Here is a 144179-nt window from a genome sequence, read left to right as displayed (position 1 = left end):
TCACATCTATTTATGTGAATTTAAGTTCTACTTAGCTTTATTCATTAGAATAAACTATCATTTTTGCAAAGCAAAACAAGTTGAGAATAGTAGAATAGGATTTTAGCATTAGATGATGCTAATAATTTTTTTTAGGTAGTCAAGCACATTATGTCTTTTGGTGGCTCCCAACAATGGAACAAAAGAAAAAGAGAACTATGAGTCTATGCATGTGTTTTGTAGCTTTTATTAGGTACATTTGGAAGGTCCACTAACATTTTCTATGCTCTAAAAAGTCAAAAAACATGGATATGGCAAGTTCATACAGTAAGACAAGCCTTCCTTTCCTTTCAGCAAAAAATGCTTCTAGCTCTTTGCTTTTCCTCTCAAAGTTACTAAATTCTATTAATAAAGCCCATCAAAACAACCTATTTTTGTAGCTTCCCCTTTGTTGGTGAGTCCCAAAATTAAGGTGGTTATAGGTTTGTGTAGAGTTAACTAAACCATTTATAGGGTTTGTAATAAAAAAGGAAAACTTAAAATAGAACTTTTCTCATTTTGGTTGATTTTGGATACAATTTCTTCCTAGATTTACACATATAAAACTTTGCATGGCATTTGCTCGTTTTGGTTGATTTTGGATACAATTTCTTCCTAGATTTACACATATTAAACTTTGCATGACATTTGCCAAATTCGACATCTAACAAGTAGGCAAGACCAAATGATATGCCATTTGCAACACACAAAAGAAGACCCCTAAAAAATGATATAACATTTGCAACACACAAAAGAGGACCCCTAAAAAGCAAACTAGAAGATATATTTCACAATGTAAGGAGGATCTAGTAATGTGAAAGGGTTAGTCCTAAAGGTCCTAATAAGAAAAATGTGTCATTATTATTAATGTAGCAACTAGACATATTTCTATCATGCACAAATAATCCTAAGCACATTAGGACTATTCCGATCTTTAAGATTTCCATATCATTCTCTACTAGAGTGAATCATGGTCAATGGCTTTTTCCAATTGATTAATTGTGGTACACACGTGTTGGCATTTTTCACCCACACATAATTTAAATATCACTAGCAAAAGAAGGGGATGCTAAGAAAGGATATCCTCTAGGAAGGGGTGATGCAATTAAACCCATGCACATCCTAAGCACATGAGTTGGCCATTCCCTTTAAGAAGAAAAGTCTTAAATTTGGCAAAAGTACTCAAGTAGTGGGTAACATGCCATATTTTGATTGAATAAACATTCATTATACACGAAGCTCCTCTAATGAAAAGTTCCTTTTTGACATTAATCTACTTACAAGTCTAGTTCTTCTCATTAGTTGGCACGTAGAGTTTTTAAATTTCTTTTGCATTGATTTAATGTCTATTAATATAGAATCCATGGCCACTAGTTAGGAGGCTCATATGTCTCACATCTTCTAGCTCTTTGTTAACTAAAATTCTCAAGAAATTTATTCAATATTTCAAAGTTTCTAAAACCCTAATGCACATCAAAAACCACAAGTGCAATCCTTTGACTTTATTGGATTCCCACCACATTACAATTACAATCTTCTTCTCTAATTGTGAGACTCTTAAATTTGGTAGATCTTCCTTTCATGAGTATTGTAGAGTTATCACCTCACTACTAGTCCAAAAGCACCCTCTATCCATAAGATATCTAGAAAATACTCTTTATGGAGACCTTGTAATGCAAGCTACTTGACAAAAAACAAATTATTCCATAATGCATGCTATTACTCTACATCAAAAGAGAAAAAAAATGCTAGATTTTTGTGTAGGATATTCTACTTGAAAATTGGAAAATAAATTGTTCATTAACAAAAGGATCCACATGAAATTAACATCTTTATATAATGCATTGTTACATTTGGTGAACAAGCTATGTGCCACAAGTCATATAGCACAATGGCTCCTATCACTACTAGAGTTCAATTTTGCGCTAATCATGTGAAAAGATAAGCGGCATATATGGTCAATCACGTGTCTCAAGTGACAAGTGGTGAGAAAGCAACAAGAATTGATGACAATCTTTCTAGCTCACTTATTGGAATTACATCAAGAGGCCAAAATATTCAAGACCTACCTAACTCCCTATCGGGGAGACAATAGAAATGAAAAAACACACTCATGTTCTAATCAAGACCCAACCCTACCAAATGATAGCAAGAAAACTTTACTAGCTAGGGTAGGATGGTCTACTAAGAAGATGTGTCTGTGAGCATGAGGTCAAGGATACGCTATAAGAAGCACATGGGGGGCTAGCATGAGACCACTTCAATACCAATATCATGGCTCAAAAGGCATCATAATCACAGCTTTGGCAGCCTACTTTATTTAAAGGCATGATGTATTTTGTAAAGCACTACTAGGAATGTCAATAGCCTAAGGTTTCGCCCCAAGAAATAACATGGAAGTTACACAATGCACCCATCAATGCTTCAAAAAATGGGATATTGACTTCATGGGGGCCATCAACCTTGCATCTCAATATTCCTACGCATGATATATTATCATTGTGATTGAATATACAGCGAAGTGGATATAGGCTAGAGCCACTCCCAATAATGACACATGAAACCACAACTAGATTCTTATGGGAACAAGTCATCTCTTGGTTTACCTACCCCATTGAGATTGCCATTGACCAAGGGATCCACTTCATTAATGAAGTGATAGAGCATTTTCTCTTAATCCTACTAGCCATTCACTGAAAAATAACCTCATATTACCTTTAAGAAAATGTCCAAGAAAAATCCATAAATAAAATACTAAGTTGAACCTTTGCATCTAGTTTGAAGTTAGTCGGGGAGCACTTAGGACAGGGTATGTATCTCTAACTCAGCACATTAGACACATCACGAACAATAAGCACATTATCTAGGGGGGCCATGTGATTAAGCTTTAGCCAAGGTTTACATCCTTAACTAGGCCTTAGTTAAGGGTTACATCCTTTTCCCTAGGTACCCACACATCCTAAATGTCTTTACCAAGACAATTTTTGCATTTCAAGAAGATTAGGATAACAAGCTCAAGGTAGCCTTATGGGCTTATATAATGGCATACAAAAGAGCCATAGGCCAAACTCCTTTTAGGCCTACTTAAGGAACTGATGTTATTATGCTAGTGGAGTTCCTTATCCCCCAATTGAGCATAAAAATGTAGGAATGATAGGAAGGCAATAAAGCTTAGATCAATTGCTAATAGAACTAGACTAATTGGCTAAGGCACCCCTCCTAGCTACACATGTGTTAATAATTGAAAAGTTTTAATAAGGCCTCATTTGACAAGTATGCTAAAAAAGAACCTTCAAAAAAGGGGATTTTATTATTTTTTACTTGATTAAAGGTCATAGAAAAAATATGAAATTCAAAGTCCTTGGCTTTACCACTTGTGTATGATCAATAGAACTAGAAATGTAAAACTTGAGACCTTGGAAGGGAAAGGCATCAAAAACTTCAAAGGCAACAAAATAAAAAATAATAACCCTGATCTCTATAAACATGAACACCTTATGAATGAGCTTGACCCCATCAAATCCATCACAGTATTAGAACAAACTTGGTATGAGTAGATTGAATTATAAGCTAAACATGCATGACAACTTTATCCAAACCATACAAGTCACATGCTCCATAGCACTTCAATCTTCCATGTAAGGGCTATCATGAGAGTAGAAATCTAGAAATCAAGGAGTATTCAATCACCCCTTTGACATACCTCCAAGCAATATTAATTACATCAAAGGAAGTTAAGGCCAACACTCCCATAGAGAAAGGCTCTAATTTCAACACCTTACCATATCCCCTCTAGAGCCAAGTGTATAAAACATATCTAGTATGACAAACACAAGATCCACCCCTATGGCAGCAATCCCTATTCCTTTGAAAATCCATGGTCAGAATGGAAATAGAATGCACCCTCTACTCTTTTATATTCTCTTGAACTTTGAACATGTTAGAAAAGAGATCTTTCTAGGCTGCCAATTTCAATATCAAGTCCAATGCAATGGCAACTACGTCAATAGGTATATTCACTTGATACTTCCTAGGGCCAAAATTAGCTTTGCCTTTAGCTCAAGGGGATGCACTAAATGGCACACAAAAACTACTAGCCCAACCTCACCACCTACGTCTTCAAATAACAAGGGTGTGATACCTTGCTATAAAATTTATTGATGCTCAAGCCAAAAAATTACAACTTATTAATCACCTACTATGAAATGATCTCTTTTTTATTAATCATTCACTAAAGAAATGTGGAAGATATGCTAAAGTTGTAGCATCATCCTCTCTTGGGATAAATTCTATTCAAAGAGAAGTTACATATTGTTAGTTGCTTTGAGTGACCCTCGCTACTTTGTGACATTCAAACGTGCTGTTACATGCTAGCATGCAAAACTTTTGATGTAGAACCTCTTGTAGAATTGTAGTATAACTCTCAATTTTAGGACTAGTTCCTTCCTAATGCCTAATCTACCAACCCCTCTATATAAATAACTTTAGTAATCTTCTTGTACATAACAATAATCTTCTTTTTTACTCCAAATACCATCCACCCACAACAAACAGGCTATCATCATGAACCTCACCTTGCAATGCTAGGAAGCTCTGCAACTCTTCTTCTATGGGGAGGGAAGGATCACATCGAGTGATGAATGAAAATTCTAGTATTTGGTAAAGATAAAGGCTAGTAGAAGGCACAGGTTCATGATTTGCTTTCTCACTCACTTGAACATTCTTATTTAAAAAACATTGTGCTATGTGCATATGGTAATACACCTCTACCTCACAAACAACCAATAATGAGGACAAAATTGTCTTTGTCATTGAATAGCAATAATAGTTTCATATTCAAGGGAGGAAAACATGTCCAGTCACACTCACACACACCACGATTGATTGAACATGCTTTGGGTTTGAAGTAGCACATGGATAAGTATAATAAGAGCAAGAAAGCTAAAATTGTTTTAGGCAAGTAGTAGGACAAACCAAAAAAAAATTAAAATGGCTTGTTGTTCATGTTGGAATTTTGGTGGTTCCACATGTAATCACAAGCTCAATGACATAGCTATGGAATGATCATGATTATGTGTGAGAGAGAATGTGTGTGGAGAGAAAGAGAGCAAGGCACAAACTAGATGCAAAAAAGTAGAAATGTACAAATATTGATAGATCCAAGTTGTGTGCTACAATAAGAATGAACCTCTTATATAGGTTAAGGAAAGTGGCTTGCTTACATCATCCCAATGATGTCATGATCACATGGGTCTAACTACTTTTCTTAAAAGAGTCTAAGTACATCTCCCCTTTTTTCCACCAACTAGAGGAAGATTTACATGAGCCTACTAGATAGGCATATTTCAACACCCTTCTTGGCTTGAATAATAGGCAAGATATGGATAATGAATAATTGGGATAATTGGGATAATTGGGATAATTGGGATAATTGGTACTCACTCCCTCAAAAAGATAAGAGAAATTATAGATCAATGCCCAAGAGTCCAAAGTAGAATAAACCATGTGGATCAAAGTCTAGGATTACAATTAGAGAAGCATCTAGAGCTTTGACAAAATAAAGTCTAGGCTTACATCATCAATGATGTCACGATCACATAGGTACAATTGCTTCTCTTAAAAGATTCTAAGTACATCTCCCTTTTTTTCCACCAACTAGAGGAGGAGTTACATGAGCCTATTAGAGAGGCATATTTCAACACCCTTCCTAGCTCAAATAATAGGCAAGAGATGGATAATGAAAAATTGGGATAATTGGGCTACATGGTACTCACTCCTTGGATAAAAGATGAGAACTTCTAGATCAATGTCAAGAAGTATACCCTAAGAATTAACTAATAACACAATGACCAAGAGAAGCCCATGTTCACAAGCTGTAAGGGAGGGCTATCAAATTTACCTATCTTGAACTACTCATCAAGAGCAACAATGCACAAGAAGTTTATCCAGCATGATGGTCATCAATCAATATGTCCAAGAAAGAAGTTCTTCATTGATAAACTACTCTCATTAGGATCAAGAAATCTTGGATCTTCTATGTTTGAGTTCTCTTTCATTAAGAGTCACTTTTTGTGCTTGCCATTAAGCATAATCAAGTATGCTTGGCCTCTCACTTGGAGAATTTGAAGACCATAAAATGCTATTTTGTAGAAGCTAGGTTTTTATCTTGGTATCTCTTCCATATTTTGTATCCATAGACTTTGTAAGTCCTAGAAGTATTTTATTTTCTTGGTAATCCTAGGCTTCAAGTACCAAAATTTTTTATTTACGTAATCTTGAGTAGCACTGTCATGTTGAAATATGCCTCTCTAATAGGCTCATGTGAATCCTTCTCTAGCTGGTGGAAAAAAGTGGATATGTACTTAGACTCTTTTAAGAGTAGTTGGACCCATGTGATCATGACATCATTGATGATGTAAGCAATTCACTTGCCTTAGCCTATATAAGAGGCTCATAGGCTCATGTGAATCCTTCTCTAGTTGGTGGAAAAAAGGGAAGATGTACTTACACTCTTTTAAGAGTAGTTGGACCCATGTGATCATGACATCATTGATGATGTAAGCAATCCACTTGCCTTAGCCTATATAAGAGGCTCATTCTAATTGTAACACACAACTTGGACTTGGATCTATCAATATGAGTACTTTTCTAGTTTGCATCTAGTTTGTGTCTTGCTCTCCTTTCTCTCCACACACACATTCTCTCACACACCAATCATGAGCACTCTACGGTAGCATCCTCCATAGCTATGTCATTAATCTCTTGATTACTTGTAGAACCACCAAAATTCCAACATGGTATCAAAGCTAGAGTATTGTTGAGTAATGGTTTTTGTTGCATGAATGATGTGGACAAGAGCACCCTAATGATTGTGTGCTTGATGAGGATGAGTTACTGTCATGATGCAATGTTGGAATTTTATGATTTGAATGGATTTATCCTTCTATCATTCAAAAAACCTGAATAAAGAAAGTAACATCTCTCTCTCTCTCTCTCTCTCTCTCTCTCTCTCTCTCTCTCTCTCTCTCTCTCTCTCTCTCTCTCTCTCTCTCTCTCTCTCTCTCTCTCTCTCTCTCTCTCTCTCTCTCTCTCTCTCTCTCTCTCTCTCTCTCTCTCTCTCTCTCTCTCTCTCTCTCTCTCTCTCTCTCTAAAAAGAGTGAAGTAGGTGGATGGGACAAAAGAAGAGAGTAGGTGATAATGATAAGCTAAGAATGATAATAAAGATGAGGATATATATACATATATATATTACTCAATGTGGTAGATGGAAATTTTGATCAATCTAATCATAAAATCTAGATTACTAAATCATGTAGGATTAGTGCTAAGCATGATGATATGGAAATGATTATGTGAGTGGTCTTGACAAATGTGTATAGGCCTAGAGTGTATGCTATGATACCATGTTGGAATTTTGGTGGTTCCACATGTAATCATGAGTTCAATGACACAGCTATCGCATAGCTATGGAGGATGGTACCATAAAGTGCTCATGATCATGTGTGTGTGTGTGTGTGTGTGTGGAGAGAAAAGAGAGCAAGACACAAAGTAGATGCAAAGTAAAAATGTATTTATATTGATAGATTCAAGTTATGTGTTCGAATCATAATGAGCCTCTTATAGAGGCTAAGGCAAGTGGCTTGCTTGCATCATTAGTGATGTCATGATCACATGGGTCCAATTACTTCTCTTAAAAGAGTGTAAGTACATCTCCCCTTTTTTCCACCAATTAGAGGAGGATTCACATGAGCCTATTAGAAAGGAATTTTTCAATGATTCGACACTATTCTAGAGAAATACTTGCAAGTCACAATATAAGTTTTTCAAACCATGTTTGTTTACATCAAACCTAACTCACATACTAGTTAGATCCCAAGGGGTTAATGGAGGATATCATTATAGGCGGGATAACAAGACAAAACTTGAATGAGTTGTGGGTCAATGGAGTAAAACCAATGCAATTGTAAGGGCCCAAAACATACTACATAAGCAACCATGTGAATGGATCATGCCACATAATCAAAAGGTGGCATGAGAATGTACAATAGCCCCCTGACCAAGGTCATCAACATGGCTATGGGTGTACCCAAAACCACATCACCTATTCTTCAAATTTTGGCTACACAAGAAGATCCAAGCCCACATAAAGAGGTTCACCCTCAAGGAACATAAATCCAAAGGAAAGAAAAGGGGTGGAACAAATAGTAGGAGATAAGAAAATAGGCCAATAGAGCAAGAGACAAAATCTTATTCATAACAAACGGAGAAAAGAAAGAAGAGAAATAAGAAAACTCAAAAGAAGATATCACAAGGCTCAACAAAGGAAGAGAAATATGTATTTTTCATTGCAATAGAGAAATCAAAAAATGAAATAAGAGACCTAGAGGCTACACTTGCCAAAGAACAAGAAGATATCATTTTTGCCATCTGCATGTTCTATGAGGGAGATGTGTGCAGAAGATATCAATTCATATCACAAGGGCAAAAGTTGAATTAGCTCAATTTATAAGTAGTTAGAAGGGAGAGACATGTAAATTAGGTCCCAAGATATGGATCCAATTAAAAAGAAAAATAAGAAAGCTAGGCACAAGTGATAGAACTTAAAGGTTCAAGCATCAAAGAGCAAAATCATCCACTCTAGCAAGAGAACGTTAAGAAACTTGTCATTAAATGTAGCCTCCATGGGATTGCAAAACATGATTGAAACAAGCTTGAGATAAGTACTCAGAAAAGTGGAAGAAAGCACTAACAAAGCACAAGAGGCCATGTGTCATCCATGCGTTGGACTACATGTGCACGGTCTTGGTCTTATCGGTGGTCTTTGTCATGTTGTAGTCAAGGGATGCCAAAATTCCAAGGAGCCATTGTACGCTCAATGGTATGAAGGATAATATTTTTGTTCTAGTACTAGCTTTCCACTTAAGGCAATCAAGGTGCGTGAATGATTCCTACTCTCATTGGACCACTGGTCAATCTCATTCTCCTTGGGTTGTACTTGCTTTTGACGATGTTGTGAAGACATATTGGTTGGTTGCAATTCCAAGAAGCTATGGTTTCTCAATGTTGGATCCTTCCTCACCCCCTCCCACATTCCAACATAATAATTAGTACTAGATGATAATCTATGAGGATGGGATTCTCACCTCCATCATAACAAATAAATAGGTTAATATACTCCTCCTTGTCTTCCACCATTTCTTCAATGTACAAGAGTGTTGCTAGGGGGATTGTCCCATAAATGTAGAGCTAATTGAAGATGTCTTGGATAGGGAAGCCCTTGATTGAATTGTTGATGGTTAAAATTGCTCTCAGAAGCCTTCTAGAGGTTTTCTAGTAGGGCCAAGAAGCCTTCTAGGGACTCTATAGTGGGCTACATCATGTCCAAAGAATCCATAGTTAGTGGTAGTTAAAGTTTGCATGAAGACAAGGAAACCTTCTAAGGGCTCCATAGCAATAAGATGCATCATGCCCAAAGCATCCATAGTTAGTGCAAATTCAAATTTTTCTAGAGCATTCTAAAGGGATGTCATCTTCATCACATTGTAAGCATTTCACATCCTACTTATACAACTGAGAATGCTTCAAGGCTTCTACAATCTCTAAGAGCTAGTGTTGTTTTTTCTTGATATCAATCATGCGGTCTTGCTTGGTGTTGTTTTTTCTTTATATTAGTCATGCGGTCTTGCTTGGTGTTGAGGTCTATCCAATCTCTACTTTGTTCAAGATCTTGTGGGACCGCATTCTTTTCTTATCTATACTCTTCTCTTTGTGAAGATCATTAATCCCAATGGCTTTATCCAATACATCATTAATATAGGATCCATTTAGACTTGAGTTTCTTGCCATGGTCTCATAAATCTTTCATGTTAGATTCCCTTGATGAAAGTGTTTGGGCTTTGGAGACATAGTCTCTCATGCTCTCATCTTCTTATTTCTTTATGTTTATGGGTTAGACAATAAGGTTGTCCCTAAGGATTTTTTAGTGGTGTTATGACCTATGAACCAAGTTCTTCCCTTTTCACCCAAGCATAGTGTGAATGCTTTCCCTTGCTTTCTGAAGAGAGCTCTCTTGCTCAACCCCCGAGACCTACAGACCACTTATTGATCAAGTGTTCCAAGCCGAGTAGCCATGGCTACCTCTCACATAGTCAATGCGCTATCCCTACCCATGGGGTGTAGGGAGCTTACCTTGATGCTCAATCAAGTACTCTCCTCTTCCTTGCACACCGGTAGCTCCATGATCCTTGAGGCAAGCTCAAGCAACCTCAATCCCTCTCCGTCAAGCTCCATCCTCCATAGCCGTGCAAGACAAGAAAATAAAAGAGAAGAGAAGAAGATGAAGAGAGGAGATGGGGACCTTCTTCTCCTTGATCCCTCACTCTCACACACTCACTCCCTCACTCTCTCACACTCCTTCACTCCCTCACTCAAGCACAAGCAAGAAGACAAGAGAAGAGAAGAAGAAGAAGAAGAATCTTTTTCCCACACGCCAAGAATGAGCTCTCATTCACTTTTTGAACTTTATATTCAAATCCCTAAATCTCTTTTGGGCGGTCATCCCCTTATCCTGTTGGGGGTAAAGGCGCCTCCGCCGTGCCGCCCCGTGATTACTACACTGACAGTACCCGCCACTGCACACTGCAGGTGGCGGGCGCCCGTCACGTCACTTTATTCTTTATTCTTTTAGTGACAGTTTGAATAAAGGAAGGCCCGGTCACACATTGTGACTGTTGGAGTTCCCATTTCTTGTCTCTCTCTTTCTTGCTCTTGCTCTCCCGCCATAGCTCGCGTGCAAGCTTCGATCCTTCTCACCTTTCAACTGGTATCAGAGCTTGGCATTCTCTTGCTCGAGCTCGACTCGGTGCTTCTCGACCTTCGCATCGACTCGCTTCACGCATTGGGTCTCCATCCCGGCAGCCATAGCCGACCTCTTGAGCTCCCGACTCTCCCCGGCTTCCCGAGCTCCATCTTGGCCTTCTTGAGCTTCATCAGGGCCTTGCCCTTGAGGTATTGCTTCAGCATTTGCAGGCATTTGAGTGTATTCTCAGATTGAAACAGGGTAGGAACAAAGGGCAGCCACTCTTCTTGAGCTCCATAGCTCATATCATCCCTCCCCTTTGCATTGGGCCTTCATGGCTTGGTATGTGCCTACCTTGGGCCATCATTGAGCCCCCCATTACCCCCTTTTTAGCCCATGTGGAGCAACAGCAAGTTTAGCACCAACAGGGCAGATTGCATCATTTTTTCCAGGCTGTGAGCACTCATCTACTTCAACTCCACACTTGGCCATTGCTTCTTGCTCTCTACCTTGATCAAGAGGGCTATAGACTTCATGTTTGATGTCATTCAAGCTTTGGGTATTGGTCTTGATCTTTCGGGGTTGATTTCTTCAGATTTGGGACTGTCATAAACTGTCATAACAGGCTGAAAACAGGGCAGCACCATTGGCATTAGCATTTGTTGCTTATACTCCATTCCGGTTGTGCTATTTGATGCCCGTATTCGGTCTACATGATGCCTAGTGCCTTGGGAATGTATGCACATGATTATGCCATGATTTTGGCTTGAAATATTGGCTGATTTGGGACTGTTATTTACTGTTATACAGTGCTGGAAACAGGGCAGCCACACTTGGCATTGGCATTTAATGCTTATACTCTACTCCGGTTACCTTGTTTGATGCCCGTATGCGGTCTACTTCCTACCCGGATGTATTGGAGATGTATGCATTTGGTTTGACCATGATTTTGGCTTGAATTTGGGGCTGAAATCTACTATTTAGAACAGTAAATACATGCTGGAATAACAGTGGGCTGAAGGTACTTTACATGCTTTGGCACTTACCTACCGATACCGGATGTATGCTTTGAGCTTTGGCATGATATCTCTGACATTTGGGGACGACTTGGAGCATATGTATGAGATTATGGGATGCTTTTGAGCTTCGCATTAGCTCCGTCTTCACTGGCATTTGGACCGACTCGGCATGCTCGTGGACCGCCTATGCCTCATGTCTCTGCTTGACAGTTAGGCTTTTGCATTACATGCTTTGGTTCGTGACATATGCTATTTGGTTCGTGTATGCCATACCGACATTTGGAGCTTGGATTTGGATGTATTTGAGCATTCCCGGCTTACTTGATCACTGATCTTGGTTGCTATTTGGATGTCATTGAGTTGACCGAGAGCTTATTTGGGCTTATGTATTGCTTCATGGTTAATACGACCGGTGCTTCATGTATGTCATGCTCTCTCGGATGCGCTTGATGCATTGACAGGGTCACTTATCACTGGTGCTTTCTCTTGGGTTGTTTGAGCTTCTGAGCTCGCTTTGTACGCCTTTTGTGCCAGTGGGAGCATTTTACATGCTTTCTTGACCTTTGACAGTTGCATGCTATTGGAGCACTTACATGTATTTGGAGCAGTTTATGTCTTAAGCAGCTACATACACATTGAGACTTTGGGATCATACTCCGATCTTTATGGATATGCATTGATGTACTCTTGGTTCACAGGATGCTTATGAGCTGAGTCTCATATTTGGATCTTTCTCTTTGAGCAGATACCTATTTGTGTCAGGTTTTGGCAGTTACAGGAACACTTTGCCTAGAGTGTCTGGGGGTGTGCCTTTCACTGGCAGATGTTATTTTGACATGCCTGGTGTTGAGCTCATGTTCTTTTCACTGTCATTGGCCTTGCTTATGTCCGTTTCATGCCGGCTTTGGACCTAGCATTGTTTGCTTGACATTGGATCCTATTTTGGGACAGTTTGCTCTCTAGACTGCATACCTGCAATTTATTACAGCAAGCAGTTATTGGTGGACTGAGGTGTACTTTTCATGCTGAAATATCCTGATTTGGTGTACCGCACCTAGTACTAAGTGGGCAGCAACTTTTGGCACACTTTGCTCACCCTTTGGACCCCGTTTTGGTCATTTTTGGGCAGTTTCTGCAGTAAAACAGCAAGCAGTTTTGGACTGTTTGGGCATTTCTAGCCTGCATAATGGCGTCATCTTCGCATGATAGTGCCATCTTTAACATTACAAAGTTGGATGGTACCAACTACTCTTACTGGAAGAGTCAAATATGGCAGGTTTTGGTGCAGAAATCTCAGATTAAGCCACTTCGGTTGAGTGGGGAGCAGCCTGAAACTATGGACATTGACGACTGGCTTGAACTTGATGAGCTATGCAAGTCCACGATTGTATTGTCTCTCACTGAACAGGTACATTATAATGTATTTGAGGAAGCACAGAGTGCATGGGATCTATGGAATAAGATCAAGAATCTTTATGATAAGAAAAGTCCGGCGAGTCAGATGTACTGGTTGAAGCAGCTTATGGATCTGCGCATGAAGGATAATGCGACTATGTCTGCTCACTTGAGCCAGTTCCATGCTATACTGAAGAACCTGACTTCGCAGGATATCACCTTTGGAGAGGAAGTAACTCCTCTTTTCTTGCTTGGAACTCTGAATGAGTCATGGGATGTATTCCGCACTGCTCTTTGTGCCTCTAGTGCTACTCTAAAATTGGCAGATGTTGAGAGTGCTCTTCTTCAGGAAGAGGTGAATCGAAAAAACTTGGATGCCTCTCGTGGTAGTCATGCTTTGACAGTTAGAGGCAGGAATGACAGGTATGACCGTGGTAATGGCCGAGGCCGTGACTCGCAGAAGGGTCGGTCTAAATCTCGTGGTGGCAAGTCGCGTAGTAAGTCGCGTGGACGCAATGCAAATGTCACTTGTCATCATTGTGGGAAAAAGGGCCATATTAGACCACAGTGTCATGAGTTGCGCAATGAGAAGCGCAAGGATAAGGGGAAAGATAAAGTGCAGGAGAAGTCCTCTGATCGCAGCATAGTACCTGCGAAGTCCAACGTCAAGATTGAGGAAATTAATGTCACGCAGACTGAAGCGTCCGATGGTGGTGATGAGTTTATACTTGTAGCTAGTTCTTCTGATGCTTCACACTTGACTGAGACACCTAGTATGTATGCACAGTGCTGGTTATTGGATTCAGGTGCGTCCTTCCATGTGACGCCTTACCGTGAGTGGTTTCACTCTTACCGTACTGTATCTGGATCAGTCAAACTTGGAGATGACAGGTCTCTTGATATTGTGGGCTGTGGAGATATTCAGTTGCAGTTTTCCACTGGCAGTTCCTTTTTGCTCAGGGATGTACGTCATGTACCTGCGCTTACGCGTAGTCTTATGTCTGCAGGACAGTTGGATGATGCAGGATTTCATGTCTGTTTTGGGGATTCTACCTGGAAGATTACCAAAGGCAGACTTGTGCTTGCTAGAGGCGCCAAGGCTGGCAGCCTCTATCCTCTTGTTGTATCTGGGTCTTCTGTAGACCATGTTTTGGCAGTGGGCTCTATCCCACATGTATCACTTTGGCATGCCCGTTTGGGGCATATGTCTTTGAAAGGAATGAAAATGTTATCTGGTTTGCAGTATCTTCCGCCTTTGGATTATGCATGTTTTGACTCGTGTGATCATTGTCTTTATGGTAAGCAGAATAGGTCTACGCATAAGAAATCGGGTAGGCCACGCATGAGTGAGCCCTTGGCATTGGTGCATTCCGATGTTTGTGGGCCTATGCCTTGCATGTCTATGGGTGGCGTGAAGTACTTCGTTACCTTCATTGATGATTTTTCTAGGAAAGTGTGGGCTTATCCCATAAAGCAGAAGTCCGATGTCTTGGCAGTTTTTCAGAGATGGCTTGCTCTTGTTGAGAACCAGACTGGGTATAGGCTGAAATGCCTTAGGACAGATAATGGGGGAGAATATGTCTCGCATGCTTTTGAGCAGTTTTGTGATGACAGGGGTATTAAGCGTCAGTTGACCGCCCCTTACACCCCACCCCAGAATGGTTTGGCTGAGCGCATGAACAGGACTATTCAGGAGCGTGTGCGCTCTATGCTTAGCCATGCAGGCCTACCCCCAAGTTTTTGGGCTGAGGCAGTTAGTACGTCAGTGCATGTCATAAACCGATCGCCTTCCAGTGGATTGGATTTCCAGGTTGCAGAGGAAGTTTGGGCTGGTAAGCCACCCTCTTATGCGCATCTCCGTGTCTTTGGATGTGAGGCATTCTGCCATGTGCCCAAGGACAAGAGGAGTAAATTGGATCCAAAGAGCATTAAATGCATATTCCTTGGCTATGGTGAGTCAGGAGAGATGGGCTATCGCCTATGGGATCCGCAGGCGCGGAAAATAGTATGCAGCCATGATGTCGTCTTCCATGAAGACAAGATGCATAGGCAGCCTGAGAAGGTGGTTGAGATCCGCAGAGTGATCTTTCAGGAGGAGCCTAAAGCTCCAGCACAGCCAGTAGTACAGCCTGCAGCAGTTCCTCCACAGGGCCAGGATGTTGGACAGGTAGTTAGACAGGCAGCAGAGCCTGCGGTGAGACGGTCTGCTAGAGATAGACGTCCACCTGACAGATTTCAGCCCTCTATGCATTATGTTTTGGTTACAGATGCAGGAGAGCCTTTCACTTATGATGAGGCTATGCGCAGGGGTGACAGTCACTCCTGGGAGAGGGCTATGCAGTCTGAGATAGACTCCCTGCATAAGAATGAGACTTGGGATTTGGTTGCCTTGCCTAAGGGCAAGAAGGCTTTGCCATGCAAGTGGGTGTACAAGCTGAAAAGTACCCCTGGACACCCCAAGCCGGCATACAAGGCTAGATTGGTAGCAAAGGGTTTTAAGCAGGAACATGGTGTGGACTTTGATGAGGTCTTCTCTCCTGTGGTTAAGATGACCACCCTGCGCTTAGTCTTGGCTTTGGTTGCACAGCTTGACTTAGATCTATATCAGATGGATGTCAAGACGGCTTTTCTACATGGGGACTTGCATGATGAGATCTATATGGATCAGCCTAAGGGCTTTGCAGAACCTGGCAGGGAGCACCTAGTGTGCAAGTTGAAGAAGAGCTTGTATGGCTTGAAGCAGGCACCTAGGGAATGGTATCATAAGTTTGATGCCTTTATGCAGTCACAGGGCTATAGCAGGAGTGCTATGGATCCGTGTCTTTACACGAAGAAAGCCCGTGATGGCAGTTTGCTTATCTTGGTACTCTATGTTGATGATATGCTGATAGTAGGGAAAGCTCATGATGAGCTAGATGCTCTTAAATCTCAGCTAAAGAAGAGCTTTGAGATGAAGGATTTGGGACAGGCCTCACATATACTTGGGATGCGCATTAAGCGCGATAGGCATCAGGGACTTTTGTATCTCTCACAGCGGGAGTACATTCATAAAGTCCTTGAGCGCTTCCGCATGCAGGACGTAAAGCCTATTGGCTGTCCATTACCTTCTTATGTGAAGGTATCACAGGCCGATTGTCCGCAGACAGATGAGCAGAGGGCCGAGATGGCCAAGATCCCTTATGCATCAGCCGTGGGCAGTTTGATATATGCCATGATAGCCACTCGTCCAGATATTGCACATGCACTTGGTGTTGTGGCACGCTATATGGCTACACCTGGCAGCAGACATTGGGATGCCGTGAAGGGTATCATGAGGTACCTGAAGGGCACAGCAGATATGTGTATTTGCTATGGCAGCCAGGATACAGGGGTCGTGGGGTACACTGACTCCAATTATGCAGGACATGCAGATAGTAGGAAGTCCACTTCTGGCTATGTATTCACCTATGCTGGAGGGGCTATCTCTTGGATGTCCAGGGTTCAGAAGTGTACGGCTTTGTCTACCACTGAGGCCGAGTATGTTGCAGCCACTGAGGCTTGCAAGGAGGCCATATGGTTAGGCCGTCTAGTTGCTGACCTTGGGATTGATGCTACACCTACACTGCATTCGGATTCTATGAGTGTCATTCAGTTGGCTAAGAATCCGGTCTTCCATGCGAAGACGAAACACATTGAGGTGAGGTATCACTTCATACGTGGTGTCGTGGAGGACAGGTTTGTTGACCTTGTCAAGATCTCCACTGACGAGAATCCTGCAGATTTGCTCACGAAGAGCCTCACTACTGAGCGCTTTGCCTTCCTTAGGAGGTTGATGGGCGTTGGATGAGATGTCACCTTTCCTCACCTATGTACATTTGTACTGTCTTTTCTTTTTCTTTTCTCTCTCACTAGGGCAGATTCGCCTTTAAGTGGGAGGTTGTTGGGGGTAAAGGCGCCTCCGCCGTGCCGCCCCGTGTATTACTACACTGACAGTACCCGCCACTGCACACTGCAGGTGGCGGGCGCCCGTCACGTCACTTTATTCTTTATTCTTTTAGTGACAGTTTGAATAAAGGAAGGCCCGGTCACACATTGTGACTGTTGGAGTTCCCATTTCTTGTCTCTCTCTTTCTTGCTCTTGCTCTCCCGCCATAGCTCGCGTGCAAGAGTGATAATCTATGAGGATGGGATTCTCACCTCCATCATAATAAATAAACAGGTTAATATACTCCTCCTTGTCTTCCACCATTTCTTCAATGTACAAGAGTGTTGCTAGGGGGATTGTCCCATAAATGTAGAGCTAATTGAAGATGTCTTGGATAGGGAAGCCCTTGATTGAATTGTTGATGGTTAAAATTGCTCTCAGAAGCCTTATAGAGGTTTTCTAGTAGGGCCAAGAAGCCTTCTAGGGACTCTATAGTGGGCTACATCATGTCCAAAGAATCCATAGTTAGTGGTAGTTAAAGTTTGCATGAAGACAAGGAAGCCTTCTAAGGGCTCCATAGCAATAAGATGCATCATGCCCAAAGCATCCATAGTTAGTGCAAATTCAAATTTTTCTAGAGCATTCTAAAGGGATGTCATCTTCATCACATTGTAAGCATTTCACATCCTACTTATACAACTGAGAATGCTTCAAGGCTTCTACAATCTCTAAGAGCTAGTGTTGTTTTTTCTTGATATCAATCATGCGGTCTTGCTTGGTGTTGTTTTTTCTTTATATTAGTCATGCGGTCTTGCTTGGTGTTGAGGTCTATCCAATCTCTACTTTGTTCAAGATCTTGTGGGACCGCATTCTTTTCTTATCTATACTCTTCTCTTTGTGAAGATCATTAATCCCAATGGCTTTATCCAATACATCATTAATATAGGATCCATTTAGACTTGAGTTTCTTGCCATGGTCTCATAAATCTTTCATGTTAGATTCCCTTGATGAAAGTGTTTGGGCTTTGGAGACATAGTCTCTCATGCTCTCATCTTCTTATTTCTTTATGTTTATGGGTTAGACAATAAGGTTGTCCCTAAGGATTTTTTAGTGGTGTTATGACCTATGAACCAAGTTCTTCCCTTTTCACCCAAGCATAGTGTGAATGCTTTCCCTTGCTTTCTGAAGAGAGCTCTCTTGCTCAACCCCCGAGACCTACAGACCACTTATTGATCAAGTGTTCCAAGCCGAGTAGCCATGGCTACCTCTCACATAGTCAATGCGCTATCCCTACCCATGGGGTGTAGGGAGCTTACCTTGATGCTCAATCAAGTACTCTCCTCTTCCTTGCACACCGGTAGCTCCATGATCCTTGAGGCAAGCTCAAGCAACCTCAATCCCTCTCCGTCAAGCTCCATCCTCCATAGCCGTGCAAGACAAGAAAATAAAAGAGAAGAGAAGAAGATGAAGAGAGGAGATGGGGACCTTCTTCTCCTTGATCCCTCACTCTCACACACTCACTCCCTCACTCTCTCACACTCCTTCACTCCCTCACTCAAGCACAAGCAAGAAGACAAGAGAAGAGAAGAAGAAGAAGAAGAATCTTTTTCCCACACGCCAAGAATGAGCTCTCATTCACTTTTTGAACTTTATATTCAAATCCCTAAATCTCTTTTGGGCGGTCATCCCCTTATCCCCCTTTTCTTACATGGCCGGCTAGGCCCTTTTTCTCATTGTCCTCCTCTCTTCCTAGCTTAGTCCTACCGCCCATTCATGGTTACAAATTGCACAAGAGGGAGCCTGTCGCTCTTTTACAAAGGTTTTGGCTACGCCTTTATATTTAAAGGTGTGCCTTTGTGCTTTTGGCTTCTTGTGGCTTCCATGGTTGCATCTTGTACTCCTAGTGGTTGTTCCCATGCTTTTAGACTTCTTCCATGCCCACTCTCTTGTAGGGCATCTAATCCTTTTTTTTGCCTTACACTTTTCCTCTTGATGCCTTGGTTTTTGCTTCCTTCACTTTGTAGTAAACATTACCCCCCTCCTAGTTGAGTGCCAGTCCCATGGCACTGCTAGGTGGTGAGTTCGATGGTGTTACTGGGTAGCCAAGTGGCTTTTTGAGTTTGTATACAAGCCTCGTTGGAAGATGTGTTGGAGGATTTCTGGTTTTGAAAGGCCCTTGAGTTGGATATGAGCCCTGGTGTTGAAGGGATTTATGGTTCTAAAAGGCCCTTGAGTTGGATATGAGCCCTAGTGTTGGAGGGAAAATACATGGAGTCCCAAGAGGAACACCAAGGAAAAGGGGTTTCTACTGCAAGAAAATCTATCTTGTAACATCAACAAGCTTTTGTTCCATTCTTTTGAGAACCACAACAAGGAAAAGAACAAATTTTCATGCAGCATCATAGTAGATATCTCCCACGGATTTGATAGAATCAACCATAATCTTCAAGATCTTCATAGAATCCATTAATAAAACAAGAAACACAAAAGAAAGACACCACTTTTTAATGGAAATAATCGCATAGTATTCATCTTCATTGTCTTCATAGTTTTCTCTCTCAATCTCTCATAGATAGATGCATTTTTTTTATAAAATTGACTATCTCTAACTCTCTCTATCAATAGTACATCATTTTCCCACTACAGTACTCAATAATCACTCTCAATAATCCTTCTTAGGTCATGGATACACCTCCCAAGAGGTATGTCTAATATGAAAGGACACCAAAGCCACTACAGTGTCTCTTCATAGCTCACCATTGTCACTTCACTTCATTCACTCTTCATTCTTCAACAAGTAATTCTTCCATTTGTTTTAGCTCTTTTGAACTTAGATTCATCCTTTCCAAAAGTTAGAAAACTTTCCCAAAGTACACCCTCATATCACAAAACACTTACAGAAGATCTACAGAATAGAACAGAACAGAAACTGGGCAGGAACAGAAGGTCTACAAAGGGTTATGAGAGAACATCAGAACCTCATAACTCATACTAAACCATCCCAAAATATCAAAAACTATTCAATAAGATTTCAAAAGACCTCAACATTCATCAATCATCAAACCATGCTTCATATAAAAGAAAAACAAAACAAAACAAAAGCTAAACAGAAGGTATCATAACCAATCAGAACCTAAACAAAGAACCTATCAGAACATCACAGAGCCTCATATTTCTATTGATAATCATCATGAGCTTCCAAAACATAATCAATATCATCTAAAAAAACTTTCAAACACTTTCAAAACAACCAATCATCACTCTAAATCCATCAAAAATCAACCATTTAGGCCTCAAAATCAACAAAAATCAACCAAAAAATCTAGTCATTTCAGCATTCAACATGTCCCCACACTTAGAAAGGAAGCGTCCTTGCGACCTAAGGAAAAGAATAATATAATTCAATCTTCGTTAGCATCTTCAATAATCACCCAAACACGACTCCAACATATCACCTGTGTCTAAGAAAGAATACAACTAAAGAAAAACACCGTTATCTAGTAACACATCTTATAAACAATAGAAAGTCATGACAAATTTGTAAAGGATATAAGAGGTTATTTAGTGTTGCATCGTAGGCTTTCCATCCACCATCACCATCAGTGTCAATAGTCAAAAAGAGAGCTCTTGAACAAATCCAATATTCAACCATCACGAACTCATCACATAAAAATTAATACATCACAAACACAAAATAACCATCTAAATGGCACCTGCAAAAGAGAGATATATCATTAAAAAGCATAGAAGATACATCCAGGGCTATCACTGAAGATGATCCCTCTTGAAAGCTTGATGATTACGAAAATGATCCATGGATAGGGATTCATCTACAAAAGATTTTGGAGGATTCTAAAAGAATTGAAGCCAATACATCCTTTCTAGCAAAACAAGGTATCTACTAGGTAGACAAAGGGCATGAAAATATAAGACATCCAGTTTTTGGGAATCAATGTTCAAATTAACATTCATACATAACTTTGGAATGGACTTTTGATCATTATGGGAATGCCTATGCATATATGGTAGGTACCAAGCAAAATGGGTTGTCAATCGCATCGAAGGATTTGGAGATTGTGAATATTGTTGGGCAAAATGGAGATAATTTTGGTATGTTTGACTAGCAGTTGTCCAATCCCCTGGAATTAATGGCCAATTAATCTATGGTCCCGTAAGAGAATCAGTTGATCTCCATCCTCTTCTTCTTGGAATCTACTGATCAAATCCTTCATACCCACTAGCTAACTGAGGGGGTTGAGAAATAACAGTAGTAGGAGATGGAAGAGGAATGGGTAAAAGCGGATTAAGAGATGGGTAGGCAAAATCATAAAATGAGGAATAAGCTAAAGAAGGATTAGCTCAGAATTTAGGTGAATCAATTAAAAAAGGTGTTAATTGATAAGCAGAAAAAGTGAAAGGTATATGGATAGATGGGGAAGGACAAGGCGGAGAAGGAGAAAAGACTCGATCTTCAATGAAAGAACAATAGGTAAAGATTGGAATTTGAGGAGCATCCTGAGGTTGGAAAAGGAGAGGTAAGATGGCTGCTGAGTTGGATTGATAAAGGGGAAAATAAGCATCATAGCAATGGGCCATTTGTTGATAATAAAATAAGCTAGGAACGGAGGGACCTAAAACAGATCATCGTTGGTAGGCATCAAAGAAGGATGAATCAAATGGATGGTTCTTGTAAAGATAAGCTAAAAGATCCACCCTCAATTGGTTAGTGTTCTCTGCACATGAGTAGAGGCTTTATTCGATCATTGGTTCAAGACTACAGAATCAATCATTGAATGCCACAAAGGGTCAAGGTAAGCAGCCACTTTAGAAGAATAGCACTGGAGCATTTAATCTATCCTCAACTCAAAATGGTTGACATATAAGGCAGCTTGTAAGACCACATCCCCTACAATCCCCTACATACCAAGCCAGATCTACATCATCTGGAATTAAAATATCACCTCATAGATACATATAAGACAACATCAATGTATCCAACGTCACAAAATCTTCAAAGACCATATGGGCAACTTCTGTCAGCAAATCACAACACTAGGCTCCACTCCAACCATCCTCTGGAAGAGGTAGATCCATCGTTGAGAACTTAATATAGAAGGCCAACTTCTACAGCTGATAGTGGACAAAAAAGGAATGGTTGGGAGGAACATGCTCCTAAAATTGCTCAAATGTAAACCATAATAAATCCATCCCTGGATTGCAATCTTTCCACTTTAGCTTGAAACAATGGACATAATGTGGCATGTCTTTGGAGAACTGCCAAGTCCGCAGGGGTCAAAGAAGGAACTGGTTGCACAGTAGGGCTCTATGAAGAAGAACATGACTGGACCAATTGCTCATTAAGGTGTTGAATTTGGTTTCTGCTCTGGTCTAAGGTGGTACTGGCTATCTTAAGCTCCTTTGTCTAGGCAGCTAGCAAAGCCTGAAGCTGGAACGGAGACTCGAGGAGGAGTTGGGGCTGATTTAGCCATTTGTTTTAAGTGTTTCCTCTGAACTACCACAGGATGGATAGGATCAAGATCCTCAATGATAACATCAGAGTGTTTAGTAGGGGGAGGAGAATCTGTGGATCAACTATCAAGGTAGAAACTTCCTTTAAAGGGGCGGTGTCGCAGCGCATAGGGTTGAAGGTCACCACAAGGGTTTGGCAAGAGAAGAATGTATGGGGGTTTAAGAGCTTTTACTCCAGAGATGGTAGAGATAAGAGAAGGGTTGAAGGTTTCAAGCCAAGTTCTTGAAGATAAGAGACAGGAGGGTGTAGATTCATGGAGAGAAGTAGACAGAAGAGAAGGGGTTCGAAGAAATTGAAGACATAGAAGAATACTCCCAAAAAGAAATAGAAAATGAAGAAGAATACTAACATAGATGAAGCCTGTTAGTTTCTTTCAGTATTATGAGAAAATATAACTCTAATAGACAAAAACGTATACAAAAAAATATCTTCATCTATGCTGCTCAAATCCCCAATCTGATGCCTCCGTTAGCTCTGAAAGGGGGGTTAAATACTTGGACACCTAGCCAAAATTCAGCCATATCACTTCTTCTTTATCTCCCACTTTGGAGTGGTGTTCACTGCCTGAAAACAATGATCGCGCATTGCGCAATTTTGTCAATCTCTCTTTTTACATAAAATCCTCTCAAATTGGCTAAAAGCTACATGCTTTCTTTTACATGTCATCCTAATCTAGAAGTTATCTATAGTTTTATGGATTTTTACAAGAGATAATATCTAGAATATCAAAAATTGGCTAAAAACTTGTCCAAAAAAATCTAATATTTTGAACCATGGACACTAACACTAATGCCAAAAGTGGCATTGGCTCTCTAAATATAAAACAAAGCCACACTTTAGATTTTTTTACATGGTGTGCACGTAGTGGCATGACATTCACCCTCTCCTAACCTACACATCCTCTGACATGTGCCAAAGTCTTACGGATTTGTAGTGTCAGAAGAAGTATCTTCTATCATGTCAATGTCTTCATGTTCTGCCTCTTATTCTTCCTCTTTGTCTTCATGCTCTTGAATTATATTCAAGTCTTCTAGCTCATATGTTGAACTTTCTCTTCATTTGAAGAGCTTGATCCTTTTTGAGCCATGGGTATTTTCATGCTTGTTCCATCCAATTCAACCAATGAATATGTGGCATTGTCATGAATGACCTTTACCATATATGGGCCAAAACCAATGCTTTACCATCTTCCTAGAAGCACTGTATTGATTGTCTAGGCTGCTGTCATAGACAAGCACCCAGTCATTTTCTTGAATTTCTTTTGGCCGAAGTCAATGTCGCTTATCAAATCTTCTTTTGTTCTTTAGTCTTATTGTCTTTAGCTTCTCAATAGTTGCTTGAACATCTTCAGGCCTTCTTTCTAGCTGCCATATGCGCAAAGTCAACAACTCTTCTCTACTCATGCCTTACTCCCAAGGTAGAAGACTCCATGTGAAAATAGATTTTTCAATTGGTATAATTGGCTATTGTCCATGCATAGGTTCAACTGGCATATAGCCAGTCACTGTACTGTGAGCAGTCCAATCAGCCCATAACGCAAAAGGTAGCATTTTAGGCAATTCTTTGATCTTTCCTCTACAAGACTTTGCTAGAGCTTTGAGAATAGGCTGGTGCCCTCTCTCACTTTTCCTATTGCCTTCAGGGTTGTAGGATGATGTTAAAGCCAACTTAATACCCAATTGAGCAAAGAAGTTGTGTGCCTCATCAGCATCCAACTCTCCTCTATCTGCAGTTACTTTATCCACACAACCATATCTACAAAACACTTCTTCAAGAAAAAAACAATAAATAGCCTGAGTGGATTTGGTTGTTAAGGCTTTGCCTTCAACTTGATTGGTTAGATCCTCTCTTGCAAGCATTAAATATCACATATTCCATATTCCTGTGGGCATGGTTACAAGATCAATAACCCATCTATAATGTATAGACAAGGGATAAGTCGGTTGTAACCCATCTTGATGCTTGACCATAGAATACATTTGACACACATAACATGTTTCAGCAAAATGTGCTATATCCCGATACATGTTTTGCCACCAATATTTTTCTTTGACTTTAATAAATGTTTCCCATATGCCATTATGTCCTGCCCACAAGCTTTCATGAAATTCCTTCATTATCTGTTGTTGCAACCTTTTGTTACCTACAACTTGGACAGGTGCTCCTTTCTTCTTCTTTGCATGCTTCCATAGATGTCCTTCTTTAAGAAAAAAACCATAAGCTTTCCTCTTGATATGCTTGAACTCCTCATCAGTCCAAGTCTCCTTCTTCTTCATTATGCTCAAATATTGGCCGATCTTTAGCCACAATCTTCTTCATAATCTTCTTCAAGAAAATGAACTACAATTTGAGTTATGCAATGAGCATGCTTGCTTTTGGTTGACCACCCTGTTGTTTTCAACTTTGGACCAGTATATGCAGTAACTGAAAATGTATTTTCAGCAGCCATGGAATGAAATTAAGCAAGTATAGATTCTTCAGCTTCATCTTCTTCCATCAGCTCTTCTTCATTGTCATATCTTGCACATGATAGCATGTCAACAAATTGGATTCGACTTTCATGCAATATGCTTTAATTTGGGATTGAGAGATTTAATATATGCAATCCTTTTTAGCATAGCAATGTCGGGTGTAGAGTAGTTGGCAATCATGCCCAAGAGTGGAAGACAATCAAATTCTACCACTATGGAAGCACCTATAAGGTATTCACAATCACACTTTAATGCTATTACAACTCCCCACAATTCCCTTTTTACTTGTGCATACCTTCTTTGACATTCATTGAGAAATTTTGCTCCAAAACGAATTGCATACATGTTACCTTCAAGATCCTCTTGGCCAACAGCCCATCCTATCCCAATGGGACTTGTATCCACAATAAGGATGATGGATTAACCATTCGAATAATCAACCCTTTTGAGAGTGAGAGCTGAAATTAACAGCTTCTTTAATTTATGCATGGTGAGAGTATGCTCATTACCCCAAGAGAATATTTGATCTTTTCTTAATAATTGATAAATATTTTCAGCTACATGAGCAAAATGTGGTATCCATACAAGATAGAATACGCATGCACCAAGAAATCTTCTTACTTCTGAGGCATTTGTGCATTTTTCTTGCATTCTGCTAATGGCATCCATCTTGATTGGCGAAGGTTTGCGTCCATAGGGGCCACATAGATGACGGACCACTAGGACTTCTTCTACTCCAAAAATCAACTTAGCTCTAGAAAGGGTAAGATGTACCTCTTCTAGCCTTGTCAAAATCATGTCACAATCATGAATATGGTTAACTACAAATGTCCTACAACCATCTTCATCAACCTCCTCATTCTTTTCATTGACTTCACATCCCTTGATAGGTACATTATCAAGAAATGGAAGAGTAAGTTTTGGAATAAATTCCCTTAAGACTTTGTGCATGGCATTCATCATATGGGCTACAAAGTTTATTGCACCTTGTGGTAGAGTGCACATGCGGACCAATCCAAGAGGTGTCTTCATTGTGGTAATGTCTCGGCTTTCTAATGAAAGTTGAAATTGGTCATATCCTGAATATAGGTCGCCCATAGAATAAATTGCTCTACCTGCAAAAGCTTCAGCAAACTCGTCAACAATTGGACCCGAACCAACATTTCGGATTGTGACATGATTAACAGGCTGTAGATCTTGAATGAATTGTAAAGATCCATTTTTCTTAGGCACAATAAACCATCGGTTTAAGTAAGGTGCTGAAGAAGATTCCAAAATCTTCATTCTAATCTTTTCATTTAGAAGTTCCAGTAATTTGGACAAATGTGCCCTTGGAACAGGAATAGGTTTGAGGTTCGAAGGTACATGTGGAACTGTAAAAATGACCATAGGAGCCACAATATTTGGATCCACACAGCCTATTTCACTTGGCTGAAATGTAAAAGTTTTTCCATGTTTCATTAGCATTTGCATAAAAGAGTGTTTTTTAGCCAACGAAATGAAAGAATTATCACCTATTTTGAGCTCTTTTATACTTTCAGATGTGAACTTGTGACCAACGTTGGAAGGATCACGAAGACTTGACTGATTTGCTGCCCTATCAGCTAGCCCTTCACTTTCAGGAGCCAGTGGAACATAGACTTGACTTTCTTATCCACCGTCTTGTATTTTGTCTCTACTTGCGCTTCAACCCTATTGAGTAAACCAATGTCTTCCTGCTCAACAAATTCTTGAATTGTTTGATAAAAATCCAATGTGCATACTTCTACGGACTGATTTTCAACCTGATTTTCTGTATGAGCAGCTGCATATATTTCAGCCAATGTGTCAGTAGTAATCAATCCAAAAAAAATACCCGAAATATCTTCATTTTCAACCATTATGTCATAAGTTTTTAGCTCCCTTTTTACATGATGACATAACTATTTTCTTTCAGCTTTAGTCATGGCTGGAAGAGACTTATAACAACCCATACTATTGGCTATACATACGTACAGATTTGCTAGAGACAAAGTTTCTATAGCCTAAGGAGATTCAATCTTTTTACATGACGCACTACCATAGTCTCGAAAACCCTTGAATTATCGAGCATTAGAAGGCACATGATAATCATGCACTCGATTTCTATTTTGATGATGATTAACACACGCAATAAGAAATTGGACAGCTCGTTCATTATCCTTGCTTTGGATTCGAGCATAAGAAGAATCATCGAGAGAGATTTTGTTTCCAAGCGGGCTTCAGAAATGTAAGGTTACCCAAGAATGATAGGGTAACTACAAGAGTCTTGAACAAAAAAGTGAAAATTGTGGGTTTTAGTTTTTTTTTTTAATGAACAAAAATGTGAAGAGAAATAAGTAAATAAATAAGGAAGACCCCCTCGTCCCGCGCATGAGCGCAGGGCGAGGTAAAAAAATTTGCAGTTGGCGGGAAGCAACGGGGGTTGAAACAGTGGCACGAGTGCGAGATGACGCAATGGATGCGACGTCATGAGTAAAAAATCGAAAAAAACAGGCAGTCACACGTGACATGAGAGGCACGACGAGTGCAAATTTGCCAGAAATTTTCATAAAACCCAAATCGTGTGCCGGAACAAAATGTGAAAAAAAGGCAAATTGTGCCGAAAGGTGAGGGGGAGACAGTGGAAGAAGGCAACAGGGTGTCTCGGAACAATTCAGGGCGTTCACATGGAAAAACACAAAAATCCGGCCTGAAAACACATACCAAAATTAATATCGAAAAATCCATGGGCAAAATGAAACGCGAGAAAAATGAAAAATGTGCAAAAAGACATGTCGGACAAGTCTATCATGTCATAACACAGTTCCGATGAAGATAAGATATATTCACATGGAGAAAACCCAAAAATCGTACCCGAAAACAGATTGGAAAATTAATATTGAAGGATCCGTGCACCAGAACAAAGGGCAGTAAAAAGGAAAAATGTTAGAATTCCATATAATCTTTAGGGTTGTCACATCAAATCTCTGTTCAGATGGGGTTAGGAGGCATTCACATGGAAAAAACAAGAAAATGGAGCTCGAAAACACTAATAAAAATTAATAACAAAAAATACAAAGGGCAGAATAGGGTGGAGAAAAAAGAAGAATTGTGCAAGAAGGATGGCCAGACAATGCTATCTAGTCAGAATTGAATTCCGAAGAGAATAGGGCAGGTTCACATGGAAAAATGTCAAAAACATACGCGAAAAAGGCGTGAAACCACATAAAAATGAATAATTGACAAACCCTACATTGGAATGACAACCAGGTAAAAGGAAAAATTTCCAAGGGAAGGCGTAGGACAAGTCTGGCATATCAGATCAGCATTCTGAAACACTAAAGGAGCGTTCATATGGAAAACTATCCAATTGGTGGAAATTGCTTCAAAAATTAATAACACAAAAATAGTAAGCCATAATAGGGGGATGTAAAAGGAAAAGTGTGTCATGCAAAGGGATGAACACGACAATAAAGTTGGATCGGGAGTGTGGTGAACATAGGATGCGTTCACATAGAAAAGGGAGAAAATTGTGCAATAAAAGCAACTATAAGGGAAAGGCCTCCACGATAGGGGTACGAGGGTGGGTGGGTGGGGAAGGGACCCCATCAAGGAAGAACTAGCACAGGGTAGACACGTGTGATTGGTTAACGACAGATGCAGCGGGTATGCACATCAGACGCACAAGGACGCATCCCCACACTAAAGATCTTACCGATTATAGTAGATTGATGGACACGGCCTAGGACTTGTCAACTGACTGGATGTTGACATCCCCACACTTAAAACATAACATGCACTGACAAACAGAAAGGTATGGTTAGGAACACTTGGCCCATGTCGTAGATAGTTGAAGGGAACCGTCGTTGTTGGTGCGGGAAGATCGAAGCCATCATCGGGTGGCAGGAGGGACCTGGGCGTGCCACAGAACACCTCCAACATGGCAAGGACCATGGAACAACACCCAAAACTCTATCAGTAGAGTCCGTCAATTCAAATTTCAATGACAAAGAATAGAACTCTCAGCTCACGGGCACACAGGAGGATGATAGAAAAGTCGCTCGCCCCATGACGCACATCGCTCAATGAATAAGCATGAAATCCCATAACTCACACTCAGTATAGAATGGAACAAGGAGAAAATGATTGGGAGGGAGTATCCCACTGTGCACAATTGATGGTGCATTTGTGTGTTCCACCCATCTGGCATAGGTGCAAGTAGGAAGGGCGGGGATCCTTATCGTGCAGTGTACAGAACAAGGTAGTGTGGCTAGTAATGGTAGCAAAGACCCATCCCGTGGGTGTATAGGAAAATGAGAACGTACCTTACTCCAATGTCGTAATGTCCCTCAATTCACACCTCTCAATTATTATTTTGAGGACACACTAGTCACACTCAACCCCCCTCTGATTGACACTCTGTTGGAGAATACAGGAGGGCAGCCCATTCCTTACACCCAGGGATGTAAGCCTCATAGTCACTTGTGCAGAGGTTGTATGCCTTGTGCACATTTGATGGTGCAATTGTGCATCCCGCCTTGTGCCAGCATATGGTGCAAGAAGGAAGGCCAGAGAGCCTTATAGTGCAGTGCACAGGAACAGATTGTGCTTTGTGCATTGAGAGGCCCAACCGGTGCATGCAACACTCCATTCACACATCGCACCTCATTTGAATTGAAGGGAAAGGATTGGTCACTCACCCTACCCTCTGTCTCACACATTGATAGATACAGAGGGCAGACTACACTCACATTCCCATCTAGTTGGGATGAAATTTTGCAGTGCTCAAGGGGTTATCAATGAAGATCGTTTTGTCATCAAGGTGTTGAAGATGAGGCGTACCCAGGGAAGCAGCCAACATGTCTGGTACTTTGATTAGGTTGTATGAAAGATCGTCTGTTAAAGAGGATCAGACGGACTAATGAAGTTGTAGGGACAACGCCCCAAGGGAGTGGTTTGAAATTGTATCTAAAGAATTTCTGATGGTGAGTCAGCTATCTTGAACTATCGGGTGTTACCACATTTTCCACATCCAGCTTCCCGCCCAAGGGTGTTTGTCACCTTTTCTTGGAATGAGGCCTGCTATGACAGGGAATTGCTTCCTTTTCTCCCATAACAATGTGTTTGTTTTTCTTTTCTTTTTTATTTTTTTTATTTTAATAAAGAGAATGGTAGAAATACCATGTGGTAGGACCATTCACATTACCACTGTTGGATCAAACGAGAGGAGAACAGAATAAGAATGGGAGGTATTTGAGAAGGGCTAGCAGAACGAGACTGCCTCATGAGGAAGATCATAAGGGCTATCAAAAGCACGAAGAAAAGGACAGTGCAACACCCAAAAGGGAAAGGGTAGGTTGATTGTGATTGTAAAGTTCCCTAGGGAGGGAAGTACTTCTTCAGGCGATAGCCATTAACCAGAAATGGATCCTCAAAAGCGTCGACGGCTTGCACTTGGACAGAACCATTAGGATTGACAGTAAGGACCTTATAGGGACCCATCCAGCATTGTTGAAGCTTTCTAGGGAACTTGCCAAATCAGGAATCATAAACCAGGACAAGATCACCTTCTTTGAACTCCTCGTGCTTGATGAAGCTATCATGATAGGCCTTGTGTCACACTTGAGTGGTTTCCATGCACTGTAGGGCCATCCGCCGAATCTCATCCAAACATTCCAAATTCAACAAGCAGTGCTAGAGAGACTCATCATCTCCGAGGCGTTCTTTGATTGCCACTCACAAAGAGGGCAATTCCAGCTCAACAGGGAAGACAGCTTCTGTGCCATACACCAACTAGAAAGGGGTATGTCCTGTAGCAGCCTTGTAAGAGTTTTTGTACACCTAGATGGCCTCTATAAGTCAATCATCCCAATCACGACGATGTGCAGCAATCATCCTTGTCAGGATCAAGCAAAGGATGCGATTGGTGACTTCAACTTGGCGATTGGCTCTAGGTTAACAGGGGGTGGACTTTCGATGGCGGATCTTATACAATTCTGTCAACTTTTCCATGATCTTGTTAAGGAGATGAGTACCTCTTTCACTTACCAGCTCGAGAGGACTGCCAAAACAAGTGATGATGTTTTCATACATGAACAGGGCTACGCTATTACCATCATCCCACTTCAGAGCTTTAGCTTCATACCACTTGGTGACATAATCCGTACATAACCAGAATGTATCTGTTTTGCTTCTGTCTGGTGGGCAGATCAATGGGACCCATGAAATCAAACCCCCACTTCTTGAATGGCTTTAGGGGAAGGAAAGGTTGCAATGGCATGGCACTGGTCTTAGTGGGCTTTCCCATTCGCTGACAAGCATCACATCTCTTGTAGTAGTCATAAGCATCCTTGTGGAGGATCAGCCACCAGTATCCTACGAGCAGAGCCTTTCTGACTATCTCTTCTCCTACAAAAATTCCACCACATGGCTCATCATGGCATGCTTTTAATACTATGCCGATTTTGTCTCTTGCAACACATCTTCACAACACTTCATCTTTGCCTTTCTTGTACATTGCACCGCCTAGCAAGGTGTAGGGGGCTGATTCCAACAGAAGCTTCTTCTTCTCACGGCTCAACATGCCAGGGGGATACTATTGAGTTGCTAGGAGGTTGGCTATATCTACATACCAGGGAGTTACAGTCTCAACCAAGAATAAGGAAGCATCATGGAGGTCCTAATCATCATGTTCCTCTTCTACAGGTTGAGGGATCTGTGACAAATGATCAGCTAGGACATGGGAACGGCCATGCTTAATGACCATAGCAAAATCAAACTCCTAGAACATGAGTAACCATCTCATCATTTGTCCTTTGACATCTACTTTTGTTCATTAGGAAGGAAAGGGCTTCATGGTCGACGTAGAATTTGAAATGCATCACAGTAGATAGTGTCGAAACTTCTCCAATGCAAACACCATTGCTAAGCACTCAAGCTCTATCATTGTGTAGTTCCTCTCTCTATCGGTTAATTTTCGACTTGCATAATAGATTGGGGTATCCAACTTGGAATAACCCTTCTAGCATAATACAGCTCCTAGCCCTTTGACTGATGCATTTGTGTGCACATGGAACTCCTTTGTCCACTCAGGAGGTTGTAGGATGGGTGCTCTGATGAGGCATTGTTTTAGGGTATTGAAGGCTTCTTCGCAGTCCATCAATCCAAAGGAAATCCACATCTTTCCTTAGGATCTTGTGCAGAGGGATTGCCTTGGTTGCAAAATATGCAATAAATCTTCTGTAGTAGCTCACATGGCCAAGAAATCCTCTCAATCGCTTGAGGTTTGTTGGTATTGTCAAGGCGGCAATCTTCTCAATCTTCGCCGGGTCTGTTGCAATCCCTTGTGTAGAGACAATATGGCCCAAAAGAACTCCTGATGAGACGGCAAAGACACATTTTTCAGGGTTAAGAGAAATCCCGTACTCTTGGCAAAACAGTGCTCTAGGTGTCCCCAATGCTCACAGATTAGGCTATAGACATAGAAGTCATCGAGATACACCTCAATGAAATCATGCAAATGGTTTTGAAAGGCAACCATCATTACTCGTTGGAAGGTAGCAGAAGCATTACAGAGCCCAAATGATATCACTCTGTAAGCATAGGTTTCCCATTCTATTGTGAAGGCTGTTTTGGATTGGTCCTCTTCTGCGATCTGGACTTGGTTGTATCTGTTGAATCCATCCAAGAGGGAATACAGCTCATGGCCTGCCCCACTGTGTCCAACAATTGGACTATGAAAGGGATAGGGAAATGATCCTTCTTCATCTTCAATTTCAGCTTTCGAAAGTCCACACATATTTAAAGTTTTCCATTCTTCTTGGATACGACCACAATGGGCGAAACCCATTCACTGTTAGCCATGGGATAAATGAACTCCGCTTCAAGGAGCTTCAATAATTCAGCCTTCACTAGAGTAGAATAATTGGGATTCATACGCCTCTGTCTTTGCCTCACAAGTTTGGCATCAAGCTCTAGATCAATGTGGTCTTAGCATATTGTGGGAACAATCCCCTTTAGATCTTTATACGACCATGCAAACACGTCTAAGTTCTCCTTTAGCAGATCTCGCAAGACCACTATTTCTTCTTCTAGAAGATTTAGATCCACTTTTAGGTGATGTTTAGTACCATCAGCATCCAAGAACATCAATTGCCTTTCACCTTCCACTTCACATATTAAAGTCCCACGAATTGCTTCTCACTCCTTCAAGGGAGCAGTGTCATCGTCTGATGTTTCACTAGAACCAGTGTCCTCCTTCTAAACAAATGACTCATTTGTCTGTTGGGATTGCTAGAAGGGTATCAGAGCTTTGTTTGCTTCTATGTGAGTGGTGATTTCTTCTAAACTTAGGGATTCATCTTCAGAGGATGCGTCCAAGAATGTCACATAGCAGAGACCTTCTATAAGTCATGGCTCTAATGGCTCTGGCTTTTGTTGACAAGGGGCATCATCATCATCATTTCTCCAAAATGAATGGTCAGGGGGACAAGAGCCACTGGTGAACTTAATTTTTATACCTTTGATCCATTGCTTATGCAGATTTTGCATGCTTTGTGAGCCATTGGTCAACCCAAATGGGACCATGGTCATTCCATCCAACACCCCAAGATCATCGGCCTCTCAAGTCTTTGTAGGGACATCAACAAGATCGTCCGCTATCAAAGGAACTTCTTCAACTGCATTTTCATAACTTGCTTCTTTTCTTCCACATCATTTTCATCCTCTTCCTCTAGAGGTTCTGTTGGTGTTTCTATAGAGAGTTTGTAAGAGAACAACAGGTCCTCTGTCTCTGTGTCTACTTCTGCTTCTACCTCTATCTCTAGCTCTGTCTCTGCTTTTGTCTCTGCGCGATGACTACCATGTAACAGGGAGAAAAGTACATCCATGCTTCTATTTCACTGTCAAAGGTGATTTCAGAAGTCAATTCGGGTTGAGGCAAGAGGTATTCTCCCATGGACAAAGACTTGGCTTCCTTTGGTAGTCAGCTTACAGTGCCCACTATTAGGGACTGTTCCTCTGTTTTCTTAGGAAAGATCTGTTTGACAGCCTCTTCGTCTCCTAATGTACCATCTGTTACTTCATTAGAGGAGTCTATTATGACTTCGATGGATGTGGATCCATTGCCTTTTTGCGATCCATACAACATCAACACCGCTTTATTGGGTCCTCTGCCTAGGGTTAGGGTTCCTTTGAACCAGTCCACCCTGGCTCTTGCTTCAAAAAGCCAAGATCTTTCCAACAGCAGAGGCTTTGAGGTCTCGTAAGAATTTGGTTTGACCACCAAATATGTCAGCCAATAGTCTCTTCCTGCAAGGGTTGTTTTTACGTATGGGAGGATACCCAACTATTTGATTCTGCTTTGGTCTACCAATCTAATAAGCCACTGTGTAGGTTGAATTTCTTGCAAACCTAGATCCTTCATTGTCACATCCGTCATTATGTTTACTGATGAGTCTCCATCAATCAACGCATCTGAAATAAAGCATCCTTCTATCCATACACTAATCTCTGGGATTCCGAGACCTAGGAAGGCATTAACCAAAGCCACGTCCTTCACAGGTTGTGAGGCTCTGTTGGACTTTGTTATTGTTGGGGGAACAATCCTTTGGCCGTGTCTTCTTGTCAAGATGCTTTTGAATCTTTTTCGGCAATTGGGAGACAGCATTAGCAATTGTCGAAATGTTAGGTTTGGTTTAAAGGTATCTAGGTCTTTGACCAAATCATACTCTTTGATTGGATCCACATGCTTTTCCAATCGACTAGAAAATGGAGCCATGCCCACTTTTATCTTCCCTTTTTCTTCTAGGAGTGGCAGCATATGTGCTTCTTCTTCATGAGGAGGGACTTTCGCATCCTCTATTTCTTGGACCTCTGGTCTTGTCTCTTCTTCTGTCTCTGTAGCTCTCTATGGCTCTATAGTGTTCTGTACTTCCTTATTCTAGATTGCATTTTTCTGTTTTTCTCGAGGGAGGTTGAACTTCACAGTCTTAGCAAAAAGAACGTTCTCTTTTGAAACTATGGGTTCTCCTTTCTTTGCTCGCGTTCTTGCAGTCACTTCCAATTCCACCACAATGAAAGTAGGTTCTTGGGTCTTCTATTGGGTATCAGAAGTAGATTTCACAAGGGCTAGACTTGGACAATCTTTTGTAGTGTGGTCTTCTCCTTTGCATCAACTACATAAGGGCTTGTAATCCACAGGTCTTCTAGGGTTCGGACAATTGGGTGAGATATGACCCTTTTGTCCACATCTATAACATTCCACCTTTGATCTCTGACCACTGCCATACTATCATCCTCTGTAACTTTGAGAGGGAAACCTCCTTGGACCGAAATTAGGACCAAATTCCCTAGGCTTTAGTCCAATGTCCTACATTGTCATTTTGGATTCTAGCAAGTTGAATCTTGTGTTTTCATCATTCTATCTTCATTCATGCATCTCTTTCAGAGAGCAAATATCCTCTAAATGGTTCTTCCTCAAACAATATGAACAGAAGGCTCCAGGAATGGTTGGTTTTCAGGTACATTCAGTGGCTAAATATCCCGCTTTATGGCACTTTCCACACCATGTATTTGAACGCATCACATCTCTCCCACCTCCCACAGGAGTGGATATATTGACAGTATTTACCTTCAGCGTCTGTAGTTGTTCTGTAATCACATCCATTAGCTCTTTCTTGCGAGTGAGTTAGATAGGTAGTCCTTCAGATTTTCACCTCCTGAAGTACTTGTAGTAGGGTTTTGGGAAGCTTCTGTTACTGTTGCATACACATGTTGGGTTGATCTAGGAGGTCCTCTATTGTAATTCTAATTCAGAGGTCCCATTGAGACTTGGGGTTGTTGATTCCAGTTGGTAGGGTTCCATTGTTGTTGAGTCACCATTGGAGGAACTGTTTGAGGCCACTGTTGTTGTGGTTGAACCATCATTTGAGGCACTGTCATCTACAACGGCCACTGTGGATTAGGTGCATTGTATTGCGGCACTGTTTGCATTTGGGGGTATGGGTAGGGAACTGTCCCTGGAACTGCATTTGGTGGGTATACCACTCCTGGCATAAGAGGAGGTAAGATTCCTCTTCCTAGAGTCATTGAAAGCCTTCCTTCAACTTCGTCATACAGTCTTGCACCTTCCACTGCAGCTTGCAAATTGACTGGTCTTCTCAATTCCACAAACTTGCAAACTTTTGGTTGTCAGCCTCCGAGGGACACTCCCTTCTAGACACCTTCATCCAAATGATGATTGGTCCATCTCTTCAGGATGGATTCCATTCATGAGACATAAGCTTCTATTCTTTCTCCAAAGGACTAACTTAGGTTCACGAATTCCTCTTGCATCCACTCTTCAAAACCTTCACGCCTGAATTTAGAGAGAAAGGCCAACTTGGGGTCATTCCATGTGCCAAAAGTTCATGCTGCTTTTCTCTCATACCATTGAAACACCGCGCCCTTAAAAGTGGCAGGGAAGATTGCTAACCAATGCTCGGGGATTATGTTTTTTTTCAGCCACACATGCTACCATAAACTCTACTACATGAAGATCGGGGTCTTCGTTGTACTCTCCCTTAAAAATTGGCAATGGAACTACATTTGCTGGCATGTCATCAATATTTCTAGGATGAATCTAACTAGGAAGGGAACCTTGAGTTGCCATGGGACTTTTGTAAAGAGTGCTTTTAAGGTGTCAAAGGAGGCTTCTGCTCTGCTGCAAGCTCGTTCTAGCGCTTGCCTCTTGATTGCATCATTCATCAAGGGGTTGGCTCCAACCAGTTGGTCTGTACTCAACAAAATAGAACCAGAGGGGGACTTCAATCTCTAGAGGATTCTCTGGCCAACATCTCTTCTACTTCTTTCTTTTCAACATCTGTGAATTCAGCTTTCAAACCACTACAAAGGGGGAGATATTCCATTCTGAAAGTATCAAAACTCATTCTTCTTAGGATCCTTGTTGTGCCATCATCAGAATAATACCAGCTTATGAGGGTTTCAACAATGTATGTTGTAAAGAACATTATGTCTACCAACTTCTAGTAGGTTGCTAATTGGACAAACAGAAGATTGTCAGAACACCAAGCATCCCACGTATCTTGCTATTGAGCATCCACGAACAAATTCCAACTCTTTTCTTTCTTATTTTTGTGAATCTCCACCACTGACCACGACTCTTGAAGCTTCTTCACGATCCCCCACTTAATGATGTTTGGAAACTTCTAAATGAATGCCAAATCTTCCATGGATGGTCATTCTATATGTTTCTTCTCTTCAGTTTTTTCCCAACCAATTTGCCACCAAGATGCACATCTCTATTGCTTCAACAGGAAGAGGAAATAGTCCACCACATAGAGCTTGCATCATGATGGTAATATGTTTTCACCATTGTGGGATAAACTTCTTTTAGAAAGTGGCTTTTTGGAAATAAGTATCTCCAATTCTTTCGTGGAAGAAGAAACTTTGCAAGCATCCATTGAATTCTTCTCTTCTTGGCAATGCCATTTCCTTCATTTTCAACCTCTTTTCTAATGCTTGATGACAAGCTTCCCTGGCTGCGCACCAAATACATAGAGCCCCAAGAGGAACACCAAGTAAAAGTGATTTCTACTACAAGAAAATCTATCTTGTAACATCAACAAGCTTTTGTTTCATTCTTTTGAGAACCATAACAAGAAAAAGAACAAATTTTCACTCAGCATCATAGTAAATATCTCCCACGAATTTGATAGAATCAACCATAATATTCAATATCTTCATATAATACATAAATAAAACAAGGAACATAAAAGAAAGACATCACTTTTGAATGGAAATAATCACATAGTATTATCTTCATTGTCTTCATAGTTTTCTCTCTCAATCTCTCATAGATAGATACATTGTTTTGATAGAATTGACTATCTCTGACTCTCTATTTCTCTCTCTACCAATAGTACATCATCTCCTCACTACAATACTCAATAATCACTCTCAATAATATTTCTTAGGTCATGGATGCACCTCCCAAGAGGTATGTCTGATATGAAAGGGCACTAGAGCCACTATAGTGTCTCTTCATAGCTCACTAGTGTCACTTCCCTTCAGTCTTCTCTTCAATCTTCAGCATCTACTTCTTCCATTTGTTTTAGCTCTTTCGAACTTAGATTTTTCATTTTGAAAAGTTAGAAAACTTTCCCAAAGTACACCCTCATATCACAAAACACTTACAGAAGATCTACAAAACATAACAAAATAGAAATAGAGCACGAACAGAAGGTCTACACAGAGGGTCAACAGAAGGTCATCAAAGAACATCATAACCTCATAACTCATACTAAAACCATCCCAAAATATCAAAAAATATTCAATAAGCTTTTAAAAGACCTCAACCTTCATCATCAACCCATGCTTTATACAAAAGAAAATCAGAACAAAACAAAAGCTAAACAGAAGGTATCAAAACCAATCAGAACCTCAACAAAGAACCTATTAGAACATCATAAAGCCTCATATTTCTATTGAAAATCATCATGACCTTCCAAAACATAATCAATATTATCCAAAAACACTTCCAAAACAACCAATCATCACTCAAAATCCATCAAAAATCAACCATTCAGGCCTCAAAATCAACCAAAATCAACCAAAAAATCTAGTCATTTCAGCATTCAACAAAGGGATTTATGGTTTTGAAAGGCCCTTTGAGTTTGTATACAAGCCCTGGTGGAAGGTGTGTTGGATGGATTTATGGTACTGGAATGGAACATCGAGTTGGGCGGATCCCTCTGCTGGCCCTCCATGATTGCCTTCTCTTGCATTGTTCCAAATGAGCTTCTTCATTCACTTTTTGACTAGGGCTATTGCGTCCGCCCCTTGCTTTATTGTGCCTCCATGGTGACATGTCGCATAAGATGGGGAGTGCATTGCATGAATAATGGGGCTTTTGGAGTTGATGGTCGAGGCCTTTGGTTGTACTTGGAAAGAAAAGAAGATGCAGTACCTGCGGGTGTTTCTGCCTTACCGTGGAGTGCATGGTGCCCGTGCTTATGGAACTGGGAGATGGGTCTAAGCCCTTGGTGGTGTCCCACACTTGAGGACCAAATTTGTGCATAAGGGAGGTGTGGTGCAAGGGGCTTAGAATGACGAGTCAAACCATAGGCAAGAATTACCTTGCTAGATATGTCCTACCCTTGATGTGCTTTAAGCATGTGGTGTCATGGGGGATGGGGCTAGGTATGGAAACCCTAGGTGCAGTGATTGTGGTGCTCAAGGTGCTTTTGGGGGTTCACTGTTTCCACTTTTTTTTTAGTAGATGATTATAGCCAAAATTTGGAAGGTGTGGCTCTATAGGTTTTCCTTGATGCTAGCCTTTGCATTGAGAGGCATGGTTGACAAGAAAGGATGATTACACCTTGTAAAGTGGCTATCGCTCATCTCTTCAAAGATCCTCATATAAAATGAGGGAATCATGGTTGCCCTCACATCATGAGCTATCCATAGCATAGCTATCTATTCCTAGGTTAATGTCAATAAAGAGTGGGAAAAGGTGGCCTTCCTCAACTACTGGCTTTTGTTTAAGAAAAAACCTAATGGTCCTAAGGTAATTACTAGTTATGAAGGTTGGGTCCGGGCAAGAAGAGAAATCCTCAAGGAAGCGGTTGATGGATAGGTGCAAGTCCCCTGCTCTAAAGGTCATGCATTCCTTGGTAGTTGCCACGTTGACATTGTAGATCTTTGAGAAGTGATACATGCCATGCACCCCCTATTGTAATCCACTCCATGTCTGTGAGGTTAGGGCATGTAGATAGGATCATTCCATTCTTTCTATAGCGTGTCGCAGAAGGCCATCCATGCATCAAAATTGGTGTCCCAAATCCTCCTCCGTCACTTTGCCTATGCCTCGTAACCTCAGACAATTTTGGGAACTTGATAGACCTTATCCTACCAATAGTTTGTGGGTTTCCACCTCCATTATGTGATTAGGATGCTCTACTCCTTGACCCATTGGTTTGCTAGAGTATTGCCCAAATGAGTGATCCTTTCCACTACCTCCAAGGGTAAGACTCGGTCCAAGGCACATGGGTAGAGGAAGGAGAACTCAAAGGGTTGAGATTGGAGCTCCCGTTGTTGTTGCCAGATAGTCAACTCCTGTGGCTAGTTGATGGGATGGTGATCCTCGTGTGGTGCCATGGGCTCATCTAGAAGCTATTGTGTCCTACTCACACTCTTTTTTGGGCTTCCTCCACAAGTTCTCATGTTCTTATTCATGTAGCAATAACGCGCTTGGAAACTTGGGCACCTTCTGGCTCTTCTGGGGGTAGATCAGGCAAGAGTAGACTGGGCTCTCTCATTTGCAGTTCTTCTTCAAATGCATGCTCGAAGTTTGGCCCTTCCTCGGGGTCTTGTTCCATTGTAAGTTGACTAGGGTTGGATGGGGCTACTCTTGTTCCTCAAATCCAAGTTTCCTAAGCTCATCAATGGAGAGGCCATCTTGTCACAAGTAGCTACATTATTGCTCCTTGGTTATGCCGATGTTGGTTGGGAGTGCGCGCTCTTATAGGCCATACCTTAAATCTTCGTTTGTCAATTCCAGCTTCCTCTTCATTCTCTCCACTAAATCCTCGCCTTCAACTTGTGTGACATGAAGCACAATGCTCAAAAAGGCTTGCCTCTGTGTGTTGGAGCACACTTCAATGGCCCCAGCTCTAGATTCTGTGAGCACCCTCTTGCACTCCACCACTACCAAGCATTCTATCAACCCTCGCACTCTTTCAAAGTTGCACCTCTCTCACTGTTGTGCCTTCTCTTCCAAATCTTCCTTGCCCCTTTCCATCTCCTGTGACAACATCATTAACACCTGTTGTTGCTAATCCCACACTTCCACATTTGGATCTTCTCTTTATCCTGGTAGTTTAGCTGCTCTTCAGCTATTCTTCTACCTTAATCAGCCATAGAGAACTGCTAGTGGGGCTCTATGAGCCTTTTTGATAGATTTTTAGTAGTTTGTGTGTGGCTTTCTAGCTCCACCAGGTGCAATTTTCTTTCGGTCATGGCCATGGCCATTAGTCCCTCCACTCCTGCTGGGCATTTTGCAAGTTGCCCTACAGGCTCTTGGTGGCTTCTTCTACTGCCTCTTCCTTCTCCTTCGACACGACCCCTATCTATCTCGCTAGCATTTCTTGCTCCTCCATTGCTGACCACAGACTAAGTACCAAGGCATCCTCTTGTTCTTGGCATCGTTCTTCTAATGCCCGGTCTCCTTCTTGCTACCTCTACTGTAGTTCTACATACATTGCTTCCACCCGTGCCATTTGTTGCTGGAGCTCAGTGTATTGTTGGATGAGCAACTTGTGGCCGCGCTGCTCTGCCACTAGGTCTTGGGCTTCATCCTCTAGCCTTTTCCTTAGGTGATCTTCATTATCTTGTGCCTCCTTTTCTTTGGCCCGGAGTTACTCTTTCAAGTTTTGAATTTATTTCTAATGCTCCATGGCTTGCCATGTCATATCTAGCCTTAAACCTGCAGCAACTTCTCTTTCAGCCTCTAGTTCTATAGCTGCGGCCTTCTTCTCTTCCTTAGCCTTCTCTAGCTAGACTATGAGTTCAACTACATAGGCATCATAGTCCACAGCTGGGGGCATTATTGGCGCTGTTGTGGTGGTGGATGCTTTCAACCTTTGCTGCTTTCGGTCTTGCCTTGACTCTCGACATCTACTGCAGCCGAGCCTTTTGGCTCCTATCCCTACTACTATCTCTTGTACTTTTGTGACTAGGAATTGCATCTTGGACATGAGTTGAGTGGTGTCCATGGCAGGCGCTGACTCCTATGTTGTGGAGGTGGTGGTGGCAATCTGAGGTGTGAGAGTCAAAGAGAGGGGATGCAACAGGGCCTTACCCTTTCCCAACAATTGGGGCTGCTTCAACACTGCCACTTGGTTCGCCTTCGTGCCATGGGCTCAAGGTGGCCATTTCTCCTTTCTCTTTAGCTCTTCCGCCTCTTCTTCCACTCTCCTTCTCCTCTCCTCCTCAACTCTTTGTGATTCTTCTCTCACTTTCTTCATTTTTTCCTCCTCTTTTCGCCTTCATTCTTCTTCCACCCTTTTGGATTATTTTTTAGCTCTTTTCAGCTCTGCCCATTCTTCCTTCATCATCTCCTCTCTTCTTTGTTGATGGGGCTTTGTGGCCTTCTTTTTCTCTTGTGCCTTGGCTTCCTTCTAGGTAGTCTATACTTCCTACCCTCCACAGTCGCTATAATGGCTCTCTCGTTGGATTGTTCTACATAAGGGTGCAATGACTGCTAGGGTGTCTCTCCTACCTCCTCCTCAACTTCTTCTGCTCCCTTATGGCCTCTTGGATGATAGCGTTAAGACTCCGTAGAATCTAATCGTGGAGGCCTTGGAGGCATGCTTCTTACACGCTAATCTGGTTGTTGAGGTTGGGGACTCCCCTCCTGTTGGTGTTGCACTTGTGGCTAGGATGGTGGTTGAGGTCTTTATGGTTTTTAAGACAAATCCATTTGTTAACTGTCAGACGAACAAGGTGGAAAATCTGGAAAAGCTAAAGCAGAAGACAAAGGCCAAGGAACTGTGAAACGGAAGACGAAGGCGCACCAAGAAAAATCTAGAAACACAAGAAGCGCAGAAAAGTCTTAAATAAGGGGAGAATGCACATAAGGAAAAGCACAAGTCAATACTTTTGTAAAAGAGCGCAAGCGCATCATAATTTAATTTAAGGAGCGTCGGGCTCTCACCCGCCGTGCAATTTGTAAATGTAGACGGGCGGTGGAAAGAAAGCTAGGAAGATAGAAGGACAATGGGAAAAAAGGCCTAGGCCACGGCTGGCCATGAGAAAAAGGGGATAAGGGGATGACCGCCCAAAAGGGATTTAGGGTTTTGTATATAAAGTTAAAAAGTGAATGAGAAGCTCATTCTTGTGTGTGGCCAAAAGTGGCTCTCTTCTTCTTCTTCTTCTTCTTCTTCTTCTTCTTCTTCTTCTTCTTCTTCTTCTTCTTCTTCTTCTTCTTCTTCTTCTTGCTTGCTTGAGCTTGTGCTTGAGAGAGGGAGTGTGAGAGTGTGAGGGAGTGAGTGTGTAAGGGTGAGGGACTGAGGAGGAGAAGCTCTCCATCTTCTCCTCTCTTCTTCTCTTCTCTTGCCTTGCTTGTGGGGCAATGGAGCTTAGAGCTTGGAGCTTGAGGATGGAGCTTGCTTGAAGCTTGCACTTGGATTGTGGAGCTACCGTAGTGTGCGGGAGAGGAGGTAACTCGATCGGCATGGAGATAAGCTCACTACACCCGTAGATATGGATGGTGCGTCAGCTATGTGAGAGGTAGCCATTACTGCTCGGCTTGGAACGCTTGAAGCAATAAGTAATCCGTGGGTCTTGGCAGTTGAGCGAAAGCTCCCACATTTTGGTTCCGTTGCTGGGACCTACGGATTCAAGCCTTGAGCACTTGCGTGCTTCGAATCGAGCATGGAAGTAGGGTTCCCCCCCGAACCGGTGCTTAAAATAGATAGGTAGGAAGCGAGGGAGTTTGAAGAGGTATTCGATCTCCTTGACAAGTAGGTTTTTGGTTTTCTGGATTTGGAAAAGCATGTTGGAGTAGTGTAGGTATTTACTTTGTGATTTGGATGCATTAGGGTAGGAAAAAACAAAGAAAGAGAAGAAAAACAAGCACCAAGGTTTCTACTATCATAATAGGGCATGAGGGTTTGATTTGGTTACCGATTTGAATTTTGGAGTTTATTGGCTATTCTAGGTGTATACAACTCTTCCCCTCCATCTATAGCTTTGATCTAGAGGTGTGTGTGATAGGTCGTGACCTGAATCGTGTGATTCGAGTGATTTATCATTGCGCCCAGCAAAAATCCCGTCATGATCGACCCGTCCAAGTGACGACGATTTTGGGCCGAGGTCCTGAATCGGCCCTCAGCCCACTATGCTCATACCACCTGACTTGGACCACTCGACTGGGACGCGTCGATATTCGGCCCTCGGCCCTGTCGACTCGGCCCAACCCCACTCGGACAAGTTGACATTCAGCCTGACCGAATTCACCATTCGGCCCTCGGCCCACCTGACTCGGCCCTCGGTCCACCTGACTCGGCCCTCGGCCCACTCGGCCACTCGACCCTCGAACAACCACACTCAAACTAGTCGAATTTGACATTCGGACTAGTTACATTCGGCCCTCGGCCCTCGGATGGGCCGAATCAGGCACTCGGCCCCTGCAATTCGGACCTATTGGGCCAATTTTGGATTTTTCAAATCTTAACCTGTAGACCGTGAAACTAATCGAGAGACCATATAGAGCCGAAACCATATCATAGATCGATCACTAGACTGAAATCTAGAGCAAGTAGTTCAAAACTTGGCTACGAACAATCCTTCAAATTGTGCATGGCATTTACTGTAACGGCCCTGTGGGCCGGGGGGACTACCCCCACCGAACCCCCGCAAAGGGGGCTCTGCCCTCTCCACACCTCCCCCAAGTAGGTTGGAGAGAAAATGCGCGCCATGACAGGTCCTCCAAATTGGACCCTAGTGTAGTAATGGCTCTACACGAGCATGGATTCTCACTTGCAAAAGAGCAACCAAAAGCCCATACCCGAATAGAGACAAACAAAGACCCTAGAATCTCAATGGGCCAATCTAGACAACAAGGGCAAAAAGGCCACACTACAAAAACACATACGTGTTGCATTCGAACTGCATCTGGTCAAAGCGAAAAGCAACAACATCAAGCTACAACAGTGAGAATGACTAGATATGACAGTCCTAACGATAGATGCACCTTGAATAGCGCTGCACAGGCGATGCAAGACATTAGTGGAGAATCCACATCTGGTCGTGCAGTTGGGGACTCAAGGGCGTTTGTTAGAAGGCTTAAATTTATAAGCCAAGACCCAGAAGATTAAGACATGGTACTGCCTGCTTATCTTAGGGTCAAACTCACCGCGAAAAGAGAGCACACTATCGATGCTCTGATTGATAAAGGAGCAGATTTTAATATCTTGACCTATGAAGCATGGACCCTACTAGGCCAACCAAAGCTCACACCGACTAATGCAACTCTTAGCTCTTATGGGGGACACCCACAAGCACTCATAGGGAAGTGCAAAATCCTTGCAATAATTGAAACTGAAAGCTTGCCTATCCTATTTCATGTTCCTCCAAATAGTCCTAATTGCGGGAAGAAAACCCTCCTAGAAAGACCCTTCAAAAGGGCGACCAAGTGCGAGGCCGACTATGTAGCACAAAGGATGCACTTGACACTACCGAGTGTGAGGATAGTCATAACCTTTAGCAAGGGTGACCTCATCGAACCTTGAGGGAAAGGCAAGGAAGGTGCTGACATAACAGTCAAGCCTGCTAATGAGAGCAAGGACTTGTTGGAAGAGTTGATACAAGCACAGGTCGAATAACGAGAACCAGTGAGTGAGGCCATGCTTGAAACAAGAAGGTCAAGAGACAATGTCAAGGATGGGCTTTGGACTTATAAATATCATAGAAGACCCCAAAAGAAGCCTAAGCCTTATAGACGAAGGCATCAATGGAGAGCCAATACAACGCCGAGATGGATATCCAAAGAGTTGCTACATGCTCAAGGGTATTATGCAGGTGACTGATGGATTTGGGTACCAAAACCCCCTGCTAAACCACCTCTACCAGCTGAAGGCCAGATTGCATCAAAAGCAACAAAGCACATGAGGAAATCTAAGAGGAACTCCAGGTCACGGGGCAAGAAACCAAACATGTGTTCAAAAGAAAGAGCCTCAGACTAGCATGCTTAATAAGCAGATGTCAAATGTAACCATTGAGCGTGCACAAAGACCACTAGTGCTCAAGGAGCTTTTGACTTCCCAAGAGGATGATGAGCACCAGAGGCACAACGCTGCTCATAAGAAGGCTGATTGCTCAACAAAGAAAATGGCACAATCATCTAATAGCCTCGAGCAAATTGTTAGCCACTTCCAAGTCCACCTAAGAGTCCCAGATCTCCTACACCCTCTTTTCCCAAACGGACACGGGAATCACAACAGCGGTCGTCAAGGGCAGCTACTCAATCCCAATCTCTATCTACATCTAAGCTTCCAAATGTCCAAGAGGTGGGACATGACACCACCCTTAGCTCTCAGCCCAAGGATATGCATGTGCAACCTAATGTGACTAGATCAACTCATGATCGATCTACACATGTGAATGCTTAAAGGGCAACAAAAGACACGACCACTTCCAATCGCCCTCCTAGGGACTTGACACCGCAATCCACCAAGAGTAGCCAGCCCACTGGACTAGCCGCTACTACTTCCAATCAAGGATCACAACAGTCATAGCCCTTGGCCGTGACAACGCCCCTTGCGGAATGTGTCCTTAGTAGTTCACCTGGGGAGGAGGTACCGCAACCAATATCCTTGACAACTCCAGCACTTCCAAAGCACCTAAAGCCTAGGCTTGAGGAGAAACCTCTCAAAGATGTGGCCAAGGAGATGGCACATCTGACCAATCAACCTAGCAAGGCTGTCCAGCAGGGTGCAACTATGTCCCATGAGGACACACCAGAGAAGGGGAAAGCTAAGGCCCAACCAAGCACATCAACGGCTGACCTAGTCCAGGGTCCTGAGTTGTTAAGTTATGCACCTTCACTGACCAAGAAAAAGAGGAGAAAACAGCAAAAACAACAACAATTATAGGTGGTTGTGGACCCCAAGAACATTGAGACCAAGAGCATTGGAGAGCTGAGGAATAAAGCATTGAGTCCATCCACCAATGAACCATTTATGTCTCTCCTAATAGCGGTGAAACCTCAGACACATCCGTGTGTTCTGAAAAATCAAAGCAGCCGTTACCATCAACGGTTGCTTGCAACACTCAATCCACTGACAACAAAACTTACAGTGACCAATCAAGAGTGGATACAACACTTTCACGACAAGGTGACAAATCTATACCAATCACATCCGAGGAGAACCATGGAAAAATAGCAGCAAAACCTCAGGAAAAATGCACAAACCCCAATAGCATAAGCAATCCTAGCGTTGATCAATCTTGCTCATATAGGCCTGAGCCCCCAGCTATGCTAAAGCCTAGGGAAACTCCTAGAACCTTTCATGAGATAGCAACCAAGCAAGCCCTCGTTGAACATAGAAGTGTCATAGAATGCTTAACTGATCTGGATGCTAAGCTCAAGGTGTTCACACGTGTCTATGTCCTAGCAGAAATGGGCGCATTCCCTAAGGAGCAACTTGAAGAATACTTGCCATTTCCCCTATCCTAGGAAGAGCAAGAACATCTTGACAAGCACTATGACATGCTCCTGCATGGACGCATGCAACTCATCTCTGACGAGGATGCCGACGAACTACGCTTAGCTGTAACATTCAATGATGTGCTCTGCCAACCAAATCTCTTAGAGATAGAGCAACTAAAGCGACAATCAAAGGGTTGAAGTCAATTTGAAAAACGTTGATTTGAAAGCTGCATTGCAATGGCCAAACTAGGAGGCCAGATTATGACAGTCTCAGAGGAGCGATTGGCCAAATGGCGGTCTCAAAGAGACCCAACCTACGTGGCAACAACTTCCTTTTGAGTGCTGAGGGGACGGGACTTAGCTAGAACTAACCAAGAGAACTCTCTGGCTGATAAGGTTCTCACTGAGGAGGAGTTACATGTTGCTAGTAGACTTGGACAAGGTGCCATGCTACTCGATGTTGCAAAATATCTATCGTTATTGAGTAAGCTGCCATGAGTACTAGATGTGCGTGCCACACTCCAGCACAATCCGGAGTTCTACAATTAGCTTTTATCCTCGTGAAGTGACATGGATTCGTAAATATGTACATAAATACACAATGAATTTTGTGACCCTGTATAGATAATATCAACACACACAAGCAATGATAGTCAAGTGGAGGGAGAAGAGTTAGGTTTGATAGGTTGAGCTCCTCAAGTCCTCTCACCACACATTTAGAAGTCGAGTGACCATTCCTGCCTCCAAGAGGAGGGTATGCAACCCTCATTACTGCCATAGGGCCACCATAGGAAGCCTTGAGCAACATCTCTGATGGTGTAGACAGGGTACCATCCCTTTATACACCTTTCCCCCTTTCCGTTCTATCCTTCCAAGGATGAGCCTTGCCCCACTCCATGACAACCAGTCCACACAACTTAGCATAAGTCAAGATCTGCTAATGGCCAGAGGCAAAATGAACATCATCATGGGGGCCATCCCTCTACAACAAACACTGCATGCCTCACCTCTCCCCTCCTCGTCATATGCACTTGATAACCCACTGCATAATCCCTTCCATGCGAATAGTTTTATCCTGCCTCAAGGCCTAATCCTTGGTTCTCATTTTGCAGGTCCTCGTATGGTAGCAATCATGGACCACATAGTGCAACTGGCATGTAAGGAAGCTCTCCGCCGTGGGAAAGAGCATAAGGCACTACCGCCCCCACCAGAACACTACATGCCTACTCTAAAGAGGTACGCACCGAAAAGAGGCCCTAAATGACACTGCCTAGGATGCAGGCCAAAAAACCCCCCAAGCCAAGAGGACAAGGGCTCAAGGGAGCACACAGGGTGTGGCAACACCAGCCGTGCAGGCTCCCACTAGATGCTCGGGCACCAAGTGCTCGAAAGAGGAGAGGGTAGCTCGAGACAAGTAGGAATTTGACGCATTGTTTAAAAGAATTCTGGAAATAGTTGCAGCCACGGACTACACCATCCAGGTTCCAGCCGACATCTTCCCCACCCAACCTCACAGGAGCCCCTCACCAGCACAGCCTTAGTCGCCCAACCACCCAGACTTGATGATATATAAGCATCTTAACAAGGGCCATCCTGCCAAAACTTTTTGTCTTTAAATGGTTAAAGGGGCAGGCTCCCCACCTGTATACACTTTCCTTACCTATTGCTAATATATGCCATGTCTTTAACAAGCAACAAAATATACATCGCAATCATTATCATAGGATTTTGATAAAGTAATAACTTGGCATGATAAAGTAAATCCAAGTTCCCTGAGCTCATCGGTGGAGAGGCCATCTTGCCACAAGTATCTACATTGCTACTCCTTGGTTATGCGGTGTCGGTTGGGAGTGCGCGCTCTTACAGGCCATACCTTAAATCTTTGTTTGTCAATTCCAGCTTCCTCTTCATTCTCTCCATTGAATCCTTGCCTTCAACTTGTGTGAAGCACAATGCTCAAAAAGGCTTTCCTCTGTGTGTTGCAGCACACTTCAGCAGTCCCAGCTCTAGATTCTGTGAGCACCCTCTCGCACTCTGCCACTACCAGGCGTTCTATAAACCCTCGCACTCTTTCAAAGTTGCACCTCTCCCACTATTGTGCCTTCTCTTCCAAATCTTCCTTGCCCCTTTCCATCTCATGTGACAACATCATTACCACCTGTTGTTGCTCATCCCACACTTCCAACATTTGGGTCTTCTCTTTATCCTGGTAGTTTAGCTACTCTTCAACTATTCTTCTACCTTAATCAGTCACAAAGAACTGCTAGTGGGCCTCTATGAGCCTTTCTAATAGATTTTCAGTAGTTTGTGTGTGGCTTTCTAGCTCTGCCAGGTGCAGTTTTCTTTCGATCATGGCCATGGCCATTAGTCCCTCCACTCCTGCTAGGAATTTTTCAGGTTTCCCTACAGGCTCTTGGTGGCTTCTTCTATGGCCTCTTCCTTCTCCTTCGACATGACTCCTATCTGTCTTGCTAGCCTTCCTTGCTCCTCCATTGCTGACCACATCCTAAGTACCAGGGCATCCTCTTGTTCTTGGCATCATTCTTCTAATGCCCAGTCTCCTTCTTGCTGCCTCTACCATGGTTCTACATACATTGCTTCCACTCGTGCCATTCGTTGCTGGAGCTCAGTGTATTGTTGGATGAGCAACTTGTGGCCGCGCTGCTCTGCCACTAGGTCTTGGGCTTCATCCTCTAGCCTTTTTCTTAGGCGATCTTCATTATCTTCTGCCTCCTTTTCTTTGGCCCCGAGTTACTCTTTCAGGTTTTGAATTTATTTCTAATGCTCCACGGCTTGCAATGTCATATCTAGCCTTAAAGCCGCAGCAACTTCTCTTTCTGCCTCTAGTTCTATAGCTGCGGCCTTCTTCTCTTCCTTAGCCTTCTCTAGCTAGGATAGGAGTTCAGCTACATAGGCATCATAATCCACAGCTGGGAGCATTGTTGGCAGTGTTGTGGTGGTGAACGCTTTCAAGCTTTGCCGCTTTGGGTCTTGCCTTGACTCTCGGCATCTGCTGCAACTGAGCCTTTTGGCTCTTACCCCTAGTACTATCTATTGTACTTTTGTGACCAGGAATTGCATCCTGGACATGAGCTGAGTGGTGTCCATGGTAGGCATTGACTCCTATGTTGTGGAGGTGGTGGTGGCAATCTGAGGTGTGAGAGTCAAAGGGAGGGCATGCAACAAGGCCTTGCCCTTTTCTGCAACAATTGGGGCTGCTTTAGCACTGCCACTTGGTTCACCTTCGTGCCGTTGGCTCAAGGTAGCCATTTCTTTGGGGCCGTGGGTCTCCTCTACAGACCTGTGCATGGGCTCCACCATGTCTTCATTCTCCTTTCTCTTTAGCTCTTCCGCCTCTTATTCCGCTCTTCTTCTCCTCTCCTCAACTCTTTGTGATTCTTCTCTCACTTTCTTCATTTCTTCCTCCTCTTTTTGCCTTCATTCTTCTTCCACCCTTTTGGATTCTTTTTGAGCTCTTTTCCGCTCCGCCCGCTCTTCCTTCGTCATCTCCTCTCTTCTTTGTTGATGGGGCTTTGTGGCCTTCTTTTTCTCTTGCGCCTTGGCTTCCTTCTAGGTAGTCTACACTTCCTACCCTCCACGGTCGCTATAATGGTTCTCTCGTTGGATTGTTCTACATAAGGGTGCAGTGACTGCTAGGGTGTCTCTCCTACCTCCTCCTCAACTTCTTCTGCTCCCTTATGGCCTCTTGGATGATAGCATTAAGACTCCGCAGAATCTAATCGTGGAGGCCTTGGAGGCATGCTTTTTACGCGCTAATCTGGTTGTTGAGGTTGGGGACTCCCCTCCTACTGGTGCTGCACTTGTGGCTAGGATGGCGGTCGAGGTCTTTATGGTTTTTAAGACAAATCCATTTGTTAACTGTTAGACGAACAAGGTGGAAAATCTGGAAAAGCTAAAGCAGAAGACAAAGGCCAAGGCAAAGTGAAATGGAAGACGAAGGCGCACCAAGAAAAATCTAGAAACACAAGAAGCGCAGAAAAGTCCTAAATAAGGGGAAAATGCACACAAGGAAAAGCGCAAATCAATACTTTTGTAAAAGAACGTGCATCATGATTTAATTGAAGGAGCACCGGGCTCTCACCCGTGCAATTTGTAAATGTAGATGGGTAGTGGAAAGGAAGCTAGGAAGATAGAAGGACAATGGGAAAAAGGGCCTGGCCGGCCATGTAAAAAGGGGGATAAGGGGATGACCATCCAAAAGGGATTTAGGGTTTTGTATATAAAGTTGAAAAGTGAATGGGAAGCTCATTTTTGTGTGTGGCCAAAAGTGGCTCTCTTCTTCTTCTTCTTCTTATTTTTCTTGCTTTCTTGAGCTTGTGCTTTGAGAGAGGGAGTGTAAGAGTGTGAGGGAGTGAGCGTGTGAGGGTGAGGGACCAAGGAGGAGAAGCTCTCCATCTTCTCCTCTCTTCTTCTCTTCTCTTCTCTTCTCTTCTCTTCTCTTCTCTTCTCTTCTCTTCTCTTCTCTTGCTCGCGGCAATGGAGCTTGGAGCTTGGAGCTTGCTTGAAGCTTGCACTTGGATCGTGGAGCTATTGGAGTGCGCGGGAGAGGAGGTAACTCAATCGGCATGGAGATAAGCTCACTACACCCGTAGATATGGATGGCACGTCGGCTATGTGAGAGGTAGCCATTAGTGCTCACCTTGGAACGCTTGAAGCAATAAGTGATCCGTGGGTCTTGGCGGTTGAGTGGAAGCTCCCACACCATTCCAATCCACCTTTTTAGGGGACCCTATGGCTATGCTCTCTAGTAGTGACATGCCAATCTTGTTCATCAACGTGTTGTACCTCTATCTCGAGAAGAGGGCATGGGCCATCTTGAGGCCATCTTTTCTTACATCCTCACTTCTGGGTTTAGGATGTCTGCTAGACTTATCCCATCCACCGTGTGCACATCATTCTTATTCATACCCAGCATTGCATACACACCTCTTTGATGGCATTTTTCTTTCTTGGGGGCCAAACCTAGGGCCTTCTCCACCATTGCAGCACTTGACGGCACCTCCACTTGGCGTTCTTCTCCTCCTATCTTAACTATTATTGTGCCACAATTTCTTGCATCATCAAAGCTTCTCAAGAACCCTGTGCACATGCATGCTCCAGGTAATTGCTTGCCCTACTTTCTCCACATACTTTCGGAGGGCGCATTTTTCCACCAACTACTTTACACCCGGCTCTTCCAGAATGGCTTCGTCTAGATTCAGCATGTGCTTGAAGTTGAATTGATTGAAGCCCCTTGTTTCTACGCTTAGGCCGTATCTCATTTGTTCTTCCTCCATATGAAGGGGAGTTTGCCACCTTTATCTTGCCCTGCCATTGTGGGTACCTATCATTTATCATAGCCCAACATTAGTATTCCTCATATGGCTTTTCGGTGAGGAAGAAATTGATTTTGCTTCCATGAAGAAAATTAACAAGCTGAATTAAAGACATGAAATTTTCAAACAGCAGCCTATTCATTCCCACTCTTTCTTGCTTTTAACTTTGATTAAGTCTTTTTGTTTCCTTCTTGCCTATGTTTTCTTAGTCACCTAATCACCTTACCCCCCTCGGGAAATGATGAGAAGGATCAAGGTTGTATTCCAAGTGGACATGACAATCGAGATTACGAGTGCTAATGCATACTTGGGTAATGTAAGTTAGGATATCGATTAGAAAATCACCCAAGTTAATGCGGCTAGCCACATGTAGTTCCTCTTCCGTCAAGATGTGATCAATGTAAGGGTAGGCCAAGACCTAGTTGTCTAGGTGTTTGTTTCAAGTGATGGCCAAGACCCTGAAAGAGGTTGGTGCTATGTCAGTTAAGTCATATTCGGTTGTTTTAATCGCATGTTGCTGCTCAGCATTAGTCATTATTGGCAACCCCATTTCTCCCATTGGAGACATAGGTTACACCATTTTTGAAGGAAGGATGAGTCAGATTCAATGAGGCAAGTGAGTTCCTCAAGCTCAACGCGGGTGACGCAGATCTTTGGGGATTGTGGTATGATGTTATTAGTTGTTTGATGAGTGCTTGCTCTTTTGAGATTTCATCATTATTGATCAACTCCTTTGCGACCTTGGGAAATTTTAGGGTTATGAACTCATATTCTTTCCAAGTACAGGATAAAGAATGAACATTAGAGACAAGGGGTTCATCAAGCAAGTTGAGGTCAAGTATTTCATAGCTCCTAGCAAACGTGGTGAAAGTGTTGTCCAAGAGATTGATGCAAGTCACCAAGTCATCTCCCGTATTCTCAACAAGGTCCTTGGTGACCATTAGGAATGAATATCACTCGTAAGAAGGTCTAAGACCTGCTGGCAGCTATGGTGGAATCAGGCCAAATAGTGATGGTTCTAGTGGCAGTGGACTTGACAGTGGTCTGTCTAAGGGTATCTTCGTAGTCTGATTCGTGTGTCCAGTGCTACTTTGGGGTACTAAGAGTAGCTCCAGTGGCATAGATGGTGCATTGCCCTCTTCTTGCATAGCTGGGGTGCCAAGCTCTTTAGAATTAGATGATCATGAGGTATCAAGCTCTTGTTTTTGAGTCGATAGATTGGTTGGGGTTTTTTTACCACAACCATTGTAGTTTCTGTAGGCTTTGCAACCCGGGTTTTCTAGTTGTTCTATGCCTTAGCAGGAGTGTGGCTTCCTAGAGATGGGGTGGCAAGCGATGGTCGTGGTTGGGCTATGCCTCTAGGATTTCCTTTCTTGTGCACCCATATCCAAGTGTTGCCTTCATAGTATCCTTGAGCTTTCAACAAATCTTTGGGGATCCATTGTGGCTTGATTGTGCGCCAACATTGATAGCGTCATGTCAATTTCTTAGGTCTTAAATGATAGTCATTAGCCTTGCGGGGCTAGGTTTGATGGCTACGAGTAGGTCGCTTTTGGTGCATTGGTGCCCATTTAAGAGTGGGCTTTGTGGCTTTGGGGATGGTCTTAGTTGGCAGTGGTTTTGTAGTCTAAGTGGGCTGTGATGACTCGCGACCCCCTCCTTAAGCTTGGTCCTAGGTAGCTCTATCGATGGCATAGCAGGCTTGGATAGAGCCTCGCTGCCCTTGCTGAAAGTTGTCATGATTTGAACATTGCCAATGGAAAGGTGAATACATTGTCAATGGAAAGGTGAATACGTTGTAGATCGTAGTCCTTGTTGCAATGTTCTTACTTCTTAAAAGTGCATCGTAACAATGATTCTTAACCTACATCCTTCGTATTTGGCAATACATAGAAGATGACTGGTAGGCTCTCAGACTCTATAGAGACTGTGATCTTGCACTTCCCTGGGAGTGCATATGACTTGCCCCCAAATGGGATGAGGTTAGTGTTGGTGGGTTGTAACTGTGGCTTACCAATGAGGGTCCAATGAGCATAAGTCAAGGCATTGAAGTCAGCTCCCTCATCAATCAAGGCATCAAATGCATGCGTGTACCGGGCGGTGGCCATGATGCGCAGGTATACTGGTGCTACTGCCTCCTCATCCTTATCCTCTAGTTTGATGATGGTGGCTATGCGGACATTGACAGGGGCTTTTAGTATAGGGGGCTCATGCATTGGATGTATGGGAGGGTAGTACTTCTTCATGTGACTTTCATTAAAGAAGCCTATGCCCTCACCGTCAAGGGTTTCAAGTTCTATGTTGCCCGTCCTACTAATGGTGCATACTCAGAAATGTCCCAACCCTCTGAAATTCATTTTTTACTTTTGGCCTTTTATCAAGTAGAGCAAAACAAGGTCTCCCTACTCGAAGTCGTGTTGTTTGACATGTTTGTTGAACCATGTCTTCCGTTGTGCTTTCTCACAAATTAGGGCGTGGGTGGCTAGGAGCCGAGTCTCAATGAGTCATTCCAATTCCATGAGGCGGTTGGTCCAAGCTTCCTTCCCTTCCCATCTCTCCTACATTGCTATCCTCAAGCTAGGGACAAAGAATTCTAATGGCAAGATTGCCTTAGTCCCGTAGGTTAGCCTAAAGGGTTTCTATCCCACATATGTTTTATAGGTCGTATGATAAGCCCATAATGATGCCATAAGTTTGTTGTCCTAGTCATTTCGCGAGGTAGAAACTACCTTTGTAAGGACATTGACTAAGATCTTGTTCGTGGATTTTGCTTGGCCATTAGCTTGAGGGTAGTAGGGTGAGGATTTCCTATGGCTGACTAAGAAGGTTGTAATATTTCCACACAATAAAAGTTAGTTGGTTAGTTTGAAAGTTAGTTGGTCAATTGATAAGTTAGTAAGATTACTAACTAAAGACTAACTTTTTTTAAAAAAACTATATAACTAACGTTAATAATTAAGGATTTTTATTTAATTAAAAATATATGTTTAAAAATTGAGAGTCATAAATCTCATATTTTTCTCGGAGTGACAAGGACCGTAGCCACCCTTCACGAAAGTTGCAATGTGAACGAGACTTATGAGCTATATTAATAACTAGTATTAATGTGTATAGTTTGGATGGTCCAAAAAATATTAGATTTTGGGCAAAACTAGTATATTTTAGATATTATCCTTAAAAAATATGGAGATTTCTGGAACCGGATGTCATTTAAAATAAAAGACAAGTGATGTTTTAGTTAGTTTTGGAGATTTTATCAAAAGAAAAAATAAAGAGAGGGATTTACAAAATGGCATGCGCTGCGACCGCAATCTACAAACAAAAAATAGCACTTCGAACAGAGAAAAGGAGTGAACTAAGAGCTTTCTAACCAAGTGTCTTGGCAAGTGTCTTGGAGTGTTACCCCCTTTCGGAGCCAATGGAACCATCGGATTTAGGATCTGAGCATCAAATCACTGATCTTTCCAAGATCCCCCTCCACAAAGAGCTCCTCTTCTCAGCCACAAGCCTCTTCTCTAATTCACTATAAATATGAGGCATGGGAGGCATAAGGAGACCCCCAGAGGCTACGAGAGAGAGGTAGAGATAAGGATACCCCTCCAAGAGATTGTGAGGGAGAGCTTGAAAGAGAGAGAGAAAGAGAGAAAGAGAGAGAGAGAGAAAGAGAAAGAGAAGAATCACCCCAAGAGGCTGCAAGGAAGAGAATTAGCTCAATTCTCTCTATTTCGATCCTCGACTTACCCATCTTCTCTTACGCTTACATTACTTACGACTAGAACCGCAGTTGGATTGGCAATTATTCCTCTGCCCAAAGCTTCGTTGTTGGTATTGGGATTGCTATCCACACATGACATTCTTTGCTTGGGGGCCATCGTCCGCCCGCAAGTAGACTCAAGAGATAAAGAAGGTGGAATAGATTTGAGATTTAGAAAATTGGATGGATCCGGTGTACTTTGAGTATGATACTATTGTAAAAAATGATACTTGATTCTTATATGACTTTCTTGTTGGTAAAGAGGTCATTATTAAGTGGGTTCACAAGTTGAAACGTAAGCCAAATGTTATGTTGAGAATTATGCAATCATATTCCTATGATATCCTGTTTGTATGGAGCACTAAAGCAAGATACATGCAATAGCCACGAAGAGTTGATTTGTATCCCATAGGCATAGTGAGGAAAAGAAATACCATCCTACAACTATAAAAGAGTGTACTTGACAATCATTTGAATGTAATACTACTGTACTTTCTACTCAAGATTGTGTTTATGAGTCCAAGTTAATTAAACTTGGAACTTAATTCACTTGAGTAATACTCTAAGTCATTATGCTTCTTGTCCATGAATTCCAACCACCATAGCTAAACCTTGCTCAAGGATCCATGTTTCTCAACATGTTAGTTTTGATTGCTATAAAAATAGCCTTGTGGTGGCAAAGGGTTATGCTCAAAAGAAGGGTATTGAGTTTGATGAAACCTTGACTCTCATTGTCTATATAACAATGATTCATAGCATTTGTGGATTAGTGGCTCATAGTGGTTGAAATGTACATAGAACATTAAAATTACATTTTAAATGGTGATTTACACGAGAAAAAAATAAAATTGTGAAGATTGAAATAGGACTTACATGGTTTATTAAAAATGGAAAGAAAACAAAGCATGCATATTGAAAAAGGCATTATATGTTTGAGCAAACACCTTGAACACAATATTAGTGAGTTTGGGAATCTCCCAATTCCCATTTTTTGAATACTAAAAAGGTGGCATCCAGATAACATGCCCATAAGTTTCTCAAAACCATGTGATGTGACCTATCACTGGAAAGCGCTTGAAAAATGGAATCTATTGAGCTATAGAGCGCTCGATTTGGAGTTATAGTGTTCAAGTTATGACAAATCCAAAGATTTGACCATGTGTCCCAAACTTATGGGAAATTCCCATATTCCCCAATATAGTGTTCTTGGGCTTGGTATGAGAAGATATGTGCATATACTTGAGTGGATGTGATTTTTAGATTAGTTTGACTTGGAGCACCTTAGTTGTCCCACATGAGAGTCACATAGCTCTAATCATTGTGGTTTATATCAATGTGATAAGTTGTCACTAATGCAAGTGAGATATATATGATTGCAGCCTTCTTCTTCTTCTTCCAAATGACAACTTGAAACATGGAAATGCAAATGACAATGAACTTTTATACCTTCAATGTAGACTCCAAACCAAGATTCTTGAATATCACCTCCTTTATTGAGCTCTTTTAGCAGTACCTCCTTCCTTAAGCTTCTTCATCTCGTAAGCACAATGGATGTTGGATAGCTTGAGATATTGGAATGAAAATAGGGTTGTACAAAGGAAAGAATGAGAGAGGAAGGATTGTAGAGCATGAAAAGAAGGATAAAATCCACCTACTAGCCACCTAGCTCAACCATGGCTCTGATACCATGTTGAGAAACAATGATTTAGAGCTAACTAGCTATGGTGGATGAAAGATGAAAACACTATTCATAATGACATGGACAATGAAACTAAGAAACTAACTATGACTCAAACTGATAGTTCTATTCCATTGTTGAAATGAGTGTCAAGTACATGCTTATATAGCTTTTTGGGTACTCTTCATCATTGTGCTTATGGGATTTTGGACATCTCCTCCTAGAGCGTACATCATTCTCTCTCTCTCATACAAAGATACTTATGGGCAAGTCTCTATCCAGCCTCTATGGGCATACATCTAGCCTTTATGGCCAAGCATCATTTGCTATTCTCAACAAAATCCATGTCCACTTCTCTACCCACATGCCTTGATGTATTAGGGTAATAGAATGAAAAATAATCCATGTATTCCCCATCTACTTAAACTCTCGCATTTGGAACAATCTCATCTATATCCATTGTATAAGTTTAGGTTTGATTCTATCTCTCACAAGCATCAAACCATCTCTTTTCCCTCTATTACTCATGTTAGAGAAAGATAGTAGGCAAGGGAGCCAAGATCATGAATTTTCCTATAGTCAAGTTTCATATCCTATAGGATGAGAATATTAGGATTCACCCTTATTAATAATCTCGTGATCACCTCTTGCCTTCTTTTCCTTTCACAAAGACCTTGAACATTCCAAGAAAATAAGTAACTTTTGTGGTAATCCTATCCATGAATATAAGATTAAGTATCCAAAACAAGCCCTTCTAGAGGGGTGTAGACATTAGTAAATGTTTGAGCCCAATTTAACACGTCTTAAATATATCCTATTATCCTTCTATCAAGATTCTTGACTGTATATAGAAGATCATTCTCCCTTCCCTTGACTGAGCCACCATCCATTTGTGTCTTCTCTTTCTTATTAGCAATATGTTGTAAAATTGAAATTTCAACCTTTTCCCCCTTCCCAAAAACCTTATCGCTAACCTTCTTGCATCTATACTCATATCTCGCTCCTCCTTAGCATATCCTTTAGACCCTTCTATGCAAGCAGGCAACCTTAGGAGCTATGGAGGGTTGTACCAAGTGCTCCTTTAACGGGACTTGCTCCTTGACATTATCCTTCTTTGCCTCTTCCCCATTGTTCCAAACTTTTTATTTATGGAGCTTCTTATCGAAAGTCCTATTAGAATGCCTAGGTTTGCAGAAAAATAGCAAATGTTATGTGAATTATAGAAGCACATCTTACAAATGATCTAACAAATCATCTATTGTCTTGAATCTCAAGAACTCATGGAGCTTCACTGTGGTATCCCAAAGGATGCAACCCCTTGTCTTCACTTTAGGATTAGAGAATGAACCTCATCTTCAAAAACACATGCAAATAAGAGAAGGCACCCATATCGAAATTCCAACATGAGGATGTAATTTGGGGAGAATTTTGGAGACCATGACAAGATATCCACCAAATTATCTTTGAAACACATAGAGCAAGACCTCACTCAATTACTTTTTTTGATGTGAGTTGACTGCCAACACTTGATAAAACCCTTTCCAAATAAGCATAAAATAGATCAAGCTAGAAAGTGTGTGAAAGGTGCTAGTGAACCACTTGGAAATTCTTTATCAAAAGGCACACAATCTGTGCAAGAAGAAGAATAATCCTTATGTGAAATAGTTGTAATATATTTTTCAAAATGAGTCAATAAGTAGATGAAGAATAGTTGTGTGAAAACTATGGGGTAAAGGTAGCAAGGTTTTCCTTCTAGCATAGTTAACCTTGTGCACGTTTGCCAAGCAATATCTTTAGTATCTTCATAGATCCCTCCTACATGAAAGCCACCAAATAGTCTACTATGTGGCAAATAGGTGGTTGATATTCGGCAACAATATTATGTACCTTTAGTACCTTCTTCGTACTATTCTAGCTTACTTATAGATGTCAAGATTGTGGGAGAGAAGGAAGGAGTCTCACTTGTAGCTTTCTTGCTTGCACAATGGGGGAATACACACAAGGGTGGAGGCTGAAAACAGTTTTTCTCTTCTTAGTTGTGTAAGCCAAAAGAACTCTATTACAAAGAAATAGAAGAACCCTATATATGGGTCTCAAACCAAACTCAACTAACTAAGGTGGCATACTAACTGAGCCACGAACTAGAGTAGATAAGGATAGCTATCATGTAGCTATTATTCATGGGCGGTGTACCAACCGCGTTTGCAACTGACAAGTCGGTGACATAAATACACAACGGTCACCCTGGCGTATCACGAGTGAAGCTCGATATCTCAATACTCCCCCTCGAGCTCAATCCCAATTCCTGCACACCAAGCAGGTCTCTGAACTTGCGCAGCTTCTCTGCGCCCAATGCCTTCGTGAATATGTCAGCTACCTGATCCTCTGTGCTGACATAAACTAGATCAATAAGACCTAGTAAAACCCTCTCTCGCACATAGTGATAATGCACCTCAATGTGCTTTGTTCTAGCATGATAGACTGGGTTATTTGCCAAGTGTATACTACTCATGTTGTCACAATAAATGACAACTGGCCCATCTGTAGACTGATGCATATCATAAAGTACCTTATGCAACCAAGCTACCTCACATGCAGCCATTGCTGCACCCCTGTACTCAGCCTCTGTGCTCGACAAGGCAACTGTAGGCTGTTTCTTGCTGCTCCAAGTGACTGCAGCACTCCCAAAAGAGAACACATATCCACTGGTAGATCGTCTATCAGAAATACTACCAGCCCAATCAGCATCAGTATATCCATGCAACTGTATCTGAATCCCAGTCTCATAAAATAGTCCATACTGCAATGTGGACTTCACATACCTGAGTATGCGTCTAGCCGCATCCAAATGTGGTTTCCTTGGAGCCTGCATAAACTGACTTACCAATCCAACAGCATAGCTCAAATCTGGCCTGGTAATAGTCATATAAATCAAACTTCCTACTATGCGTCTGTACATAGTAGGGTCTTCTAGAAGCTCACCTGCATTTGTGCTCAGCTTCACATTCTGCTCTAAAGGAACTGAAATAGGCTTACAGCCTGTCATCCCATATTTGGACAGCATGTCCAATCCATACTGCCTCTGCAAGAGCTGTATCCCACTTGGTGATCTAATCACCTCAATGCCCAAGAAATAACGCAGCTCTCCCAAATCCTTCATCTCAAACTTCTGCTTCAATAGCATTTTCACATGAAGGATATCTTCATCACTGTCACCTGTCATAATCAAATCATCAACATAAATGACAAGTAGCATAATACCTTTCTCTGTTTTTCTCACATAAAGTGAGAAATCTGCCTTGGAAATCTGAAAGCCAATAGTGACAAGATACTGTCCTATATTGTCAGACCATGCTCTAGGTGCTTGCTTCAAGCCATACAAGGCTTTCTTCAACCTGCAAACAAACTCAGGATGAACAGCATGCACATAACCTGGTGGCTGCTCCATATAGACCTCTTCTTGCAAATCACCATGCAAGAAGGCATTCTTTACATCCATCTGATGTAAAGACCATCCCTTTGATGCAGCCATAGCAATGGCTGCTCTTACCGTTGCCATCCTTGCAACCGGACTGAATGTTTCTTCATAGTCAATGCCATATGTTTGTGCATACCCCTTGACTACTAATCTTGCCTTGTATCTGTTCACAGAACCATCTACATTGTGCTTCACCTTATAAACCCACTTACAGCCAATTGCATTTTTACCTTTAGGCAAAGGTACCAATTCCCATGTAGCATTTGCTTCCAAGGCATCCATTTCTTCATCCATGGCTTTCTCCCATTTTTCTTTTCCCATGGCTTGCTCAAAAGAAGTGGGTTCTGGTTCCTGTATCACTTTGACCATATATGCATAGTGAATGGCTGTAAATCCATCATATTTCAGCCTATCCACAGGATACCTAGCTCTCGTAGACCTGCGCAAAGTAGGTTCACTCCCAGGTGCTCTCAAAACATCCCTGGTCTTCCTTACTCCAGGTGTAACAATAGAAGGAATACCCAACTCATCATCAATGCTCTGCTCTGAGCCACTGGATTCACCATCCACATAAGAGTGACCTGCATTCACATCAAACATGGGCTGATCAACCTTCTCTTTTCCTTTTTGTGATACCTGCATACCACTATCTGCATTGCTTTGAGAAGATTCTCCTGATCTCAATCTGCCTGTCCATGGCGAAGAATGTGAACCACTGCTAGAGGACGCTCCAGGTCCACTAATATTTTGTGACTGCTGCTGTGAATTCTGTGCAGCATTACCATTTTGTGCATCTACATCATCAATCACATTTACTGGTTTATACCAGCTACTCATCTCATCAAAAACAACATCTCTGCTCACTGTAAACTTACGAGTAGAAGGGTTATAGCATCTATACCCTTTTTGCTGCAGAGAGTAACCAATAAAGATGCACTTCTCAGCTTTTGGATCCAACTTGGATCTCAACTCATCTGGCACATGTACATAGGCAAAGCAACCAAAAATTTTCAAATGAGAAATATCTGGTTTCCTACCAGTATACCTCTCCTCTGGAGTCATTCCATGTATTGCTGCAATGGGAGTCCTGTTCATTATGTAGACTGCTGTAGCAACTGCTTCAGCCCAATAAAAATCTGGCAAGTCTTTTTCATTGAGCATGGCACGAGATACCTCTCCAATATGCCTGTTTTTCCTTTCTGCAATTCCATTTTGTTGTGGGGTATAACTGCATGAATATTGCTGCTTTATGCCATGCTCCTGCAAGAACTTTACAAACTCATTTGAGAGGTACTCTCCCCCTCCATCTGACCTTAGGCATTTTATCTGCACGCCTGTTTCTTTTTCAACCATCGCTTTAAGAGTTTTGAAATGCCCAAAAACTTCACTTTTCTTTTTCATAAAATACACCCAAACTTTTCTGCTATAGTCATCAATAAAACTGACAAAATAATGATAGCCTCCAAGAGATGCAGCTTTAGTTGTCCACACATCAGAGTGGATTAATTCCAATGGCTTCTCACTCTCTTGAACATGTCTAGGAAATGGTTTCCTTGCCTGTTTTCCAAACTGACAGGCTTCACATACCTTATGCATTTCTACAACCTTGAATTTTGGCAAACCTGCAACAATATTTTGGGCCTGCATTGATTTAAGTCGCTGTACATTAACATGACCAATGCGTTTATGCCAGATATCAATATCTGCAACTACACCGGTCCCATGTGCAAACATTGCTGCACTCAATTCAGACATGTCTGCATCCAATGTAAACATTCTGCCCTTCTTCTTTCCTTTTGCTATCACGCGACCTTTATTTTTCATATCCTCAACAAAGCATCCATGAGGATTAAATCTGACCTGCAAGCCCTGCTCAACCATTTGACCAACAGAAACCAGATTCTTGGTGATATTCGGGACATAAAATACATCGGACAGGTATTTCTTTTTCCCATCCTGCATAGACAAAGGAATTTTTCCAATCTGCACAATAGGATGTGCAGTATCATCACCAGTCTCCACAAATCCTGGTTTTTCCATTTTCCTTGCATCCTCCATCCATTCTGCATGACCTATCATATGGTTTGATGCACCTGAGTCAACATACCATACATCGTTGCTTTCTTCTGCACTTGTCACAGAATTATTCATGTGCTGCACCATAAACAGATGCTCATTTCTGTCATCACCCTGTCTACTAGAGGATGCATAATTTCCTTGTTGCAGTTTTCCATTCATGATGTCATTCTGCTTTTTATAGCAGTCTTTAGCCATATGACCCATTTTACCACAATAGTAGCATTCAACATTACTGTTTGCATTTTGGCCTCTTTGCCATCCACCACGACCTCTTTGGCTCCCCCTGCCTCTAGAGTTACCACGTCCTCCTCCATAGGACTAGTTTTCTTGAGTTTGCTGCATATTCTGATTTCTACCACGACTTCCAAATCGGCCTCCTCTACCTCTGCCTCTACCTCTTCCAGCATTTGAGTAGAAGACAGCTTCTTTTGAAGTTCCTCCTGAAGAAGATGCACCACCATTTCTCTGTTCCTCAGAAATTAGAAGAGCAATCAACTCCTCAAAATCAGGAAATCTTTCACGAACTGAAATGGATGTCCGAAACTGTGCATAATCCTTTCCTAGACCATTCAAGGTCACAGAAACTAAATCATCATCTTCCACTGGTGACCCAATGGAAGCAAGTGCATCTGCAATCTTCTTCACCTTCATATGGTAGTCGTTGATGCTCATATTTTCTCTTTGCACATTGTGCAACTCTTGCTTGAGCTGCATTTTCCTGGCTTGCGTATTTGTACTATACATTTTTGACAAAGTATCCCATGCCTCCTTTGGCGTACTTGCATCCTGAATATGCACAATCATAGAGTCTGAAATGCTGATAGACAGCCAATACATAACTTTCCTGGCTCTCTCATGCCATGCTTTAAATGCCTGCATTTGCTGTTGATTGGGAACATCAGGAAGAACTGGTTCTTCTTCATTTCCTGCAACAAATTCCCAATATCCTTTTCCCATAAGGAAATTCGTCATTCTAAACTTCCATGCTCGGAAGTTGTTCTTGTCAAGCTTTTCAGTGACAATCTGTGAAAGAGAATCAGATGCCATTACAGAAGACTGCAAAAAATTCTGTCACTGCAAAAACCACAGCTTCACCCTCACAAGGGAAAATCTGCAAAACTGGCGAAAGTGGTATTTGACCACACAGTCACTTCCTAGTGACGATTTTGCATCAACAGGCAACAGGGATGATTCTGTAACTCCCAATGTCTCTGCGCACAAGCATACAATGCAATTTTTACAGTAACTATTCACCGACCTGTAGAACAGTGGCTGCACAGCATAAAACTGGGCCTTTTCCTGAGTGCGTGCAGAAAACTTCCGCCTCTAAAACAGGCCCCGAAATGGCCTCAAATCAAAAAAACAAGGTCGCCAAGGGCTAAAGCCCTTACCCGTAGCATATACTGCCCTCTTGCTTCACCGCGAAGGGCGTCTCAACCTAAGACAATGCACTCCTGCACTTTCCGGCTGTGCTACCTGCAGAGATCTGCTCCCAAAACAGAAAATGAAAGCAACACTGCTCCTCTTACCAGACCACCGCGAGCTTGGCTTGCTTTCTTGAGCTCCTTACCACGAACAAGGCTCTGATACCATGTCAAGATTGTGGGAGAGAAGGAAGGAGTCTCACTTGTAGCTTTCTTGCTTGCACAATGGGGGAATACACACAAGGGTGGAGGCTGAAAACAGTTTTTCTCTTCTTAGTTGTGTAAGCCAAAAGAAATCTATTACAAAGAAATAGAAGAACCCTATATATGGGTCTCAAACCAAACTCAACTAACTAAGGTGGCATACTAACTGAGCCACGAACTAGAGTAGATAAGGATAGCTATCATGTAGCTATTATTCATGGGCGGTGTACCAACCGCGTCTGCAACTAACAAGTCGATGACATTAATACACAACGGTCACCCTAGCGTATCACGAGTGGAGCTCGATATCTCAACAATAGATAGATCACTTTGGCCCAATCATGACAATTTCAGCCTTGTAAGTATACCTTTGCTTATCAAACTCCTTGTGAGTATACATTTATTTATTAAACTCCTTTTTAAAGGGTCTAGATGTAATCCATCTAGAGTCAAGGGAAAGGTTTGTTTATGGGAAAGACTTAAGATTTTTAAACTTCCCAAGATATAAAGAGCTTTTCTTGGGTAGAACTCTTAGGAAGACTGTATCACCTTCCTTAAAGGTTTGATTAGTCCTCTTTGGATCAATGTAGGCCTTTTATCAATCATATGTTACGTTTATATCTTGTCAAATTACCTTAGCCTACTCTTATATGTTATTTGACATTCTTTTTGAGACTTCCACCTTTATAATTGGATCAAAGAAGTTAACAGGGGACAAGAACCCTTACCCAAATAATACCTAGTCTGGGATCATTCAATGCTTTATTAGAATGAAGAATTATAGGTATATTCTACCAATGGTAGATATTCAATCCACTTATTTAACTCTTGGTTGCAAGAATCCCCCTCAAAATATCCTCCAAGATTTAATTTACTCTTTTGGTTTGTCCATTTATTTGTGCATGGTATGTTGTACTAAAGCATAGCTAAGTTTCGATGGCTTGAAAGTGACTAGTCCAAAATTTGGAGATAAAAGGAGTGTCACAATCACTAATGATCCTTTTCTAGAGATTATGTAGATGGAATATCTTCTTGATTAAGATTTTGGCAATGTCAAAATCTTTTTGGTTTGATTTTATCGAAATAGCATGAACTACCTTGATAAGCATGTCTATTATCACTTAAATAATATCATATTCTCGTTGAATAATAGGTAAGAAAACTTTGAAATCAATGTTGATATATTCCCATTTCATCTAAGGAATATCAAGAGGATGTAGTTCTCTAGGAAGTTTGATTATTTTGGACTTAATTCTTTAACAACTCAAACATTGTGTCATGTATTAAGGACATCTGCTTTCATTTCAAACAAATAGTAGCTTTTTTTGGCTAGATTTAGAGATTTGGCATACCATGGATGTCCAAATACTAGGCTATTTAAGCTTTCCATAAAATCTTCGTCTAAAGCTGTCAGCTCTTTTAGGTATATAAAGCCTATGTTGATAATAAAGCATTTCAATTTGTAGGATATAATCCTTGAATTTGACTTTCTCCTTTGAGTTCTTCTTTTCTAGATGGACAATCTTCTTCACTTCTACGTAATCTAGATCTTTAGAACCTTTTGTGGCTACTATCTCCAGAATGGGATTACTAGGCATTGAGGTGAGGCTTGAAAGACTCTCTTGCCTTGTAGGATCCTCAATTATTAGGTTATTTAGGAAGGCCTTTCAACTAAGAGCATTAGCTATCACATTCTCTTTGCTAGGATGGTATTAGATCCCAAAGTCAAACTCTTAGACTTCTATCCACCTTATTTACCTCATATTAAGATCTGATAGGGTAAAGATTCATTTTAGGCTTTTAAGATGGCGATGAAGGTGAAACAATCAAGTAGATAATGGCACATAGTTTAAGAGCATGAATGATTGCTAAAAGCTCTAGATTATGCATAGCATAGTTCTTCTTGTAAGGTTTGAGTTTTCAAGAAGAGTAGTAGGCTATGGGTTGACTTTCTTAAGAAAACACACAATCTACTATAATAATGCTAGCATATGTGGATGACCTCAAATTCTTGAGAGAAGTTGGGGAGATTTAATATTAGTGTAGTAATAAGACATTCCTTTAGTTTATCAAAACTCTTGTACTCTATAGGAGTCCATATTATCTTGGTTTTCTTCTTGAGAAGTTTAGTCAAGGGAGTGGCAATAAAGGTATAATCCTTTATGAAAATGTTGTACCATCCTATGAGCCCTAGGAATCTTCAGATTTTCCAAACAATCTGGGAATGTGGCCACTCCTAGACATCCCTCACTTTTGTAAGGTCAATCAAGATTCCTTCAATTGAAATAATGAATACTAGATATTGCATAGAGCTTGTTTGCCCTTAAGTTTCAAGATTGTGACTTTTAGGTGGTTTGGATGGTCATCATCTTTTTTGGATTAGGCTAGGATGTCATCAAAGAATACAAGGACTAATTTATAGAGGTACACTTTGAAAATGTCTTGGACTAATTTATTGAAAGTAGCTTGTGCATTAGTCAACCCAAAGGGCATTACAATACATGCAAAATTTACATACCTTGTATCAAAACAATTTTCGAAATATCCTCATCCTTAATCAAAATTTGATAGTAGTTTGACCTTAACTCAATAATTGAAACTATCTTTACTCCTTGAAGTCTATCAAGCAACTAGTCCATTCATAGGATGGGATACTTATTTTTAATGGTTGCTTGATTCAACTCATGATAAAACCAATGCAGCCTAAAGATTCCATCCTCTTTATTTTGGAAAAGTATGGGAGCCTCCCACTATGAGTTGTTAGGTCGGATAAATCACTACTCTAATAGTTGTTTGAGTTGTTCTTCGATGGCATTGGGAATAGACGTTTTATAGGGCCTCTTTGCTATTAGCTTAGCTCCTGGGGTTCATTAAATCTCATGACCTACATCTCGACTACTAGATAGTTTAGCTAGAAACACGCCTACACATTCACTAAGCCATGATGATTCTTCAAGGTTCATGGGTGGATTTTACTTATTTAATATTATTAAATAAATGGGTAATCCTTTCCTTAGACCCATAATTTCTTAATGCACTTAGGAGATACAAATGAATGAGTAGCTCCACAATCAATAAGAATCTAGAAAGGTTCATCTTGCTGTTCTGCAAGCACTTCAAGGACGATGAATTGGTATTCAACCTCTTGATTATTGATGGTCACATGGATGGTGCCTCTCTCCAACTCTTTGTAGAGGGTAGAATCCTCTTTTTCTTGTTGTCTAGCAAGAAAAAAAGCTCAGCCACCCGTTTCTCATCTTGCTCTCCATCCTTGCTCTTGATTATTGAAGTCTACCCTAGCTGGAGGGTCATGAGAAGGGATAAGATTATTTGTTCAAATGGGACATTAGGCATTGAAGTGGCCTAGTTGTTTGGGGGTTGGGTCCCTTAATTGGGATTTACAAGGTGAGGGTTATCGTTGTTGTTAGATTAGCAATCGGGGGTATTGTTAACAAGATTGAGACAACCCCAACTCAAATTTCCCATTGTCTCTCTTTGGATAGGGAAATCCATGATTCGGAAAGTAGGGGGTAGCCCAAATATTCCTTCTATGGAGAGATTTCATCAAAGGTTAAGCCCATAGCATCTCATCTTTAAGATCAACCTTGATAAATCTCCACATGTGAAGAGGGGATACTCATAAGGCTTATAATCGTAAGAAAATTCTCTTTGACAAAAAGGAAGTGAACTACCACCAAATCAACATCGCCAATCCATGTGTGTGTGGTCGAATAGTCAACGATGAAATCAAAGAACACCATGCCAACATACAATTAATTTTAAGACTGATGAGACAATGACAAGAATCAACAAGTGATGAAGATGATTATAGCCCATTATAATGGCTAGTAATGAAAATGAAGGAGTCCTTAACTAAGACTTATCATCATTGTCTTATCAATGAATGAGAAGATTAATTTTTTCAGGTTTATAAAGCCGTAGGCTTAGGCTAGTGTTGTTTTGCTACCCACTAGTTACTCTGAGAGAGAGAGAGAGAGAGAGAGAGAGGAGGAAGAGGAGGAGGAGGAGGAGGAAGAAGAAGAGGAAGAGGACGAGGACGAGGACGAGGACGAGGAGGAAGAAGAGGAAGAGGAAGAGGAAGAGGAAGCGAAGCAAAATGAAGCAAAGGGAAGGGGAGGGGAGGGGAGGGGAAGCAAGGGGAATGGGAAGGGGAAGGGGAAGGGGAGGGAAGGGAAGGGAAGGGAAGGGAAGAGAAGAGAAGAGAATAGAATAGAATAGAATAGAATATAATATAATAGAATAGAATAGAAGAGAATGGAACGAAATGGAATGGAATGGAATGGAATGAGATGGAAAATTAGAGAAGAGAAGGAGGAAAATAGGAGAAGAGGTAAAAAAAAATGAGAATAGGGGAGGAGAAGAGAGGAAGGAGAGGAAGAGAGTGAAAGAAAGGAGAGAGAGGGAGAAAAGAAGAAGAAGAAGAAGAATACCAAGAGAATGTCATCATCAACCACTACAAAAGAGAGCACCACTCCGGCTTGTGAAAGTCTACCCTTTGCACCTATAGTACCCATGGAATGACCCCTTATCCTCTTTATTAAGTCTCTATCTCCCAAGGAACTCACTTAACATTTTGTAGTCCTAATCAAGATTGTCAAAGTCTGAAGCTAGCACATGTGGGCTCCCTACTCGCGATGGTCCTAAACACATAGTATTTTGGAGCAGGGAGCATGGGAGTTATGAATATAGTCATCGCAAACATGGACAACACATTGTCACATGCAACACAAAACTAGGTTCTTCCATAAAATCATGATCATTTATTAATACATGAATAAGAATCTTAATAAAAGAGTTTTAATATTCAATGAAAAAGTTATAACTTTTTTAAAAATGCAAATTTAACAAAAAAATATTAGAATAAGTAAAATCTATTAATTTAGAGCTTTAGACGGTAGGATAAATTGCATGACATTGAAAAGCATTGAATAAATTTTCTTTAGGAGCATATAAACAAAGAGCATCAAGAATATTTCTTTTAGCCTTAGGGAAAAGTGAAATTTACATCAAGAATATTTCTTTTAGTATTCTCAAATTTGTAAATATAGAGATTTATTTTCTTTGTATCTATAAATCATGTAAACATAGAGAAATAGTTTCCTTGGCATTTATAATGCATACAAAGTGAATTAAGATAATGAAAGTATATGATTAGATTTGTTGACTAGAAATACCCCTTTAGAGGAAATTCCATTGTTATTAATTAAGTAAAATTTAATAAATTACCTACATTGTCATTAAAAAATTATTGAGTTGAATACATATCTATTAGAACCTAGGATATTCAAATTGATTCACTTTGCCACCAATATGATAACGTGAAATAGGAACCCTAGGTCATGAAGAAATAAAAAAGAGATGATATAATTCTCCTTTGAGAAAAATAAAATTCTAAAATTTCCTAGAAAAATACTCATTTTGTTGACTCGTGTAGCTTTCAAGGTAGAAGTTGTGATTTCAAGGCTCCAACTTATTTTCCACAAATTAGGACAAATTGTGACTATTTTTTAACATATAGAAGTCAAGAAAAATAGTCATTTCAAGACTTATAATAAGGTTAAGTGACTAGCCTTTAACAAGGGTTATAAGCAAGATTACGAACAAAGACTAATAATAACCAAGGAAGGATCCAATGAGAAGGAAGACTAATCAGATTTTAGATTTCAAAAAAGAAACTTAGAAAATGAAAACAATCCAAAGGAAAACTAGGAGAAATCCAAGAAACTAGGAATAGGATCAAGTTGAATAGAATTGTTGCTAAGTTAAGATCTTGCCCTAATTGTGACTCTATTTGTGTAGAAATATCGCTTGAGGAAGATTTTCTTGTACTTGTAACTATGCATACAAGTTTAACTTGATGCACTTAGGAAGTTGATTGAATTGAATCAAAATCCTAATGTACTAAGTTTGTAATAAGATAAAAAGAAAAGTGCCAAACCTCCCCCAAGACTAGCTACAGATCCCTTTTCCAAGGGGGACTAGTTTTGCCACTTCAGAGAGTTCAAACCAACCTTGATGGCGAGAGGTTGCTCCTTTGTAGTGGGATCCTTGGATGGGAGGAGTTGAGGGTGCTATAGGGGCTTTGGCTAATAAACTCTTAGACTCTTAAGAATTGTCCAAATCCTCAAGATGGTCTTCCTCAAGGCCCATGTACCAATTAGAGATAGAAATCTTGGTAAAATAAAGACCTTTGTGCCATTCTTCCATATGGGTAGTAGGTAAACACTTGTATAAGAATCTCTATTAAATAAAGAAGCTACTTTCCAAAGGATTGTTTTCATTGTTTGTGTGTTGTGATTTAAATTATTGAATGAACACTCTAATTGAAAGGATTAATTAAGGAAATTGATTTTATGTGTACAACTTAAATGTGTTAGGTAAGTAGACAGCTAAAACTACCCAAACGAGGGAAGCAAGAGGGCGTGATTCCTAATGAATTTGCCCTAATATAGGGTTGTCTCAATAAGCAAAGAGCTTCTTTACGAATCCGATGCAATATAATATAGGAAATATTAACCCATAGATGCATGGAGATAGTCCAATTGCCATTCATTGTGACAACATGAGCAGCATATAGCTAGCTAGGAATCCAGTGTTCCATGCTAGGACAAAACACATTGAGGCGCACTACCACTTTGTGAGAGAGAAGGTACTTGTAGGAGAGATTCACTTGGTATATGTCAGCACACAAGATTAGATAGCTGACATTTTCACAAAGGCATTGGGTGCAGAGAAGCTTCGAAAATTCCGAAGCTTACTTGGAGTTACAGAGATAGAGTTGATCTTGAGGGGGAGTGTTGAGATGGCAAGCTCAACACGTGCAGACATTGATTATGGACCGCCTGGCTAGATAGGTCAGCACGTCTACACTTAGCATGTTGGTAGTCATTATGATACTCACATGGCCATTGACTTATCACTTATTATATTTAGTTTGTTACACCTACCTACAACTAGCAAAGACATAGCGCCAGTCGATTAGTGTAGTCGGTTATGCACTGTTTAACTTAGTAGGCCACTTTCCTTTATGTTGTATCTTATCTATACTTTGTGTGCATTGTATAGTGTGTGGAAAAAGAAGAAAAAACCAACAAGAAAACGTTTTGGCCTCCATCTCTCTTCTTGTGTTCTTGAGTGAGCTTCCTCTTGTGTATACAGTGTGTGTTTGGTGCAGCAGCTCAAGCAAGTCTCCCCACCACGCGATTCTTGACAGGGAAAAGCCAAGATGCCAAGGGAAAGGTTGTTGGAATAAACCTAAAGGAGGTCAGTAATGATAAAGATCCCACAATGGAATCCAATATGGAAAGAGCTACAGTACATGCCACTCTCAATAAGAAGGGTCCAAATTGCGAATTCTCAGTAATTCAAACACCAAAATCAAGGTAAACCCTTTCAAATTTTAATCAACTGTGAAAGTACCCACTCTTTCGTATCACCAAAATGTGCGAAAAGGCAAGGCATAAACACTACTCTTGCATCTAGTTTGCTTGTGGAGTTAGCAAAAGGCAAAGAAGTTCTATCAACACAACAAAATAGCAAGGTCTAATTTAGCTTGGGTGGCAATTCTTCCAAATGAGCTTCCGAATTATGAACCTCGAGGGTTATGAATGTTTGCTAGGAATGGATTAGTTAATTCCAAATAATGCCCATATCCATTGCGGAAAGGGCCAAACCACATTTCAAAACTCAAAGGGAGAAGAAGTGACCACTCAAGGAGAAGCAGGGAACCCTATAGCTGGCTAAAGCTTCCCGAATAGTAAAAGGGCTAAAGAAAGGATTACCCATCTATCTAATTAAACTCAACAAGGCTGAGCAAGATAGTGAAGCCAAAGATCAACCATCTTGGCCAAAAGAATATGCAGATGTTTTTCTAGAAGACCTGATAGAAATTCCACCACCAAGGAAAGTAGATCACGAAATTCAACTCATTCCAAGGATTGCCCCTGTCACCAAACGGCCCTACCAAATATCAATTCCTGAAGCTATTGAGCTAAAAGAACAAGTCAAGCAGCTATTAGACTAGGGATACATCTGACCAAGTAATTCACCATGGGGAGCCCCAATACTATTTCAAAAAAAGAAAGATGGAACACTCCGCCTTTGTATCGATTACCGTGGATTAATCCATGTGACAGTGAAAAACAAATATTCAACCCCCAAGATAGACGAGTTGCTTGACTGACTCCGGGGAGAAAAGACGTGATCTTAGATCAGGCTATCATCAAATAAGAATTAGGGAGGAAGATATCCTTAAAACTACTTTTTACGCAAGGTATGGTCATTTATAAGTTTATTGTGATGTCATTTGGATTAACAAATGCTTCTGCCACCTTCAACATGTTGATGCAAGACATTTTCCGACCCTACCTTGATGACTTCGTCCTCGTCTTCTTTGATGATATCTTGACATATTCTAAGAATGAAGAAGACCATGTACCACAGCTACGAGTAGTTCTTGAAACAATGAGAGTCCACAAACTGTATGCTAAAAAGAAGAAATGTTCCTTCTTCAAAAAGTAGATTGAATATCTAGGATTCATAGTATCAGCAGATGGCATTTCAATGGATCCTGCCAAGGTCCAAGATGTACAAGATTAGCCACCCCCAACAACAATCAAGGAAGTGCAAAGCTTTCTAAGGCTAGCTAGCTGGTATAGAGTCTTCATTAAAGACCATGCCTCAATTGTCATGCCTCTCACCGCGACCTTCTCAAAAAGCATGTCTCCATTACATGGACATCCACCGAACAATCTATCTTTGAGAAGCTTAAGCAAAGTTTGGTAACCACCCCTATCTTAAGGCTACCCAACCTTAGCAAATAATTTGAAGTCATCGCTGATGCAACTTGTCTTGTTTTGGGTTGCGTGCTTATGCAAGAAGGACATCTAGTAGCCTATGCTTCAAGAAAATTAAAGATCCACGAAAGGAACTATACCAAACATGATCTAGAATTACTTGTTGTAATCCATGCCTTTAAATTATGGAAACATTACTTGCTTGGTAATAGGTTTCCTCTAATCATTGATCATAAAATCCTAAAGTGGATTTTTACTCAACCAGCTCTCAATATGAGACAACACCGATGGATTGATACCTTGCAGGAATTTGACTTTGAAATCAAGTATAGACCAGGCAAGAAGAATTTGATTGCAGATACCCTAAGCCGTAAATTGTTTCTTAATGCCCTAATCTTAGAGGAACCCTCTAGACATGGAACTCTTGCTACAATGATTTCAATGCCCAGTGACCCTCTCATAGAAATGGCTAAAGAAGGGGAAGTAAAGGATCCAAGCTATCAGAGATTGTTAAGAGAAATTTCCCCTAAGGATTCAAATCCAAAACTCAAGACTAAGTATCAAGATTTTTTTATAAACGAGGAGCTCGTCTATTTCAAGACAAGACTATGTATTCCTGTAAGTCAGAAACTCAAAAAGAAAATACTTTGGAAAGCTCAAAATCCCCCATTTTTGGGTCATCCTGGGTATACTAAGACTCTTAATACAATCAAAAGAAGCTTCTATTGGGAAAGACTCAAGGGTGATGTACTCAAGTATGTCACCAAATGCCTAAACTACCAACGAATTAAGGCCGAACATGTCAAGTTTCCAAGAAAGCTCTAGCCATTTGACATCCCTCAAATGAAGTGGGAGTATATTAGCATGGACTTCATAGTTGGATTACCCTCGATACAAGGAGGATATAACTCCATAATGGTGGTCGTTAATATGCTAACAAAAGTTACCCACTTATTCCTATAAAAACCAATTACAAGGCTTTCAATATCACCAAGATTTTCGTTAAGGAAATTTTTAAGTTACATGGATTACCCCAAAGAATCATCAGGGACCCGATTCTCTCTTGAGGATGCCACTTGGATTGACCAAAAATCACTATGTAACCAATGTCCTCAATTTCATTCGAGATGAGGATATCTCAATTCCTCTAACAAGAAGAGGATGTGATATTTAGACTTTATTTTCAATATTTCCAACTTTTTGCAATTTGGACTTGAAGAATTCTAAACCATTAAATAGAGGAAGTCTCGAGCAAAATAGTCCGAGGATCGTAAAGCGACACTTTCCCGAGTTGATAGGGACTATAGCTATCCTTCATGGAAGTTACCACGCGAATGCGAGTAATGGACCACAAGTCAAAATTGATCAAAGGCATTTAAAAATTAGCAAAGCAAACAAGTCTCAAAGCTTTAAGCTTTGAAGCTTTAAAGCTTAAGAAAATAAGAAGAAAAAGAAGAAAACGATGACAAATAGGCCATCGCCTTGCCCCCTCCTCCTTTTTTATCCATTAAAAAAAACAACACCTCATTCTCTCAAATTTGGAGATCCAAATTGCTAAGGAAAAAGCATGAATTATCCTCCTGTATTATAGCAGTTAACTCTAGCAATCTCCCCCTCTTCTTAGTTCAACAAGAGGCTTGGATTGAAACAAGTTCATTTGCGAGCTAGGCGAATCAGTCATGGCATCTCTAGCAGCCTCTTTGGACCTCAAAAATCAAATTGCTAGCATCAGATTGCATCTTGAAAGCTTCTAGATTGCGGATTTGACAAGATACCCTCCATTAAGAGCTCTTCTTCTTGGCCACAACACTTCTTCTTCAATTTAACTATAAATACAAGGCATGAGGAGTCGTTGGGGGGAAGAGGCTGAGCAAGAGAGGAGAGGCCCTTCTCAAGAGTATAAAGCAAGAGGGAGTGGGACAAGAGAAGCGTGAGGACAGGAATTTTCGCTAGGAAGACAAGGAGGATACTTCGCAAGCTCTTCGAATCGAATCCACCATCCCTTCTACCCTACTTCCTTGTGGAATCAAGACTCTTCTCAATTTTCCTAAATTACTAGTGATCGCCAATCCCCATCAATCCAATTGTGACAACCCCAAGCTCTCTTGACAAAAATCCCCTCTATGATTTGGTGATTAAAGACCATGGTCCCAAAAAAGAAAGTTACAAAGGTCGCAGAGGTAGGAGCTGCCAATAACGCTACGGACACAATTACTACAAACGGAATGATGAGTACTAGGATTACAAACAAAGCTACTAATACCATCAACCAAGCACTCATCATGGATATCCAAGTACTATATTTTTATAATAGACAACTAGCAAGCCATCATCCCATGAATTGGCAACAAAAGCTACATTCGTAAAATAGGATTTTATTCATCTTTTAAAGGAATTCTTAACTGCAAATTTGAAGGGGTAACTTAGGTTTGTACAAGATGTACCAAAGAGAGTACAAGGAAGGTATTGTGTCCCTAAGAGGCTTAATATTTATGATCTGTATTGATCTAATGAAACCTCCGATGGATAATCACGGACGCTAATTCTTGGTATATAAAAGACCTTGTGATGGAATTGTCGAAAGAATACTTTTTGTAGTTAAACTAACCAAGATTTTTTATCTCGCGGGCAAGGACCCATGAAACTCCAAGGGAGTTATTCTCAAGAATAGAGTTGTTGTTAAACTAGATCCTGAGGAAGGGGAAATCCGAGAAGACTATTGGAAGGTATTTCCACTTACGCTAAGTTTTGCCTTGATATTATTATTTTTGGAAATAAAAGATTTGTCTTGGAAATAAATTTGTTAAATGTATGCATAATTCATTCGAAATAAGATGTTCATGATTTTAAGTTAGGTACTAATCTTTCCTAAAATCATCAGGCTAAAAGATGGATGATCAGGTTCAAAATGTCGAACTGAGGCAGTGTTCTTGATGGCGCTAGACCTCCTCAAGGCCAGGGTGAATAAAACCTACTCCAAGGGGGTTTTCTTTTTTTTTTTCCCATTAGCGAGTATAGACCAATCATGATGTGAAAAGGTCTTGTAGTAGGGAACTCTAGCCGGCAGGAAGAGGTGAGGATACCAGAGGCCTCTGGTCATAAACTCCTTAGGCTCTTATGAACTGCCAACCCTTTGATTTCTAGATAGTGTCCTAGAAGTTCCAATTACTAGTTGAGAAACTAAACTTGGAAAGAATAATACCTCCGAGATGACATCATTCTAGTTAGAACAGAAAACATTGTAAAAAGTATTTTTCTTAAAGGAACCTATTGAGAAGGGATTGGTTTACTCTGTTTTTGTGTCATGAATTAAAGGCGTGTAACAAATTTGTATCATGAGATAATTCAAAGAAGATGTTTTTATATGTTGAACCTAAAGTGGTAGATAACTAGGTAATTAAAAATACTCTTTCGAGGGAAGCGGGAGGATGGACCCCGACGGATCCAAACCTATGGTTGGGTGGCCTTGGTAAGCCGACAAGAGCTTTCCTAAGAAGGAATACAAATAGCATTTTTTATGGACCGTTAGAGATCAAAAAGCCTGACTCACATCACTTTAGAACCATGGGCAAAAGGGATCAAAGTGCCATACTTCCCTTAGTTTCCCATTCTCTTTGAACCTAGCGCAACATAAGCCTATTTTAGTCAGCAATTTCTATAAGGGATGGAATCTTGAACCATTGACACTACTCAACCGCCATTAGTAGTTGATTTGACCAAAAAGACTCGAATCGATACTTGTGGGAACGGTCAGAACTTTTGCTACATGGTAGACTCAAGTGATCCTAGTTAGCAAACTCCGATGGCTTTCATCGAAATCCCAGACGGTGCTTTCTAGTACATCTCTTGATGGGCTATTAAGAAGGTACTGCCAAGGAAATCTCAAGTTGGCACATTACAAATTCATTAAAGACTTAAGATCTTTAATAGATTTATTGGAGTTTCCATGGTAAAGGCTATAGTACTATGCAGCTCTAGCCACTCCAAAACCCTTTTATCCTCTATGTGCCATCATGAGGTCTTATTTGTAACATTCCCCAAACATTGAGAGAAGATAATAAGCATCAGCTTTGGATCACTCTTTTAAAATAACAAGTACAATGAGTAATGCAAAGTGTGAGCTAAAATTGTAAAGAGAGGGAATTGGGCATAATTAATGTTTAAACAACCAAATGATTACTTTAGCCTTCCAATGAAGAGAAGAAAAAAGAACTTTTGGGGATAACTTGTAGTACCTTTTTAAATTATTGCAACAAAGATATATGGAAACTTTGCGAATATCAAAATCAAGGTACCCCTATAGCACATATTGCCAAAAGTTTCTTAACATGCTACAAGTAAATTGCCCATTCCATCTCTCTTCACCATCACCAAACCTGTCTAAGTTTTATAGCACAAGGATATATGACCTTGAGGAAACTTTCACAAAGCATATCATTTAAGATGGACTCATAGTTGCCCCCACAATACCAACAATGTAGCATTGTACTCACTAAATGCTTCCATCCTTAATGGCCAAGACCGACATACCCATCCATAAGCTAAGGATGCATGGCCACATTTTGGCTAAGCATTTGATATAATTTCATCGGATGAGATCATCAACTTATGCACAAAGAGATTATCAATACAAGGCCACATAATATCTTTTATTAAGGATATATCTTTCTATTCATTGCGCTACACATATACATTAAGGATCACTATCAAGTAGACATACCATCATACTTTTTGGACATCAAGAAGGCTCGTCATGAGCATCAATATTCATGAAATTGTTGAGGTTTGGCTATTACATTGTTGTTTTTTTCTTACTACAACAAAGTGTTTTGAAGCACACTTTCATGAGTCACAATCTAAATGTGGTTCTTCAACATGCATCTCACCAATCTCCCCCTATAGCACTAGGGATGCGCCTTGAAGAAGTGGACAACAAACAAAGGCTTTGTCTACACTATCTATATTGCACAAAACATGGAGCCATGCCTTTGACTATGGATGCTTTTTCCAGATAGTCCCATATCTACATGAGAGTGATATATTGTAAACAAGCCTAACTCCCAAAGCTAGCTTTGAAATCATCCAAACAAGTAGCTATACACAATGGGATGGTTCACTAGTCACATTTTTTTCACTAATCATGGTAAAGGGATGGGACAAACTTCCTTACTCCTAGTACGACTTGGACAACACTCCCTCCCCCCCCCCCCCCAAACATATACACAACCAAAAGTTTAAACACATATACCAATGTACCTTCAACACTTGGATTCACCCAAGAGCATCCAACTTGCCCTAAGGAAGGATTTTTGAAGAGAAAAAATGTTATGTATTATGTAGCACGAGAGGCAAAACCAAAGCGTCATTATATCTTAGGGTACCCAACTTATTGTGATGCACAAGGGTAGCACCAAATCCATTTGAGAGTTAGGTTTGATCCCCTAAAGTTATGCAATTCTCAAATGAGCATTACTTTGGATTGTCCCTAATGGAAATGAATCGTTCAATAGAATTTATTCTAACAAGACTTCTGACTAACACATAGCAATTAGAGATTACTATAAACAAGTGAATCCATAGAGATTTGGTAGGGAGTGCTAAAGACTCATTAAAAGACCCATGAAAAGACCAAACATGGTACAATGCAACACAAGTGGTAGCAAACTAATACCCTATGATCACATTGGCTAAGGCTCCCTAGAGGCCCCCTGACTACCTACACCCTTCAAACATAAATAATGATTGTAAATCTATGCAACTTACGAGAGATACCTATGTCCACCATCCAAAGTAATACTCAAAGAGCCATACATGAATCAAATTAAGGTTGACATTGGCCAGCCTATCTAGTCCTCAACTTTATTCACATGCTCACAAAGCCCTAGTTCTAGATACTAAACCTATGGACTTCTATAAACTTTCTACCACTAGGAAACATCAATCTCTCATAGGCATTTGACCTCTCAAATCATTAATATAATGCATGTGGATGCGCACATGCACACATGTGCACCTCTCTCTCTCTCTCTCTCTCTCTCTCTCTCTCTCTCTCTCTCTCTCTCTCTCTCTCTCCAAGAGGAATGTCGGAGATCACTACCACCATTTGAGTGAAACAAGGATGCCCATTCTCACCTACTCTATTAGGCATTCTTTATATTGATGAGATATTAGATTACATTGATAAACTTGGAGGGGAGGGAGCTGGCCTAGGGGGGCATTGACACCCATATTATTATATGCAAATGACATAGTCCTCATTTCCAACACATCAAAGGGATTGCAACACCACCTAGATGCACTATAGGCCTTCTGTCATCATCAAGACAAAGATCTCACAACTCACAACGATCCTTGGGAAAACCAAGGTTATGTTGTTAATACTTCCTCCCAATGGATTCATTGATTAAGACCCCATTTCACATATGGAGAGGCAAAAATGGAGGTGATCCAAAGATATGTTTACTTGGGGATTGCATTTTCAAGGTCGAGATTCACTTTGAGGAAGGCAACATAGGATAGATTGGCACGAGGCTATGCAACTCTAGGGTTGATGTTGGAGAGCCAATGTGCATGCTTACAATTTTAGGAGACTCAGATGAATCTTTGTCTCTTCGACACTTTGGTCACACCAACACTTCTATATGGGGTCCCCATATGCGGATCAATCCTCTACCACACGAGGAGAGCCACACTGGATCAACCACTACCTAGGGGAGAGGAGATTAATGAGGCTTGGGAGCAGATGGAGAAACCCCTAGTACTGATTATATCACTGATGATTCGGAGTAAGCCCTCTGTGTACCACATGAGATTATCGAAGTAAAGATGGGAGCACCACCAATAATGGCTGAGGCCCTTTTCTAGACAATGACTTTCCTACATAGACTCTAGAACTTGTCAAGACATAGGTACTCTTAGCCCTTTTCTAGACAATGACTTTCCTACATAGACTCTAGAACTTGTCAAGACAGAGATACTCTTAGCTCGCACTAGAGTCAGCTAGACAACTAGCATTATAAGGGGATACTAAGTGTTGGTATGCTTGGGCGATAGTTGAGAAACACGGATCTAGAGCTATGCTAGCTATGGCAGATGGAGGTTATAAACATAGAACATAATTGAGATAAAGATTTGTAACTCAAGTCAATTAGATTCCAAGAAAGGTTAACTTGGACTCATAAACACAATCTTGAGTGACATAGAATGATAGTACTATATTTTTGAAATGAGTGTCAAATACTTGCTTATATAGCTTTTGGATAGTACCACTATTTCTCACTATGCTTATGGGATTATGTCATCTCTTCCTAGAGCATACATCATATGTCTATCTTCCATACAAATCCACTTATGGGAAAGCCTCTTTTGGACACACATATCAAGCATCATTTGCTATTCTCAACACCCCGCCTCAAATGATGAGTTCCTACACTTGTTGCTGGCTTTTGCCCCCCCCTACATGATGGCATGGCCCAAGAGACTAGCTCATAGGCAACCTAGTGAAGTTAAACCTTGAAACTTTACATCTTTGGTAAGGGTTTTGTTTTACAAAGTAAATCCACTAAGGAAAACAAAAGATCCATTATGGGAAAAATAATTTCTTCAAAATAATCTGTCAGAGTCATTGTTGATAGCAAAAGCATCTTCTTTATCTTCTTCATTCATAAATTGATTTTGATTATAGTTACCATTCTGCACCTGTTGTGCTTTTTACAGTGGAAACATTCACTGGCTGGCTATATGGCCTGTCTTACCACAATAATGACATGTCATCCGATCTTTGTTGTTGGAGTTGAATCCTTGGCCTGGGCCTTTTGCTCCAGTCTTCATTCTTTTGACATGTGGCATCCCTCAATGATCTTGATTTAAGAAAGCCTTACTTAGAAGCTATCTTTCTATGAGCCTCATATAGATAGCCTAAGATAACCACTACTGCTATAACAGCCACCCCAACAGCACTTTGTGCCAAAACGGTTGTTGGGCTCATATCAATATCTTTGATATTCCCTTTCAGAGCCGCAGGGGGAACTACTAAGCTCTTGAATCCAAGCTCAAAAAGTTTTTTATGTGATTCTGCATAGTCCTTGAAGAAGGCATCTGCATCCTTGGCATAGAGTTCCACATAAGCACAAAAAGTTAGATCTTCAAGAAAGCTTTTATCTGAATGCAACTGCAATAAGCCCTCAACTTGCCCCGAAGAAGTTCTTGGAAGTAAGAATTGTCAAATTTCAAAGGTTGTTGCATCCAAGATCCCTCAAAACCAAACCTTTCTGGGTGAGCCCTTCCCAAGGTATGAGCTCTCAAGAGTGCTATGATATCCTTGTCTGAAAGTCCCATTCGATAGAAAATGTTCCCTAAATGCCCTACACCTTTTGTGGCATTAGGAAGCCACCTTCTGGTGGTGGAGAAGAGAGTCCTTCCGTCTAGCATCATGAACGTACTCCCACTCATTCCTAATTTAACCATTTGTTCCACCAATTTTGCTTTATGCATCATAAGTACCAACATCATGCCACACCAATCTCAACATGAGAGGAGCACAATTTTTCTCTACCATGAAAGCTCGGAGGTCGCACCGAGCCTTGTCAATGGCTTTGAGGTAAGTCTCATTAACGACAGGAGTAGGCATGGTTGTCTGATTAGGGCTCTCTTAAGCAACAAGAGGAAGAGAAGAGATGGCCTACAACGGAGTTTTCAAGGACCCAAGTGAAGAGGAGCTCCAGGATTTGGACCATCTCCTTAAATTTGCTGAGAGACGACTTTTTTTTTCTTTCGGGATGCTCTCTCTCTCTCTCTCTCTCTCTCTCTCTCTCTCTCTCTCTCTCTCTCTCTCTCTCTAACCAGAAAGCTGACCCCCTACTTTGAACAAGGAGGTCCCCGTGCTTGATGAGCAAAGCTGCCTTTTGCCAAACCTTAAGGACACACTACCAAGAACCTTGAACCGACCTTCAATGGTTGCACCCTTCTTCTACTCCTTTCAAATGATAGCTTTGGAAAATGGAAATGACAAGAACTTTCAATATTTTCAAGGTGAAGACCATACCAAGCTTCTTGATTGCCTTAAGTAGCACCTTCTTCCTTGTGCTCTTCCAGCAATACCTCCTTCCTTGATCTTCTTCACCTCGTACACACACTTGATGTTGGATGGCTTGAGAGATTGGAATGGAAGTGGACTTGTACAAGGAGAAGAATGAAAGAGGGACAAATTGTAGAGCTTGTAAAGAAGAAGAAATCACACCACTAGCTACCTAGCTCAACCATGGCTCTGATACCATGTTGAGAAGCACGAATCTAGAGCTATTCTAGCTATGGCGAATGGAGGCTATAAACATAAAACATGATTGAGATAAATAATTGTAACTCGAGTGAATTAGGTTCCAAGATAGATTAACTTGGACTCATAAACACAATCTTGAGTGACACAAAATGATAGTACTATATTTTTGAAATGTGTGTCAAGTACTTTCTTATATAGCTTTTGGATAGTACCATTGTACCTCACTATGTTTATGGGATTCTATCATTTCTTCCTAGAGTATACATCATATGTCTATCTTCCATAAAAAGCCACTTATGGGCAAGCCTCTTTTGGGCACACATATCAAGCATCATTTGCTATTCTCAACAGAGACATGGTTACGATTACATGGAATATACATGGATCACCTTCCACCACTAGAGTACGCCTTGGTTTGCCCTCATTTGAAGCTCAATTGAGAGGAGCTAATCTGCATCATTAGGATGGACATTATTCAAATACACATAGCCAAGACATGGGTAACACCTACGGAGGATTTGGGGGTGAAGATGGCTTTCTATCGAAAGCATCTTCCACACCTATCCCCTAATTTCTTTGTTATCTACTCGAGATACATGGATACACACCTATCTCATGGTGTATGATGTGCCATTGAACAAATCTGTACATCCTCACACCAACTACACCTCAAGAAAGACAAGTAGTAGACTCCCTCCCCATGAAGGACAGGATTTGCTCACTCTACCAAAGGCAGAGGAACACTACTTATGCAGATGTCTAGTATATTATGACATCAGAGGGTGCTTCCATCACCTTTTTAGAGAGGGATTTGGACCACTATCTAGGGTACAATCATAGAGGCCTAGGAGCAGAGACAAGGAACAACACAGTAGTATGCATTCATGGAGTTCTATAGAGCATCGACTACTCCCCTCCACTACAAAGCCGTCATTAAACAAACAAGTGGCCCCACCATAAGGAACCACCCAAGGTGAAACCATAGAGAGATGCAAAGCCTATTGCCCATGCCCAATCGGTCCACGCCCCTGTAGGAGGCACCATTTGTGCAGATATAAGGGATATTACACCATCCTAGGGGGACCATACCTCACCCCTTGAGCTTCTCTATGCCAGATAGAACCATTAGATATATCTTGGGATGAGGTGCCTCCTAAGTAGTTCCACATTGTATCTGGCTTAGAAATCATTTTTTACTCATCAACTATGTATTGTTTATTTTTTACTTTCCATTTAGTTAGTCATAGCATTAGATGATATCTCTTTTGGGACTTGGGAAGATCCCCTAACTTTTTAGAAGTAACATTTTGGTCTCATAGGCTGATTTAGCCTTTTGTACACGTGTGTGTGTGTGTGTGTGTGTGTGTGTGTGTGTGTGTGTGTGTGTGTGTGTGTGTGTGTGTGTGTGTGTGTGTGTGTGTGTGTGTGTGTGTGTGTGTGTGTGTGTGTGTGTGTGTGTGTGTGTGTGTGTGTGTGTGTGTGTGTGTGTGTGTGTGTGTGTGTGTGTGTGTGTGTGTGTGTGTGTGTGTGTGTGTGTGTGCGTGTGCGTGTGCGTGTGCGTGTGCGTGTGCGTGTGCGTGTGCGTGCGTGTGCGTGTGCGGGTGTGTGTGTGTGTGTGTGTGTGTGTGTGTGTGTGTGTGTGTGTTGCGGGTGTGTGTGTGTGTGTGTGTGTGTGTGTGTGTGTGTGTGTGTGTGTGTGTCACATACAAGCATGCAAAGAAGGGAAGAAGGCTATTTACAGGGATGACCGAGTCATCATTGATGGCAAGGCCATAGAATAGCAACCCGTGACCTTGGAGACAAACATTAGCATGGAGATATGGAATTATAATGGCACACTATGGTCACATCCAAGAAGACTGGAGAAGGTTATGACAGACAAAAACACGATTCTACTTACTGAGACACGAAAGTTGAGAGAGAGGACTCCCTTGGATTAAGGATACACTTGGGAGTCATCCTATAGGGAGAGCACTAGAGAGTAGAGCATGACACATGGATCAAGTGAGGTGGCTATGATCTTTCAATAGGAGTTATGAGGGAGAGTCTCTATCATGTCCCGAGACGTGGAGACACAATACATGTGAAATTCCTATAGAGCTATCAAGAAGATAGTACATATACATTACACTATGCACTCCCCATTGAAGGGTCCCAAATTCACTAGGAGAGGAGGGAGGAAGGAATAGGAAGATGAACAAATACAAGAGATGGTAGAGAAGGAGAGAAGGTCACAATCATCATTTTTAGATCTCTTTGAGGACATTATATACTTCTCGAGTCTAGGGGAGGTCCTCTTAGTGGGGGAATTTAATGCTTGAACTTATCACTAGTGTGATATGTATGATTTTTAAGGTTCTGAGATAGCTTCACACAACATTTAACCCAACAGCAAAGAGCAGGGTGAGGAGAACAGTGGAGGCTTGGGACATCAAGATGACATAGGGTATCAATGACATTTGCTGGAGTTGGGAGCTTGACATCACCTCCTTATTTATAACAAGGATAAGAGATGGCCTTCATGAGGAGCATTAACATGTTTCCAACCCACAGGATCCAACATAGTGGACTACATATTAGGATCCATTTCTTTCATGGAGGGGTTCTCCTCGTTTGACATACTTGTGAGGCCTGTAGGAGCAAACTACACACACACCTCACCATCACACTAACCTCCACCTATACATAATACCCTAACTCCCCACCACAATCACCTCACCCCACTTTCTACTTTGCACATGAGGTTGCTAACATCTACGCACACCATGTATATGAGGGATTGCTTCAGCTAGACCCATTGACATCCCTTGCAACACTCACTACACAACTTACCTCAGTCCTATGTCAAAAGACATGGATCTAGAGAATGGCAAAAGCTACGGCGGGCGGAAGATGAAGACCAAACTCATGTTGAGATAGACAAGTAGAGACAAACTGTTACACAAGTGAATTAGGGTCCAAGATGGTAACTTGGACTCATAAACACAATCTTGTGTAGGATTGACAAAGACAAGATACTTAACTGAAAGTACAAAGCATCATGACATTGTATTCATTTCATATGAAAAGTGGTAGTCAATTACAATGCTTTATAGTTTTTGGATGGTAGTAGTTTTTCCTTCTTCAATCTGCCTGCATGTTCTAAGCCCAAAACTGCCTCATACAAAGAGGCTACAATAGGTGTGATTGCAAATATCTTGACACCCCTCCTCAATCACAACCAAAAAGTACAAAGTGTGTAGAGGCTTTAGTGAGAACAACACTTGCAAAGTGTGGGCACACCATAAACATGGCAAAACACCAGCGGCTGTCATAGAAAAGGCTAAGTGTGGGTACCACAAACATGATGATCATCCAGAGGCTATAACAGGGGCCACACAAAGTGTACAGAGGCTGTAGTACAAAGCTACATGAGGAGTTTATAAGCTTATGATAAAGACATTTGGGCTAGGCAATACAATGCTAAAAAAGTCAGTAAAAAATAGGATCAAGGGCCATGAGGCCCTTGCAGTTTTCAGCATTTCTTTTCGCATAGATCTTCAATTTATTGTAGGTCTTCTTGTCGGTGTAGTGGAGCTTGCTCTTTTTGATCTTGTACTTGTTCTTCACTTTGCTCTTTTGGTCTCCTTCTTTTAGGTCCTCCTAGTCTACTTCTTCATTGACTTTACTTGCAACAATTGCATTAATCTTCATGTCTCCCTCAAGCAAAGATATTGTCACTTTTGAGGTTTGCATGAAGATCAAGGTAGCTGGAGTATCTTTAAAATCTTCAGATGAAATCAGTGATGATTGCACTTGAGTGGTGTGAGCAACTCCATTTCCTCTTACAGATAGAGTAAAAACATCTTCTACGTAGTACAAGTGAGTAACAAGAGTAGTTGTGTTACCCTTGATAGCATGTGTCCATATGAAAAAAATCATTTTGGTCATTAAGTATTAGCTTCAAATCTGAGATAAATCAGTAGTGAGTTGATTCTTGAATGTGCTAACAAGCACAAGTGATGGGGCAGTGTCAAACCCCACTATGTAGTGTTGTTTAATGTTACCCCTTCAGCTCGAAACCCCTCCTTGATGGTAAATCAATTAAATATTTACTGGAAGACTGAGTGTTGTAGCAGATCTTGAATGGTACGAACTCTACTTGACTAAAAAGAGTGAGAAATTGAAGAGCTTGAGACTTGTAGTAGCAATGATGTTGTCCCATTGAGCTTTGATTTCTCCAAATCTTCCAAATCTTGATGATTGGTTAATGAAATATTTTCTAAACACTAGGTGATTACTCAGTTCAAAGTGGTAGGAGCTTGAGTGTGCCAAGAGGAGTGAGAAAATGAAGAAAATTGAAGCTTTAAGTAATCTTGGCTATGGAGTCTGATTTAGGGTTTCTGAGGCAGCCTGGTATTTCACTCTGTGTGGACTGCACACGATCATTTCCAAACTTTTTTTATACAAATAAATCTTATGATATGGGCTTCCAAAGCCCCATGGTCTTGGACCAGATCACGCTGCGCACAGGAGGAAAACAATGTACTAATCAGACTACGCCTTATTTTGAACAACGTGTTTGTTTTCTCGAAATGCCAAGCTGAAGCAGCACTAATGTCGAGACATCATGTGCCAAGAAGGTGCGCCTGAATTCAGAGAAGATTCCCCTAAAAGGACTTATGATGAATAATGGCTTGTAGTGTGAGATCTAGGGGCTCCAAGGTGACTAGGTACTGCCTAGCTATGGAGGCCACACAGGACAGACCTGAGAGAAAGGACAATGTTGAGTAATAGATAAGGAAATATCAAGTTCTTATGTGATGCAAAGAAGCCTTGGCAGTCAAGGGATAAATTTTAGAAGGGAGCTTGGAGACATATGCTCTGTAGAGAAAGTTATAGAAGCTTAAAGGAAGATAGGTGTAGACCTGGTTATGGTTGCCAAGGTGGAGCAAGTGGAGATGAGTTGAGAGATAAGCTCATTGAGCTAACTTGAGGTTAAGAGGGACTAAGAGAGAAGAGAAATGAGTCATGCCATGCCTGACTAGGCTCTAATACCATGTCAAAAGATGCGGATCTAGAGCATGGCAAAAGCTATGGTGGGTGGAAGATGAAGACCAAACTCATGATGACATAGACAAGTAGAGACAAACTGTTACACAAGTGAATTAGGTTCCAAGATGGCAGCTTGGACTCATAAACACAATCTTGTCCAGGACTGACAAAGACAAGATACTGAACTGAAAGTACAAAGCATCATGGCATTGTATTCATTTCATATGAAAAGTAGTAGTCAAATACAATGCTTTATAGTTGTTGGATGGTAGTAGTTTTCCCTTTCTGTGCATATGGGATTCAGTCTACCTGCATGTCCTAAGCCAAGAACTGCCTCGTACAAAGAGGCCACAATAGGTGTGATTGCAAATATCTCAACACTACAGTCATCAGCCACCATGAGCTTTCTCCATTGCATACAACTCACAGACAATACAAGGTTCGGGATCACCCCTCAGAACACTTGGTATGATGAGGAGTGTAGAGAAAAGTACAAATAGCTTCGAACATAGATTGTACTTGAGAAGATCATAGACAGGGAGGCCCAAAGAGAACAACATCACTTTACCCACTAGAAATGGCAAGAGTACAAGGAGACACATTATTGGGACCTTCCCCTACTATTCACGAGCAAAGATGTGGCTACCACATGGAGGAGCTTTAGGGAGACTAGGCTACAAACACACATTGAGGGCCCACATATGGTAGGCTTATGCAAAGTGCTTATATGATGTACCAGACCAGCCTCCCATACCATAGCCACACCCCACATCACTGACCTTCTCCACAACTGGCATGGTGGAGCATGCTATTTGGAGCCTACAACATGGATAGGCTCCCAGTCACACAAATACACAAGGGGAGAATCTCATTTATGTAGCAAACGTTCTTGCACAATTCATTGCTCATATGTTCAATAGGGTGCAGAATGATTCCCATACAAGTGGACTATGCACACCATTTTGCATATCCATAAGGTTGGGGAACTCTTTGATCCATGGAACTACATGACCATCATGACTAGTCACTTGTTGGCAAAGCTATATAGAGAAATGATGGAGGCATAGCTGAGTGCCCATGTAGAGCAAAAGTATATGCCAACAGCAAGATAGGCAGGTTTCAAACAAGGCTGCTCCACAGTGGACCATATTTTTACCATGAGATGCATGATTGAGCACGCGCAGAGCAGGAGACAAAGACTATACTACTGCTTTTTGGACTTCCACAAAGATTTTAATACGATGCTGAGGGACAAACATATGTTGACTCTTGGGGTGCCGTCATACATGATATGGGCCATACATGCACTATATGAGCGGGTAGTGGGACACATCAAATTCCATAGAGGAACATCCACAAAAGTTTCGGGCACCACCATAGTGAAACAAGGCTACCCATTATCACCCACCTGGCTATACATTGATGAGATCACAAACTACATCACCAAAGGACGAGGAGGTATAGGTATTCATATCCACATTATGTTGTATACTAAGAATATTGTTTTGATTTCAGAGACATAAGAGGCTCTCCAAAGATACCTTGAAGCCCTTCACCACCTTTGCCTATCAGTGAACCTTGGGAAAACTAAGGTCCTCATCTTCCACGCATCATCCCATGTCCACAAGGGATCATCCTTCACTCTAGATGGGTAGGGGCAACTAATAGAGGTGGTGAGCTCATATGTTTACTTTGAGAGTCACTTTTACCGCCACATTAGACCGTTTTTCCATGGCGCAAGTGGCACGAGATTGTCTCACCAAGGGATATGCATCATTGGCATTTCTAGAGAGAGTGTGCCACCAAACATACTTGCAAGAGCCATATACCAAGCAGTGGCTATTTGACACCATGGTCACTCCTGCGCTCATGTATTCAGTTGTTGTTTGGGCCCCTAGACTAGCCACATCAATTTGGACACAGATAGAGTGGCCCCAAATTATTTCATTGTCACGCATGATGCGTAATAAACCGTTAGTGCCCTATGAGATACTTAGAGTACAGTTTGTTGTGATACCCATGGAGATAAAGGCCCTTTTCCAAATCATCATGTTTATATAGCAAGTACATGATAAGACATCTAAGAGGTTACCGTGGAGGGCATTGGAGGCCTCTAGATAGATGGCCCATGAGGGATGTGAGATCTCATGATACTTCTAGGTGGAGCTGATGTTGGTTAGGTATGACATCAACATGATGAGCCACCCTCCCTTCCAGTATGACCATCACATTTTACATCCCCCCTATACTCACTAGATGGTGTTAAATTTGCATGGCATCATTGTATCTCACATGTGTATAGCGTCGTGTCCCCACATGGACATACTTATATCCTTCGAGGGCTTGCCCAAATGATGATGTTTACACTTATTGCACATCTAGATAGGATTCTCATTTTTACTTTTCACTTTCATGATATCATCAGGATATTCCTTTGTACATGAATATGTCTCATAGGCTCTACACACAAACGCACACACACACACATCTCTCTCATAGAATACATTAGGCAATTGTATATGTGATTACCATATTGTTCCTTCCATTATGTTTATAAAAAATATGCATGTCAATGCAAGATCAATTGAATAGAAAGGTATTTACTACTTGAACCATTTAGGCTTGTTCACATCTTGAGGCAACAAGTTACCGACGTCCAACTCTAAAAAAGATGTTGAAGCAACAATGCTCTCTAGATGATTCTAGCAATCTTCCAAGGCATTAAAAAGTAGATTCATTCATCACACATCCTTTATATTACAGTTCAATTCTTGATGTAGAGATGCATATGCCACATCATTGTTAAAATCTATAAACATGATAGTAATTGAATGTTGTGCTCCCAAATTTGCAATTTCCAAAATGAAAGCATTCACGTCTACTATCACATTGATGTGAAATAGAGGTTTCTTTCTTGGCTTACCACAAACAAGGCCATCATCTTTTACCAGTCATGACCTTTATGCACATCATGTTGTCTTTAATAGTGCATCTATTGTCTTCCAAAATTGCTCTCCCTTCCCCCTTTTGTCTTTTCTCTAATTTCTTTGCTTTGTTTTGGTATTCTGATGGCTCCATACATCTCTCTTTGAGAAGGTCTAACACTATCTTTGGGAATTTTCATGCACTTTGGGGATCCCCAATACCTGTATTATTTGACTACATGGTCAAATCTTGTTGTCTTCCTTAAAGGTGGAGTCTACCCTAAATGTTATATAAGCTACATTTCCAAATCTCACTTTCAAATATGGATCAAGATTTAGCCACGTGGTCAAATATTTATCACTTATTTGAAATTGGGACTTGAAAATTTCCCAAATTCTCCAATATGGTGTTGTGTAGTAACTCATCTATTTACTTAAAACATTATTTACCTCTATGTGTGTGTAGAAGTTCATAATAACATGTATAAATAATTGTACACACATGCATGCAGTCATTGACATAAATGTATAGACATATTTATATATATAAAAATGGATTGACAAAAAGGATCATCTATTATTTGGATAATTACATATATTTGTAAATGCAAATATATACACAAGAATGGACGCACAAAGAGAACTACTATCTAGGATATTCATATACACTCACCCCCTACCATACCACTCACATGTCACACATGCACACACCTTTAGAAGATGGATTAAATCTCCATTTGCTTGGTCAAATTACCTCAATGGAGAAAATTCTAAAGGGTCATAACATGATTTTCCAAACAACTTGAAAGACAAGTTAAATTTGTTCTTCTCCTAAGAGAGCAAAATTATTGGGATAGTCACCACACATCTAAGATGGAGAAAACGTTACAAGTAATCACTGACATTGCCAAAAGGTTTGGAAAGCATGCGCCAAATGAAAGGAGACCCAATATGGTTGTTGTATGCCGACGTAGAAAATGTATACTTAGGTGCCTTGAGTATTCTAACAATATATCCCTGAAAAAAGGCCAAAGATGAAAAAATTAATACACATAGACTTATACTTGAAGTCGTCCCCATAATACCACATTGAGGCAACAAAGGTACAACTAAGATCCAAGTGGATATTAGAAGGTCAAGGTCCTACTTCCTTCTATATAAAGTCATTGAACTCTAAGCACCAAAGCAAAGCAATCACAATGATAATTGATGATGATGGCACAACACACAAGGATGATGAGTCCATTTCAAAAGTGTTTATTGAACACCTATCAACTAGTGTTAGAGCAAACCCCAAAGTGGATGAAGGTTGGGAGATTGCTTCAAACAATTTTTGAACTGTTCTCCAAGACCATGTTTCAATAGATGAAGCTCTATTGTTGGCATAACCTTTCACTATAGGATAACTCAAAGGACATTTCTCAAGATGAAGAAAGAAAATTAGCAAGACTCAATGGTATCTTCGTTGATTTCTATCAGCATTTTGAGAATATTAAGCTCCTTGTGAGATTTCTTACAAATGGTAGTACAATTTGTGCCGTGTCATGGAGTTCGTGATGCAATCATGAATCTTGAAATGGTCATGAAATATGCTATGAATGATAAGATGGTTATCGATGAACATGGACTTTGAGAAAGCCTATGACAAGAGCATGGCCTTTCATCATTAAGGTATTGATGGCCTTGGGATTGGGTATTTTCTTTTGCTACACAATGATGCCCCGTTTCATTAATGCTTCTGCCTATATTTTCAATTAACGGCTAACACAATGGGACATTTACCTTGAAGTGGTCGATGAGGTAAAACTACCCAATGGCCCCAATATCAATTGCTCTTGTCACGAAGCCCATACATAGGAATCTTGAAAGGTGAGATGCTTAAAATTAGACTCCCTAATGGGAACAAGTTATACCACACAGAGGTTTGTTGCCAATAATTCTAGTACGATAGACATGAGCGTTCTTGGAGGTGCTACTTGGGATTTACAATGACTGCGTATTTGTGCATGTACCAAAAGCCAATGCTCCTAAAACAACACTTGTGTAGCTTTAGTTTGGATGAGTCTCCAAATTGGCTACATGGGCTCAACTTCAAGCTCATTAAATCAGGTATGGCATTCAAGTATATAGGTTATCCACTCTAGATAACAATTACAAAGAAGCATCACTTCCATTGGCTTTTCGAGAACACCAAAGAATTAAAGTTTCCAAGATGAAATGGCATTAAAATAACATTGGCAACAAGACTAATGGTAGTGTAGATCTTTATGTTCTCTTTGATTGTTTATACAACCTCCATTTTCCCTTTCTACAAGGCCTACTAGGGCCTAATGGAGAAATGCATTATGGAGGTCATCTAAAGTTTTGGAGAGCAAGTTACATGGGAGGAATTTTCACCATAAAAGGTAGAGGGAGTTCGATTGGAATCTCTTAAAAATAAAGCTCAAAGGTTTATAATCCACTGGCTTAAGAGCTTGATGGGCAGCAACATCAAGCAATAATTCTCCACTTTTGGTGTGGTCTTCTAAAGTTGTACCAACAAGCCTCAATTACTTAGCATAATAGACTCTTTGCGATGTGAAAGTCATGTTCAACGGTTCTTCACTTGCTTAGCCCTCGATCAATTCTTGGAGACCTCTTATATCAAAACCAATGTGTTAAGACTACATCAACATTAAGGGGGATTCTTCTTTAGTACAAGTTTTTGGACTACTAAAGCAACATGTAAGAGCAAGATTTCGCAAATGGCTGTCATTGACCTTTCTAGAAAACTTATCAAGAAGGTAGTCAATAGGCAGGAAGATTCAAGGACCTCAAAGAACTTTGATTCGAGCACTTACAAGTTATACAACCACAATACTCTCTTTCCCCCTACAAGAGAAAAATTGTATGGTGGGACTTTGTATTTATTGAAGAAAATTGTCAACATCTTACTTAATGATGTGCAGGTCAATTGATGCAAGAAATGGTGCACATGCACAAGAATTTTACAGAAAACTAACGATTTGAGGGAGATTAGTGTGAGGTGGAACCTACAGGTTGGAAGTAGATGGAAAAATGCACTCCTATTGGCTTCTTTCCAGTTTGGGCTGTTATGGAGAATCATGGTTAAGAAAATGCATACTAAAGACTGGCTGGTTCAATTTACAGATGTCCCCTAGGTGCTTCTTTCGCTGGTGCAAGGAAAACTGGGAATAGAATTAAGGATGAATGACAATTTCCAAAAGCATATGCTAAAATACAATGCTAGGTTTATTAGGATACTTAAGAGCTCTTTGAAACTGAGGTAACTGAACTTGTAAGTTACTTTAGAAAGCCACGTAGTCGAATACTCAGTCCTTGCTCAGGCTGTGGCTGTTGCTGCCTTTCTTGGAGCTGAAAACATATTTTCTCTGGATTAATACAACTCGTATTTCAAATACTTAGTCCCTGCTGTCCCTCCTCAGGCTGTGGCCGTTGCTTCCTTGAAAATATTTTCTCACAGTTAATACAGTTCCTCTTTTTACGCACATTAAAAAGAATGAGCATGAAAATACTTGGAAAGATAGTTTTCTTTATACTTCAAAGTTCAAACTCGTACCCTGAAGGCATTGTTCGATACGTAAGTCCCCATTATAGCTTCTAATTCGAAGTTTGAACTTCATTCAGTTACTCTCTTCTTAACTGAACCCACTGGAGCTACTCCATTCTAGGGAAGTTCATAAAAGAAAATTCTCATGATTACATATAATTCGAAGTTTGAACTTCCTTCAGTTACTCTCTTCTTAACTGAACCCATTGGAACTATTCCATTCTAGGTAAGTTCATAAAAGAAAAATCTCATGATTACGTGACTTTACCTATGGAACACACTTTATCAAGAGAGAATTTTACAGGAACCAACCACAAAACAGACTACTATAAACATCATTACATTACATAGCCATTTCTCAAGGCTAATGCACAACATTTATGTGTAAGTCAGCAGAGACACACATTGGTGAACCCTAAATTGAAATCTCAAAGGTATTAGCATAACAGTCTTTGATACCTGGTAGAGATAATTGGTATGAACAAGCCCTAGTGAAATGAATGAAACTGCAAAACTTTTGTCCTGTATCTGTTCATGCCATGGAAATTGGCATTCAATGGAAACTCTGTACGTTCATAAAAAAGGTTTCAATGTCCCCCACATCAATAGACCCATCTGCCGACATGTGGCGCACACCCTGTTGTGTAGTTTGTAACTCAATGTTGAATGCAACGAGTCAAAAAGTTTGTGAGTTCTTTCATTTTTCTTTGATTATTTCGAACATTTGTAGGGCTCACAGCATACAACTCTTCCTCCAAGGTAAATGGAAGGGAGATTCCCCACAATGCTCAAAAGGAGGACAACTGAGAAAAATAAAATGGAACCGAGAGACAGGCCCCGGCTGTTTCTCCAAGAGCAATGTCTGTCATCTGATGTCCTAGTCATCAGCCATAAAGGGATCAGTGTCTCCAAAGTCTGCCATTGTTGGCTGAAGGGTTGAAATATCTTCATGAAGAGGAGGAAAGAATGTGGGAAAGGGGGTGATAGATAAATCTGGTTTTTTATGGAAAGCATCCTTCACAAACACAAAGTTCCCACTGTGGCCTGGAACCTGCCAATTTTTAAGCTATCAATGACCTTACAGTTGATATGACCAACTAAACCTTCAGCAATGCAATTTTTACTTGGACAAGTGGAAACAAAATAAACTACCCAATTCCAGTGATTGACAGCTCTCATAACTAACTAGTATAGGTTAATGAGCTTTTACCTGGCCTCGAACCCACATAAGGTTTCTTGCTGGATCAATCTTATAGACCCAAACACTCTTCACAGTGCGACGTTTTCCTCCCATCCTCCCAGCCATTTTCTTTCCTTTGAAAACCTGCAGTTAAGTATTAACAACTTCTCAGAACACAGGCAGAGAGAGGAAAAGTCATTATGAATAGCTAATCCATTTAGACCATACCTTCCCTGGATCTTGACGACCACCAGTTGAGCCCAAACTTCGGTGTGAAAGTGAAGCACCATGTGAGGCAGGCATTCCTGAAAAACCCCATCTCTTCATTGCCCCCTGTTCAACAAACAAGTGTAAAACTGTAGGTCAAAGATCAGTATCATCACTTAGATGCCATATATTCCTGCCAAATTGTCTTCATAAATAGCCACACCTAAACTGCACAGAAGTACCCAGATAGAAAATTTCGACATTGGCTGCCAGAGAAGACTCTCCAGACTGTGAACAGAAACACCAATCCAGCGACAGGGACGGGTGGAAGGATTGAGGGCGGGAGAAGATTCCTTTTAACATCTTGGAACCCATGACCCGAGACAAGTCAGTCAATCCAACAGTTCCATTCTTCATTGACAAAATACTGGAAACGAAGAGTAAAGCAACCTGAGACACCAAAGCTAACTGGGTTCCCTACTTATGAAAAACAATATAATGCATTTATTAGCATTGGCTCTAAGAGCATATGCTGTAGTGACGATGCCTAAGACCCCCAACAGTTCTTGCTCTACAGAATATACATCACCAAGTAAAATGAGAGGCAGTTGAAAGGAACATTATCCCTAGTTTTCTCTAATTTATACATACTGCGTATGCATTCGTCACAAGCCTCATTGAGCAATTTCTAACATTAAGGTTGGGAAGGATCCTTATCCCTTCTTTTCTCTAAATTTAGCATGGCGCCATAGTCAAAGTATCAGGAGATGGGGATGGGGACATGACAGGGACAGCTGAAAATAGGGGGGCAGGGGACAAGGGGCCAGGATGGCAATTAAAACATTCAAAATATACTTAAAAATTAACAAGTTTTTTAACTTTACCTTTGTCCAAAATGTGAATCATCAACATAACATACAAAAGTGTGACTTTACACTAATTTATACAAATAACTGTTGACACAACACAAATAGCCTAGGGGGCCATCCCCCAAAGGCAAGTACAAAGCTCATTAATTTTTAATAATACAGTAAATTTAAGTTGTAGAGAATGCCAAGTACATATGTCATGACTCATTTGACAAGTTAGCATTGATAATAAAATTTCAATGAGTACAAAGTTGAAAGGTATAAAAGCGGGACGTGACTGAAGTAGGCAGTCTACTCTGATAAATTCAAAATATCAAATGACAAAAAGAGTCAAGACTACTACAAATCAAAATGACAAAATGGCATAGCATAAAGACCAAGGCCCAAGATACATGGAGGCTGGAGCAAAAACAAAAATCAAAATGGACCAAGAGTCATGCCATGGCTGCAAGCATCACACAAAGACCTCCTCGTCACAATGATCAATGTAATTATCCTCATCCTCATCCTAATGGTGCTCCTCTAGCTCTTCCATCTACTGCTCTTCCCACTCCACAAAAGGATCTGCTTTTGCAATCATGCTTTTACCAAGCATACGCAAGTTGACACTCACAAAAACCAAATCATTTGCCTTTTGTGCCAAGGCAATTCCTTTTTCTTGATGCTATATGGCTATAGGAGCTCCACAATTGCTCTAAACAAGTTGAACTAATTGCCTAACTAAGTACATGGATGGCTATATCCTGCAGCTCAGGACCATCAGCACCAAAATCCTCTCACCACAATGTTGCCCCCATTTCAAAATGGTCCACAAGTGCTCATCTAGACAGCCAAAAGAGCCCTCTTGCTCTCTATTCTACACTAGCTGATTTCTAATTTTTATCCTCGTATCAACATCAAGCACCATTCTCTCCAGGATAATCCTCCAACCAACCTGCACTTCTTTATATTTCATTTGATTGCCACTCTCAAACTCTAGATCCAACAAACATTGTTGTGTGCAAATGAGAATAGTAGGAATTCCATCTACTGATACACAAGTCATGGATGGACTCATACCTATCTGCATAGGGTTCTAAATTAGTCAATCTCTCTGTCATCCTATCCATGGCATCAAAGACCTTGCCAATGCATGGCTGCATACTGTACACAAGCCTCAACAAATGTATTATTGGCTACACCATAGCATCTCTAATGGGGATGTAAAATTTTGAGATGCTTAAATCTTGCTAATAACATTTGTTTCAATTATTAATCAAATGTGCAAGGTTGTCTAGCACATGTGATGCACATGGCAGGAGAGAGAGAATCATTCATTCTTGCTTGAAACACATCATGAGAACCTAGAGCAACCATCATGAGTTGTTTAAGCCATTACTAGCAAGTGCTTGCAAATTTGGAGCAACCAATAACTGCATGAGATCCTAGGCCGCTTGGTGACAACACTAGGCTGAAGGCATCAGCAGATTTTGGGTCTCCACGTGCAGGTGACAACGTTTATTGCTGTTGAGGCAAGGCAACAATTGCATTTGACTATTTTGTTCAATCATTTCTCGCAACAAAACTCTGAATTTCCTCTCTTTAACATGCTCTCTCATTCCCAACCATTTCACAGCCTTGCTTCGAAGATCTCAGAATTTGAACCCTTGGGAGCTGAAGAATTTCAATTTTCTCGATTATAAACCCCAATTTACAGCAAAAATTAGGTTTAACAACTGCCTCAAAAAGCATGTCAATCATTGATTACTCCAAAACCTAAATTATTCAAGGCTTAAGGAGATTTTCAGCTGAAATCAAGTGGAGGACTAGTCAACCATCAAATTTGATGGCATTGGCACTCTTCTCAAAGTGGTTCAAGGCCAATTGATTGTCCGAATCAAGGGGCAAATCAAATTGAGGAATTTTTTGTCACTCTAGCTAGCAAGAGTTTGGATTGCGAAGGGAATTGGCCCTCGGGAAAATCCTATTGTAAATCAACTTCTATTTCAATAAAGCTAAAGGAATACCGAGAAGGGCACCAATTTTGGGGCCAACCAAGTCACCATTGTCCAAAGATTAGTAGGTAAATTTGTATTTTCAATTTTGCAATGAATGATTAGTGTTGTAATGAAGTTGTAATCATGGAATTACCACCCATCCACTGAAGGAAGGCTGGTTACATGGTTCCATTGCCAAGATACCATCAAATCCTTTGAATTGGTGGGCCCATGGCACTTGATTGCAACTTGGGATCATTGCAACCTTGCTGAAATTGTTCTTAGTAATGAATTACAGCGAGCATGTCTTCACACAATGATACAGAATCGAGTGGACAAGATGCATCACTCCTTGGTCATTCACCTAGTGAAGAGGAAAATGCAATGACTAATGTTGGACATGGTTCTCAGTGTGTACATCAAGCTCAAAATGTGAAAAATGGCCCAAATGTTGGCACCTCTATGCATCAAGAGACTAATGACCAGAAATAGGCTAAAGAATTCGATGACAGCGATGATAACTTAAGGATTGAATGTGAACAGCAATAAAACTCTTTGCTGAATTGGCAAAGGATCCCCAGTTTACTCAATTCTTGAATGTTCCAAGGAAGGACAACGAAGGCAAAGAGAAGACCCCCTCTTCTAAAGCTTATGGACAATCAGAAGAACCGAAGGAGATGCCTAAGCCTTCTTTGCAAGAGCCAAAAACCTTGATGAGCACAAATAGTTGGTACCCATGGGACAACAAGTGCAAATGCATGGCCAACTAGTAGTGCCAACCTAAGCATTGGGGTAGCAAGGATACTTTGGTAGAGGTACCATTTTTCATGCTATGGTTCGACAAGCATCGCATACATGAATGTATGGCACAAATCCCTATGGTATGCAACAGCCAACGCATGGCTCAAGTCACCCAATGTATCCGAGTAATGCAAGAGGAATGCGTAATCCCATGTATGGCAATATAGGCATGATGCCTGGGGCACAAAGTGGGCCATATGGACACGTATCTACACCCCCAAGGACTGCTCGAGAACAATGATTTGATACTGGTCATACAAGTGCATCTGATAGTGCTGGTTTTCATGTAAAAACAGCAAATGCACCCTTTTTGCAACAGCCTATTTATGATAATTTTATTAGTTTGCTTGTGTAGTTATGTCAGTTTGTCATCTCCTGGTTGTGAGCTCTTGTCTAAGAGTGACGAAGACATAGGAGCTCTGGCAGTTTAGGTGCATTTTCTTCACATGTCAACTTCAAGTGTGCATTCCTCGGCCAGTTTTTGCTTTCCACAGTCTGCCTACACCTACTAAACATTGTCATTGTCATCTAGAATTTTTTCGGGGCCTCCCTATTTTTCCTAGCATTTTTTGGAGTGTGACCAGCATTTATTGCTGGTTGGCCAGCATTTATGGCCCTACAGGTACAAGTTGGCCAGTTTTTGGTCTTTTGGCTATTTATAGCTACACCCCCCACTTGGCAGACATACACTCTTCAATCTTCAATCTTCTATTTGCAAGTGCTCACTCTAACACTCCGACACTTTGTGCTTGGTGCTGCCATCATCATCAACCTGATATGGTACCCCCACTGATGCTTCGGGCTACATGCAAGGACTGATCAATCCATCCCCGGTGTATCAACATTCTTCTTCAATCAATGCAGTATTCTTCCTTCAACTTCTGCTTCTTCTCTTTCTCTCTCCCTCTGCTTCCCTATATGTTTGTGTTTCCCTTCCATTGCACACTCTCACATGGTATCATCGTCTAAGTGAGGACACAATCTGGAGTTTTCTTGCAAAAGAGCAAGTTTTCATCGCGGAGGAGCAGCCCAAATTTATTAAATGCAGATTTTCAGCTTGTGTTTGCTGCATTTACAGCCCACATGTTTGACCTTCTTGGCCAAGCAACTTCTCCAAAAGGCTAGGCAACAGCATCCAAGACCCAACGACAGCATCAAGGCATCAAGCAGCCCCTGTTTTCTACATTTTGCAAGCGGCGACTTTTTGGCATAGGTGACAACTTCCAAGTGCAAGCAACCCCCTTCTAGTGGCAGGCGATAGCTTTTCCTTAACAAAGGACACATCTATAGTCCGTGACACGTGTAGCTAACTGCCTTCTGTCTCCCGCACTATCTCCATCAAAACACAGCTTTCTAGGTGATTGCAAGATTGAAGACACACCAGTTCACGAGCTTTGATGACTCAAAGATGGGGCTTCTTTCCAAACACTTCTCTAAGCAAAGACACGATTATCGCAATTATAGTCAATGAGGAGTCCCCCATTTGCACATGTCCCCTTCTCTTGATCTATCATAGAGGGCTCCATCTGAAGTGAATATGTCATCCTTGATACCCTCGGTGCAAGTACATGTCTTACCTTTATTACCCAAAGAAGATAAACTCGATGATTCAAACTATTTGTTGCAGTCGTGTAAGGTGGAGTGAATACTCAACACCTTCAATCTTTGGGCTCTTGCTTCCGATTCCATCCCCCATCCTAAGAAGGATTGAGTAGAATGGGACTTCTATGGACCGAGCAGCCTTGTGGATCGGCTCAACTCTCGAGCATATTCCTTCTCTTTATAAGTTTGCAAGATTTTGTCCTTATGCATGTTCACAGGCTGAAAACTGCAATGAAATTGTGAAAAGAGCGTGCATCTTTATATTAGCACAAGTCGTTTGCCCACAAGATTCCCCTTGAGGAGAAGTTGTGAATGCTTAATCTTGATGATTCCCTCCCCTATGAAGGAGCACACCATGAAGATGGAGGACATGAGGGGTGAGCTTGCCTCTCTTGGTCAGATGAGATCCTCTAAAGACATGGCTATAATCCTTCCGACCTAACTGCCATCTCCCTACTTCGATGTCTTCTACACCAGCCTTATTACATCAAGGACCTGCGGGCTCTTGTAGGAGGAGCTTTCACCGCTCGCCTTGGAGCATGACGAGCAACTCAAAGAGGTTGGGACCATTGGTTCTAGCTCCACCAAGGCATTTACTGCAGGTACAGGTGGAGAAAAGAAGAAGAAGGCGCAAGCCAAGGTCAAGAAGGATGAGAAGAAGAAGAAGAAGCCCAAGTGCCCACACTATGGGAAGGGCACTCACCCTAAGGAGAAGTGTTGGCAAAAGTACTCTCATTTAAAGCCAAAGGAGAAGGATTGAAAGGGTTCAAAGGCTGCTTCCGCGACAATAGAGTCTATCTTTGTGCATGTATTTACCAAGGAGGATACAACTCTTGCTTCTTCCACTTAGAAGAAGCCTTGGCTCATTGGCAGTGGGGCCTCTTCTCACATGACCTATAGACCGGATTGGCTTCACGACTTGAGTGCCAAAGAGGGCACAATCACCATTGGTGACAACTCTACCGTTTCTATTCGAGGAGTGGAGACTATTCCTTTATTGCCAGACTAGCAATCTTCTTTGACCAAAGTTCTTTATGTACTGAATTTAGGTTTTAACCTCTTGTCTATTCATGGTCTTACACAGCTTGGTACCCGCATGGTCTTTACATAGGACGCGGTTACAATGGAGGATGAGTCTACATGTGCCGTTCTTTGGACACGATCCGAAGAAGGTGGGCTTTACATGTTGATTCACACCAACCTTTGCAGACCTATGAACACTGCGGAAGGCCAAGTATTTGATGTTAATTATAGACAACTTCGATCGTTATGTGTGACCTTATTTTCTAGAGTATAAGAGCAAGGCATACTCTCATTTCTGCGAGTGAAAGGTGTTTGTGGAGACACAAACTACTTCCAAAGTTCTTGGTATACGAGCAAATCATGGTGGACACTTTACTTCTAACCTCCTTTCTTGGTTTTGCAAGGTTCACAGCATTCGAATGAAGTATATCCATCCGAACACACCTTTGGAGAATAGTGTGGTGAAGCGTGAGAATAGGACCATGCTAGAGATGACTGTGGAGCATCAAGGTCTTCCTCATACCCTTTGGAGTGAGGCGGGGGCTACTCCGGTCCACATTCGAAACCACTCCCCGACTTCTACATTATAGGATATGACTCCCAATGAGGCTTTCTTTGGTCCAAAGCCCTCCCAATCTCACTTTCACATCTTTGGATGTGCTGCAGTTATCCATGTGGACGAGAAAAAAAGAAAGACCAAGCTTAACTCGAAGTCCAAGAAGCTCATCTTTGTGGTCTACAGCACTACCACAAAGGGCTATCACCTCTTCGACCCAACAATACAGAAGCCTGGGGTCAGCAAGGATGTGATCTTCGATGAGGCTTTGGCCTCCAAGGATCATATTGATGGTTCTATTGCGAATGATTCTTCGTTATCAACTAACCCTTCACCACCCTCAATTTCTTTGCTTCCTTCTAGGTTGCCTCTTAGCACTTCTTTTCCATCTTTAACTACTCCCCCTCCTCCTCCTCCACCCTTTACCCAACTTCCCTACCACCTTTGATGAATGCAACTACTACTTCTTCGTCACATACTTCCATCCCTTCAACCTCCCCTCCGAAGGCTTCTAGGGATGCTCAGCCGTCAAAGAAGGAGCCTTCTTAAGATAAGGAGGATTTCCCTTCCCTTAATGAGGGGAAGTCCCTCCCACAGGCTGGTGCATTACAAGTATCAAAGCCTACTCAGTCTCCCTCGCAACATAATGAGCCGATGCAAATTCCTTGTTGATACCATCAACTCATGCAAGATTCAAGTATTTCTCACTTTCTTGCTTCTCCTAACGATCCACACAAATCAGCTCGCTTACAAGCCCAACAGAATATTTCACCTTGTGTGAATTATTCTCTTATGTCACAAATTCTTCATGATAGTAAACCTACTACAATTGAGGAGGCTGTTGTGCATGATATTTAGTGTCATGCCATGCAAGAGATGCTCGATTCTATCAAGCGTAATCAGACTTGGGAGTTGGTTTTGTGTCTCTCAAAGCGGAAGGCGACAAGTGTGAAGTGGGTCTATAAGACCAAGCACTCTACAAATGGTTCCGTGAACAAGCACAAGGCTAGGCTTGTTGCCAAAGGTGTGGTGGCCTACACACAATGAAGGTTCGATGTTAAGCAATGGCAATGGCGGGGAGAGAGAGGGGGGGGGGAGAGAGAGAGAGAGAGAAAGAAAGGGTGAGTAGCAACAAAGAGTGAGATGCATGACGTGGGTACAAAGAGTTATACGTCTCTTAGGTTTTTGTGGTAGTCATATCTAAAGTACTGAAGTACAAATGCTAAGGGTGTGTTCACACTAGAGCATATATAAAAGGCACGATGGCCCTTTATTCCCAACAACTTTCACCTAAAGGCAACATGCCTTAAGGTTGAGAAAAGAATTGGCTAAATCTAAGCATGTACAAAGTTGAAATACATATACTATCCAACTCCCATCACCTATCGGCAATGAGCAAACCACTCTCCTAGAAGACCCTTTGTGAGATCTACAGGATTTTCATCTGTATGTACCTTGACAAGCTCAATGCTTTTGCTGTCAAGTACATCCATGATAAAGTAATACTTCATCTGTATGTGCTTCGTCTTTGCATGACTATCACAATGGAGAATAGGAATCTTAGTAATGCCAAGCTATCCCACCAGACGCGAAAGCCATAAAGCCTTCTTGCATGCCTCAGTGGCAACCACATACTCTGCCTTTGTAGTAGACAATGTAATACACTTCTATAGCTTAGAGATCCAAGAAATTGCTCCTCTTGTGAAGGTAAATACATACCCTGAAATAGACTTCCTACAATTAGTATGACCAATATAGTCTGCATCCATAAAGCCAATGACAAATGCCTTCTGCTTTCCAAAGCAAATACACAAATCCTTTGTGCCCTTAAGATATCTCATAATACATTTGCCGCTTCCCAATGCTTTCTACCAAGATGTGCCATGTGCATGCTAATCACTCCCACCACAAATGCTATGTTAAGACGTGTAGCAACCATAGCATACATCAAGCTAACCACAGCTGAAGCATAAGGGATCTTGGTCATTTCAACCTTTTTATCATTAGATATAGCATTGTCCTCTGCACTGGATTTCACATATGGAGACAAGGGTACACCGATTGCTTTCCCCTCCCCTCCATATTGAAACGCTGCAAAATCTTGGATATAATCTTATTGTGACAAATAAAGAAGACATTTCAATCTGTTCCTAAGTATACACATGCCAAGAATATGATTTGCTTCACCAAGATCCTTCATATCAAAGCTGCTATGTAGGTTCTGTTTTAATGTGTTTAACGCATGAACATCCCTACCACTAATGAGCATGTCATCCACATACAAAATCAATATTAAATACTACCATCTATTGCCTTCTTGATATATAAGCAATGATCCACTTGGCATCTCTTAAATCCTTGAGATTACATGAATGCATCAAACTTATGATATTATTCATGTGGTGTCCGTTTCAACCCATACAAGCTTTTGTTGAGTTTACATACCATATTTTCCTGCCCCTTACCCAGAAAACCTTCTGACTATTGCATATATATGTCCTCGTGCAAAACACCATGTAAGAAAGCAATCTTTACATCCATCTCTATGAGTTCCATATCCTCACATACAACCAAGCCCAATAAGGTTCGCAAAGTACATTGGCAAGGAACCAAATGTGGCTTTCATCTTGTAGACCCATTTGCATGGTAGGATTTTGTCCCTTAGGTAGATTTTCTGTCCCTCAAGCAAATGCACCAAATCCCAAGTACCATTTTTTCTTTAGAGATTCCATCTCTAACACCAAAGCTTTATGCCATTTCTTATTGTCCTTTCTATCCATTGCTTCCTTGAAGCATGACAGTTCACCACAATCTGTCAATATAACATAATCAACAACATAGTTCACACCAAGAACAAACCTATCTCGTTGTTTGGTATTTCCGGTTGACCTCTGGAGTCGGACCCAATGATCGGTCTTTGCTAGCTGTTCAACCTACAAATCTACATTAACAACTTGCTATTTCAAAAAGCTCAGCATGATGTCCTACCTGTTCCGGCAAATCCAATGGCACATTTTCTTGCTAAAACTGTGGTATATCATGGGCAACGTCTTGCTTGTCAATTTCAGCACCATTCCCTACATTTAGGGGGTCATTTACAGCACGTATTTGCTATTGTACAGTGAGCACTCTTTGTTGTCCTACAAGTATTTCTTCTCGAAACACGACCCTTCTCACTTCCTTTGTTTTTTTGAGCTGTTAACGCATGCGATCTTCCCAGAAGATTACATCATTGCTGCACACAATTTTCCTTTTTTTGGGATCCCATAACCTATACCCCATTTCTCAATCATCACCATATCCTAGAAAAATGCATTTACGGGACTTTGGCTCCAATTATGCAAAGTGAACACTGAACCATGCTGAAATGCCAACTACACACTACCAATCCCTGCAATGTCACATGCATAATTGTCCCCCAAATGGACAACACCATGTCTGCCACCACTGCAATCAAAGAGCCGCTCACGGTGTAGAATTACATGGAATGAAGTACCTGAATCAAGAATCCAAGTGTGCATGTCATCATCAAAATCAACAATCAATGACTGTGCACTAAAAGAAGAAGCAAAGAGTACATCACTGTCACTGTCAATCTCCTGGCTGACTACATTAATTCCTCTATCTTCACACTGCTCTTCTTTGCAGGTTGGCTATCCTTTTTCTCATCTTTGTTATCATTAGTGTTTTTGCCTTTGCCCTTTCTTTCCTCCACTTAAAGCAATCCCCCTTGAAGTATCCTTTCTTGCCACAATGATGGCACTTCACATTTTTACCATGAGACTTGTTACATGCTTTGTTGTCACAAATGCTTTTTTGCCAAGATCTGTCTCTAGTATGCAGTACATTGGAAGACTTGTTTGCTGAAATATTTTGCCTCCTCCATGAGTAAAGAGCTATGCACATCTAAATATAGCAGCATAGCATTAGAATTACTCATTGGTGTCCTAAATGTGTCCCAACTTTCAAGTAAAGTACATAGCAAAAAGGTTAATCTTAAACTCCTCATCAATGTGAAATTCCAAAGCAATCAACTAGCTGACAATAGAGTTAAACTTGTTCAAATGTACAGACATGGTTGTACCTTCCTTCATTCGAAGATCTCGAAAATCCATCAATTTTTTCAACCAGTAAACCTTGCTAGCTACACTTTTCTGCACATACAACTCCTCAAGTTATTACCACATATCATAAACAGATTTCAATTTCTCAATCTTGAAGAGCAAAGCATCTGACATTGAAAGCTCTATGGTAGAGCATGCAAGCTCATCTTACTCATCCTACTCATCTGGACCCATGGTTGCTGGTTTTACCCCTTGTATCTTTTTAGGCTTCACTTGTTTCTTCTCCACCAAGACATTATAGCACTACTTTTGCCATATAGCAAAGGTGTGCGCACCCTCAAGCTTCTTAATGTGCGAAAGGTTCCTGCTATCACTCCTACCAACCATAGTTTTTTCATACGACGATCATACGTCATACCCAGACAGGTATGAAAGTATGATTGGAGTATGATTCACACCTTGGAGCTGAATCATATGTTGCCCTAATTTTAACTTTAAAAAACTATAAAAATGCATCTAAATCTAGTATTTTCTAATAAATTGAGTACGCAAGCTAACAAGCTGAATGAAAACCCCCTTCCATTGCTTCACAGTTGTTACAAATTTATTTCTTCCCATTTGTGTCTACTTGAAGCAGAAGAATGGGGATGAGGCCTTCTCAGATGAAGACATTACAATTAATTTAGTTTGCTGAAATGACAATTTCAGCTGTAAACTCAAGAATTTCACAAAATTTTAAGCCAATAATAAAGGGGAAAAGAGTGTTTCTCAGGAATTTGAGAGAGTTTAATGGCTGTCGATATCAAAAATTTCTGAAAATTTCAGATTTCTAATCAAAGATTTCAGAGATCCTTGAGCTAATACTAAAGGAAAAGGAGTGTTTCTCAAAAGTTTGAGAGTTAAACGGCTGTTAATGTCTTCAAACTTCAGTCCAAGAAATTTGCAACAGTAATTAGCCACTCTAAGTTGAGAGTCAAGACGCACGAGAGAGAGAGAGAGAGAGAGAGAGAGAGAGAGAGAGAGAGAGAGAGAGATGCAGTCTGAAATTTCAGACAAGCAAAAACAGCACGTGTAGAAGATGAGAAGGATAAAACTGTCAAAAGTGGAGCAGCAATGGAAGCATAAACATATGCTGTAATAAACTGCTGAAACACAATACAAAAGAGAAAGGGAAAGAAAGAACACTTGTATGCTCGAGAAATGGAATCCATATATCCAACATGAGACAGTCGCATACAACAATGAGTCACTGGCTACATGGGCACCGGCACTGGCTCCTCTCCCTAGCAAAAGATCCACAAGTGATGATGAGTGACAAATTGACTGAGAAGGAAGAGCCTGAATAAATAGGACAAAAATATGTCCTCAATATGATCAGGTCAACCAGCATTTAACGTTGGTCGGCCAACAATAAATGCCCAATATGACCATAAAATGACACAAATAGAAAAGCCTAAATATACTAAATAATGTCCCCGGCCTTTGCATGCACAGACTCACACATGAGTTGACATATCTACTAACGCCCTCTCTCAGATCATGGTGATCAATGATAATGATTCATAAACCATACACATAGAACCACCAAGTAGAACCATGGATACCCAGGGCAGTGGGTGATTAAGCCACCACCTATGTGCCTCAAAGAGAACCTGATTTAGATATCGATCGTACCAGCTCCTGAAAATAGAGAAAATCATAGCATATCTCTATGTTTGTCCCAATGTCTCTCAGTAGCATACATGACCATCCTATCAAAAATGCCTCTCGAACATACGCGACCATGGATTCCTCACCTTTGGCCAAACCGCCAAAGTGTCCCCTCATGTGAGCTCATGACTAGGAACCAATCCCACTCTCTGTCAATGAAACATCCCATCATAAACCCGGATGTCAATCCTAGCTCCAGGATTTGAACCTGCCAGACTTCAATCAATGCATCAAGGAAGTCCCTCTCTGGATCATGTGCATCTGTATAGGTGTATAGATAAGGCACGGCTACCCCATCTCAACACCCTCTCACACTCCCTCTCTAGCACTGGAGAGTCGTAAGGGATGCCGTCATCACCACCATTAGAAAGAAGTTGAGCAAGGGGCCATCAAGTCTTTCTCGCGATCCAAAGAAGCTAATCCTTTCCGCGCCTTGGACTTCTCCCTGGCCGAACGATCGGAATCTCAATCTCAAGCACATGATGACTCATCGAAGGAGTCCACATCCCGCTTCGTCCTCTTCTCCTACTTCTTCCTGGAAGTCGCTAACTCTTTGCAGTTCTTCCATAAATGGCCCTTCTTCCCACAATGGTAACACTAGGTCTTCAATTTCTTCTTCAAACCCTTCTTTGAAGCTATAAGCACCTCACTAGAACCTAATGAAAGCCTTACTTGTAACCGCATCTGTAGAAACCAAGCCTTCATCACAACACTCCATGTAAGATAATTAGTTCCATGTAACTTATCATTAGTGGACGTGCATGGAGGAGCCATCTATATAGGATTTAGAAGAGAAGTAGAGAAAATAAGGTATTTGGAGATGAAACACAACCAAACCACAAGCACAGATTGCAGAAAATGAGAGTTCACATACAGTACTCACCAAAATCTGACCAAAACAAGAAGAAATTTGCTACGAAAAGTCAAAAAATCAGCCAAAAACTGCTTAAAACAGCAAAAACGGCATGATAATGCACTCGTCTAGTCACGGGGAGATGCAAAAACACCAAAAAGGAGGCTAGAACAAACACGTAGGCAGTAGAGGGACTGACAAAGGCTATATGAATGCTGACATCAACAAAAACGCAGGTAAAACAGGTCGCCAAGTTGGAGCAGCAATCGCCTCATCAGCAATGGTCAAAACAGTCCTGAAATTGGCAAAGAAAACACAACAAGAGCACAGATCCTGAAATTTGATACCATGTTAGAAGTGGAGCAGCAATGGAAGCGTAAACATATGCTTTAATAAACTACTAAAACACAAGACAAAAGAGAAAGGGAAAGAAAGAACATTGAAGAACACAATACAAATGAGAACTCCCACACATGCTCAGGAAATGGAATCCATATATCCAACACAAGACAGTCGCATACAACAGTGAATCACTGCTGCGTGGGCACCAACGTTGACTCCTCTCCTCAACAAAAGATCTACAAGTGATATAATGAGTGACTAACTGACTGAGGAGGAAGAGCCTGAATAAATAGGACAAAAATATGTCCTCAATATGATCAAGTCAACCACGATTTAATGCTGGTCGGCTAGCAATAAATGCCCAATATGACCATAAAATGACACAAATAAAAAGCCTCAATATACTAAATAATGTCCCCAACCTCTGCATGCGCAGACTCACACATGAACTGACATACCTGCTAACAAAAACACCAAGAAAAAGCATTGGAGTCTGGGGCAGTCAATATTGAGGCTGAAGGCTGAGTCAACCTTTTGCACAGTCCACAAGCAAGTTTTCTATGTTTTGGGGCAAGGAGAAGACAAGTGACAGCAAGTGACACCTTCCAAGGTGAAATCGTCAAGTGTTTTTTTAATGTTCAAGCAACAGCCTTTCTAGTAAAATTGTGATGTTTATTTCTTTTTCCAATCTCTTTCTTTTCTAAAAAGTACGTCAAGTATGAAACAGGATTTCATACTCCTGTTTTCATACGTTTGATTGGGTAATAAGACGCGTCTGATTGGGCAAGACGAACCTATGAAATATCGGGGTATGGTCCCCAAGACGAAAATGTGATGGGCACATCACATGCACGGTCCCCAAGACAAAAACATGATGGGACGAGTCACACGCAAATGTGAAATCACATTTTCTTGTGTCATAGAGCGACGAACAGGGACACGTTATGGGATAGACATATCATGTTGGGGACACAAGAAGTAATGAATGGAAACACACAACTAACTCCAAGAAATACTACCAATTAATTTATTCGTTTAATCTTTTTAACATAAGCCGAACTTTTGCCAAGGTGACCAATCGCAAAATAAAGATAAACACGAAATAAAAAACAACAATCAACAGCTTCAATTGTGAAATGTGTGCCTATTCCAACTTTGCGTTAAGCAAAGTTCAAGCTCGCTTCTTGCGCATTGAAGGGTATGAAGTGCAATATTGCCCCAATGAACTCCCGAGAAGAGAAGAGAGGTTATAGAGAAGGATGCAAGGCTACGGGTCTCATCTTCAATGAGAAGAGCACCACATCTATCGGTCGTTAATCCTATTGTATTTGCGACGGCATCAACCTCTCAAGTATCTCGTGCACCATCTAGTATTGATGCTAGTCACACATCATCTATTCGAGATGCATTTGGAATAGGAGCATATGTTGGACAAGCATCAATTGATTCTGCTAGCCAATAGCGCACTCTCAAGGCTGTTTCAGATCCACAAAAGGAAGAGGAAGTTGATGATGCTGTTGTACGGTTCTTTTTTCATGATCACATTGCATTCAATGTTGCAAGGTCAAAATATTTTTTAAAAATGCTCAAAAAGATTAGGGAGTATGGCCCAACTTATACTCCTCAATCAAAGACCTTGCGTACGACATTGCTTGAGAGGGAAAGGCAAGTGGTGGAGTAAGCAATTGAGAAAAGCAAGCATGCATGGCAAAAGAATGGTGTGTCAATCATTGCAAATGGAGGAGTGACTTGTGCGGAAGATCTATCCATGGGGTGGTTGCTTACTCTCGAGGTGAGATGTACTTCATTTCATTCCACATGATGCTTCGGGAACAAGAACATATGTTGATACACTTGCAAACAAGTGGGCAGATACAGTGGAGTTTATTGGAAGAGATCTTGTTCTGGGGTTTGTTATTGATGGTAAGCCCGCAAATGCAACAAGGAGTCTTATTTTATAGAATGTCTATCCACATATTATTGTCTCTTATTGCATGGTTCACTAGGATACAGCCTATCATTGATAATGCAAATTTGATTGTGTCTTTTGTGCTGAATCATCAGTTCTTTCACCATGAATTCAGCAAGAAGTCCAACAAAATGTTGCTAAAATATTTTGAAACTCGGTTTACATTCAATTTTCTTATGTTGGGTCGATTGAGCACATGCAATGGTGATGTAAGACAGCTCTTTATAAGTTATGAGTTTACTTCTTCGCCATGGGCTATCACTGCTACACGGATAGAATGCAAAGAATTGGCAAAGAATCTTGTGTTTTGGAACGTGAAGCGCATTGACACTACAATGCAGCCAACAATGCATTTGTTGAGACTTGTGGACAATATGCAAACCATGCATTGGCAAGGTCTATGAGGCCATGGATGGGATGATGTGAGAGTGTGCAACGAAAGAAGGAACTCAAATATAGAGGAGGAGAGAGCAACAATGAAACCTGCACTAAACAAGAAACAAATGTTGAATACAGAAGGACTAGTCAGTCCCTGCACGCAGCCCAAAGCGTCAATGAGGGCACCAAATTAGGCTAATGATGACGGTAGCATCAGAGATGGAGGAAGACAATGGAGTCAGAATGTGCACTTTCTAAGGAAGGAAGGAGGAGGATGATTTGTGTGACTGCCAAGTGGGGAATGGCCATAAATGTCACAAAACGCCTAAGCCGACTGAAATCTGAAAATGCCATAAATGCTGGCTAACCAGCAGTTAATGCTGGTCGTGGCACAATAAATGCCTAAAAATGCTAGATGGCCACCGAAAAATCCGATTGGTAAGGGCAATGTCTGACAGGTGTGGACAACCTCAGAAATGCAAAAATTGCTCATGGAAAACACACTGAAACCTAACAAACAAAAGAAATGCACATAGTTAACCACTCCCAATCGAAACACATGATAGACCTATCAGAGCTCCAAAAGTCCTCACCTGACTCAAACTGAGGCTCACAGGCAAGAGATGACAAGACATGACAAACATGACCACTGACAGCAGACGATAGAGAGATTGAAGGATTTAGAGCCCAATGCAAATAGAGATGAGTCCATCCATGACTTGTGCATTAGCTGATGGAATTCCTACTATTCCCCCTTGCATGCAACAATGTTTGTGTTGGATCCACAGTTTTGGGGCAGCAATCAAATGAAAGACAAAGAGGTGCAGACTGGTTGGAGAACTATCCTGAAGAGAAAGGTGCTTGATGTTGATACGAGGAGAAAAATTAGAAATCAACTAGAGCAATGTAGAGAGCAAGGGAGCTCTTTTGGCTGTCTAAATGCAGTCGTGGATCGTTTTAAGATTGGGTAGCATTACGGTGGGAGGATTTTGATACTAATGAGCTTCAGCTACAAGATTTGGCCATTCATGTACTTAGTTGAGCAGTTAGCTCATCATGTTTAGAGCAATTGTGGAGCTCCTACAACCATATAGCATCAAAGAAGAGGAATTACCTTGGCACACAAAAGGCGAATGATTTGGTTTTTGTAGGTGCCAACCTACATATGCTTAGTAAAAGCATGATTGCAAAAGCAGATCCTTTTGTGGAGTGGTAAGAGCAACAAACAGAAGAGCCAGAGGAGCACCATCAGGATGAGGACGAGGATGATCACAATGATCATCATGATGAGGAGGTCTTCGAGTAATGCTTGCAAGCATGGCATGATTGATGGCCCATTTTGATTTGTCTTTGCTCCAGCTTCCATGTATCTTGGACCTTGGCATTTATGTTGTCATTTTGATTTGCAATAGTCTTGACTCTTTTCGTCATTTGACATTTTGAATTTATCAGAGTAGACTATCTACTTCAGTAACATTCCACTTTTATATCTTTCAACTTTGTAATCATTGAAGTTTCATTATCAATGCTAACTTGTCGAATGAGTCATGACATATGTACTTGGCATTCTCTACAGCTTATTCTACTGTATCATTAAAATTTAAAAATTAATGAGCTTTATACTTGCCTTGGAGGATAGTCCCCTGGGCTATTTATGTTGTGTTCATTGTTAACAGTTATTTGTATAAATTAGTGTTAAGTTACACTTTTGTATGTTACTTTGATAATGCAAATTTAGAACAAAGTTAAAGTTTTAAAAAATATTAATTTTTAAGTACATTTTTAATGTTGTCCCGATCCCCCGTCCCCTATTTTGGGCCATCCCCATCACATCTACGTCCCCAACCCCATAACCATCTCCCGTCACTTTTGACTATGGCAAGGGAAGGAGGACCATGTCTATAGATAGCGGAAGACCCTCAATGGCTTGAAGCAAGCTCCTAGAGCTTGATACCAAAGGATTGATAGATTCTTTCTACAGAGTAGCTTCCATCAATCAACTCATGACCCCAACCTATACTTCAAGGTTGAGAGTGACAAGTGTGTTTCACTCATCTTATATGTGGATGATCTTATCATTACAGGGAGCTATAAAAAAGAGGTTGATCATACTCGCGAGATTTTGTGACAAGAGTTTGACATGACAAATCTTGGGATCCTACACTTCTTCCTTGGATTCCAGATCTATCAGCTAGCACAAGGCATTTTTATTTCACAACATAAGTACATTACTGAGCTTCTCTCAGTGTTTGGTACGGCCAATTGTCGACCTATTTCTTGCCCCATGGACCCCAAGTCCAAGCTTTTGGTAATCGGAGCTCCCCTTACAAATGCCACCCATAATAGATGTCTTGTTGGCTCCCTCATAGAATGTACCAAATTTGCTTCTACACAAACCTAGCATTCATCACAACACTCCAAGTAAGATAGTCAGATCTATGCAACTTATCATCTGTAGAAGTGCATGAAGGAGCCATCGAGAGCGGAGAAGAAGAGAAGATAGAGGATAGATGGTATATGGAGAGAGAATACAACCACACCAACAGCGAAGACTTCACAAAATGAGAGTTCACATGCACTATACCAAAAATGAAGAAAAAACCAGTCAAATATTATCAGAAATAGCAAAAACGACCTATACAAGCAATCGCCCAGCCACATTTAGGGGCAAAAAGCCAAAAACACAAGCTAGCTGAGCATCTAATGTAGCAAACTAACAATTGCAGGCTGGAATCCAGGTGCAAGCTGAAAACGCAGGTTGAGTATCTGAAAATGCAGGCAGCAGCTGAGTATACATAGGCTGAAAACCACCACCAGCAGATCACCTGATTAGCAAAAGAAAGAAAGACTTGTAATCAGCAGAAAAATCAGAGTAGGGACCTAGATCCTACAATCTAATACCGTGTCAAAAGTGGTGGAGCAAAGGAAACATAGACAAGTGCTAAAATAAACTGCTGAACACAGGACAAAACAGAAAGAAAACAAAAGAGCACAAAAGAACACTACAAAAGAAGAGAACTTAGAGATGTGCTCATGAAATGGAATCCACATACCAAACACTAAAATGGCGCATACAACAATGAGTCACTGACTGCTTGGGCACCGGCATGTGCTCTTCTCTCCAATAGGAAGACTACCTTAAGAATGATGATGACTAAATGGGAGGAGGAGGAACCCAAGAATAACTAGGCATAAAATAGGCCTAAAGTGGCATCTAGTTGGCCAGCATTTAATGCTAGCCAACTGGCATAAAATGCCACAAAGACCACTAAAATAATGCCTAAATAAAAGGCAATGTGCCCAACCCTAATAGGCATGCATAGACTCACACATAAGTTGACAAACGTGCTAAAACAAAGCAAGGGTCCGGAGCATTGCTTGATGCTCAAAGGGGAGGTAGCACTTCCACTCCTCCAGTTACAGCTCTCATATATAGTGGATCTCAAATGTATTCAGCATGTATTAAAAGTGATGTGCTGACAGTATGTCTACCATGGGGTCACTATTCAGTGTACTAGTCAACATAAGAGGTATGCAAATAAGTATGGTTGCTACTGCAGCTCTAAGACTCATCAGTTTATGATCAATTGGGCATGAGCTTTTGTCTCAATTTTAAGAGCAAATACTGATCAATTTCAACTTGATTTTTTTATCACTTTGAGAACCGTTTATGTTCACTTTTGGGATCAGTTCTGCATCGCTTTTGCATTAGTTATTGATTAGTTTTTGCAATCAGTTTGTGATCAATTCTCAAAACGGCAAGTACTCAATTTATGCTCAATTTTCAATGGTTTAGAGCCGGTTCCATGGACAGCAACATGTTCGTGAATGCCATTGGCAGTTTCAGCCATGGTCTATGCTAAGTATATGCTTTATAATGGTTGTCAAGTCAGAACTGTTGAGAAACACGAGTTATGGATGCATCCAATGGATCTCTAGCAACAGTTCATGATTGTTTTTCAGATTTATGTAATGTTTAAGCTGGCTGAAAATTTTCAGAAAGATTTGGGGCATGTGGCATGGTTAGATAACAATGGCCAATGTTGTGACTATGATGCTGTGACATAGTTAACCAGTCTGACGAGCAGCAGTCCAACTCTCAATGACGGACTATCTGATTCGTGAGACAATGGCACGAGTCCCTCATTTCTCCTCAAAGTGTGACGTAGTTAACCAGTTTGACGAGCAGCAATCCAACTCTCGATGACAGACTATCTAATTGTGAAACAATGGCACGAGTCCCTCGTTTCTCCTCCCAACCTCGCCTAGATAAGTGCTGGCCACTCTCTCCCCGTTTCCTCTGCTAGCCGTCCGCTTCAAGTGAGTCCTACTATTCTTGGACTCTCTTACTCTCTAGGCTCCCCTTAACCCTATTCGGGTGCCCAAGGCCCCCGGACGGTCATCCCTCGTGCCTGTCTCACATAATTTACCTTTTAATGTAACATTTCCTTCCCCTTAAGAATCGGTTTCATCCTCGAAAACGATACTTGGAACTGTAAGTTGGGAAACCTGTTCCTTAGGGTACTTACTCGCTCCCATGTTGAGCTTTCTTCTGAACAATCTTTCCACTTAACCAAACATGCTTGATAAATAGTATTCATTGTTCATCTGTTATGAACATTTAATATTCTTTCTGGTTCATGTGGATTAGATTGGTCATCTAATAGACCCTCAATGTTATCATTTAAGATCAAATTATCCAAATCACCCAGCTTCCTCCTTAGCTTACTTACATGGAAAATCGGATTTGTTTTACTATCAGCAGGTAGTTGGAGCTTGTAAGCCTGTTCTCCCACTCTTTTAAGTATTGTGAAAGGACCACAATACCTAGGTGAAAGCTTTGGACATCGTCCCATTTTCATGGTTTTAGTTTGTTCAAGCACCTTAAGATAGACCAATTCTCCTTCTTCAAAGGAGATGTCTCTTCGGTGAGGATCTGCATAAGCTCTAGCTCGATTTTGAGCTTCCTTAATATTTTCTTGAGCAAATTTTAACATACTATTCATATCCTCCAAAAAATCCTTGGTTGCCTCTGAACATTTTCCTTATGCAGTCTTACTGCATGAGGAGCTCTAGGCTGAAACCCATACATTAACATAAATGGACTATATCCAGTGGAAGAGTGCTTGGCACTATTATATGCAAACTTTGCTATGGGTAGATACTCTTCCCAATTAGTTTGCCTTTTACTTACATATGCCCTAAGCATATCTTCAAGGATTTGGTTAACCCTTTCAGTTTGCCCATCAGTTTGCGGATGGTCCGCCGTACTCATGCTAAGTTTAGTATCCAACTTTCTAAATACAACACGCCAAAATTGACTATCAAATTTTCTATCCCGATCAGAAACTATATTTGCCGGAAGACCATACAATCGGTATATGTTCTCTACGAGCAATCTAGCCAATTCTAGTGTTTTAACATCAGTTGAAGTTGGAATAAACCTAGCCATTTTGGTTAGCCTATCCACAATCACCCACACAGAGTCATGCCTCCTCTGTGTTTTGGGTAACGCAACAATAAAGTCCATGGAGATGCTCTCCCATTTTCCCGAAGGAATCTCTAATGGGTGGAGAAGTCCTCCCATTTTCAATCTTTCAGCTTTATTAACCTGGCACTTATTACATTTGACCACATAGTCAAGGACGTCCTTATTCATTCCAGGCCAATAGAACTGCCTTTTAATAAGACTATAAGTCTTATTAACTCCCGGATGTCCCGCACTAGGGATATCATGACACTCAAAGAGTATCTGGCGTCTTATTTCTTCATCTTTCGGGACACATACCCTACCCTTGTGGAGTAAATAACCATTATCAATGGCAAAATTCTTCCACTTGAATCTCATTTGAGCAACCCTTGATGCTCCATTTCCTTGATCAACATCCTCAAATATTCCTTCCTCTGTGGAGGCTCTTCCATTTGAATCCCCATTCTCTATTGCTTCCAATATGTTGGAATATGCCGGAACAACTTGGCATTTCCCTTTTAAGGATTTAAGCAAATCGGAAGTGAAGTGAGCAAAACTCAATTCATTTATGATGGGCATTCTGCTGAGTGCATCAACCACTATATTATACTTCCCTTTTCTATACCTTATCTCATAGTCGAACTCTTAGAGGAGTTCGGCCCATCTGGCTTTACGCCCTTATAGATCCGGTTGGTCATTAAGCCACATAATCCTTTCATGATCCGACAAGATCAAAAGTTTGGCACCATACAGATAGTGCCTCCATTTCTTCATTGCATGTACTATTGCATACAGCTCCCTCTCATAAACAAAACAATTCCGTTTTGCACGGTCTAATTTCTTGCTTTCAAAAGCAACTGGTCGACCTTCTTGTAATAAGACCGCGCCTATCACCTTATCACTGGCATCGGCTAATCAGTACTCACGTAATCCGTCAAGTACTCGGACTTAATAATGTGACATGTGGGCGCCGTCTTCTCGAGTCTTATTTCGCGTCCGGATGGGAGAAAGCATTCACGTAAGGACAATCGAAAGCTTTCGTGGGAGACGAGCGAAGGCATTCATGGGAGACAGGCGAAAGCAGGTCTCGATGGTTCTTCATGAAGAGCCGGCGGCTCTGATACCAATGTGACGTAGTGATCGTGAAACAACGGCACAAGTCCCTCGTTTCTCCTCAAAGTGTGATGTAGTTAACCAGTCTGACGAGCAGTAGTCCAACTCTCGATGACGGACTATCTGATCGTGAAACAATGGCACGAGCCCCTCGTTTCTCCTCCCAACCTCACCTAGATAAGTGTTGCACCTCTCTCCCCATTTCCTCTACCAGCCGTCTACTTCAGGTGAGTCCTACTATTCTTGGACTCTCTTACTCTCTAAGCTCCCCTTGATCCCGTTCGGGTGCCCAAGCCCCCCGGACGATCATCCCTTGAGCCTGTCTCCCATAATTTACCTTTTAATGTAACAAATGCCTTATGAAAAATTCCACTGCAGTATGTTTTTCCTTTGGCACAATGCAATGCAATCGAGGACAACTGCAAGGATTTCAAGGGGGAGGTCTATCACGAGGACATAAAATTTTGAGATGCTTTAATCTTGCCCATAACATTTGATTAAGTTATTAATCAAATATGCAAGATTGTTTAGCACATGTGATGCACATAGCAATTCCTTCATGGTAAGAGGCCAAGGACCCCAAGGATACAATGGGTGTCAAAGGCAAAACTTGTGATAAGTTATACCAGCTAGGTTTTGGTGGTCAGTTGGTGTGATTTTTGACCCAAGGACAATTGTTTGGCCAACAAGTGTCAGTGTGACACTAGGGACTAGCACTAAAAAATGGCCTAGCCAAGTTAATTAAAGATGGACACATTTAATTTTAGGCAAGGTCAAAAGGGCTGAAATTAATGTTCAAAAGTATTTAATTTTGAAAATTAATTAAATGGTTGGATAATGCTGGAAAATGGGTTTAGAAGGCTACCACTTGGCACAAATATCCATGCAATTGAGGAAAAACTTTTTTGGGCTCGATCTCAACCATTCAATCAGTTTAGAGGCTATGCGAGAGAGAGAGAGAGAGAGAGAGAGAGGAAGCTGATGGTCTGATTTGTAACCATTGGAGGACCTTCAGAGGCAGCCAAGACCGGGAGAGACCAATTGGGAGTAGGCGATAGCAGTTCCAGCCCTCCCAAGTGCAAGCGGTAGCAACTAGGGCTGATGACAACATTTAATTTCCTTCAGACAGCAAGTGACTACATTTAATGCAGTCTGGTACAAGCACAAATCAGATTTCAAACATTCCCCATCTGGAAATCAGAAATTTCTCTCTTTTCTGGCATTTCCTTATCTCTCTAGCCAATTCTCGATAGATCTCAGCTAAACTTGGTGGACAGCAAGAGGATTTATGTTGTAAACCATAAATTTCTGCAAAATTTAGGGTTTAGCAGCCACTTCAAGACCCGTGCCAACAGGATAAAGCATTACACACTGAAATCAGCACCTACAATTTGTTGTGTTGACTGGGACTTCAAATGCAAAGCCATCCATTGTAAATTGGGGTAACATTTGGCCAGTTGGTGGTTCCATTGGTGCAAGTCATGGGTGAAAATCAAGGGGCAGTTGGCCCAAATTGCTTCTTGATTGTTTGTACAGCAAGGGGATTTTGGATTAGCCAAGGAAATTGAAAAATCTTGGCTTGTAATTGATCCATTGGCAATTGAAGTGAAAAAAATACTGAAAGGGGCACCAATTTTGGGACCAACATGTTGTCTAGTGTTTGAGATTCTTAAGATAATGTGTGCATTTCAATTTATACTCAATTATTAATTAATGTAATTAAGTGCTTGACCAAGTTTTACCAACCTATCTGAGAAGGAAGGCTCGTTCAAGTGGCCCCTTCCTCTACAACTTTCTGGTGCCGATGAAAGTTCCAAAGAGGGGTATCCCTAACACATCAACCCAAGTCTAGCAGGTTTAAATCCTGAAGCTCGGATTGACATCCAGGTTCATGATGGGCTAGTATTTGGCCGAGAACAAGATTGGCTCCTAACCTTGTGCTCCCATGAGGGGACACTTTGGCTGGCCAAAGGCAAGGGAATCCATGGTCACATATGTTCAGAAGCATTTTGACAAGATGATCTATCGTCTTGTATGCTACTGCAAGACATTGATGGCAAACACAACATCATGCTATGGTTCTTCTCTCTTTTCAGGAGCTGGTATGACATTGGCATGGGGTTCTTGTCAAGGCACCTTGGTGGTGGCTTGATCACCCACTGCTTCAGTATCCATGGTTCTACTCTAGTGCTTCTATGTTGTATGGACTATCTTGAGTCCTTATCCTTATATCATTGTATCAAATCACCCATGATCTGAGAGAGGGTGTTAGCACGATTGTCAACTCATGTGTAAGTCTATGCATGCCATTTAGGGTTGGGCACATTGTACTTATTTTAGGCATTTTTGTTGTGGTCATTTCATGTGAGTTTTGGCATTTATGATGCCAATTGACTAGCACTAGTGATGGCGGACCAGCATTTATTTGGGGCCTATTTTATGTCTACATATTGCACCTCCTCCTCCTCAATCATCATCATTCACCACATGAACTTCCTATTGGAGAGAGGAGTCAGTGTCAATGCTCACGCAACCAATGACTCACTATGATACATGACCACCTCATGTTTGGTAAATGGATTCCATTTCCCGAGCATTCCTCTGAGTTATCTTCTTTGCAGCATTCTCTCTTTCTTTCTCTTCTGTCTTGTGTTCAGTATTTTATTTCAGCACTTGTTTATACTTTCATTGCTACATCCACTTTTGACAAAGTTGTACTTTTGTTGTAGATGATTTGCTGATGAGAAAGTTTGAGATGATATTTTTAAGTTTCTCCATTCCTTGGTCTAGAGACGATTCAGCTACCAAAGAACTTTTATCTTTCAATAGTGGTATGTTATAGAGTTACTTGCATACATGGCTATTTCTTACCATATGGACCCAACTATCCCAACATGTACATAGTCCGTTGATGGATGCCTCCAATTATAGAAGGCTTGTTGAATCCCTGACTTAGCCCATGCATACATGGCCATTCACTAGCCATCTGAATTTACTTCGATGGCCATCATCAATTATTTTATGTAGATGTTGTTGCTTCCTCATTGGCAAACCATATTGTGGATATTCACGTTTATATCATGCACTTAAACATGCAATCCCATATGTAGAAGGGTTAGCTTGATATCTTGGATTCATTCAAATGGGGTAGGTGACAAATATATCCAAAATTGGCCACCATGTTATATAGAATCAAAGGTCATTTCACATGGTAGCAAAGAACAACCTATTATTGCTCTTTTATCAACAAAGGGGAGATTAAGTTAGAGTTGCTTGGCCATAGCTAGTAAGGTGGTGCCTCTTGCATGTATGAAGAACATTGAGGTTCAATATCATCATGTTCAAAAGGAGATCTTGGATTAAGAGCAAGAGATTTTATATTGTCCTAATTACGAGTATCTATTGCCTTCGCCTTTTTATCATTTCATAGCCACATGAAATAGGCAGAACACCAACTTGGAACACTAAAACCTAATTATGTGATGGGGGAGGGATGAAAACTGCATTCCTATAGACTAGAGCATTCCATCCCATGTTTTCATCAACATTTCAACACTAGAACATTCCAACCTAGCTCTTCCATGTCGAGAATGTGGCATTCACTACTGCAAGGTCTTAACTTTTTTGCACCACCCACTTGTCTTACATTTTGCATTGACTATTCATCGTTTTGAGACAATTCTTCTACATCGCCTAGCTCTTCCATGTCGAGAATGTGGCATTTACTGCTACAAGGTCTTAACTTTTTTGCACCACCCACTTATCTCACACTTTGCATTGACTATTCATCATTTTGAGACAATTCTTCTACATTTGCTCCACCTCCATCTTCCATTGTACCCTCCACCACTAGCCCACCTGTCTTAACCCTCAACTCACCTACAATCTCTCTCTCTCTCTTTTTTTTTCGTAAAGGGTAATTATATTAATTACGAAAAAAGTACAAGTTTACTTGATTACAAGATACATGATGGCCCTAAGCCATCATGTGAAACGGTTCTAGTTCTAAGAGTTAGAAGGTCATGACAAAGATATAGAGGAAATTGCCGTATGCCAGGGACGCAAGTCCTCCCGAGAAAGTAAGTCAGAATGCTGAAGAAGATCTATCTGCCAGTACAAGAGACCCTTAAGCCTAGCAATATGCCGCTGAACATTACAGGCGGAATCAAAAAGAAAAGCATTCCGAATGGTCCAGTTATGCCAACAGCCCCAATATCGAAGAAAGTGAAACACGAGCTTCATATGTGGCTGTGCCGGTGTTGGGTATTTGGGTTGCACAAAGACCCAATCAAAGGGCCTTAGCGAGATACCAACCACTGCTCTCCAAACGGCTGACAAGAACGACCATATTTTCTTAGCGATAGGGCAAGAAATAAATCCGTGACGGGCAGATTCGACACTGGTGGTGCAAAAGAAACAATTGCCATTGGATATTCGTCGCTTGGAAAGAGCCGAAGCAAGCGGAAGACCCCCAATCATCACCCTCCAAAGAAAGACCTTATATTTGAAGGGTGTCTTGTTCAGCCACCCTTCCATCACAGTTGCCCTCCACCATGACCGGGATTTACGCAATCCCCATAGAGCATTAGCTTTAGTGACCAGCCAGTGATGATCTTTAATCAGAAGATGATAGACCTGGTTAGCGGAAGCTTTGTCTAAACTCAGCCGGCCTTCAAAGTCCCAATCCTGCCAAGGACGATCTGAAGCAAGGGCAAGAAAGGGTTGTCTGCTCTGGAGCACCATCAAAAGCTGTTCCCATAAATGCCTGTATCAACGAGGGATCCTAAAGATCCTCCTGCCTGTACGAAATGATATTAACACATTGCGACTGGCAAGGGTGGCATCCGCGACTAAAGTTAAGCCCAAACGTGCCATACGGTTGAATTGTGGTCGAAGCTCTTGTTTACCTTCCCATGAAAGTAACCGCGAGACTGCCAGCAATTCCAATTGAAAAGAATTAGCAACTAAGCGATCCTCCGTCGGATGCCACTGAGCCTTCCGGAGGACCAGTTTCCAAGAACATACCAAATGGGTAAGCAGTGATGAAGAGGAACAAGAGAATCGGGAATCGGCATTAAGAACATGCCACCACGAACTCTGGATTTGGGTATTGCCATGCCGAAGCCCCTGCTCCTCAAGGAAATAATGGGCTATAACGACCCACGGATGATGATCTGAGCACATAGCGCGGAAAAGAGACCAACGGAGGGCCAGCATGTGAGTTTGGGCATCCAAAATAGCTCCTCCACCCATGCGTTTGGGGGTGCACGCATGCGACCAAGAAATCCAGGAAATGCCTGCATGCAAGGAATCTTTCTTCCATAACATGAAACGAATAAACTGAGTCAGAGCATTCAGAGTAGTAGTAGTCCAGGGCAGCAAGGGCAAGAAATATGTGAGCATCGACAACATAATTGTCTGGGCTACTTTGAGGCGAACATGGAATGGCCGAGCCTGAGACTTCCAATATAGGAACTTAGCTGCCAATTTCTGAGAAGTCCACTGTAGAAGCTGCTTTGGGGGAACATCAACGCCCAAGGGGTAGCCAAGTTGCCTGACAATGGAGCCACGAGGCACAACGATACCCTGCCAGTTCAATGACTGCAAATCCGACTCCGTGCAGCTGAGAATGGCTGATTTCAACGCATTGATGCGAAGGCCGGAAGCCTGACCAAAGAGAGCCCAAACATCCAATGCTTTGCGAAGGTTATCCTTATCTGCCCGCAGAATCATAAAGCTGTCATCAGCCAAGGATTGACTAATGAAATGTTGTCCAGAAGGAAGCGACAATCCAGCCAACTGAGTGGAAGCTGCCATATGAGATAACATCGAAAGAACTGGATGAGTCGCAAGGGCAAAGAAGAGCGGGCTCAATGGGCACCCTTGTCTGACAGACCGGGCAAGGGCAAATGGCTCGGTAACGCCTCCATTCAACATGACTCACGAAGACGCCGCTGCACTGATGATGTAGATCAGTCAAGACATCCGATCACCAAAGCCCATAGCAGACATAAGCTCTGCAACAAAAGACCAGTCCAGATAGTCGAAAGCCTTTTCCAAGTCCAATTGAATCAGTACGACCTCCTGATTAGAATGCCGTGCATAATCAATCGCCAGTTGCGCATTTAATACATTGTGCAGAATGTTTCGGCCCTTAATGAAACCATATTGAAGAGGATGCACAATGGCAGGGAGATGCTTGTAGAGCCGATTCGCCATTACTTTGGAAAAAAAATTGTACATAAAACCCATTAAAGAAATTGGGCGCCAATGTTTCAACATAGACAGCGAAGGAACCTTCGGAAGCAATTTAATAAGTCCTTCTTTCCATGAGGAAGGCATAATCCCCGTTTCCCACACCTGCTGAAACAAAGCCGTCAATGGTTTCGCCAATTGGGTAGCAAAAACCTCAAAGAACTCATTGGTGAGACCATCCCAGCCAGGACTTTTATCCTTGGGTAAGTGTAACAAAACATCCATAACCTCCGCCTCACAAATATCTGACTCCATAGTGGCTTGCATGTCCTACGGAACCTGATATAAAAACTAAACGGGCCTGAGTAGTTTGGGCTGAAGGTGGAGAAGTGGAACAAGAAGAACGATGAAATAATTCCTACACATATGCGCAATAGTCTGCGGATCAAGGACCAGGTGCCCGTCTGCATCCAGAAGTCTAGTCATATTCTCTCTAGCAGGAGAGGCATGGAGGGCTCGAAAGAACTTATGAGTCTGACACGCATTATCTTGCAAAGTCTCCGTCAGATGCTGCAATTTGGCCTGCTGATACGATTTCAACAGAAACTCTTGAATAAGATGAGCCACACGCATTGCCAGTGCTAGTAGAAATGCATCATCTGGAGTGTCCATCAGCAGAGAACGGACCAAAGCCAGCAAGTCCTCCGCTGCTTGCCGACGCTGTCGACAAAGAGAGGCATGATGGATTCCATACTGCCGAGCAACCCGCTGCATATTAGAGAACAAGCGTTCAAACGAAGCAGTGCCCTGAGAGGAGAAGTCCAGTAAGAATCTATCAATCAATTGCTGCATATAACCCTGAAAGATTGCATGCTTCAAATAAGATGAGTTAAAACGCAAAGGGAGCCGCTCCAAAAATCGCTTAAAAGGTGCAATGGGTTGTGCAAGCATCTCAAGCTGCAGAGGAAAATGGTCCAACAATGCATATTGCTGCAACACTTTCATTTCAAGCATCTCAGGGAGGAAATCATCATTCTGCATGATGTATATGCCGTCCAGCCGCGACCATGTTGTTGCATACTGAGCGGAATGGAAAGTAAACCCTGTAGAAGACGGGTGCAACCAGGACCACAGATCTTGCTTAAGAACAGCAAGAGCCAACTCATGCCACCTACGGCTTTCCGGCGCGTCCATTACCAAATGCTCCGATTTGGACTGCGAAGAATCAACACACATTGAAATCTCCCATGAAGAGGCCCCGTCTGCCAAGTGACAAAGAAGTCTGCAAAGTATGCCAAAGCTCCCGGCGCGATAAAGGATCATTCGGTGCATAGAGACCAAGTAACCATAAGATTTCTCCATCGAATAAAATTTCAATCACCACAAAGCGGCCATGCACATCATTTTTAATAAGAAGAGGTTGATATTTTTCGTGTACAATCATGAGCACACTAGAATAACGCATGGCCTGTGTCCCTGCATAGAACAGACGAAAGCCATGGCAATCTACAACTTTTCCAACTTCACCGTGACTTCACCGTGACTCTTGTGTTCAACAGCACACAAGACATCCCACTGATTCTCGTGCAATACAGTCCACATGGCATGTTGCTTATGGCGAGAACAAATTCTTTGCACATTCCAAGTGGCTATTTTCATGTGTTTTTTGTAAAAGAAAATCAGGTACGAGGCACAGCTTGCCTCGATTTGACCTTTTCTGCGAGAATGTCCAAGACTCCCTCATCCAAGGAATCAGCCAACACGGCAAAAGAGTTCTACGGACCAGATTTGGAGGTAGACGGCATATCTGCTGGCTTGGGAATGGAGCGGGGATAACGACGATCCCACGGGGTAATGACGTTGCCTCTGGTATCAAAAGTCAGCTTAGCTGGTGGACCCGTTGGACGATCCGAATACACTCTCCGAGTGGACTGAGGACGAGGGGCAGAGGAAGCCATTGCAGGAGGAGAGTGCTCCGACGGCAACATTTCTTTCCTGCGCATATTAGTACGCATGGAATCTTGTGACGCAGAAGGCACAGAATTCTCCATGCCAGCAACCACCCTGTTACCTTTTTTTGCGCGTACTTCAACCCAGTCTGTGCCATGGAAATCTAAAACCGAAACCTGTTGTTTACCTTTATCCAGAGCTTTAGGTGGGTGAATAGCATCCTGCGATGGGACATCACATACCATATCTTCCATGGGTAGCGCAACATGCCCCGCATCTGAAGTGTGTTGCTGTTCTGGGCATTCGGCCATGAAATGCCCTAATTTTCCACAGGAAAAGCAATGTCCTGCAAAATTGCCCCATTTCAAACGAAAGTGTAAGGGATGCATGCCAGAGCAATTGAGACGTAACCACGCAGGCCTTTTCCTGGTAGTGTCCCATAACATACACAAGCAATTACGATTCACTGCCCTTAAACTTGGAGGGACCAGAACCGTGCCCACAGCAGCCATGGCGTCCTTCAACAGTGGCCAATAAACAGCCGGGCAATTTTCCACTTCAACCCATACAGGGCACTCCCGTTGTAGCAAGCGCTAAAAATCTGCCATTGGGCGCCATGGTACAACAGGGACCAAACGACGATCAAGAAACAGAGGCAGTTTAGACAGAAGAGCAACATGGTGCGTCTCAGATTTTAACAACACCTCATAAAAACCTCGGGGCCCCACAAAAATCTCTTCAACACATTCCCCTTGTAGCAAACTGTGCAGCCACTGGCGAATACGAGAAAGCTGGGGGATTCTACCAGTGAAGAAGAGTATCACCGCGCGATCATAGAATACTAAAAAGGAGCGCAAGACAGATTTGGGGTCAACAGTGGCTTCCAAAACATCTTCCGGTGCAAAGTCAGAAAAGGCTCCTGATTATGTTGAACATAATCGCCAAGTAGAGTGTTGGCAAACTCTAGCAAATGCTCCCAGTCAACATCCTGAGAATCTGCAAAGTCCGAAGCAACCTGAGCATAGGAACGATCATGATGATCCATTGACTCCTCCGAAGTGTGCTTGGTGCGTTTGCCTGCAGGCTGAAAGTCAGGAGCAGTGGGCATCTCTTCATTGCACGGAACCATATCATCGGGTTCCTCGGTATCAGAGTCTGGACCAAGCGCTGCCACCGTTTGGTCTATAAAATCCAGGTCCAAGCCAGCCATGGTGTATCACTGCGTATACCGATCAGAGGCCAAACGAAGATCTCAAGGGAGGCAGGAATGCACAGGCCGTTCTTCCTCTTTCTCAGGCAAAACGCACCTGGCACGGGACTGACGAAGAATCTTGGGAAGCGCATGCGCAGAAACAAACGGCCACTGTGCAGAGAAGGCACGTCCGCAGGCAGAGAAGGGCTCATTCCCTTTGCTGGCTCACACTGTCGCGCGCTCTGTGTGGCAACCTGGGTGTGACTTGCTGCTAGCCCTTGGTGGCAAAACGGGCAGATCAGGGCGGGCAGCAGGCAGGGGGCGACGGAACGTCCAAGCAAAGGGCTCTCTCTCTCTCTCTCTCTCTCTCTCTCTCTCTCTCTCTCTCTCTCTCTCTCTCTCTCTCTCTCTCTCTCTCTCTCTCTCTCTCTCTCTCTCTCTCTCTCTCTCTCTCTCTCTCTCTCTCTCTGTGTGCGGTACGCACTGTAGGGCGACCAACTGTTCGCAGACAGGCAGGGGAAGGAGTCGAGCCGCAGGGTCAAATAGACCCCGCGCGGGTTCGAGGGGCGAACGCAAGCAGCGCGTGAGGCAGAGGAGCACGTCGGCGGGTCAAGAGAGGCGCGTCAGATCCTCTCGCTCTCTCTCTGGGACGGGCACGGACAACAGCGACAGCGACTGACGCACACGGGCACAGGCGGGTGAGCACGGTGACTGATGAGCGCAGGCGGACGAGCACGGGCGACGGCGAATGTCGCATCGCAAACAGGCGACTGAGGCGGCGCAGACAAGCGATGGCGTGTCAGGCAACGGCTGCGACAGACGCGATGGCGTGTCAGGAGACGGCGGCTACAGACACGACGACAGTGTGTCAGAGTTTCGGTCCCGCTCCCGCTCCCGCTCCCGCCATCGCTCTCTCTCTCTCTCTCTCTCTCTCTCTCTCTCTCTCTCTCTCTCTCTCTCTCTCTCTCTCTCTCTCTCTCTCTCTCTCTCTCTCTCTCTCTCTCTCTCTCTCTCTCTCTCCCTCGCTCTGTGTGCACATTCGAACCTGGGTCGAGGCACTACCCTAGACGAGCAAGAGGTGGAGGGAAGATCGCGGCAGCAGGAAACGTCCCGTCACGAGCAGAGTCACCATCGCTCCTCGACGACCACACACCAATCTCTCTCTCTCTCTCTCTCTCTCTCTCTCTCTCTCTCTCTCTCTCTCTCTCTCTCTCTCTCTCTCTCTCTCTCTCTCTCTCTCTCTCTCTCTCTCTCTCTCTCTCTCTCTCTCTCATGAATAAGTGTACATTAATGTATGGGGATATCTACATCAAGCCTTTAGGCCAACCAAACAAAAGGTGACACATCACAAAAAAGTCGGACACAAATCATCAAGACGTAACACGCGAATATCACACAAAAAGGACAGTTGGTGTGGAGCGAACAATATCCAGCCAAGGAGCAGCAATGTTTAGAAGAACCAGATCAACTGAAACCATAGAGGAGATCTGCCATAGCACTAAGCCATGAACACAAGCGACATGACCACGGATGCCCGAGGCTGAATTAAAAATAAAGGCACTCTGAGTAAGCCAAATATGCCACAGAGCAGTCCATCTAAGGAAATGGAAGAGGCAAGAACAATCTGATTGCAAAGCAGACATGAGGTCATCCTTCCCACAATCCATAAACATGCTAAAATCCACTATTGAGTCACCGAGAACCACCCATGGGAGACAAAGCTCCAAATCTGTCAAGCAACAAGGCAAGAGACAAAGAGATGAAGCAATGTCTCGTCACATGTAGTGCAAAATATGCAGGGACTACAAGAGATCTTCTGAGCACGCAACACATCCCATTTGGAAGACCCCCAATAAGCAACCTCCACATGAATACTTTACCCTGATAAGGACCCTTAGACTTTCAAAGTTGGAGAAGTCTTTCATGCCACTTCTTTTTACTATCCCAGATATGCTATAATTTATTAGCCTTTCCAATAATCCATCTCTTGACCTGAACCATCTGATGATAGATTTGATTAGCTAACCTTTTCTCAAAAGTCATCAAGAAGCATAAACATCCAATCTTGCCAGGGAGATGATGGTTGTAATATAAGCAAAGGAGAAAGCCTCTGAAGCCTATCCTATATGGACAACCAAATGTCATGATAACCACAAGGCACTGAAAGTGCTGACAAATACACCGGAAAGAATAAAGATGGAGTTTCCCAGGAATAATATCATCATGGACTGTCTACAACCCCAAACAAGCCATGCCATTAAACTTATCTCGTAGCAAATCTCTCTCTCTCTCTCTCTCTCTCTCTCTCTCTCTCTCTCTCTCTCTCTCTCTCTCTCTCTCTCTCCCCCTGCACACACATATATATACACCCCTATCCCAATTGAGGGCTCTCTCTCACAGTCTCTCTTGAGTCTTACTCTCAAGACTCATACCAAGTCAAATCATCAATGGATCCTATTGCCCCTTCCTATGATCGAACTTGGCATAACCCATCTAGAGATTGGTCATGCTTGCTTGAAGTCTAAGAACCCTCCTCGTGGTGGAGCACGTTGATGGATATTCAAGCTATGTCCTTACGCACAAGTTGATTTGATAAGGTGCACACTCATCTTTTGGAAAAGGAAGAAAGACATGCTCTTTTGCACACAATTGACACTTGAGAAAATGCAAGAGCTGGAGTGTTAGTAGATATATCAGCTCATGTGTGAGTCTGAGCTACAGAGGCTTGGGCACATTATTTAGGTTATTTAGGCATTTTTTATCGTGTCATTTTACAATCATATTTGGCATTTATTGCTGGCCGACCTCACATATTTTATGGCATTATTTATGCATATTTATTCTGGCCGGCTGCTCCTCAGTTGGTCAATTCACCACCTAGAGGTCCTGTGGAGAGGGGAGCCATTTTGCCGGTGCCCGCGCAGTCAGTGACTCATTGCTGTATGAGACAGACTCGTGTCTGATATATGGATTCCATTTCCTGAGCATACATTTGAGTTCTCATCTGTATTGTGTTCTTTCTTTCCCTTTCTCTCATCTTGTGTTTCAGCAGTTTATTACAAAGCTTATGTTTACGCTTCCGTTGCTGCACCACTTCTGACATGGCATCAGATTTCACGATTTGTGCTCCTGCTGTGTTTTCTTGCTGATTTCAGGACTGTTGTCTACAGCCCCTCAGCTGCCTGCGTTTTCGGATTTCAGGCTGCTGCGACAGTTTTCAAGCCTATTTGTGGCAGTACTCAGCCTACGTTTTGGTGTTCCGAACTCCTTCCTGGCTGGGTGACTATACCTTCAGGCCATTTTTTGCTGATTTTGGCAGTTTTTGACTGATTTTTTTATTTTTTGCAGCAACTTTTGTCTTCTTTTGGTCCGATTTTGGGTTATACTATATGTGAACTCTTGGTTTTTGCAATCTGTGCTCGTGTTTTGGTTGTGTTCCCTCTCCAAATACCTTATTTTCTCTACTTCTCTTCTAAATCCTCTACAAATAGCTCCTCCTTGAACCTCCACTGATGGCAAGCTCCATGGACCTGATTATCACGCATGGAGTGCGGTGATGAAGGCTTGGTTTATACAGAAGCGGTTACAAGGGAGGCTTTCATCAGGTTCAAGTGAGGCTCTTACAGCTTCAGAGAGGGGTTTGAAGACAAATAAGTCAAAGGCCCAATGTTTGTTAGACAGTCATTTCCTGGACAGTTGGTGGACAGCAGAGTATAGCAAGTTCCACGTCAGCAGTACGGCAGGACACGTCAGCAGTACTGCAGGATGCTACATGGCACTGGTACAATCGGCCAGATTTACTGCACAGTCAGCCAGATTTACTGCAGTCAGCTGCATTTAATGCAGCCGACCTGGTGTTGGGGATTTCCTATTTTTGGCTATTCATTGCCAGTTCGTGGCACACGCCAGCATTCATTATTCAGATTTTGATCTTGAGATCTGTTGGCTGAGACCTATGCTCGGGCTGACGGAGATCGAGGTCATCAAGTCGAAGACATACACAGATATTTCCTCTGCCCCTTGTGTATTTCTGCACTCTTATACAGCATACTACACTGCAGATTTTCTGTGTTTACACTGTCTCCTTTTCTCTCTCTCTCCTCTCTATGTTCACTCTCTCTCAGTCTTTGTCCTACGCTTCCACATCGCTGCACTCTGACATGGTATCAGAGGAGTGAAGATGGACTGACTGAGGGCTGAACCTATCTAAAGAGGAGATTTTAGCACGACACAAGGCTGCGTTTCCAGGTTTCGAGGGCAAGCGGGAGGGCTGCACATCGGATCAAGGCTGAAGCGAGTGTGGGCGTGTGGGAAAGGAGTCTAATCGGTGAATTTGCTGCATGTTATTGCTGTTCGAAGGTGAGGAAGGCTGCGTTTGAGGCCTTCCATTGCAGATTTTACCTTTTCATCACCTCCGGGTGAAGAAGGTTTGGGCAACGGAGGAATCAGTCCTAGAAGGCTGTGTTTGTGCAGGTATTGCAAGTTAACATGTCTACACAGACTGATTTGGAGTTCCAGGCGATCATGGACTGGAAGGTGCCTATCCTACCGGCTCTTCCAATGGATCAAAAGCTTGATGGTGACAATTACCGCATCTGGTGGGTGATGATGTTGGCCATTTTAGAGTCTTATAATTTGGCAGAACTGGTGATGCAGGAGATTAACAGGCCCTCGGTGAGGGATGAGTCCAGATTCTCTTCCAATGCTCATGCGGAGTTGACCAAGGCCCAGTCTCATTGGGACAAACTGAATGCCAAGATTTAATCTTTTCTGTTTCTGTCTTGCACCAAAAGAAGGAGGAGGACAACAAATCCAAGAAGGACAAGGAGAAGGAATCAATTTGCCATATTTGTGGTAAGACCGGTCACTGGAAGAAGGATTGCCCCGACAAAGACAAGAAGAATACCAAGAAGGACACGAAGGACTCTGAAGCGGTGGCTGCACCCTCATCAGCTGCTTTTCTACACTTAGCAGTCATTGAGGACTCTACACCGACAACTAATGCTGCGATGACAGTTCCCCATGCTCGAGAGTGGATTGTGGACAGTGGTGCCTCACGGCACATGACTCCTTCTTCCATTGGTGTTGCCCATTTGCAACCTTCGCGTGGGCAAATTCTCATTGGAGACAGCTCTTCTGTGTCTTGCTGCGCAAGGTGAGATGCAACTTATTTCAGATGGACGTGGTGGTACCCACACCTCTAAGGTGTTGCATGTGCCAGGATTGGGATATCATTTACTTTCGGTTCATAAGATTTGTGCTCTTGGTCTCTTGGTGGAGTTTGACAATGATACTGTTCGAGTCCTTGATCGTGGATCGAGGAAGGTTCTCTCTGCAGGGTATGAGGAGAATGGAGTCTACAAATTGAAATCTTCTTCGGCTCTTACTTCTCTTTTTCTTACTTCTCAGACACGGTCCGAGCTATGGCATGCTCAGTTTGGCCACCTGAACTACGAGTACCTTTGGAAGGCGTCACGAGGGTCATTTGTCCGAGGCTTGCCGGACATAGTGGTGAGCCATCAGCCATGTGTCTCCTGCATTCGTGGGACACTGCACTGAGATGCAATTCCCAACAAAGCTTCTAGGCGGGTCTACTTCACCCATGGAGCTTGTATCTACGGATCTTTGTGGCCCGATGAGGACCAAGTCCCTGAAGGGGAGCTTGTACTTCATGTTGATCGTAGATGACTACAACAGGATGACTTGGGCCTATTTCTTGACTTTGAAGTCAGAGGCTTTCTCTCATTTCAAGGATTGGCTTCCTTTTTAGGAGAATAGTTCTGGCCCGCGACTGAAGATCTTGCCTTCAAACAAGGGAGGTGAATTTATGTCTAATGAGTTTACTCGTTTTTGTGCAGATAGGGGCATTCACCAGGAGTTTGCTAACACCAACACTCCCCAAGAGAATGGCATTTTGGAGCGGAAGAACTGAAGTGTGATCGAGATGACACGCACCATGATGGAGCACCGACAGACATCTTAGTTTCTGTGGGCTGAGGCAGTGGCTACCGCAGTTCACATCCTTAATCGATCTTCCACTTCGGCTGTTGACAGGATGACACCTTTTGAGGCTTACTTCAGGACTAAGCCTGATGTCTCTTATTTCAGAATCTTTGGGTGTGACGCTTATGTGCACATTCCGAAGATGCAACGTGATAAGTTTGAGGCGGCTTCCCAACGACAGGTTTTTGTTGGCTATAGCTCCCAATCCCAAGGTTATCGTTTGTTTGATCCCGTTAAGCGAGATGTCTACACGAGCCAAGATGTGCGGTTTGTGGAAGTACCGGCCACAAAGGGGGGTGAGGAGCACCCCGTCCTTGGAGATCCAGGGGAGAGTTGGCCTCCCAAGACAGTTTCTTTGGAGCCAAAGCCTCTTGATAGAGATTCTTCTTCGGATTCAGAGTCCTCTCTTCCACTAGCCACCCCCAAGGAGCTTCCACCGGTGGATGTTCCAGAGTCTTCCGCAGATGGAGAGCGACGAGGAGAGGTTCGTCCTCCTTGTTGGGCCCGTGACACCCTCTGAGATTCAGGGATCAAGGGGGTCCCTGAGGAGTGGGAACCGCAGGCTGGACCGTAGAGGTCACGGAGGAACCAGGCACATTCTTCAGAGCTTGTTTGCTCCAACTATTGTTTGCTGACCCATGTTATGTAGGATCGAGAGCCCACTTCAGTGAAGGAGGCTTTGTAGTCTGATCATTGGCGGAAGGCCATGGAAGCCGAGTTGGAGGCTATTGAGAGGAATGGCACTTGGTCTCTTGTGCCTCGTCCCTCTCACAAGAAGGTGATTGGTGTCAAGTGGGTCTTCAAGACCAAGTACCTTAGCAATGGTTCTTTGGACAAGCACAAGGCTCGCCTTGTAGCTAAAGGTTTTGCTCAGCGCCCAAGCATTGATTTCCATGATACTTTTGCCCCCACTGCTCGTATGGCGACTATTCGAGCTGTTCTTGCCTTGGCTGGCCATAGGAGATGGCATGTTTATCAATTGGATGTGAAGTCGGCCTTTCTGAATGGTGACTTGCAGGAGGAGATCTATTTTGAGCAGCCTCCTGGCATTGGATCCTCGGATGGGAAAGTTTACACATTGAAGAAGGCCTTGTATGGCCTCAAGCAAGCTCCGTGTGCATGGAACGAGAAGATTGACTCGTTTCTTCAGTCGAAGTTGAGATATCGGCGCTCCAAGGCCGATCAGCAACTTTATGTGCACACTTCCGAGGTTGGTCGTGTGTTGTTCGTGTTATATGTTGATGATTTGATTTTGACAGGGGATCATGTACAGAAGGTCCGAGAGACCAAGACAACTTTACATCAGGCCTTCGAGATGATGGGTCACAAGATTTATCAGTCTCAGAGGGGGGATTTTCATCTCTCAGCAAAGGTATCTTCAAGAACTCTTGGTGACTTTTGAGATGGAGACTTGTCGACCCATTACTACTCCTATGGATCCAAATTGGAAGGCTACTTCACACTCAGATTCTCCCGTGATGGATGCTTCACGCTACCGTCGATTGATTGGATCCTTGATTTGGCTTCTCACCACTTGTGTTGATCTTTGTTTTGCTGTGGGTCTTTTGACAAGGTTCATGACGGAACCCAAACAAGTGCATTGGCAAGCTGCCCTGAGGATTCTTCGATATTTGAGAGGGACATCTAACTTAGGGATTTCTTATCCCGCAAGTACAAATGCTTCCGATTTGGTTCTTGCACGGAGTGACTCGGATTGGGCTGGAGATATGGACCACCGACTGTCTACTACAGGCTACTGTTTTATCTTGGATACAGGTGTTATCTCTTGAAGTAGCAAGAAGCAGCCCACGGTAGCCCTTTCTTCTACTGAGGCAGAGTATCGGGCTGCGTCTTCCACCACATGTGAGGTAGTGTGGCTTCGGAGATTGTTGGAGAAGCTTGGCTGCCCCCAAACTTGTCCTACTCTTCTGCGGTGCAACAATGAGAGTTGCATTGCCTTGGTACGGAATCCAATATTCCATGCCCGGACGAAGCACATTGAGATCCAGTATCACTTCATTCGGGAGAAGCTTCTGGATGGGACCATTGATGTGGAGTACTGCAAGACGGAGGATAATCTTGTAGATTTGTTTACTAAGGCGCTTCCCCAGGCTCTTCTTCGGCAACATTCCAAATCCCTCAATCTTTTGACCCATCCAAGATTTGAGAGGGGGTGTTAAACAGTCATTTCATGGATAGTTGGTGGATAGCAAAGTATAGTAGGTTCCACGTCAACAGTATGGCAGAACACGTTAGCAATCTTTTGACCCATCCAGGATCTGAGAGGGGGTGTCAGACAGTCATTTCTTGGATAGTTGGTGGACAGCAGAGTACACCAGGTTCCACGTCAGCAGTATGGCAGGATGCCACATGGCACTGGTACAGTCGGCCATATTCACTACACAATTGGCTGCATTTAATGCAGCCGACCTAGTGTTGGGGATTACCTATTTTTGGCTATTTATAGCCAATTCGTGGCACACTCCAGCATTCATTATTCAAATTCTGATCTTGAGATCCGTTGGCTAAGACAGACCGTACTCGGGCTGACAAAGATCGAGGTCATCAAGTCGGAGACATACGCAGATATTTCCTCTGTCCCCTTGTGTATTTCTGCACTCTTATACAGCATACTACACCACACATTTTCTGCATTTACGGTCTCCTTTTCTCTCTCCTCTCTGTGTTCACTCTCTCTGTCTTTGTCCTACGCTTCCGCATCACTGCACTCTGACAGTCTTACCATTGTGGCAAGAAGAGCCACTTGCGGAAGGACTACAAAGAGTTAGTGGCTTCCCGAAAAAAAAAAGAAGCACAAGACGAAGCGGGATGCGGACTCCTCCGACGAGTCATCATCTACCTCAGATTCCGACTTTGATCCTCCGGCCAAGGCAAACCCACAACACGGAAGGAATCCTCTTATTCAGATCATGGAAAGGGCTTGGTGGCCCCTTCCTCACCAGTTTCTAGAGGTGGTGATGAGGTCATCCCTCACGACTCTCTAATGCCAAAGAGGGAGTGTGAGAGGGTGGTGAGATGGGGAAGCTGTGCCTCATCTATATTTCTATACAATTGCACAGGATCCAAAGAGGAACATCCTTGACACATCGACCGAAGTCTAGCAGCTTCAAATCCCGAAGCTGGAATTGACATCCAAGTTCATGATGGGCTAGTTCTTTGACAGAGAGTGGGTGGCTTTTGTCTCGAGCTCACATGAGGAGACACTTTGGCGGTTTGGCCAAAGAAGGAAAATCCATGGTCATTTATGCGATGCAGCATTGGTGACAGGATTGTCACATGTGCTACATCAGTGGCATCGTTGACAGACAATGAGAGCTACTATGATATTCTCTATCTTCAAGAGCTGGTACGATCGACATCCACATCAGGTTCTCTCCAAGGCAGTGGTGGCTTGATCACCCACTGCTTAGGTATCCATGGTTCTACTTGGTGGTTCTATGTTGTATGGTTTCTGATTCATTCTCCTTGTACCATTGTATTGTATCAAATCACCCATGATCTAAGAGAGGGTGTTAGCAGATATGTCAACTCATGTGTGAGTTTGAGCTGCTGCAAAGGCTTGGGCACATTATTTAGGTTATTTAGGCATTTTTTATTGTGTCATTTTATGGTCATATTTGGCATTTCTTACTAGCCGACCTAACATATTTTATGGCATTATTTATGCCTATTTATTTTGGGCTCCTCCTCCTCAATTGGTCAGTTCACCACCTGGAGGTCTGGTGGAGAGAGGAGTCGTTTTGCCGGTGCCCACGCAGCCAATGACTCACTATTGTATGAGACAGACTCGTGTCTAATATATGGATTCCATTTCCCGAGCATACATCTGAGTTCTCATCTGTATTGTGTTCTTTCTTTCCCTTTCTCTCTTGTCTTGTGTTTCAATAGTTTATTACAGCTTATGTTTACGCTTTCACTGCTACACCGCTTCCGACATTGAGACACGTGTGACGGATCAAGGTTCTTGGCTCAATCAAGGCAACATGTGATCATTAATCTTGCAACATGTATTCCACAAGCATAAGCAAATGCACTCACTCCAAGATTAGCCACAATTACACCCTCCTCCCATGTAATACGCACATTCAAGGTGGCTATCACGGCATCCAATTTTACTATATCTTCTATACAACAACAAAATATCCTTTAGGCTTTGTGAAATCAACAAAAGGAAGCCAATGTTAATGTCACTCACTACTTTTATGCAGATCACATTGCCTTTCATACTGTAAGGTAAAATTACTAAGGTAATAAATCTTCATCTATTGATGGATTAAATTTTAATTATGAATGAGATTTTTGAAGTTCATACGTAATATTGTATGTGTAATGATGCGCATTGTCTTTAATTAGGTCAAAGTTCTTCAAGGCAATACTAAAGAAGATTACCAAATATGACACCACTTGCATACCACCATCATCCAAGCACTATGTACTATGCTATTGGAGAGGAAGAGACACAAGGTTGAGCATGCTATAGAGATCACAAAGTTTGGGGACACCATGGTGCGATTCTAATCAATGATAGATGGAGTAACAACCATAGGATATCCATTCATGGACTCGTAGTATATTCTTGTGGGGGTGATATATACTTTGTTTCATCTCACAATGCTTCAAGCACAAGCAATAGTGCCAATGTACTTGTCCATGAATACACTAAGTAGATAAACAATGCTAAGATCGTTGGGCCACAAAATGTTATGGCATTTGTGGTAGATAGTGAGCCAACAAATAGAGCTGTTGATGTCATACATGAGGGAGACTTACTCCACATTACAGTTTCTTTTGGCATGGCTTATTATTTGAATAATCTTCTCAAGGATATTGTCAATAGGTAAGCTTTCATGGTTGAGCAAACAATTACTAAAGCTACTTAGATGCTAACCTTTGTGCTCAACCACCATCACTTTGCTCACCATGAAATCTCAAAGAATTTTTAAAATTCTCCTCAAGTGCTCTGACACTTGCTTTCCTTACAACTTTTTAATATTGGGTCGCTTGAGGAAGTTAAATGGTGCAATGAGCAATTATTCATCAATGATAAGTTTGAGAGCTCCCCTTTGGCTTCTACTCCAACAAGAATGTCATACATGGGCACAACTAAGGTCATGGGATTCAAGGATGAGATGGGAGGATGATGCCATGGTTCAACCCATTATACATTTATTGTAAAGCTTACGAGGCTATGGACAAGAAGATTGAGCCCCTAGAGAAACTCGTACCAAATAAGAATCAATACAATGGGATCCACATCTTATGTATAACACAATGGGATGCCTATATATCTCCTTTGCATTCAATTGCATGCTCGTTAAACCCCGAGTTTCAAGGTTATGGGCAAGAGAATGATAAGAAGGTTTGTGATGGTTGGAGACGCACGGTGGAGCACATGATACTAATGTTGATAAGAAGCACTTAATGAGGGATTATCTTGCAACCTACAAGGTTTTCCATAGTTCATTTGGTTGTGATATTACAAGGCTAGACATGTTCATTGGAGGCAATCCTTTGTGGTGGGAGGATTATGGATATGATGGCCCTAAGCTTCAACACCTAACAATTTGCAACCAACGATCATATCTTCATCAATGCAAACTTACCCATGCTTTGCAAGAGTTACTATCATTTTTTAAATAGTTTATTGAGTACTTAATGGTATATTTTGTAGCCAATTAAAGTTATGACTCATGAATCTCTACTTTATTTTTATAAGTTCTATTGGCCTTGCCACTTGGGCCTTGGCTCTTTCATGGTGATATGATATCTTACTCGATCTTCAAACATTTGTAAAGCTTTTAAGACCTTAATCATTAGAGGTTTTTTTTTAAGTTTACTTAAGTCTTGTTTACAACATCAATTGGACTTAATATATTATGCACAACTTCTACAATATGATGTTTAAATTGTACTTGTAGACTATCTTCTAATGTTTGAAGTTATTTAATGCATAATTATTTTAAAAAACCTAAATCTATCAATTTTTTAATTTCACATTCTTAACCCATTCTTAGAATGGGACCTCCCTGTTCCAATCGCACTCCTTGCTCGCCATTTCCCTTCCATGGGGCTATGGCTTTAAGACCTGTTGAGAATATATATGTGGCATTCTACAAAAAAATGAACCCCAGGCACTCTCATGAGGATCCTTGATCATCAAGACACTCAAAAAGAGAACTAATGAGGAGACCTGGAAACCTCTAGCTCCTCCTATCTACCTTCTCCAGCTCTAGCATAATGATTGACACCTTTCTTAAAGAAGGTAAGCCAAATGAGATGAGAGCAAAGATAGCAATGGATTGAAAGGATAGAAGTCTATGTGAAAAGAACCATGAAAAAAAAAAAAGAGGAGAGGCACCAACTAATGAAAAAGATTTTAGAATAGCCAAGACCCTGTGAAAATCATATTTCCCTACTCTAAATTGTAGAGTCTGTATACCCAACAACATTGATTATATCAAATGAAGCTTTGAACCTTGGACTAGAAGCCCAACTTTCACTTCAAAATAAGCAAGAAGTAACTTTGGACAAAATTCACAACTCAAATATAATTATCCACACCATACATGAATGTTCCTAGAGCATTTATGAATCCAAAAAACCTTTAAAAATGATATGTGACATTCATCTTTGTGCATACGTTGTTCACTTCTTAAACTAATCTAGCACTTAAGTCCAACATCTTGTAAAGAATCTCTAGTTCAAAAATACACTCTAACAAAGCAACCCATTTTTCTAGCTAAATACAATCAAAAGAAGTATAAAGTATGGGAGCAAAATTTCTTTACTTACACACACACAAAAGTATTAAATATGGGTGCAAACTTTATTTACTTATACACACACGCGCGCGCGCATGTACTTACACACACAAAAGTGTTAAATATGGGTGCAAACTTTATTTACTTGTACACGCACGCACCCGTGCGTGCGTGCGTGCGTGCGTGCGTGTGTGTGTGTGTGTGTAGAAGCATGGACATTGTCCAACAAGTTTCCCACACAATTCTTGCCATACTTGGTGAGCGCACCCTATGGATAGGATGGTTAAGGAGTCCCACACAAAGGACTTAGTGGGTCATTTGTGATAATTGGTGTGATCACCACTCTTAAACTCCAAGCCTATAAGCCATCTAAATTCTAATCCACACTCTCAACGCAAGGGTTTGCTTTGCATTCCCATTACCCACACCTTCTCAATGTGTGGATGGTTATATTGTAGATCCCAAGATTGTAACTAAGTCTGTTTGGCTCTATGACTAAGAGGTGTGCTTGAAGCCCATATACCAATGTTTCTTAACTATGCTAGTATTACTTGTCATATCAGTCGGTAGTTTACATCTATCTAGGAATTTAGTAGACCTCTCAATGCTGAGATTGTGATCCTTAACACGTCTCTTATATGGCAATATTCAAGATCTTGGGTTGTCTATGCCCCATGTTTGGCACATGACCTATACTATCGTACCTGAGGTCATGGCCATTGACCTAAAATGTGATAGTGTGATCCATTAAAAAGTCAGCTTATATGCCACCACTATTTTCATTTCATTGAACAGGATCATTCAATGAAGCCTAACAAGTTCAAGCGTCAGTTATTAGTATCCATATATAAGAATGATGTTGTAAAAATCTGTGTACCTGAAACCCTTTGCCAGTGGTAGTGCCTGCAATGTCAACATATTGACCAACAACAAAGTGGCGTACTGATATTGGAGTTCCCACAGGTATCAAGGCATCATTTGTGACGGGAAACTCTGTAAGCTTGCGTTTAAGAGAAACATTTTGCTTCATGAAATGTCCAAGCAGTGGCTTTGTTAACTGCTTAGCCTTCTTCTGCCCTGCTCCAATCTGTGAGAAACACATCAAGAAAGCCATCTCAGCGATGCATTTCTTAACAATGCCTTGAAAAAAGCATATAAGCATCTGATCACTGCAAAGAGTATAAGCAAACTGCGTTGCCAGCACACTTGGACATTTCAATTCAAAAATGAATCTCTGAACTATTTCTTTGCATTAAATACAGACATCGCGACCTGGTCAGAATCTGTAATTGTAGTGGCATACCTGCAGAGCTGTGGTGCAGTCCTTTCCCTTTACTTTCACTTGAGTAACCACATTGTCATCAAACCACAGAACGGTGAGAGGTACACGAGCCCCCCATTTATTCCAGTGTGCGGTCATCCCGCATTTCACAGCTATTGCACCTGTGCGAGATGATTCGGGTGTCATCTCTCGGGGTTGTGCAGATATCTCAATGCCCCTGAGCCTAGCAGCCTCTTCGACAGTGACAGGTGCAGCAGCCGCAACCGCCGCGTTTGCTGCAAAACCTTCAGCCCGTCCATAATAATCAAAGAACCTCTGAGTAGGGGAGGATATGGACGACTGAAGCAGGGCTGCAATGGTAGGAGGACGGAACCTGTGGGAAGAGGAGGAGAGTGGCTGCTGGTGCAGATGGATAAGCAGCCTCGAGAGCAGTGATCGTGCTTGCATATTGAAGGAAATCTAAACCGCAGATAATGGCAGGCTCATGACCGCCTTCTTCGCTCTCTCAGGTGTTCCGCTCCATTTGCCAAGCTTCCCGTCACTGCGATGGAATTACACCCTAAACCTGCCTTCTGCCCCTGCCAGTTCAAAGCTGAAGGCTATGTTTGGATTTGGGTCATGAACTCGTGACATAAGAAAAGGTAGCTTATAAGCTAATGGCGTGTTACAATGTTATGTAGGTAGGACAAATGATAAAAGGATGACCTTAATTGGCTTACATAGCAAGCCTTTTGTAGGCAACTTTAAACACTTGAGTTTGGTTTCTAACTACTCTAAACACTGCTAAGGAATCACTCCGAATCCATATGAAGCCATTGGCAACTGGAATCTTTTTTTCCTGCCTCATCAACACCACATTCCTACTACCATTTGAAGACATTGATAGCTCGAATCTTTTTTTCCTACCTCATCAACACCTTATTCCTACTACTCCACTCTTGAGTTTGGTTTCTAACTACTCTAAACATTGCTAAGGAATCACTCTGAATCCATATGAAGACATTGGCAGCTAGAATTGTTTTTTCTTACCTCATCAACACCTTATTCCTATTGCTCCAGATGTGCTTGATGGCAAGGGCTCTCACCACATTCCACAACTTCAATGATTCCTCGTCTAGTCTCCCTTGGTCCCCAAACATGATAGTCCTCATGTTGATTAGTTCATTGAGTCTCACTACTTCAAACCATTCTTTCAGCCTTCTCCAAATGTTTGAGGCCTCTGTGCATGTCCATGGCTTCCTCGTTCCTCATTGCCTTCCTACTTAGGGACTCTACATCATCACCACATTTTGCATGTCTCTTGCTTAGGAAGAGATGTTGCATGTGTAGTCGCCAAGTGTTGGGGAGGGAGTCTCTTACTTTATTGCACCTTTATGGCACTAAATGGCCCTGACATTATCCTCTCCAATGGTTCCTTACAATCCTGTTGTCCCGCTGCTAGTCTATGACCTTTGTCCAATTTGCAAATGTATATACTAGAGTTCCTTATGCACTTTGCCATTTTGCGACATCACACGAAGCTACTACAAAGTAGCCTCATAAGTGAGGAATCTCTTTTCTCAATTCTCCCCACATATTGTATTTCACTCTCCTTCTATTTTTCTCTCTACACTTTATCCTCTCTCTCTCTCTCTCTCTCTCTCTCTCTCTCTCTCTCTCTCTCTCTCTCTCTCTCTCTCTCTCTCTCTCTCTCTCTCTCTCTCTCTCTCTCTATACATATATAAATTTAATATTCTCTCAT

The 144179-nt window shown here is 41.8% G+C and overlaps 1 protein-coding gene and 1 pseudogene across 2 annotated transcripts; both read right to left on the bottom strand.

Moving 5' to 3' along the window:
- Nucleotides 1–81991: 81991 nt before the first annotated feature.
- Nucleotides 81992–82744, bottom strand: LOC148015152 (putative L-ascorbate peroxidase 4, peroxisomal pseudogene; annotated as a pseudogene).
- A 12471-nt stretch (nucleotides 82745–95215) lies between these two features.
- RPL3P (ribosomal protein L3 plastid) lies at nucleotides 95216–143102 on the bottom strand. Of its 2 annotated transcripts, XM_087665123.1 has the most exons (6): nucleotides 142460–143102; nucleotides 142034–142243; nucleotides 107220–107289; nucleotides 96330–96434; nucleotides 96132–96245; nucleotides 95834–95972 (listed from the first exon to the last, which is right to left on the bottom strand). In XM_087665123.1, the coding sequence occupies exons 1-5, from the start codon at nucleotides 142883–142885 to the stop codon at nucleotides 96172–96174; spliced, it is 885 nt and encodes a 294-aa protein (XP_087521249.1). In that variant the 5' UTR covers nucleotides 142886–143102; the 3' UTR covers nucleotides 95834–95972; nucleotides 96132–96171. The 2 variants fall into 2 exon arrangements, with proteins under 2 accessions (XP_087521250.1, XP_087521249.1); XM_087665124.1 differs by lacking the exon at nucleotides 107220–107289 and having other exon boundaries at nucleotides 95216–95972; nucleotides 142460–142897.
- Nucleotides 143103–144179: the final 1077 nt, after the last annotated feature.

The sequence above is a fragment of the Lygodium microphyllum genome, chromosome 24 (assembly GCF_053477565.2).
Source record: "Lygodium microphyllum isolate KBCC chromosome 24, Lygodium_microphyllum_v1.1.10, whole genome shotgun sequence".
Classification (NCBI taxonomy): domain Eukaryota; kingdom Viridiplantae; phylum Streptophyta; class Polypodiopsida; order Schizaeales; family Lygodiaceae; genus Lygodium; species Lygodium microphyllum.
This window is presented reverse-complemented; position numbering and strand designations above follow the sequence as displayed.

Coding starts and splice junctions, on each gene's coding strand:
- RPL3P (XM_087665124.1), bottom strand. CDS start 142,885: ATGCAAGCACGATCACTGCTCTCGAGGCTGCTTATCCATCTGCACCAG. Junction 96,246..96,329: donor GTCGTCAAGATCCAGGGAAG/GTATGGTCTAAA, acceptor ACTTAACTGCAG/GTTTTCAAAGGAAAGAAAAT. Junction 95,973..96,131: donor TTATGTGGGTTCGAGGCCAG/GTAAAAGCTCAT, acceptor AAAAATTGGCAG/GTTCCAGGCCACAGTGGGAA.